The 121,978-nt window shown below is 46.5% G+C and overlaps 7 protein-coding genes across 11 annotated transcripts in view; 3 read left to right on the top strand and 4 right to left on the bottom strand.

The window, feature by feature from the left end:
- Positions 1-314: 314 nt before the first annotated feature.
- Positions 315-50,531, bottom strand: ABCC2 (ATP binding cassette subfamily C member 2). Of its 2 annotated transcripts, none has more exons than XM_060241883.1 (32): positions 50,416-50,531; positions 44,140-44,313; positions 43,246-43,386; positions 42,641-42,775; positions 42,150-42,272; positions 41,738-41,793; positions 41,138-41,369; positions 33,624-33,799; positions 32,064-32,241; positions 31,482-31,736; positions 29,091-29,156; positions 28,619-28,756; positions 24,362-24,508; positions 24,057-24,141; positions 23,868-23,934; positions 23,106-23,232; positions 21,865-22,041; positions 20,963-21,130; positions 20,400-20,586; positions 20,054-20,180; positions 18,807-18,930; positions 18,215-18,437; positions 14,484-14,638; positions 7,030-7,185; positions 5,073-5,272; positions 4,584-4,710; positions 3,831-3,932; positions 3,551-3,694; positions 3,092-3,250; positions 2,210-2,376; positions 1,758-1,952; positions 315-1,040 (listed from the first exon to the last, which is right to left on the bottom strand). In XM_060241883.1, the coding sequence occupies exons 2-32, from the start codon at positions 44,194-44,196 to the stop codon at positions 911-913; spliced, it is 4,524 nt and encodes a 1,507-aa protein (XP_060097866.1). In that variant the 5' UTR covers positions 44,197-44,313; positions 50,416-50,531; the 3' UTR covers positions 315-910. The 2 variants fall into 2 exon arrangements, with proteins under 2 accessions (XP_060097866.1, XP_060097865.1); XM_060241882.1 differs by lacking the exon at positions 50,416-50,531 and adding an exon at positions 48,232-48,417.
- Positions 50,513-65,229, bottom strand: CUTC (cutC copper transporter). The gene is made up of 9 exons (XM_060241891.1): positions 65,122-65,229; positions 62,061-62,132; positions 56,867-56,926; positions 56,142-56,351; positions 54,954-54,989; positions 54,407-54,540; positions 52,522-52,549; positions 51,270-51,375; positions 50,513-50,929 (listed from the first exon to the last, which is right to left on the bottom strand). The coding sequence occupies exons 1-9, from the start codon at positions 65,165-65,167 to the stop codon at positions 50,818-50,820; spliced, it is 804 nt and encodes a 267-aa protein (XP_060097874.1). The 5' UTR covers positions 65,168-65,229; the 3' UTR covers positions 50,513-50,817.
- On the top strand, positions 65,119-79,356 carry LOC132573926 (cytochrome c oxidase assembly protein COX15 homolog). Of its 2 annotated transcripts, none has more exons than XM_060241890.1 (9): positions 65,119-65,478; positions 68,434-68,621; positions 74,514-74,636; positions 74,852-75,038; positions 75,447-75,614; positions 76,252-76,333; positions 76,693-76,847; positions 77,953-78,066; positions 78,674-79,356. In XM_060241890.1, the coding sequence occupies exons 1-9, from the start codon at positions 65,404-65,406 to the stop codon at positions 78,803-78,805; spliced, it is 1,224 nt and encodes a 407-aa protein (XP_060097873.1). In that variant the 5' UTR covers positions 65,119-65,403; the 3' UTR covers positions 78,806-79,356. The 2 variants fall into 2 exon arrangements, with proteins under 2 accessions (XP_060097873.1, XP_060097872.1); XM_060241889.1 differs by having other exon boundaries at positions 65,369-65,490.
- Positions 79,357-79,668: 312 nt separating this feature from the next.
- On the top strand, positions 79,669-89,830 carry LOC132573923 (V-type proton ATPase subunit e 2). Of its 2 annotated transcripts, none has more exons than XM_060241881.1 (4): positions 79,669-80,015; positions 81,602-81,649; positions 88,546-88,667; positions 89,076-89,830. In XM_060241881.1, exons 1-3 carry the CDS (start codon positions 79,912-79,914, stop codon positions 88,637-88,639), a joined length of 246 nt encoding a protein of 81 aa, XP_060097864.1. In that variant the 5' UTR covers positions 79,669-79,911; the 3' UTR covers positions 88,640-88,667; positions 89,076-89,830. The 2 variants fall into 2 exon arrangements, 1 of the variants encoding a protein (XP_060097864.1); XR_009555579.1 differs by having other exon boundaries at positions 79,687-80,015; positions 88,546-88,691.
- A 118-nt stretch (positions 89,831-89,948) lies between these two features.
- Positions 89,949-106,934, bottom strand: ENTPD7 (ectonucleoside triphosphate diphosphohydrolase 7). Of its 2 annotated transcripts, XM_060241879.1 has the most exons (12): positions 106,817-106,934; positions 104,802-104,984; positions 99,592-99,797; positions 99,316-99,466; positions 98,313-98,416; positions 97,976-98,032; positions 96,766-96,914; positions 95,586-95,752; positions 92,988-93,312; positions 92,795-92,880; positions 92,493-92,654; positions 89,949-91,028 (listed from the first exon to the last, which is right to left on the bottom strand). In XM_060241879.1, the coding sequence occupies exons 1-12, from the start codon at positions 106,822-106,824 to the stop codon at positions 90,800-90,802; spliced, it is 1,827 nt and encodes a 608-aa protein (XP_060097862.1). In that variant the 5' UTR covers positions 106,825-106,934; the 3' UTR covers positions 89,949-90,799. The 2 variants fall into 2 exon arrangements, with proteins under 2 accessions (XP_060097862.1, XP_060097863.1); XM_060241880.1 differs by lacking the exon at positions 104,802-104,984 and having other exon boundaries at positions 106,817-106,921.
- Positions 106,935-107,886: 952 nt separating this feature from the next.
- SLC25A28 (solute carrier family 25 member 28) lies at positions 107,887-112,294 on the top strand. Its single transcript, XM_060241878.1, has 4 exons — positions 107,887-108,215; positions 108,921-109,149; positions 110,069-110,125; positions 111,337-112,294. Exons 1-4 carry the CDS (start codon positions 107,937-107,939, stop codon positions 111,840-111,842), a joined length of 1,071 nt encoding a protein of 356 aa, XP_060097861.1. The 5' UTR covers positions 107,887-107,936; the 3' UTR covers positions 111,843-112,294.
- Positions 112,295-120,898: 8,604 nt separating this feature from the next.
- The window catches only part of NKX2-3 (NK2 homeobox 3), a 2,382-nt gene continuing 1,302 nt past the window's right edge, over positions 120,899-121,978 (bottom strand). The window contains exons 2-3 of the mRNA XM_060242680.1: positions 121,970-121,978; positions 120,899-121,518 (exon numbers count right to left, since the gene is read on the bottom strand). The exon at positions 121,970-121,978 is cut by the window's right edge and continues 834 nt beyond it. Of these exons, the coding sequence (XP_060098663.1) occupies positions 120,899-121,518; positions 121,970-121,978 (629 nt within the window). The remainder of the gene's footprint in view (positions 121,519-121,969) is intronic.

Genomic DNA, 121,978 nt, shown 5'->3' with positions numbered 1-121,978 from the left:
CAACACTCTGTGTCACACAGTGACCAAAAAACCCCAGGTGCCATCAGGAGGTCCAGGACACTAGAAGCCCTCCCACTGTACCCCCAGCACCAAGAATACAGAGCATCACTTCCTCAGACAGAGTTCCAACAATATGCTGTGGGTAATAGCCACTGATGGACCTGTGCTCCATGTTTACAATCCAAATGGGATTACAGTCTTGAGCTTTGTACTGTGACCAGGGTGAGACAGCTAGAAAATAGAGCCAGACTCTGTATTTTCATGTCTAGTATCATGCACGCAATCTGGGCCTAAAAGAAGGTGGGAAAAATGGATTGTTTGAAACTGGGTTTATTAAATAATCACTCCTGTCATACTTTTAAGTGATCTAAGAGTCTCATATGATTCCTAAGCCTTCCTCTGCCTCAAGTGAACATGAAAAAATTGGTGGAGGAGCACACATAACCAGCTGTGTGGAACTATGAAAATGAAGGGAAGTGCATGTCATAAAATGGAGCAGCCAAAATACGAAGCAAAAGGCCTTTGTGGCCTAGTGCAGGGCATGGAAACCCGTGGGAAGTTTAAAAGACACACAGGGGGAAAAAGATAGGATCCTCAGAGCTTCATCTTGAAGGAAAGATGTAACTTTAAAAGTACAGCTGCACTACATCTTTCCTGGAGGCCAGGAATCTTCCATTAGAGCTGCAATTTCAGCTGCAGTCTTCCAGTGGAGCCAGGTGCATCTGTAGCCTGTGTTTGGGTTCCGCATTAGGAAATATCAGGAGCTGATCTGTGAAGTGCAAGAACAGCCCAGGTATCCATTGGTAATAGATAAAGTTTGTTATTACAAAGAAACAAAGGCTGGCCAGCCCCTGGGCAGCTACAATGGAGTCCTGCAACACAAACCCTTGTTCTGACTTGCCCTTGTCCCTTACAGGGCAGTGCTCTTGGTTCCCACAATTCCAGCCTCCTTTGCCATGCCAGCAAAGATGCCTTCTTCCTGAAGTAACTGCTCAGGGTTGTCGAATTCCACAATCTTCCCAGCCTGAAGCACCATCACTCTGGAGAGGAGAAGAGGGAGAAATCTGAGCTTCCACCATGCTAGCACCCCAAACAGCCCTCCCTCGCTCTTCCCTCCTAGAATGGTAACTAGGAAAGAAGGGTTGGAAACAAAACTGACTCCACTGATTCTGAAGCTGTGGTTCAATATGCACTTTCAAGTAATTCTGTGAAGGGTTCCCCCCCGCCTCAGAAGGCAAAGTGCTGAAGCTCTTTCTTTGTGGGGTGGGGGGGAAGCAAATGATGACAGCAGCTAAAAGGCTACAATGGATGGCTGTTTTCCTTACAGGTTTTCAAAACCTTAGCTTTTTGTGAAGTATGTTGTTGGCACTTGCTAAAGTTGTTACTCACAATATGTTAATTCCTTTATGCTAAAACAGTTTTTCTGCTTGCCTGTCTCAGAGAACAACTCTGCTCGATCCACTTGTGGATTTTATAAATCCTAAATTTTTAAAAGGCCCTTGATCAGCATATGACATTTTGAATGTTTTTTGGACTGTGGTTTCTGAGTGTGCTGTTTCTGTTCTAGGAATGTTCAGTGGGAATTCAAAGTTTACTGCATGAGAGGTTAGACCACTGCCTCAGAAGTTGCTTCCTTTCCTGTAATTACCTTCACTGCAGGGCTGGGGGGCAACTTTGGTCTTTCTTTCCCTTCTGTTCTTCAGAAGAGAATGAAAAGCTGGATACTACTGCTGTGCTTGACCAGTTTCATGCCATACCTGTTGCTGTCCATAATGGTGTGTAGTCGATGAGCAATGGTGAGCACAGTGCAATTAGCAAACTCGCTGCGAATAGTCTCTTGGATCAAGTGATCAGTTTCCATGTCCACAGCTGCTGTGGCCTCATCCAGAATCAGGATTTTGGATCTGCGCAGAAGGGCTCGTGCCAGACAGAGAAGCTGCCTCTGTCCCACGCTGTGGATAAAAGAGAGATCACTAGTATTACCTGGATAAGTTGACATAGTTGCTGGAACGAAACTAATGCAAACATGGGTCCATAATGCTCCCCAGTTGTGGTTGAAATGGAGTAACTGTTGTAATGTGCCCTAGGCCCTGCATGCAGGGAAGGGTGGGGTAAAAGTCTAACAAATAAATAATGCAGCCAGGGAGGCTGTCCCATCTGTATAGTAAGGACACAGGCAGAATATCACAAAAGTTTTGCCATCCAATACCTCAAGTTCTCTCCAGCTTCGCTCACTAGGTGGGACAGTCCCTCAGGCAGGTCATTCAAATAAGACTTCAGGTGAGCTAGCTCCAGAGCATGCCAGACTTCCTCATCCGAGTACTGGTCAAATGGGTCCAAGTTCATGCGCAAGGTCCCCGAAAAAAGAACAGGATCCTGCAAGTGTAGAGGCAAAAGATGGAAGAAGCTAGGAGATAAGGGAAAGGATTGGCTGTTCTTTCTTTTAATCTCACCACATGGGCATTTGGTGTAGAAGAGGCAGTGGTGGTTCAGGTTGCAGAACTGAATGGAACAGGATTCTGCAGCCAAAAGGGGCTCAGGGTTGAAAAGGGCTAGTTTGAGCCAACCTGGTCTTCCACTGCCTGTGGGCAGGCATCCTCAAAACAAAACCCATGTACTACCTTTTATTAGGACCAAGCAAATTGATACAAGACATTGTGTGAGCTTTCGAGCTAGCAGGACTCTTTATCATGCTGGATATTATAAGATTTTAAAAGACTGAAGATCTCACGAGCCATGTGGAAAGGTTCAATCTTGCTGGCTTCAGTGAGATGCTAGCAGGCTATAGGCTTTATTGCTGGAGCTTAGGGCATACTTGTCTTATGGCATAGAAGCATTGTTAGAAGCCTTACAGCATCCTCTTCAATCTGTGCCCGTCTTTTCACAGAACTATGTTACGAAGAACTAGTATATTGTGGCAACAGCGCATGAGCAATTGTAAAAGGAAACCTTGCTCCAAGAGAACTGGCCTGGCTTACTCATGAAAGAGACAAACAAACCACTTTGGCAAAAGTTTAGCTAAGGACTATGTTCCTCCTAGGGCAAAGCTTAGCCACCAGCATCATAAATCCACATCCATTCAGTGACTCACCTGTGGGATGATGGTAATGTTCTGGCGCAGGTCATGTAGGCCGAGGGTTGCTATATCCAGCCCATCAATCAGGATCTTTCCCCCAGCTGCCTCCAGGATACGAAAGAGGCAGTTAGTGAGGGAGGATTTCCCAGCTCCTGTTCGGCCCACAACACCAACCTGAAGAGAGAGGATCCCAGAGGATCAGGTAAGTTCATCAGACCTCCCCACCAATTTCTCTGATTCATTCAGCCCGCTGGCTGGCCATCCTTCTTTATCTATTCCAGTTCTACTATGTGATGTATTCTATTCCTGGCCTTCAGGCCAGACAGCAACCACTGGTGGTTGAGTTGCCTGGAAATTTTCAAGTTCATGAGAAGTAAAGCCCAGCAGGTCAAGGCTTTGACCACTGCTTCCCCACATCTACAGGTTTCTCCCCACTGGCATACAGCTCTATTTTCCTTCCCAGCAGTCTCTCACCTTCTCAGTGCTCTTGATATCACAGTTGATCCCATCAAGAACCAACTCGAGCTCAGGTCGATAACGCACCCGGTAGCCCATGAAGCAGATCTCCCCTTTGCTGGGCCAGTTGGGAGGTGGCCTCTGTGCTGTCACCCATGGAGCCTGCATGGGGTGGAACAAGCAAGACACTGGAAAAATATTTCATTAGTGCCTCTCTCCCACAGCTTTAGAAACTTGCTCCAGTCTCCCACTCTTAATATATTTTTACTATTCTTCACAGCCCCATGGCTCTTTGTACCTCATTTGCCACCTGTGTATATTCATGCACTCGCTCTACAGCCACAATATTGGTCTCCAGCTCTGATGTCATCCGTACCAACCAGTTGAGTGTTTGAGTCACCTGCATAACAGGAGAGGAGGGGTCATTATGCTATCCCTATTTCTCCAGCCCTTTTATCTGCACCAGGGAGGGATGGTGGCTCAGTGGTAGAGAATCTGCTTGGGAAGCAGAAGGTCCCAGGTTCAATCCCTGGCATCTCCAAAAAAAGGTCCAGGCAAGTAGGTGTGAAAAACCTCCGCTTGAGACCCTGGAGAGCCGCTGCCAGTCTGAGAAGACAATACTGACTTTGATGGACCGAGAGTCTGATTCAGTATAAGGCAGCTTCATATGTTCATATGTTCAAATGCTTATTTAGTGAATGCTACCATTTGGGCACTTCTGCAGACTCCAAAAAGGATGTTTCTTGCCATGAAACTTAGGCACTGGGAACTATACTCCCTTTATAAAGAAGAGCCTCCTTTTCCAAGCCTCCCACTTTCCCCACACTATCTGCAAATGGTCCCAGAGTTTCATTAGGGCAGGCTCCTCTCCCCTCACCCCAGATCTATACTTTATTTTCAACAAATGGTGTCTTATAACTAGTAAAATACATTGTCAAAATACAAATCAATATCCCAAAAGGTTTTTAATCTTGCACCTGGCCTGTTAGTGCACATACCCAACAGCTCTAGTCTACCCACATCGTCTGACCAAGGGTGACCAGTCACTTACATTTAGAGCTGAGGAGATGGACAATCCCACAATGCCACTTTCCAACGAATCTTTGGAAAGAACAGCCAACAGTGCTGAAAAGAAAACAACCAGGTTGCCCACAAATTCTAGGCGCACAGCCAACCACCTGTAAAAGAGACAAATGAGGAAGGATCAAGTCGGCTTCCCACAAACTCTGCAGATGGTACCTCAGTCTATATGCCATAACTAATCCAAACTATGCCATCTAGTGGAGGAGGAAGAGGACAGTTCCAGTGTTTTAGAATATCAATGACTGATCTATCAGCTTATCAAATGCCCTGTCAGTGCCTCCCCAGTAGCTGAGAGGGAAAGCACAAATCTCTGAAGTAGATGGAAATCACTAGACAAACCAACAGAAAATGACTTTTGCTTCTGACCTTGCAGAGAAAATTCACTTGTTAATGTCCCCTGAAGCCAATGGCTCCTTTTGCCTTTTTACAGAACAGCCTGACCATGTTATAGCCTCACCTGTTGGAAATGATCCAAGAGTATACACACTTCTGATTGATGTCCACAATTTTCTCATTGTGCAGCAGGAAGCGTTCCTGGTGCCTGTAGGCCCGGATAACAGAGAGGCCTGACACTGTCTCACTGAAGTGGGAATAGATTGGAGACCGGGTGACTGAGTCCAGGCGCCGCAGCTGGCGGGATGTGGCCACATAGAATCGCTAGGAATAGAGAGATATCCCCATTAGGTGCACAAGCAGGGTGGGGACCTCACAATCATGCTGTGGGGTGTATGTACCTTTCCCTCATAAAAATTATCTCCTTCAGATTGACAGAGAAATACTAGGGCAAACAGTCTTGCACATGTTCCTGAGACAGGACACCAGAAATTATGTCTTTTCAGATCCTGTTTAAGGCAGCAGCCTGTTTCTTCATATCACAGTTGCACAGAACAGAACCCCAGCCTTCAGCACGCCAGATCAAAGGCAGAGCTCCACAAACAATTATCATAAGGAGATGCTCTTTTAACTTTTTATAAGTGTGGTGACTGAAAATTTTCATCTCTATTTTGCCAGCTCTAGTACAACATAGGCAAAATGCTCCAAACACTGGAAACATGATTTGAAGAAAGATTAAAGTCTACTTTGTGTGGAGGGGGAAAAAAGCCAAGTTTCTGTTAAAAAGTGAGATTCAGGTTGATCTTTCTACACTGTAACTGCAAACAAAAATGATCTCCAAAAGTGTGGCTTACCTAAGCATGTCACTCACCAAAAAAGTCAACACTAGCAAAGGAAATCTGATGGAGAATTAGTGTTAAATATCCTTAAACCCCCCCCCCCCCCTGATTTCAACAGCCTTAAATTTGTTTAACTCTGTATTGGTTTCTGTCCCCTTTCTTTGTGAATATCAGGCAATCTATTCAGAAAATGAAATGTACCTGATGGTTTTATATCGATGGCATTTGGAACACATCAGTGACAGTGCTCCCATGATGAATATTCCCAAAACTAATACATTACAAAGGTTCAGATAAGCAACCTCTAAGAAAACAGAAACTGTACAGTATCCTTTGCAGCATGACCAGATAGTCAAGATCTGCTGCTGGGATCATTTCCTAGCTGCTGGTGGCCACCACTCTGTCCAAGAATAAACATTCCACACAGAAACAGCTTTCTGAGCTGATACAGAGCACACCCAGCACTCTCAGAGCACACCCAGAGTCTTTGAATGTCATTGCTGAAAATTGTAACATTCTTATTTCTCTTTCAAAATGAAGCCAGATTCTACATGCTAAAGGAGAAAAAAAATCACAAAATTGTTACCTTGTTGAGAATAAAATGAATTAATAGGTGGCATTTGAGAATGCAGGGTAAAGCCAGTATAATGTAGTGGTTACAGTATCAGACTACGATCTGGGAGATGCAGGTGCATATCTCCACTCTGCCTTGGAAGCTTGCTGGGTGACTTTTAAGTTAATCATACACTCTCCATCTAACCTATCTCACAGAATTGTTGAGAGGATAAGATAGAAGAGGAGAGATGTTGTAAGCCACCTTGGGCCCCACTGGGGAGAAAAGTGGGGTATAAATGAAGTAAAGAAGGGTACTTTTGCAGCTTGGCAGTCCTAGTGGGCAGTGATGGGGAAATAATGAACACATGTGGAGGACAAGGAGAAGGTCCAGTCCCAACACTGATCTCAATGAATGTACAAATCAATCCTACATGCATATCACCAACACCAGCCCTAGCGTGGTTCATACACTGGCGAGAGAGCCATATCCATACATGGTTTCCAATGAAAGCATGTAGGCTGGGGATGGAGCTGGCTACTGCAGTCCCATTTCCCCCAGCCACATTCATTTCCTCACTCTCAGAACATCTTAGCAGGGCTTTTGTCTTCAGCACTCATGGACAGCAGGGTAGGGGTTTGGAACTGAAGTTCAAGGGATGCTCTTGTAGACACAAAGTCTCAACTCACCTGAACAAAGTAGTAAAGGAAACCCAGTGGCACAATGACAATTGCAAAGAAAGGTGTAGCCAGGCAGATCAGCAGCAATGTACTGAGGATTCCCAAAAAACAGCTCAGCCAGCTGCGGAATGACATCGGAATGGTCTCATCCACTGTGAAAATGTCCTGCAAAGGAAGAGGAAGATGTAAACAGAGATGGCGGCATGGAGCACAGATAGCCTGAAAAGAAGATTAGTCAGATTCACATTGGAGAGGTCCATGGCTACTAACCATAGTAACTAAAAAAGAACCTCCATGATCAGAGGCTGCAGATCTTTAAGTACCAGTTCCAAGAGGCAAAACTGGGAAGGCCTTGGACTCTATTCCCTTTTTGTTGGCCAACTAGGGCAGCCAGTTGGCTACTGTGTGCAACAAGATGCTGGAGTAGATGAACCACTGGTTTGGTACTACAGGGCATCTTTTACGCGCTGTATAACCTAAGCCTAGATCAAGTGACCCATTATGAACAATCGTTTTTTGAGATGAGGCTGGACCAGGGTGGGGGGCACTTTCAAATCTATCAGTTCAACTACACTTTAATATTTACACTGTAATACCAATAAAGTACTTTGGCATTCAACCAACACTCTCATTCTGGTCCATTCTGAACTAATTCAAATTTTCTAATTTGTGTATTAGTAACTTCCATCATTTTGCTCATTATTTCCCTCTGCATCACATCACTGCTTGTATTTGCATTACAGAAACAGCATACAGCATTGTTTAGTTCTTACACCTCAATGTATAGCATGTTACGAACAAAAGTGACTCATGGACTGAGTCTCCCTCACTAATGTTTTCCTAGCAACTAACCCCCTCTGCCTATATGTAAGGCTTGAGGGAAACTGTTTCAGTGTATCTAAAGAAGTGTGCATGCACATGAAAGCTTATATCCAGAATTAAACTTTGTTAAAGGTGCCTGTTCGGCCTCCACAAGGGAGCAGAGTTAATTCAGCACAAAGAAGGGGATGCTGTACCTTTAAAATTGTTAGGAATCATGGGATTTGTAGTTTATAGGTACTTCATGCCAGGTGGGCTTATTTAGCTTCCCTAATTTGCTATTGTTTACAGTTTCCGGTCAACTTTCGCCTGCAGAAACTTGTTTTATTGTTGTCTTCCTGCCTTTTATGACCCTTTGTTCAATCGCCCCTCAGCTGAGAGATGTGTCACAGCACCCTTTTTTCACCACAAGCACCTAGATAAATAGACTCAGGTACAAAGATGCTCTGTATTCTACACCCTGGATGAACGTGAGTCTTTGATTCGCATTACTTCCTCCAGTAGAATAAACTTTTTTTTATTAAAAGTCTATTGTCTTAGTCTGTTAGTTGAACACTCTCTGGAAACACAGGCTAAATCAGTTGGCAACAGTCTATGAGGCCAGAACAGTGCCCCTGGACTCATATTTTGTTCGATTGCTTCAAACCTACATAGCTACCCACCTGCAAAAATTACTGACAAAAACAGGTTGCTTATCTGTAACTGATGATCTTCGAGTGGTCATCTGTGCATTCACACTGATGGGATATAGTGCGCCTGCGCTGAGCCCGATCAGTACTTCAAAGTCTAAGAAAAAAGGATTTTCACACCCATCCCATTGCGCATGCACAGCTACCCACAGGGCATGCCCACTGGGCTGGGCACGAGGATCCCGCCAGTTCCTTCTGACCGCTGTAAGCTCACGAGAACTGACAGCAGAGGGGAAGGAGAGTGGGTAGTGTGGATGCACAGATCACCACTCGAAGATCATCAGTTACAGGTAAGCAACCTGTTTATCTTCTTCATGGTCTCTGTGCTTCACACTGATGGGAGACTAGAAAGCCATAAGACCTACCTGGTGCTCAGGAAATCACTGCTTGCAGCACTACCATGTCCACTGCGGCACGCTGACGCCTCCGAATGTCCAGGGCGTAGTGTCGCACAAAGGTGTGAGGTGCAGCCCACGAGGCTGCTTGGCAGACTTCCTGTACTGGCACTCCATTGAGGAAAGCTGTAGACGAAGCCACCGCCCTGGTGGAGTGCACTTGCACAGGTCCTGGCAAGGGTCTTTTAGCAAGTCCTTATGGTCCCCACAATCCACTTCAATAAGTGCTGGGAGGAGATGCCCTGCCCAAGTGTACTGGAAACATATGAGACAAAAAGTGAGGTGGACCTCCTGAACCCTTTGGTGTGATGTAGGTAAAAGGAGAGTGCCTGCCGCACATCTAATGTATGCAGGTGTCGCTCCTCAGCAGTCGTAGGATTAGGAAAAAAGGCAAGCAGGTTGATGTCTGCAGACAGGTGGAATTCTGACACCACCTTAGGAAGGAAGTTCAAGTCAGGGATCTGGCGGACCTCACTGTCCGAGAACGAGATATGAGGTGGATCACAGCAAAGAGCCTTAAGCTTCCTCACCCTCCTAGAAGAGGTGATTGCAACAAGGAAGGCAGTCTTCCACGGCAGAAGATGGGGAGAGGAATTTGCCATAGGCTCAAAGGGAGGCAGAGTGAGGCAATAAAGCATCAGCGGGATGTCCCAGGGGGTAGCCGGGCTTCTATGCACTCGTACAAGGCGAGCAAGGCCCTTCAGAAACTTCTTGGCCGATGGGTGAGCAAAAACTGATGCACCATTGACGAAGTCGTGAGTGGCAGATAGCTGCCAGATAGACACGAAGCAAAGAAAAGGTGAGGCCTCTGTCCAGTAGAGCAAGGAGGAAGCTAAATACCAGCAGCAGGAGCAAGTCCTGTGGGTCTCTGTGCTTGGACCTTGGCGACTACTCTGGTCAGCAAGGGCAGAGGGGGGAAAAGGAAGAGGTGCTTCCCTCCCCATGGATAAAGAAGGCCATCACCTAGGAACAGGGGATCGTGACCTCCCCTGGAGCAGAAGTTCAGGCATTTCGCGTTGCACCTGGTCGCAAAGACGTTTATGTCTGGACGACCCCACTTGTCGAAGAGGGGGCTGAGGTACTTCCAGTTGAGTTCCCACTAGTGTAAGGCGGAGCACCCCCTGCTCAAGGCGTAGGCAGTGGTGTTCTGGATGCCTGGGAGATGTGTTGCCACCGAATGGATATCCCATTGAAGGCAGTCCTCCCAAATGCCACTGGCCAGCTGGCAGAGAGTTCGGGAGACCGTCCCCACCCCCTGTTTGTTCATGTAGTAAAGGGCAGTGGTGTTGTCTGTCAGAAAGGAGACCACACAGCCGCATAGGAGGCGGTGAAAGGAGTGTAGGGCGCACTGTATCGCTAGGAACTCCAAGTAGTTGATATGATGACTCCGGAGGTGGGGCTTCCCAGGACCACTGACACAAAGGCCATTCAGATGTGCTCCCCCAGCCCCATAATGAAGGGTCTGTCGTCATCACCGCAGATGGAGCTGGCAGTAGAATGGAGCACCCCCGAGTAAGTTGAGGCTCTGCTCCCACCACGTCAGGGAGATCAGAACGTGAGCCGGTAGCATCAGACGAGACTGCAGATGACGAGTCAGCTGAAACACTCACACGAACCACAGCTGCAGTGGCCACATACGGAGACGGGCATGGAGAAGCACAGCCATAGTGGCTGCCATCAGTCCCAGAAGTCGTTGTATCTGGAGTGCTGAAGCCTCGCCCTGTCCCCTGATCTCGGAGATGAGAGCAATCAGCAGATCTGCCCACTTCCAAGGGAGAAAGGCTCGGCCGAGGTTAGAGTCCAGAATGGCTCCTATGAACCGCACTCTTGTGGATGGGACAAGGTGAGATTTCAGCGTATTGACCTGGAGTCCCAGGTCTCTGAGAAGGTGTAAAATGCTGTTGAGATGTGACCGGAGGGTGTCTGCTGCTGGGGCCACTACCAGAAAATCATCTATGTAAGGGAATATTATGATTCTCCTGAAGGCGGAGATAGGTGGCAATGGCTACCATTGTCTTTGTAAAGACCTGGGGGGGCGGTTGAGATCCCGAAAGAGAGTGAGGTGCATTGGAAGCATTGATTCCCAATAGCAAAACGCAGGTACTGCTGGAAGTGGGGGTGAAGTAATATGGAAATACGCGTCCGTCAAATCCATGGCAGCCATCCAGGCGTCTTGGTCCAGCAGAGGAAGGATGTTCTGCAGGGATGTCATACGGAACTTTTTGTAGACAATGTATTCGTTAAGGGCCCGAAGATCCAAGATAGGCTGGAGGTCTCCATCCCGCTTGGGGACAGTAAAATACCGGGAGTAGAACCCCGAGGGGGAGGTAGGGGGAACCGGTTCTATGGCCTGTTTTGATAAGAGGTTTGTGACTTCCTGCAGGAGGACCTCCGAGGGAGGTGTTATTAGACCTGATGGTGGAGGTTGCTGGATGAATTCGATTCGATAGCCGTGCTCTATGATTGTCAGAACCCAGCTATCGGTGGTGATGTTTCTCCATGCAGGTAAGTACGGGGATAGGCGGGTGGGAGAGGGTGGTAGCGTTGGGAGAGTCAAAGGCCCTGTTTGGGTGTTTTGCCCCCCTTAGGCCTATGTTGTTGTTGTGGGGAAAACTTTTGTTTGTTTCCATAAGACAGTCTGAAATGGCTAGGCTGGGAGCGCTAGGTCCACATCTGTTTGGGAAGTGACTTAGTGAACTGTTTCTTGGACCATGACTTCAACCAAGTCTTGGACTTCAAGCGAGGTGAGGTGGAAACTCCCAGGTTTCTGGAAGTTTTGATGCTCTTGTCCAAATCCTGGAGGACCATATCAGTAGTTGAACTGAACAGCCCGTTCCCCTCGAAGGGAAGGTCCTGGATCCACGCTCTTGTGTCTTGGGGTAGGGCCATGATACGAAGCTGTGGATGGTAACTGCTATTGTCAGCATCTTGGCGAGGACGTCCATGGAGTGTTTGGCTGCGTTGACCTGGTGCTTCGCAATGAGCATGCCCTCTTTCTGGAGTCATTTCCGCTCTAGAGCCTTGTCAAAAGAAGGTAAGATGTCTGCTAATTTTTCCCAGAGTTCATATTGATACCTGGCCATGCATGCCTCATAGTTGGCTATCTTGATCCCTAAGGTACCTGCTGAGTATACCTTTTGACCAAAGGAGTCGGGTTTCTTCCCCTCCTTATCAGGGGGGTGGAGTGTGTGCGCTTACTCTTAGACGAGGATGGGACCATGATGGAGTTAGGTCTGGGGTGGTTGAAGAGAAAGGAAACCTCTGCTTCTTGCGTCTTTGCACATATGATCTGCGCATCTGGTAGAGACCGGGGTGACGCCAGTTTCAGCCATGAAACCTTGGCTGCCTGGAGGAGTACTGAGGTCATAGGCAAGGCTACCGGTGTGGACGCATTGCGCTGGACGATGTCGAAGACTGTGTCAGTAACGAGGGGCTTCGGCTGCGAAATCAGCAGCAATAAGGAATGGGCCATATGCTTAACAAAATCGCCATAAGCCCGAAGGTCCTCAGATGGAGAGACCAGCAACTCTTCTATGGATTGCTGTGGCGGGGATGGTTCAGTGTCGGAGTCCTGGTGGCTAGGGTGATCCAAGTCCAAATTGGGATCGGAGTGAGAAGAGGCCGAGTCGTGTTTCGAGAGCTGTCTGGGCAACTCTGGAGTCCTTGGTGTCGAGGGTTGGTGTGGAGTCATCAGTGTCGAAACACTGTGGAGCAAGTAGGTCTTCTGCTGGGCGCTTTGCGGGGGGGGGGGGGGTGTCCCGAGACCGATGTGGATCCCGGTGGCAAGATGCAATCCGAGTGTGAGTCCCAATCCGGTGGCGGCCATGGCAGCCACGGAGAACCCGGTGACATAGGGTACGTGCCGCAGAGGTACTGCCATTGCTTTTGGTCCCAGTGCATTGGCGGTGGTAGCTGAGGGGCTTGGTCTTCCGGAGCCTTCGAAAGGGGGGGGCCTCTACTGGTGTGCGTGGCCGCCGAGGGAGCAACGGGGAAGTGGGCACCCGCTCCTGTTGGTCTGGTTTTGGTGAGGGACTCGGTTCAGTGCTGGAGGATGTGGAGCGAGATGTCTGTTGTGTGAGATCGATCTTGAAGTCCGACAGTTCCTCCTGGGCTACCCACTGCGGGGGAGCCTGCCGAATAGGGGAGGCGAGAAGCTGCAATGGAGGGACTTTGCCCGGTGCCACCAAACTGGCCGAGGTGGTGGATTGGCTTGGACCTTCCCGGGGGCTCTTAGAGTTCTTGTCCTTGTCCCTCTTATGCTCCCATCGGTGGGACGGGGGCGAAAATCCTTTTTTCTTAGGCTTTGAAGTATCGATCGGGATCGGCACAAGCGCACTATATTCCATCACTGTGAAGCACAGAGACCACGAAGAAGATCTACATAAGAGCTTGTGTAAGAGTGGTGGGGGGGGCAATTTCTGTTGAATTCTCCTTGCTGAGATGTTGTGCCTAAGCCAACTCTATTCCTCAAAAGCAGTTTTTTGAGGAAGGAGGGGTGGAGCCTAAAAAGGAGAGATCCATTCTGTGGATGTTTTTGGTTCACAATTCATAGGCTCTAAACTTGGGTCTAATCCCACTGGAGGCTTATGTGCCACATTAAAGGTTAACAGCTGTCCTATGGGGAGAGCCTCCTGTTCATGGAAGCATTGCTGAAAGAAAGAGGAGGCTGGAGGCTGAAACCCTTGGTTGTGGGGGGCCATGAATGGGAGGAGGCACAAACAACACAACAGTGATTACTGCACACAGGTAATTGTTTTTCATCATTTTTGCTTCATTTCTCTCCTCCATTTTATCCCCACAACAACCGTGTGAGGTAGGTTAGGCTGAGGCTGTGACTAGCCCAAAATCACCCAACAAGCATCCATGGAAGAGTGGGGATTTGCACTGGGGTATTTCAGATCTTAGCCCAACAATCTAACCATGACCCTGTGCTGGCACTCACTGTTTATACTGTGTAGCATAAGTATATATGGTGCTTTGCAGAGCTTCATAATGAAAAAATAAGCCCCTATCCCCATGGAGTTTTTTTTTTTACACAAAGTTTATAATCTAACTACTTTTATCCAGCCCTTCCTCCAAAAAGTTCAGAGTAGCACACCTACCCATTTCACACCAACCATGTAAGAGTAGGTTAGACTAAGAGAGAATAACCAGCCCAAGGTAACCTAGTGAGCTTCATAATAGAGTGGGGGCACTGAACCCTTGTCTCCAGTGTCCTTACATTCGAACCACTTCACCATACCAGCTCTCAGTGTGTACTGGTACTGTATCAAAGATGCTGGAAATTATATCTTATTGCTGAATTCTTGAGGGATGATACACATCTGTAAAGAAAGTCTAGGCCACGCATGAGCTAAGCTAGAGTGGATCACACAAACAGCCTTTATAAAAACAAAATGCGTCAAACTGAATTCATGCCCATTTCCCAACATACTCTTGGCATGTTACTGTATGAGGCACTAACCCACTCCTGCAAGCCAAGTCCCTGGCGTAGCTGGCCTGTTTTTGTATCCCTAGCCTGTCAGGGAACCTGCAGGCTTCACAAAGCATTAATTTGTACCTTGGCAAACCTATTTACAATGCGGCCTGTTGGTGTTGTATCGAAGAAACTCATGGGCGCTCGGAGGATGTTACTGAGCAGCTGATGGTGTAGGATGCGGGAGGCTCGTACAGCACCACTGGCAGCAAGGAAGGATCCAGCCAGTAGGAAGATAGCTGGAATGAATACATACACTGATGAGGGCCAAATACTTATGGAGATGCTGGCAGCACTACTGTTGAAGTGGATAATCAGAGGCAAGCATTTTGCCTTTGTACAATGGCATATATGAAGACAGCACTGCAAACTGAGGAGGGGCTGGAGATAAATGGTATGCTTGCCACTCCCACTTCTGGACACCAGGCAGCATCTGCTCTGCCATGTTAAATACCTGTGCACAGCAGGGCTTGAATTCAGCAGGAGCTCACAGGACCGCAGCTCCTGAACCTCCAGCCAGGGTCTGCATGCAGTGGGGAGTTCTCTCCCTGCTGCACACAGATCCCAGGGCATATGCAAATGAGATATGCTACTGAGCTCCTGCACCTTTTTTCCTACAAAATGATCCATGCTGCACAGCAATCAGTGACAGTGACACAACAAAAAGGAGACAGAAAGACAGAATCATAGAGTGGGAAGGGACCTCCAGGGTCATCTAGTCCAACCCCATGTACAATGCAAGAACTTCACAAATACTTCCACCCACACATTCCCAGTGACACTTGCTCTATGCCCAGAAGATGGCAAAAACCTCCAGGATACCCTTGCCAAACTGGCCTGGAGAAAAAATTGCTGCCCAGAATGGCAATTAGAAGGTGGTGGGCTCTCCTTCTTTGGAGATTTTTAAACAGAGGCTAGATGGCCATCTGATAGCAATGCTGATTCTATGAACTTAGGCAGATTGTGAGAAGGAGGACAAGGGTTACATCAGTGCTTGGTTCTTGTGACCCTTTCTTACACGTCCAGGGAAATGTTGTTTACCACTCTGCAGCAACTTTTCTTGCTGCAGGGATCCTAAAGGGTTTTTGGTTTTTTTGTCATCTTCTGGGCATGAAGGAGGGGTCACTTAGGATGTATGTGAGTGGGGAGGAGGTATTTGTGAATTTCCTGCACTGTGCAGGGGATTGGACAAGCTGACCCTGGAGGTACCTTCCAACTCTATGATTCTATGACTGTATGATACACACAAGATCAGTGATGGAATGGGAGCCTGAAATCTCTCAAGGTATTTAATTGTCCTTAGCAGCAGCTACAAGGGTGATGGACAGAGGGGATGTTAATTCTTTCTGGTGGTGGATAGAAGGGATGTTATTTTTTTTGTCCTGTGATAAAAACTTCCTACAGCCCAGCTGCTACAAACCCCAGTCAGACATTTTTTTTTCAGTTAAATTAAAACGTGGATTTGTATGAGTCTGCCTTTCACATATGAAGAAAGTGAGGCATGTGTGTACCTATTTTAAATAAAAATAGACATGCATGCAAGTGGAGCTAGTCCTCCCTCCTCCCTTCTGATTGCACCACTGGGCTCATTCCCTGTATTAGTGGGATACAAATAGAAATAAATAAACCTTTTAGAGTTTTCACAATGGCGAGAAATAAATAGTGGGGCCCCACAAGGATCAGTATTGAGGCCAGCGCTATATAATTTTTTTCATCAATGATCTGGAACTGGGGGTGAGCGGTGAAGTGGCCAAGTTTGAGGATGACACCAAATTATTGATGATGAAAACCAAGGCAGATTATGAATAAATCCAAGAGGACCGCCTTCCCTATCAGGAGAGGCTGAACAGTCTGGGACATTTCAATTTAGAAAAGAGACAACTAAGGAGTGACATGATAAAGGTTTATAAAATTATGCATGGAATAGAGAGAACTGACAAAGAGAAATTTTTCTCCCTCTCCCCAAATTCTAGAAGTGGAGGACTTCCAATGAAATTGATGGGCAGTAGGTTCAGGACAGGCAAAAGGAAATGCTTCTTTACGCAGAGAGTGATTAAAAGGTGGAATTTGCTGCCGAAGGATGTAGTGATGGTCACAGGAATAAACAGCTTTAGATAGATTCATGGAGGATAAGTCTATCAATGGCTACTAGCCACGGTGACTGAGGGGAGCCTTCACATTCAGAGGCACCAAACTTCTGAATCCCAGAGCAAGGAGGCAACATCAGGGGAAGGCCTTGGCCTCTATAGCCTGTTGTTGGCCTTCCAGAAGAACTGGTTGGCCATGGCGTGAGAACAGGATGCTGGACCAGATGGATCAATGGTGAAAAAGGCAAACTCTATATTAGAGATTATTATGAAAGGGATTGAGAATAAAACAGCACTCGTGGCACTAGTATTTAAAGATCTGCAGCCTCTGAACATGGTGGTTCTTTTTAAGTCACCGTGGTTAGTAGCCATTGATGGACTTCTCAAACCTGAATCTGTCTAATCTCCTTTTGATTCAGCAGTGGTCTTCTTATGTTTGTTCAAAAATAGATATGCCTTCTCCAGCTTTCTTTAAATGTAAATAAGTGGACATATGTAGATACACTAAGTTCCCTCCACTTTTTTGGTTACCAAAGTTCCTGCTCTGCAGGCAAAACATTTTACTTTCTAGAAAACGGGGATACTTTACCTCATTTAACTAAAATCTGACAAAGAGCATCCCCTGGGAGACAAGTACAATCCCTGAGAATTTCATACCAATTGGGCTGGTGCGGAGGCTTTCAGCCATTGGAACCACTGGAAATAACTCAATAACTAAAACAAGTAGCTTAAACTACTGAAAACAAGAAAACAAGTTTTAAAATGAACAAAAAGCACTGTTGTAGTGCCAGGGGCACATTTAAAATGGTCTTGAGTTCTTTCAGGATACCTCCCTTCTCTGTAGCCACAGGACGGAGCCACCAGCTGCAGGTGATTAGAAAAGGAGAGTCTTTTTCTTCTAACAGAAGCTCTTGTCTATCTGTTGAGCCAAGAAGCAGCAGTGACTCCAGCATCAGTTTTGATGTCTTTGAAACCCTGGAGGGTGGCTGGGCCCTTCCACGAGGGAGTTCCTGAAGGACTTTGATTATTGGACCTTTTGCCATTAACTCAAGGGTGAGGCAATAGCTAGCTTAGTTTTGTTATTTTCTTTGCACTGTGTTGGGGTTTACCTGCCCTGTTAAATAAAATTTTCTTTAAACTTTTGTTAACCTGTCTCTGTGTCAGTGGCTTGTCAGGCATCAGTGCCTAACAGCCCTATCTCAAGAGAAGACAACAACCATAGCCAGCTTTGGGGTAGCTGGAAATTGCTGAGCCCTTAAGAGGGAAAATCCAGGGTGGACTGGCCCCTACATATAATCAGTCTGGTGGCAGCAATAAGCCTTAGTCTGGCCTCCTTCCAGGGAGTGGGAAGGTGGCTCAGGGAACCCCTGGGCACTACAGCTGTTAATCTCCAATTTGAAGGATCTGGGTAAGCAGCCAGTGTGAAAGACCGCAGCCTGAGATCTTAGAGATCTGCTGTGAGTCCAAGGAGCAGACCTTGATAGACCACCGGTCTGCCTGAGTAAGGCAGCTTCAGGTGATCACTTTAACGTCTTTTGCATGGTATAAATTACTGTCTTCTACACAGAGGCCCTAACACTATCAGCTGACTACAGTGGCTGCAATCAAACCCATAATTCTTGCAAACTACAGTTCATCATTAAACTCCCTTCCAGAACTTGCAATGACAGTGGGACAGATCCTACCCACTCTACATTCCTCAATCAACTGCAGTTTTAAAAGACATACCTTGGCCCACACCCAGTGCCCCATAGACTCCAACACGCATGTCACGTTGGGTGGCCGAGTAGGTCTCACTCTGGTTGAGTTGCTGAGCATCATTTGTCCAGGCACTAAGCCACAGGCTGGAACCAACTGAGGCTGCATATTGCCCTAGGTAGGCAATCAAGACCCATATCGAGAATCCACTCCCAACTGCACTTAAATACTTCAGGTACACAGAGAACTTCACCTGCAGGGTAGAGACTTGTAATTAGACTTCAAATTGTGATTGTCTTGTGGTGGGTTCCCATGATATATCCTGCAAGCACAATTACATTCCTAGCCCATGCTACAGCCCTTGAGTGTTAACATGCACTTAAGTACACTGACAAAAATGGAAGACTATCATGGGCATTGCTGATCAAGTCCAGTCATAAAGGAGGTGTGGTATTATTATCCTTCTTTATAGGAACTGATGAGATGAGCAGTCCTTAGCTACCTCTTGTTAAAAGGGATGTGACAAGGTGTCTGTAGACTCCACTTCCTTCTCTCTGAGACCCACTGTGGTACATGCCCAAGTTATGTGTCGAAAAGAGTATTTTTGGTGCCACTCTCTCACCTTGCCGGTTTCCATAGTCTCACTTTCAATCAGCCTCTGTCCTTTCACTTCTTCCACAGATTTCAACTGCTTCAGTTTTCTTTGACTGGCCCTGACAAGGGACATGTTGCTACTGCTGCTGAGGCTGGAGCAGGGGGACAACAGAGTGAGACAGTTTTTAGTCCTCCCGTTCTTGCCTGTGTACCATGTACATACGCATGCAAGTGCTTTCAAGATGCAACCAATTCATGGTGAGTCCAGCAAGTGGATCCAAGGCAGAGAAAGTTTGCCATTGCCTCTACAGAGACTTCTTTCCTTTCTCAGCCAGTTACCAACCCTGCTTAGTTCTAAAGAGTTGATGAGACTGGGCTATATCATACTGCCTCCCTCCCTGCACTGCACTACCAGGTCCCCCATCTGCTGCTGAATGGTCTTGCGTGGTTCTTCACATGTTTAGTTTTTAGCCTCCCACCTCCAATGTCATTGTCCCACATCAGCTGGCCTTGGCTCTCCCCAACTCGGGAGAAGTGGTTGAAGTTAGCAACGCTGCACAAAATTCTAGGATGAAATTCAGAATTCCTGGATGTTGAAAGAGAAGGCCATGGCAGAACTATGGAATCAAGGCAACATCACCAAAGTTTGGGGAGAAAGAATGTTGCAGAGAAAAGGTGGGATAAAAATCCATGAATATTAATAAATAAATAGTCCTGGGCCTTGTAAGCACTGCAAAAATGTTGACAGGATGTGTGAGTGGAAGATGAAATAGCTGGCAGATGATGCTGTTCAATGACACCAAGAGAGGACAGGTTGTCAAAGAGAAGAGATAAGTATTTCCTTAGTGATGCAAGTTTTCTCATGCAAAACGTTTAAATAAAAACTAGTTAAAAATACCAACTTATTGGTGGAAATTAAGTTGCAGCCCACTTATGGCAACCCTGGAGGGCTTTCAAAGGAATGTTACCATTGCTTGCCGCTGCAGGGCAACCCTGTTCATAGTCTCCCATCCAAATACCAAGTTCTGCAATCTGACACAAGTGGGCTAACCTGGGCCATTCAGATCAGGCCACCAACTTCTTAAGGGGGGCATTATCCCACCTCCCCACTTCAGGGCCTAACAGGAGAAGGCAGGTAAATGTTCTAAAAGAAAACAAAAAATGTGGGATAGGCAGGGGCTAAAAGAGGACAAAACAGAGATAGGGGAGAACAGGGAAGTAAATTCAACATAAAGTGTTCATGGGGTCTGGCCTGGATTCTTGGAAGACTCTGACCTGCGGATGAAGTTTTTCTGCTGGATACTGGCTTCGTTCTTCTGGGTCAAGGTCACTACGTCAGCTGGCAACTCTTCAGCTCCAGGCTCAGGGTCTCCATCTAGTTCCAGCTCTTCACCCATCTCCACTAAGAGTCAAAAGCATGGAATCATAAGACATCAGGATGCTGGTAAATGTAGGAAGAATGATTCTTAAGGGCCACCATATTAGGTCATCTTACAAATGGGCATTTGTCTCTTCTGCTCAGAGAAAAGATTTGACATGTGGCTCATCCTTGATCAAGATGCACTGTGGAAGGTGATCTCAGCTAGTATCCCTTTACCTCATTTTGGGTGATGCCTCTTACCTATGCTTTCGTCTTCAGCGACATTCTCTTGCTGGTTCCCATATGTGCTGAGTAACTGAGCAAACTCCCCACCATTAGCCAGTAAGGTGCTGTAAGAACCCTGTTCTGACACAGCTCCAGCCACCAACATCACAATGTCATCAACTTGTGCCAGGAAATTCAGGCTGTGTGTCACTAGGATCCGTGTCTGTGATACAAAACAGTATACTAAACTCAAAGGACAATATCAAGAGGGCATCCATACCATAACCTAGACTTGTACTTTTAAATAGACAGGGCATATGAAGACTACACACTCATTCAACAGTCTGTGGTCTACCTAGGACCTACTTTCCAAACCTAGGCCCATTTTCTTCACAATCTTACCACTATGTGCTTTGAAAACCCACTGTCTCCCCTCACCCAACAAAATGGCCGCTCATCCCTAGAAGACTGGCCCTAGAAACCCTGCTTAGTACGCTCTTGTTCCATTCAGCCAAGCTCTGAAGTGTGACACCTGTATTCTCCACAATGAGTAATCCTTTCATATAAGCATCACAAACCATGAAGCAATAAAAACGCACCTTATGCCGCAGCAGCCCATCTGGTCCCAGTATTTTGTCAAAAATATGTCGTCCTACATGTGAATCCACAGCTGAGAGGGGATCATCCAATAAGTAGATGTCTGCATTGTTGTACACAGCTCTAGCCAAGCTAACACGTTGTTTCTGGCCTCCACTTAGGTTAATTCCCTAAAAAAGAAAACAGCCAGGCTAGGTCTTCTGGGTCCTCTCTGTGGTTCACCCAACACAGATGAACCTAACAGAGTCCAGACTACAACTACATCACAAGAACAATCCAAGAATTCAGAACCATGAACAGCTGATTAAGGAAATGAGCCAAGTCACAGATTATAGATGAAGCCACAAACCAAACATTAGCAAAATCTTAAGCAAATTATTGACAATGCACAAAGCAGACACCCATCTTTTCTGGAAAAGGGCAAGTAAACCAGATGGGCTGATAGTTTTCCAATAGCCTCCACAACCCAAAATTTATCTACATCAGGCATGCAAACATTAACTTTCTTAGTCAACTGAAAGCAAATGAAAATCATGAAAAAATAAACTTCTGTAAACTGGGAGATTAAATTTGCTTTCAACTATTAGCAAACAGCCAAAAGAAAGTAAAACTCCTTTTTCTTTCAGGTTGCCAGCATTCTCTAAAAAACATAACTCAGCTACATGTGGTCTACCAAGTATTTCTGGCAGGCTAATCACTCTTCTGGACTGATTTGCAAGACTACTAAACTTACTGAAGTATAAGAAAAGATCCCATATTTTCACTCATACAGGAGTCATTGGTTTGCCTACATACAAATGACAGTGCTACAGTGTTCAGGAAAGCCCTTCAGCCTCTTTGCCCTAGTTTTTCACCATCCCAGACCACCGCCCTGTCTTTTAGCCACTGTGACCAAAGTTGGTACCTTCTCCCCGATCTCTGTAAGGTCTCCTCCGGGAAGCAGCTGCAAATCTGGGAGTAACGCACATGCTTCTAGCACCTGTTGGTATCGGGCTTCATCAAGGGGTGACCCAAACAGGATGTTGTTCTTCAGTGTGGCATTCTGAATCCATGCCTGTTGAGGCACATACGCCACAGAGCCCTGCAAAAACCAACATCCATGTAACAGCTTACCAAGGAGCAGACAGCAGAGGACTAGCATGGAAGCCCAGGTGGGAGCAATTGTGAACAGGGTGGAGGCAGAGGGGCCAGGAAATAAAAGGGAGAGATGCAAGGTTTTTAGGGGAGGAAGAGGATCAGCCTGGAATGCATCTACAAGGAGACAAGACAGCTGACCAAGGTTCAGGAGGCAACAGGAATTAGAATGCATAAGTCACAGTCAGAAGTCTGTGAAAGACCGCTGGAAAGTCTCCAAGCTTTGTGTTAGAGAGGATGAAGTAAAATACGTCTTCACCAAGAAGACAGTCTTCCTACAAAAGAAAGGGCTGGCCTCAAGGGTGGGGCTGAGGAGGACTGTGGCAATTACAAACAGAGAGGTAATCAAGGTAAAAGACTTGGGGAAAATGTAATAGGAGCTGGTCAATAGGCAAGCTAAGAAATCTGAAGTAGCAGCAGAGGCTTAGTTGCTCCTGAAGAGACATCTTGCGGTGAAAAGAGAGAGTGACTAAATAAAGAGCACATCAATTACAGTACTTGGAGTTTCTAGCCTTTGTGACTGTCTGAAAAGGGTGGGGTCTGCGTGAACTGTCACAATCCAGATACAAACAGGTTTTGTGGAAGTGCATTACTCAACTTGTAGGCAGGCAGTGACATATTCACAGCACCATCAGCACTCTGAAACACTACCCCCCCCCACACTTCACTGTTTTTTTTTTTAAAAAACTTCCAGCCAATCTGTTAGCCAGAAAAAAACTCAAAATGTTATCCAGGCCCCTCTCATACACAATGCCAGAGTAGGTTTTATACTTACTATTTATGTCATACAATGAAAGAGGATCCCATCAGTGACAAAGGGTAGAGAGTCTTTGCCTAATGGAGGAGCATAGCTCACAACCATATTGCTCTCTTTGTTTGAATGACATATGTATTAAACATGTAGATTTCCCATAGTTCCATTTCATCATACAGGGCTCCATTCCCTCCATAGAGCCACTATTCACACAGCAGCTTTGGCTTCCCATCTCATATTACCCCACCTCTCCTCACCTGAATATTGATATGCCCCTTGAGGTTCTCCATCTCACCCAACATGGCTGACAACAAAGAGGATTTTCCAGATCCCACAGCCCCCACTATGGCCACCAAGTGCCCATGTGGAATTTTCAGGGTTATGCTGCAAGGAAAAGTAACACATGGACCAATGATAGGTAAGTATCTATTAAGATATTTACACCCCACTTTATCCCCAAAGCAGTTTACAACATCCTTCTCCTCTCCTTTGCAAGGTATGTTAGGCTGAAAGAAACTGACTGTCCCAGGTTCACCCAATGAGCTTCAATGCATGAATAGGAATTCAAACCAGAAGGATGTAAATGGAAGCAAGTTGCTAGACCCCGGGCCCAGAGAAAAGCCACCCATGATCAGAGGAGCCATGAGAGAATGTTCCCTGGATCAAGAGGTCAGGTTAACTTTTCCTGCCTGACCCAAAATGTTATATGAACTTATGAAACTGCTTTCTAACAAGTCATATCATTGGTCTGTTTAACGCAGTACTGTCATCTCTGACTGGCAGTGGTTCTTCAGGGTTTAAGGTAGGGAAAGGTCTTTCCCTGCACCTTCTACTTGAGATCCGTTAACTAACTGGGGACGATGGGAACTGGAGCCTTCTGTATGCTAAGCTACAACTCCTCCACAAATAGACAAGGAGTCCACCTGCCCATTATCTCTCCTTCGCAAAAGCAAAAGATCACATGTCTCCCATCAGTTCCTCCTTCTCCAGTGCAAATGATGGCATATGTGGTAACTCACTCTCTAATGGTGGCATCAGAGTTCCGTTCCCAGGCAAAGGAAGAGTCAGAAAAATGCACAGCATAGTCTGGGGGGGGAAATACCAAAAGAGCATCATCATCAAGGGCAGAGGACACAAACTACATCTATCATCTTGCACCTCCCACCACTCTCCTGCATCCCCCAGCCCTAACCCTAACCTTCTGTTACCAGGGTTGGGTTCATGCCATATCGCAGAAGTGTCCAGGTCATCACTTCCCAGGTACCGTTCAAGCCGCTCTGTAGATACATTGACCTGCAAAGTAGACAGGCAAAATCAGACATGGGGTTTTTTGGACACACCAACACTTACTGAGGGGGCACCTCTGCCCTACAGACTTCATAGGATTGTGATATCAGACCAATTCTGATTGAGCACAACCCAGAACCTAACACAGCATGACCACACTCTTTGTTGCCCTGGGGTTATGCATCCCTCTCCCTCCATATCAGTTATCAGTGATACATCTGCTCACCTGCACCAAGGAGGAAAACACCAGAGGCAGCATGGTGAGGGGGAAGCGCAGCACATTAAAGAGAGAGATAGAGGTGAAGGCCTTCTGTGCATCTAGGACATTGGTGTTATCCACCATTACATAAACAGCAAACGTTACCACAGAGACCTGAGGACACACAAGGAGACACACTGGTGAGCTGTGAATTCTACCCTGGAAGGAGTACAAGGAATTAAAAGAGTACACAGCAGTTACAGCACCCTAAAGATTGTGACTGTAGAGAAGGATAAAAACTCCATCTGGGAAGGAACACAAGAGAAGGATAAATGTTTGGATCTGCCAAGATTTACTTTCTGTACCAAACCCACACTGAATCCCCAACAACTACAGCTGCCATCTCACCTTCTAGAAGAAAATCTCAATAATTGCTCATTTGCAACTGTAAAATATATACAGGAGTTGAGATGGATCCAATCAGCTTTTCCCCTAGCAAAAAATAGAAGGGAAGTGTCCTGTTTGACCACCCAAAAAGGCTACGCTGTAAGGAAAAGCCCCCTACTTTTCATACACATGGACATCGTGATCACCAGTATGGTTGCCAGTGTGCCTGGAGTTTTGACTCGCACACATCTGCTCTAAGAAGTGGACTTTGCCCACAGTTGCTAAGGTTTATGTGGATACTATAAGCCTCAGCTTTGCAGCAGCATTCTACATTTCTGGATGGGTGTTAGCCAGAACTACAGACAAGCTTCCAGCTGTTCCTTGTGTGCCCAGTCTTGGCCGCTGCAGTGGAAGAAGCCACGCCACCATGAACTGTACAGGCAAACAGTTTCCATCCTGTTTCCATGAACCAAAGACTAACACCACCAGACTCCATCTTGTTTTCCTGACTCCATATCCAACAGCTGCTTCAACTTCTGCATAAGGCAATCAAGCATATCTTAGGTGTGGATCCTGCCAGACCACTCAAGCCTTTGTCCAACAGAACTCAGGACAAAGACTGGTGCCAGGAAGAAGGCTAAAGAAGAGGAAGACCATCTTCAGCCAGAGCAAAGTTCCTTTGTACAAACTAGGTGTTACCTAGGCCATGATTTGACTCTCTATTGTCACCCTTTCAGATAAGTTCCCTAATCTTGAGTGTTCCCCACCCAGTAGTCACTTCTATTCTTCTTTCCAACTGTCACTTTGGAGCCTCACCCTGGTCCATTTCAACCTGAAAGTTCTCTCAGGTATCCAGGATCCAGGCAAGTCCATTGGTCAAGAGCAAGCACCCAATTAGGTATCACCAAAGCACTTTCTATTGGCTACTGCAGTAGTCCAGCCCTTATGGTCACTGCAGAGCCTCCCCTTTCTCCTCCCCCGTACCTCCCATTCCCTGAGGGTCCAAGGTAGTCTATTTAACCTCTGACCCAGCTCCCCACGTGTGCATCTAGCAGTACCCTAGTTTCGCTGTCTAGATCCATCCCCAATTCTGGCCAGTTTTGGGTCCATTTCCCCCGTCCTCTTACGTCACCATTGGAGCCTTCTTGAAGACTACGATAGGTAAATATCACCCTGTTTGTCTACCCATGTGTTCCCCTATCTCTCTATCTATGTTTCCTAGGACTCAATGTGTGTTTTGATGAGTATTTTATCTTGTATGAAAGCCTATATTTTTCTTAATAAATTTTAATTGTTTTTACTTAATTAGAGTCCCTAATATTTTAAGCATCACTCTCTGGACGTGAATCTTATATACATTGGTAAAAGATCCCTAGTGAGCCAAGTGCCCACATAATAATTCCCCAACCTCATTTTGAGGGCATTTTGGCTTACAACGCTAAGAATCACGAGGCCTACACGTACAAAAACCATGAGGGATGAGGTTTGTAGTATGGACAGGAATCAGGTGAATGAAAATGTCAGATACGCCCAATACTTTAAATTGTTATTTCTTTTATTGCCTGATATTAAACTTTCAAAAGGTTATTACCCAGCTTAAATTCATTACCAAAAGAGGACACACTACAATTCCCTCTGACCCATTCATTTAAAAATTGCATTTCTGGATCAGATCAAATGATCTTTTAGTCCAAAGCCCTGTCTCTAACAGGGCTAGCCAGTTTCCCCTTGGAAATCCTCACAAAAAGGCACAAGGAGACAATCATTCCTTATTGGTGGTCCCTAGGCTACTCATGGGGTCGCAAAGAGTCGGACTTGACTGTGCGACAGAACAACAACAGGCCCTGATAGGTACGTCTGCCATGAATTTATCTATCAGAGAATGAATTTATCAGAGAATGAATTTATCTAGACTTGATCTTGCTTTTATACTGCTAGGCACATAGAAATATTGTTCAGGAAGTTAGCTGTCAGGTTCCCACGATCAGTATTCTAGGTGGAACACTCAATGTAGACCTCAATCAATATAAACATGAAGTTTAGGATTTCTAGATCATGTCTAGATGCCATGTTCAAAGGTCAGGAAGCCTTCCACTATCATTCAGCAGAACATGTAAAACAGAAATGCTCAAGAGGCATTTTTAGAAAGGGATTAGAATTCTGGTATAATGGATCAGCTCAGAGGGCACTTTCATAAGGGAATATAACTGAAGTCTCCTGCAGCATTTACTGTATCTTGCTTTTACCTGTATTTATTCTATGTTTATAATGTAGTCTCTTTGTTATTTATAGTATATCATGTCTTAGAAAGCTTTTTGTTTCCTTTTCTTTTTCTAATTCTGTAATCGCAGTCCTGTCGTATTGTTTATTGGGTGAATATATCTGATTCCTTTTTTTAAAAAAAATTAAATCCATCTTGAGTCTCAGTGAGAAAGGCAGGCTATAACATAAGCAAAATAAACTAAGAAGGTAAAAGTGAAGTGGCCATTTTAGGATTCTGAAGCTCATAATTTTAGGAACTATTAGGAGATGGCAATTTAGCCTTTTTGCCTCAAATAGTGAAAAGGTTCAGAATATCTATGCAACAAAAGACTTGCATTGTTTAAAAATGGAAGCTGGAACTTAGAGAACTTTATAGACAGATTGCTGTAACAATGTAACTATCATAATCACCAATTAAAGGAAGCCTGGGAAAGCCCCTGGTGATGGTGGGGGATGGCTGCTGCCAGGGGACTGGGGCAAATTGACGGCGGGGGGGGAGAAGATAGAAGAAGATATTGGATTTATATCCCGCCCTCCACTCCGAAGAGTCTCAGAGCGGCTCACAATCTCCTTTACCTTCCTCCCCCACAACAGACACCCTGTGAGGTGGGTGGGGCTGGAGAGGGCTCTCACAGCAGCTGCCCTTTCAAGAACAACTTCTGCCAGAGCTATGGCTGACCCAAGGCCATTCCAGCAGGTGCAAGTGGAGGAGTGGAGAATCAAACCCGGTTCTCCCAGATAAGAGTCCGCACACTTAACCACTACACCAAACTGGCTCTCCTGCTTGCATGAAAGCCCCCATTGCTGCATGGAAGCCCCCTGCTGCATGGAAGCCCCCATTGCATTTGTGCTGTATAGTCAGCCACAGCTGCAAGAGGGAAATCATACAAGCTTCCAGTGTGGAAAACAGAGCTGCAAGCAGCACACCTACTTCCATGACTAGCAGGTTATACCTACTTTTGCATTAAACACAGGATCCCACAAGTTCTAAGATCTAAATGGATTTCTCTAGGATGTCACCAGCACTGGCTTCTTGAGGACAAGATATGCTAAGACAGCCCAGTTGCTGACCTCTTCAGAATGGGTATCTGTTGACATTGAGAATGCACAGTGTTCTCAAACTTGCTGCTCCCAAGATAATAAAACTTCCCAAGCACAAGTTCACCCTAGTTCTCATGAACAGTAAGGCTACCTGCAACCCTGAATGCCACAGTGGACATCACAGTTAAAAGAAAAAGGAAACACAGACCAAATACTCTTCTTCCCTTTGCCTGACAGAGACATAAAGATGAGATTTGCCATCTATGTATATCAGGAAGATGATCTTATTTAGTGTGAGAAAATCCACATATTTTATCAAAGGATACATCCAAGTACACCATGGAAACAGAATGCAGTGCAAGGAACCATAACCTTTATACAAAGCTTTGTCCAGCCCGATTCAGCAAACCCTTGGACACACATCAGTTTAAAACCAGCCAGACTGTAATCTGGTCTTCTATTCACCTCAGCTCAGGGTTTCCACAGAGCCATTCCAGAATGTGTTTTGATATCCTGCCATTCTTGCCCAGGCTTTTTGCACAGGAGCCTGACCCTACTCCCAACACCTCAGCCCCATTCCCAGCACAGTCTTACTATGATAGGAGCACAGGTGAAGAGGAAGATGGCAACCGCCTGCAGGTAGGAAAAATTCAGCAGCCCCTTCAGCTCCCGTGCCCGGATCTGTCCGATTCGCTGCTCAAATGATGGTTCCCAGGCAAACAGCTTCAGGATCTGTAGTCAGATACAGAATTCAGTCCTGTGGAGTGGTCTTCATCCTCTCAAAGCAAGAGAAGGGGCCTCACCCTGCCATGCATCTGCCTTGTGCAAAATTCAGCCAGTTTCCTAGCCCATACTTCAGTAAGCACACATAGCAAAATACATAGGCTGGTTTTCATATGTCTGATTCCAGGGAACATTTTACAGAGACCAGAAGTTTCCACATCCCTTGTTAGTCTAAGGTTAAGCCATGCAAGGCCTAGCAGCACAGACCCATTGATTGTAAAGTAAGTGCTGTAATGAGCATGACTTATTGCTAAGATGGCGCAATCTGGGCCCTGCCACTCACCTTGATGCCACTGAGAATTTCATTCATTATTTTCATACGCTCATCCTTGTTTGTCATGTTCTTCATCTATACAAAGATGCAGAGAGTAAGAGAGTTTCAGGGAATTATCCCAGGCTCACTGGAAGCACCGCCTGCTAGGACACAATCACTAACAAACCTAGTTCCACTTAGCCTCTAATAGTTGTAAGTAATACAAAAGATGTAGCCCTGCTCTTATCTCTTGGGATGCTCTCTAAAGGTGGTAATGAAGAAATGCTACTCTTCCCTTTGGGACTGGCTCTGTGGGGCTTTGCAAGGTTCACTCTTTCCCCTGCTCCATGTTTTTTTGAAACCTTTGGGATAGGTTGTCCGGAGATTGGGGTTAAAAAAGTACTTACTAGATTATGCACGGGATAGAGAAGGTAGGGAAAGAAGTACTTTTCTCCCTTTCTCACACTATAAGAACTCGTGGGCACTCAATGAAATTGCTGAGCAGTCAGGTTAGAATGGTTAAAAGGAAGTACTTCTTCACCAAAAAGGTGATTAACACATGGAATTCACTGCAACAGGAGGTGGCGGCAGCTACAAGCATAGTCAGCTTCAAGAAGGGATTGGATAAACATATGGAGCAGAGGTCCATCACTGGCTATTAGCCACAGCGTATTGTTGGAACTCTCTGTCTGGGGAAAATGACGCTCTGTATTCTTGGTGCTTGGGAGGGACAACAGTGTGAAGACTGGCCCCACTGATGGAATTCCTGATGGCATCTGGGTTTTTTGGCCACTGTGTGACATAGAGTGTTGGATTGGATGGGCCATTGGCCTGATCCAACTTGGCTTCTCTTATATTCTTATTGGTTTTGTGACATTCTGTTTCTCCTTTTCAGTGAAGCCAGGCAGGGCTACAGAAGCTCAAAGGAGGTGCCCAGAGACCAGGATGGTGAATAACAAACAATCCAGACAAGATGGAAATATTAATGGGATGGCCCAATTGATTTGGATCTTGTCAGTTCTTCTTTGGGAATCGGGTTGGAGAAGGAGGAGAAAAAGGTATTGGATTTATATCCTGTCCTTCATTCAGAGTCTCAGAGTGACTGACAATCTCCTTTCCCTTCCCCTTTCCACAACAGACACCCTGGTTCGGTACAGCTTGGGGCCGCAGCCTCCTGTCTCAGAAGAAAGCTGGTTTAATGGAAAGCATCCCAGAAGCGGTCAGACAGTGCGTGGCTCACTGCTGGAACATGGACGGGCTGTGCATGCCCTAGAGGAACAGCCCCAAAACACCCTGGAAGAGCTTCAGCAATTTGCTACCACTTAATACCTGGTAGCTTTCTGAGGTAGCAGAGTGACGGCAGAGGACCGAGGTATGGGCGGGAGCAAGGCGGGACCTAGCGTGCCCATTTGAACACACCATTTAATCTGGACATGGGCAGTTTCTGTGTCGGCCCAAATTCACCGTCTGAATTCAGCCCCTGTGAGGTAGGTGGGGCTGAGAGAGCTCTTTCCAGAACTGCTCTTGAGAAAGCAGCTCTTTCAAGAACTGTGACTGACCCAAGGTCACTCAGCAGTTGCATGTGGAGGAGTGGGGAATCAAACCCAGTTCTCCCAGATTAGAGTCCATGCACTTAACCACTACACCAAACTGGCTCTAGTATCACTGGACCTAGTATCACTTATAGATTCTCACTTGTCAACTGAAGTTTTTTTTAGTAGAATAGACCAACTACAGCAACTGCTACTCCTAGAAAATGACATGGTCATTTTAACATATGCTTTGATTACCTCTGGACGACTCTAACTGGAGGCTACACTTCAAGGCTGCCTAGAATGCAGCACCCTTTTTCACTGAAGGAGTTAAACTCAGAGTGTTGGCTTTATTCTTAATAGCCCTGAATGGCTTGGTCATATTTTCTAAGGGTATGTCTCCTTCCTTAAAAGGGAGTACAAGTTAGAGGTCACTGCATGCATAAGGGACCAAGTTCTGTCTCTAGTTTATACAGTTTTTTTCAAAGGATCTCAGATAGCAGAGCTGCAGCTAATTGGTTAGACAATACTGGCCAACAATGGACCCATCATCTGACTCCTTAGAAAGCAGTTTCATAAATACAACACTCTGATGACCCAATGCCACACAAAATCATGGGCAAATCAGTTTTTGACCCTTAAGAGTTCCTTTTTTCCTTTCATATATAGAAAGGATTGTATATTTGAGACGTTGGGGATAGCTCAGTAATCAACAGCCAGAAATAGGCTTAGCTATCCATCCTCAGGGTGTACAAGAAAAGCATTACGAGACACTGTGGGATCTAAGGAGTAGAAGAGACGTTAAAAAATAGAGAGGGATTCTGGGGACTCAGGCAAGGATGAGGACAGAGAAGGGGTAGATTCTCCTTAAGCAGAAGCCTGCACTGACCTGGATGGCCCGGGCTTTGATGACCAGCACAGCGTTGATGGGGAGAAGCAGCACCATGACTCCAATCCCAGCAAGCATGGATGGGCCCAGCTCTACCCACAGAAACGCAATAGACAGCGCAATCTGCAGTGGAGCTGACCACAACTGGTGCACAAAGTTTGCAAAGTCCATAAAGCGCTGGGCATCTGCAGACATAAGGTTCACTGTTTCACCAACAGTGGATTCCTTGCGCATGGCATTGGAGACTGTGAGTGCCTGAGTGTAGACAGAATAAGAACAGAGGTATGTAGTGTAGCTGCCATGAGGACCCAAAGTACACAGCACCAAATGGAGACAACAAGAGTTTGAATTAGATAACACTGTAATTGTGTGTAATGCAGGACCATGTCTGAAGGCTGAACATCATAGCAAACAGGCTTCACAAGAAGCAGGTACATACTTCTCTTCCTACTCCCTAGTTCTGCCAGTGCTAGCTATATTCTCCAGGAACCCTATCTGTCCCACTGACATCCACAGATGCTGTTGACTGGCTAGCAAGAGGAAGAAGGAAAGAATCTATGCAAGGTGAAGAAGCCTGCTAACCTTCTTATAGATGGCAGTCATAAGCGAGGTGCGAACACTCATGCCCAGCTTGAAACAGAGGAGGAAATACTGCTGCAGACAGATAGATTGCACTAGTGCAGTCACAAACAGCAGCACTGCATAAAGGTAGCCATGCCAAATGTAAGCCTCTTGATCCGACACAAAGGTGATCATCAGCCTGTAAGAGAGAAGGCAACCACAAACATCACCCTTGTTGCAATCCATTATTTGACCTAACCCTGCATGTCAGATTCCTGTCTCAGCCCCTTACACAATTCAGATTCTCACTCTATCCCTGCACAGTCAGGCTCTTGAACAGGGGTCCTCAAACTGTTTAAATAGGGGGCCAGTTCACTGTCCCTCAGACTGTTGGAGGGCCGGACTGCCGTTACTGTACAAGGCCGCGGGCCGTCAGTTCTCCGTCTTCTGCATCTCTCTCCCTTCCCCACACCCACACCACACACCCTGGCCTGGGAACTCACCTCACCTCGGTATCACCTCACACTCTGTCTCCGCCACCTCAGCCCAGTGCCGGAAGTGTGTGTTGCTAATGCGAGTTTAGGTCGAACGTCACTTCCGGTCTGATTTTGCCATAATCCGGTGGGCCGCATAAACGTCCTCAGTGGGCCGCAACTGGCCCGCGGGCCGTAGTTTGAGGACCCCTGCTCTCGAAGGTATTGCTCTTGTACCCATTGCTCAACCCATTGCTACTCCACACTGTAGGGACCAGACCAAGTTCTTCCCTGGAATAAGTTTTACTACCCACCTCCTACAGAGAAATCTACTATGGTAATGCAACCAACTATTACACCTAGACTTGGAGAAATTTTTAAATCCCAGCCATGGGCTCAAAGAGTAGCCATAGGCAAGTCACTGTCTTCAGCTTGTTCTTTATCTATGAAACTATCTTAAAGTAGAAATCAACTGTAGTTTCTTTGGGTGGTTGCACATGGACCCCATAGAGTTTAGGGCAGCTTTCCCCAGTGAAGTGCTCATGGGCTCAATGGCTGCTACCAAGACTTCTACACCTGCCAGACTTTTCAGAAAGTGGGCAGGGTCTTAGAAGGCAGGGCTTATTATTGGCTGGTGGCTGCCCTGATTCAAACAATTTTTCACAAAAGAGCAGCCACTGCACGATCCAGTCCTCCCTTCTTTTTATTTTCCCTTCTCTTTCTTTTTTCATGTATGCACGTACACTATCACTGAGTCACAGCCCCTCCAGTTAAATATCTATAACATCAGCCTCGTTATCCAAAGAAAAACCTGTCTTTAAAAGATTCTAGAAGTACCCCTGGAAGCTTCAAGCAAGCAAAGCTAACCCTAGTACTGGGTGGGCAACCTCAAAACTGTGAACTTTTTAGGGTGACAATAAATTTATGGATAAAGATGGCCATTACTATATACTCTGAATTCTGTGAAGTGGTGGACACTCATCAAAGATTCTCCTAAACTCCAAGACCAATGCATTCCCCTACCACTATACACACACACTTGTCTCTCAATCCCACCTTGATCAAAATCCAAGGACAACCGAGAAAGAAAACCTTGAACTAGACTCACTTCAGCAACTGTGGGCTCGCAAACACTAGCAAGTCATGCACCAGCTTCAAAGCCACTGATTTCAGAAGGTTCTCAGCAAAGGTCTGCATCAGAGCAACAAGAAGCCAGTGCTTTGTGTAGTCTCCTTTGGCATCTCCTTTGGCCATCTTTTTCTTCTGTTTTTTGTTTTTTTCTTCCTGAATTCAGAACAGAGTATAGAATAGTGAGAAAGACAGGTTGCTTACCTGTAAATGTAGATCTTCGAGTGGTCATCTGTGCATTCACACTCATGGGATAGAGCGCCTGCGCCGATCCCCGAATCGGTACCTAAAAAGCCCGGGATTTTTTCGCACTCGGCACCAACAGGCATGCACAGACGTCCCAATGCGCATGACTGCTGGAAGCCCCTACTGGAGAGAGACCGTCAGCAGTGGGGAAGGACGGCGGGTAGTGTGAATGCACAGATGACCACTCGAAGATCTACAGTTACAGGTAAGCAACCTGTCTATCTTCTTCGTGGTCTCTGTGCTTCACACTCATGGGAGATTAGCAAGCAAAACATATCTGGAGGCGGGAAGACGGTCAACCGGAAGAAACAGCTTGCAGCACTGCAGCTCCCAAACGAGTCCTCTGCTGAGCATGCATGTCCAGCACGTAGTGCTTCATAAAGGCATGCAGAGAGGCCTTGCAAACATCCGTCAGGGAAACGCCTTTCAGGAATGCCACCAACGTCGCCATCGTTCTTGCAGAGTGTCCGCAAATAGGCCCAGGTAACGGCTTCTTTGCCAACAAATAACACAGTTTAATAGTCTCAGTGAGCCATTTTGAAAGCTGCTGAGACGAGATCCTGGAACCTAACTTAGGAGCAGCATAAGAAACAAAAAGCTGCTGGTCCTTACGAAAACTCTTGGAGCGACTTAAATAAAACAATAAAGCACGCTTCACATCTAGAGCATGCAACCTACGTTCCTCATCCGAGGAAGGTGTAGGATGAAAAGTGGGCAACCAAACTTCTAAGTTGAGGTGGAACTGAGAAACCACCTTGGGGAGAAAAGAAATATCAGGACCTAACGACACTCCAGCCTCCTGAAAAACTAGATATGGGTAGTCACAACGCATAGCCGTGAGCTCCCCTGCACGGCGTGCTGATGCGATGGCTACCAAAAAAGCAGTCTTCCAAGATAGAAGCTGTAACGAACATGTGGCCATCGGCTCAAAAGGACGTTAAGGCAGCCTGTCCAACACTAAAGTCAAATCCCACAACTGTGGGGGTGATCTCGATGGAGGATGAAGCCTAAGCAAACCCTTCAAAAACCTCTTAGAATGAGGGTGTGCAGAAACAGAGTACCCCTCAACTGGTTCATGGAACGCAGAAATTGCTGCCAAATAAACCTTGATGGAAGAAAAAACAAGGCCAGCATCCACCAGAGATAACAAAAACTCAAAAATTACTGACAATCCCACTCTTTGGGGTGAAACTGAGGGATCAACTAAGAACTGCAGAAACCTCCGCCACTTCCTATCATAGGAAGCGCAGGTAGAAAGTTTCCTGCCATTCAAGAAAACATGTTGGACTCTGCTAGAGAACCCACAGGGTCGATGAACCACGCTGTCAGCTTCAGGTGGGGCACGTTGTGATGGAGTACATGACCGTCCTGAGCTGACAGAAGGTCTGGTTCCACCGGAAACTGGTAGAAGACCTCCCTCACCAGTTGGAGCAGGATCAGGAACCAGTTCTGGCGAGGCCACCAGGGAGTCACCAGGATACAGCATGGTCTCTCTCTTGCGATCTTGTTGACCACCCTCGTCAGTAATGGCAGAGGTGGGAACAGACAAAGGAACCAACCTTCCTATGGGAACAGCAGACCGTCTCCCAACGACTCTGGATCTGAGCCCCCTCTGGAGCAAAAGAGAGGACACTTCCAGTTTTTGGCTGTGGCAAAGACATCCACCTGAGGATACCCCCAGAGCTGAAACACAGGTTGAAGGAAGCACCACTGTAACTCCCACTTGTGCGGGGAAGCCACACCCCTGCTGAGGGAGTCTGCTTGCAAGTTGAGGACCCCTGGGAGATGCGCTGCCTTCACAAAGATGTCGTGGTCCAGGCACTCTGACCACAGATCCAGTGCCAGCGCAAAAAACCGTCGAGAGACTGTCCCTCCCTGTCTGTTGATGTAACATAGGGCAGTGGTATTGTCTGTTAGCAGAGCAACAATCTTCCCCGTCACCATGGGGCGGAAAGACCAAAGAGCAAAGTGAACTGCCAGCAGTTCCAAGTAATTTATGTGGCAGTGAGTCAATTTCAAATGCCAAGGACCCCCCACATACAGATCGTCCATGTGGGCCCCCCAACCCCATAAAGACGCATCTGCTGTGATAGTCACAGTTGGTGCAGGTAGATGGAAGAGAGCTCGCTGACAAATGTTGTCCTTTGACTCCCACCATTGCAGTGTTTGAAGTGCCACAGGTGGAATTACAAACCTCTTTCGAGGTGAGTCCCTTAACGGGCGAAACTGACGAAGAAACCAAAGCTGTAGGCCTCTCATCCTCAGCTTCGCAAAGAGCAGCACGCTTGTAGTCGCTGCCATCAGCCCCAGCATCCTCTGCAGCTGCTGCGCCAGGCCCCAATTTAGACTCTGCAGAAGTTCGACAAGGTTGATAATGTCCATTGCTCTCTGGTGAGGCAGAAACGCGCGATGAAGGTTCGTATCCAGCAAAGCCCCTATGAACTGAACTGTCCTTGATGGAGTAAGGTATGATTTCTCCAAACTGACCTGCAGACCCAAGGTGTTGAGAAGACGAAGAGTGATGGCAATGTGGGATGACAAACTCTTTCGACTCTGCCACAAGGAGCCAGTTGTCGATGTATGGAAAGACGACTATCCCTTGAAGCCGGAGATGGGCAGCCACAACGCTCATCATCTTTGTGAACACCCGAGGTGCAGCGGACAGACCGAACGGAAGAGCCTTGAACTGGAAGTGCTGAGAACCTACTGCAAACCAAAGGAAACATCTGAACGCAGGATGGATGCTGACGTGGAAGTATGCATCCTTGAGGTCCAGCGTTGCCATCCAATCCCCTTGGTTGATGAGGGGCAGAATTGTTTGTGGAGTGGACATTCTGAACTTCTGGTAAAAAATAAATTTGTTCAGATTCCGAAGATCCATGATTGGTTTTAGACCCCCATCCCACTTGGGAACCAGGAAGTAACAAAAGTGGAAGCCTCCCGTCCTGGCCTCCATCGGGACCCTCTCTATGACTTGTTTCTGTAGGAGGTTGCTCACCTCCGGCAGCAGAGATGGGGAAGGGGGAGTGGTAATTACCACAGATTGGTTCGAAATCTGAGCAAAATCTATTTTGTAGCCTTCCGCTACGATGGAAAATGCCCACCTGTCCATAGCGATGGACTCCCAGGCCGACAGGAATGGGCGGAGGCGGATAGACGAAGAGGAAGAGGGGACGGTGACGCTTGCTGCCAGAAAGTCAAAGGCCCTGCTTTTGAGGGCGAGTGCCCTTAGACTTGCCGGTGGTCTGTGCTGAAGCATAACGGTTTCTGTTGTTCCCCCTGTATGGGGACCTACTCTCAGGTTGAGCAGAGCGAGGTCTCCACTGCTGTTCCGGGGAGAACTTTTGGTACGGCTTCTTTGCCCAAGGCTTGTGCCACTGTTTCTGTTTTGCAGCTCTGGAAGATGCCGGTATGCCCAGGTTCCTGGAAGATTTTATACTTTTATCCCTTTCCTGGAGCGCATTGTCGGTGGGAGAGCTGAACAGGCCTTCGCCCTCGAAGGGCAGATCTTCAACGAAGGCCTTGGTGTCCTGCTGGAGAGCCGTGAATCTGAGCCAGGAGTGGCAGCGGAGGCAGACGGCAGAAGTGATGGTCCTTGCTGAGACGTCGACCATATGCTTTGCTGCAGCCGGTTGTTGTTTGGCTACAGCAAAGTCTTCCTTCTGCAACTTCTTTGCAGCCGACCTCTTCTCCTCACTCAGGGAAGACAGAAGGGGGGTAAGTTGTTCCCACGCTGAGTATTGGTATCTAGCCATGCATGCGGCATAGTTAGATACCTTAACTCCCAGCGCCCCAGCAGAGTAGAACTTCCTCCCAACGTTATCCAGCTTCTTTCCCTCCTTGTCTGGTGGAGAGGAGTGCGTCTTGCGGGCCTTCAACGAGGAGGAAACAACCACCAAATTGGGCTTTGGGTGTGTAAAGAGGAACTCAGCCCCGGACTCTTGGACACGGTACATATGGTCCAACCTTCTCAATGCACGGGTGTAGAAGCAGGCTTCGCCCAGGGCTCCTTCACCGCCTGTAGGATGGCCTTCGTCACCAGCAGGGCAACCGCTGTAGACGTATCCCGCTGCATGATATCAAACACACTGTCGTCTACAACGGGTTGTGGTTGTGTCACTGGAAGCGAGAGGGAGAGTGCCATCCTCTTCACCAGGTCCCCGTACGACTTCAGATCCTCTGATGGTGAGATGGGAAGATCCTCAGCTGTATGAGACACTGGTGAAGGTTCCAAAGCCCGGTCCGGATTGTCGGTACCAACCTCAGAGTCCGACGATGAAGACTCTCTGCATAGAGAATGTTCTGAGAGCACCAGCGTTGACTCTCTGATGGGCGACCGGATTGATACCGACGACCGAGGTTGGACTTCCTCCATCACCACACCGCGTCTGTCAGGCGGGACAGAGATCGATGCCAAAGGACGCCGTCTAGAGTGTTGAGACAGCCTGGACATATGGGATGCCTCGGACTGCTGGTCCCAGTCTGTGAACTCGCGAGGAGGGTACCATTGGTACGGTGGGTAGGGATAAGCGTAAGGAGGCCATTGGCACTGCTCCCATGGTGGAAGCGGTGGGAAGCAACGAGCTACTGTAGTCGGTTCCAGCTCTCTCTGACCTCTCGCCTGATCCATCGGTGCCGAAGGCTCCACCTCCGAGACCGAGTCGCTCTCACTGCGACGCCTGGACCCTGAAGAGTGGGAACGCTGAGTCAGGTCGATCTCTTGCTCCGATGCCGATAGGTGCAGCTGCGAAGCACGACGGTCTTCTGAAAGGCTACGACGTGGGGACGCCAAGATCTTCCTCGGAGCGTCATGTGAAGGCGAAGGGGTGCGGGATGGTCTCTTCTTCCGCTTCGCCTTCGATTTCACCTTCTTCGGCGCAAATGATCAGGTCCCCGAGTCATCCCGATGCTTCTTAGCCGGGGTGTCCACTGACCCTTCAGAAGACCGTTTCGTGGAACGCCTGTGCTCGACTGGCATCTCGGTCCTGATCGGTGAAGCCTCAGCCGATGTGACCGTCGAGGCCACGGCCTCACCAATCGATACCGACGGGCCCGATGCCATCTTTTAAGAATGAAGTGCCGACTTGACCAAAGCCGCCGAAAGCCTCGCCGCTCGATTCTTACGAGTTTGCTTGGAGAAACTCAGACAGTGCGTGCAAGAATCAACACGATGTCCCTCGCCCAGACAGAGGAGACAGAGGGAATGGCTGTCGGGAGGGGGGCAATCTTCTTCCCACAGGAGCGGCATCTCTTAAAAAAAAACCGTCTTTCCATAGACGCCTAGGAAAAAAACCCACCCAGGAAAGTCTGAGGGGGAAAACACAGGGGAAAAACCGAGGCCCAAAGGGCAAGTCCAACAAACTTTTTTTTTTAAACACTATCTAACAGCTAACTAACTACACCAAGAAAATAATAAACGGACTATATACAACAAGAAAAAAGCAATCTAAGATTACTTTACCGACCGGGGACATGAAAGGAGATCCTCTCAGCGCAGCGGTCAGAAAGGAACTGGCGGGATCCTCGCTCTGGTGCCGGCGAGCATGTGCATTGGGACGCCTGCGCATGCCCGTTGGTGCCGAGTGCGAAAAAATCCCGTGCTTTTAAAGTTCCAATTTGGGGATCGGCACAGGCGCTCTATCCCATGAGTGTGAAGCACAGAGACCACGAAGAAGTTCCTTGCCCTTCAGTTCAGAATCTGCCCCTAATGGCTGCCTTGGAATAAAGCAGACTCAGTTTTCAGGTTGGATCAGTCACAACAGCCCTGTAGCCAGAATTTGAAGAATTGGGGGAGCCTGATTTTTTTCAGGAGGCACATAGTGGCCCCAACCTCCATGGCCTTCTCTCCTACCATTGCTGAGGAGGAAAGCTGCCAGCTCACTGCCATACAGCCTCCCTCAGCTGCCCCAAGGTGATTCCTTTCCACCCCTCTTCTAGCAGCTCTGGTGGGGAGCTACTCAGAGGTTTAGATACTTGCCGCACGGTCTCCTGCCCATTCCTGTAGCATGATCCAGTAAGGCAAGCCCGGCGAGACAAGGGGGGGCGGGTGGAAGGTGCCCCAAGTCGCAACTGACTTTTGAAGCTACAAGACCTCCAATTCGGATTTCTTCCTGTTGGAGGGCAAGCCGAGGCTGCCCAAGCGCAGCTCCCACCCTTGCTCAGGTGGCCAGCGAGACCAGGCCAGAAAATCCCTGCAGGCAAACATCACCTCTCCACTGACCCCCAGCCCAGGACTGCAGCCGGGACCTCCACTTGTGTGTGCCAGCCTACCCTACTCTGCCCTGTCTGCAATGGAGCCATCCGCCCCCTACCCCCGCCGGCCCACTTGAGGGCCAGAACAGCCTCTTCTTGCAGGCACCCTCTAGCCCAGGGGTCCTCAACCTACGGCCCGCGGGCCAGATGCGGCCCGCTGAGGACGTTTATGCGGCCCGCCGGGTTATGGCAAAATCAGACCGGAAGTGATGTTTGACCTAAACTCGCGTTAGCAATGCACACTTCCGGCACTGGGCTGAGGCGGTGGAGACAGAGTGTGAGGTGATACCGAGGTGAGGTGAGTTCCCAGGCTGGGGTGTGTGGTGTGGGGAAGGGAGAGAGATGCAGAAGACGGAGAACTGACGGCCCACGGCCTTGTACAGTAACGGCAGTCTGGCCCTCCAACAGTCTGAGGGACAGTGAACTGGCCCCCTATTTAAAAAGGTTGAGGACCCCTGCTCTAGCCCAACGTCAGCCCAATGTGGAGCTTAACTTTCAGTCCTGGGCGCTGAAAGTGTCCCGTTGTTTCTGATTGCTGAGGGGTCAGAGATTTCTTCCAGCCCCTAAGCAAGCAGAAGCAACAGGGAGCTTAAGTTTCAGTCTTGGGCTCCGAAAGTGCCCTGTTGTTTCTGCTTGCTGAGGGGTCAGAAAGTTCTTCCGGCCCCTAAGCAAGCAGAAGCAACTGTGTATGATCACGTCCCCTCAGCAAGCAGAAGCAACTGTGTATGATGATGGCAGAATGGAGAAGGATGCAGCCGAGCCACTGGAGGCTGGTTAGGGGTCCCAAGCCAGGGGGTAGTGCCCCCACAGGCCCCCTCGTAGTTACAGACCTGAGTCACAGAGAGCCAGCTGTCCTGCTGAGCCCCATACATATGGGTAAACTGAAGCACTACAGGGAAAGGATCCCATGTGTAAGATTTCCATCATTTCCTTCTTCACCCCAACCCGAGTGTCTGAAAGTGAAATGAAGGGCTTTCCATTTTCAGCACGACCTACCAGAACCAGGGCATCCTGACTCTGGGCCTTGCTTAAGCCATTCCTCTGGTCAGTGATTGGCGGCTGATGTCTCCTCTTGCGGTGTCGGATTTCCAGTTCCCGCCGAGCCTTTTTAATGCCAGTTTGCATGTTCTTCTCAAATGTGCCCAAAACTAGACTTGTCTTGTCTGTATCTTTCATGTCCCATAGGTCATCCATCTCCAGTGGCTTCTTATAGCCTTTCAGCAACATCCTATAAGATACAGCAAGACCTTTCAGCCACTCAAACCTAGACAACCATGCTAGCTTTTTGCCTTGTTCCAGCAAGGAGTGAGCACAGAACAGAGTCAAGAGGGCTACTGAGACACAGCAGGAACAGAGTAAAGGATAAAAACAAGAGCTTGGCAAGAAGATTCACCCAGCTGCCATACACTTACAGCCAAACCACAACATGACTTTCTTTGTCACTCAGAGCCTTCAGACCCAGAGTCTTTTGCTATCTCAGTACTTGGCTCTCTTCTCTCCACACAGAATCAGTTTCCCACCACTTCAGTTCCAAGCCAGAGACTGCTGTTCTCCCACACTGTGATATATTTACTGTTTCCATCCGGATCTGCTTACCTGTTGTACCAGTGGAAAGTGATGAAGCTCAGGAAGGAGGCTGTGATTTCTGGATTCTGGAAAACAAGAAAAGCAGAACTCTATGGTGAAAATTTCAGGAGACACTCATGGTGAGGGTCATGACCTTTACCTTTCAAAACAAAATCTTGATGCTATGAAAGGCTTTGTTCGGAGACCACTCCCACTTCATAGTGCATTCTGAGAGTCAGGCATGGCCACTGCAATAAAAAGCTTTCCAAGGAATGGTAATAGATACCAGGTTTCCACATCCTATCCAGCCCCTTCTGAGAGCCTCCTCAAGCTGGAAAGACATGGAAATACTATGCAGAATAACTCTGACTATTCCCATCTCAAATGTAACCCACCCCCTCTTGCTTCCACAAGAATGGAAGGTGAGCCCAAGGACTCGCACCTTCTTTGCAGCTTCCTTCATTTCAGGGGCAATGTCAGAAATTGCAGAGATGATCACCAAGAAGAGCTGCATCCCATAGGAGAGAATGAAGAGGCAGAAACGTGGTATATCAGAGATGGAGCCCTGCAAGAGAGGAAAGTCCCTGGAAGTTACAAGTGTGAGCTCAAAGAGTGAGCTGGGCCTGCAATGGGTGCAGAGCCCACATCTGCCCAGGCAGCAGAAGCCCGGCACTGGGATTCTCTAACAGCCTACTGCTTCTTTTTGGCACAAACATTTCTTCCCACTCTTCCCTGCCTGCCCTAAGAGTTTTCTGAACAAGAGAGAGGGTGAAGAACAGCTTCTGGATTTGCTTAAGTGATTGTGCCAAGAAGTGCCGAAGTGTAGGCCTTGCAGGAACTGCTGCCAGAAGACCCGTTGCGGAGGCCACCTCACCCATGGCAAATGGATTCCATTCTGGGCAGCATAGCCTCTCCCATGCCTCTTCTACTGACCTGAACTGCTTGCCGGATCAGAGTCTGCAGCTGAAACATGCCGCAGAGCACTGAAAGAATGAGGAAGAAGAAGAGAGTCCATGAGTCTCTGCGTGTGGCAAAGCGACGGCTATCATGGATCAACAAAACAAGGACCTGCAGAAAGACAGAGAAAACATGGAGACCTGGGTTGGATTAATGGTTAGGAAACAGAATGAGGTATTCCACATACTCACTGTACCAAGAGACTGGATTTTAAGGTCTCTGCTCACTGAACATGCTCGTCTTAAAAGGGCTTGGACCACAACTAAAATGCCTAACACAGCAATGCTCAATCTAGATAAAACTTGGACCAGAAGCTCTTCATGGCAAACTGATCATAATATTCTTAACATTGAAATTAAAAAAAAATAATCTTAGCTGCCATCATTCAATCAAGAGCAAAATCTACTTCCACCTTCTGGCTTAGGTCACCTACTCAGCTGCCATGCCCAGTGAGAACAGATCAGGGCTGAAGCTGAAAAGAGAGAGCTGGTGTCAGGGTGGGGGGCACCAAGAAACTCACAACCTTTTCAACTCCCACTCAAGGAGCAAAGTTTGACTGTCATGCAGCCAGTGGTTCTTACCCAAGTGATGACATAGAGTGCAGGATTTGTGTACTGGACTGCAGGATTTCGACTGGCAGGGGTTGATTGTTGCCCTAAGTCTTCAGCAATGGTGAAGATCAGCTCAGTTAATGCCGACAATAAGAGTAGTGTAGTCAGTGCCTGAATAAAGTAAAAACAGAGAACGTTTGTTACCAGCAGGGTCCAGAAGACCAAGGCTCCAAGGAGCCTCCAATCAACTGCAGTGCCTACAGGAAAAGATCGCAACCATCTGCAAAGTAACAGTGGCGGTACCAATGGCTTCTCCAAGCACCATGATATACTCTCCATCAGTTATATATTATTATACCAGTTATATATATATTATTATTATTATATTCCCTACCTTCCATCAGCAGGGCCTGTAAAATGGAGCTGTTCCACCAGGCCTTTTGCTGAGGCAGCGAATGTCCAATGACATCAGCCTCCCCTGTATCAGCCATCAACAGTACTCATATAGCAACTGTTGCCATGAGTGGCAGACTGGATCCATCACCCATTCTAGCATGGGGTCAGCATATTTTAGTGTGTAATCAATTGCTGAACAGACAGTAGGAAACCCAAATTATTGTGTGAATTACTTAATGCTTTTACTAATTTAATGTTTTACTTCTTAATGACTATTCAATGTTTTAAACTGCTGCTGCATTGTGACATGATGTGAGTCACCCTGAGCACACTTGCAGGGTAGGGCAGGATGTAAGATCAATCAACCAACCAACCAATCAATCAGTTCCCTCTCTTGAAGGACCCCTTCAAACCCATTACACCTTGCTTCCTTTTTCACCCCACCATCACCAATTAAACAGACTCACTGTGTGTCTTTGGAACTGAGCACCCTCTGCCCACCCTATTACAAACCCTCTTCTCTCCCACCTGCTTAGTGAAGTAAATGCAAGTAACTGATGATTTCTTTGTCTTGGATCTGCACATGCGGAGAAGCTGCCATGGACCAAAGAGCCAGACAAAGCCCAGAGGGACCCAGACGAGAACAGTCTGCTCAAAGCAGAGTGGCAGGTCAGCATCATTACGATCCAGGAAAGAGGAGTTCTGAAGGTATTAAAGAGAGACAACTGAGGTTCCCATCATAAGCCCAGCTCTATTGCAATCCTTCACCTGCCCAAATATTGGCCAGTATGCCATACATATCCATATCACCCACCGCTATTCCTTCTCCTCCACATTATCTATCTATATGTTATGTTTTAATCCCGCCCTTTCACCAAGGATATTAAGGTGTTATGCACGTACTGGGGTTCTGGTCTGATAACAAACCATGGTCTTATCCACAGTGGTCACAACTCCAGTTCCACAGCTTTGTCATGGGTCTGCCATAATATGCCATATCATCTTCCAAGAACTAACCTCATCTGCACAACACATCTCAACACAACCCCAGTACAGCTGACATTCGATCTTTGTTACAGGGCGTTTTTTGTGCTGCGTGATCAGTTGGTCCATATCCACCTTTATTCACATCTGTAATGCACCATATCCACTTCCCTCTCTCTGAAGCAAGATTTTCCCTCCATTTCTCTGTCCCTTCATTGACTGAGCCACACAGGTAATGTGTTTTCTTCACCTCTGAAGAAACTTTGGCTGTCCCACCCTGTCAGTAAGACACGGTAGACTACAGTGTTGAGGCTTTCAGATGAGGTAACTAGCAATCTATTTTATTTATTTATTTAATTCTATTTTTAGCCCGCCCTTCCCATATAACAGGCTCCCGTAGAACATATTTCAGTGAGATGGTCACTAGATACAATTAACAAAGCCCTTAGAATACCCTTAGGTACCATAATTTGAAAAATGGGCAGTCTATTAAGGCTCAAGGATTAAGTCGTGGCTATGTAGCTGAATGCATGCTTTCCATCCAAAAGGTCCCAGATTCAATCCTAGCATCTTCAGTTAAAGTATCTGGGGAAGCAGGTACTGGGAAACCTCTTTCTTTGCCCAAAACTCTGGAGAGCTGCTAAAAGTACTGAACCAGGGGGACCAGCAGCCTGACTCAATATAACGCAGCTCCATTTAGAGAAAGACACTGTCTGTCACCCATGTCTTCACAAGTGATGGTTTCTGTTAACTAACTTGGATACTTGCTCAGAAAGTGTGTGACTGCAATAAAAAAGGCCAGCATTATGCTTATTATTAGGAAGGAAATTGAAAACAAAATAGTCAGTATCATAATGCCCCTGTGTGGCCTCATTTGGAGTACTGTATTCAATTCTGGTCATCACACCTAAAAAAAGATATCATAGGTGCAGAAAAGTGCAACTAGAATGATTAAAGGGTTGGAACACTTTCCCTATGAAGAAAGGTTAGGGGACAACAGTGGGAGGGTTTCTAGTGTCCTGGCCCCACTAGAGGACCTCCTGATGGCACCTGGGTTTTTTTGGCCACTGTGTGACACAGTGTTGGACTGGATGGGACATTGGCCTGATCCAACATTGCTTCTCTTATGTTCTTATACTGCATTCAAGCCCCATGAACTCTGTTAAAAATCGAATTTGGTTTAACTGTATGTAGATGTGTATATTACACAGGAAGTCTGGACGCACTGGAAAAATTCACTCATCAGGAAATATGGTTCCTCTAAAGAGAGCTTGTCTAGTGGAATCCAGCAAGGTAGATCCTACTCCATCCTACCTCTCCACTGAACCAAGGTTAGAGAGAGAGTTCTGAAAGAACTGGGAGTGGCCCAAGGTCACCCAGCAAGCTTCATGAGGAGAAGTGGGGAATCAAACCCAGATTAGAGTCCACCACTCTTAAGCACTACACCACACTGGCTAATCACTATATAAATGACTAATTTTGTCTCTTGTTAAACAAGCTATAATGTATATGATGACAACTCACTACTGAAGAGATCAGTGTTTTCAATATTATAAAGTTTAACTTAATATTCAAATTTGTTGCTAGTTCTATTGTGACTATCTGCCCAAATAGCACACTTTTTTGTTTTCTATTTCCAGATTTTATTTTCCCTACTTCAGATGGCAACCCTCCCTCAAGGTATTAAGACATGCTAAGGCATCACAGAGTACAAAAGTTTTCAGCTGATTCACTCTCTTAAGTATTTAGTCTATTTTAAACTCTACATTATGCATGTGATGCTATTAAAGCAGCAAAATAAATTTAAGTTCAATACAAAAGAATTGTATCCAGGAGCTGGACTCTTATATCAGAAAGTAGATCTGAACCACTCACCCAGGTGAGTCAGCAACCCAGGGCACTTAAGAAACTCCAAAAGGGTGGTTGCATTTGCAGCAAAATTTAAAAACTGGCAGAGTGTCCAGGCATGGAATTTTGAAGAACATCTTGAGAGACTTTAGTTATGTTAGAGAGACTCCTTATATCTACTAGCTAAACTACACATTCTGATATACAATGTGGTACCTCTTGCCAATCTGAGGATGTAGAACTTTAGGATAATGCTGCTCCAAGATATTTGGGAAAATATCAAAAGGGAAAATATCAAAAGGGAGATCAGGCTAGAAACTATTCCCAGACATATTTATGTTCCATGGGCAAAAATTAGCCCTGTTCACAAGTTACAGTGAATGCACATACAATCTGTGTATAGTATACACCTGAGTCTTCTTTACATGTGCTGAGTAAGTTCAATGTATGTACAGCCAAATATGTGATTGAAACCACACATTCATCAAGATACTGGTCTCCGATGCCATTTGTAAAGTGAACACAAGTTGGTTTCTTACAAACAGCATGTATGTGCCATAATGTGTGAAACAGGCTAGTATTTTATATGGAGGGAACAATAAAACACATTATTCCTCTCTTCCCACTGCATGCTGAAGCAGAGCCAGTTTGGTATAGTGGTAAAGAGCGCAGACTTTAATCTGGGAGAACAGGGTTTGATTCCCCACTCCTCCACATGCAATTGCTGGAGTGACTCTGGGTCAGTCACTGTTCTTGAAAGAGCTGCTCTTTCAAAGCTCTCTCAGCCCCACCTACCTCTCTCCCCTGTCTATTGTGGGGAGAGAAAGGGAAAAAGATTGTAAGCCGCTCTGAGACTCTGAGTGAAAGACAGGATAAAAATCCAATCTCTTCTCTTCTTCTAATATTGTCCTGTAAGAACTATACCTTATGGTATTTCTAGTATGCAAGTCAGCCTTTTCTAACCCCATCATCTCCTCCTCCATGAGAATTATAAATCTTAAGAATAAAAGAAGAGCTCCACTGGATCAGACCACAGGTCCTACTAGTCCGGCATCCTGTTTCACATAGTGGGCAACCAGTGGCCTTGGAGGGGCAATAAACAGGGCACAGAGGCCAAGACCTTTCCCTGACGTTGCTTCCTAGCATTGAGTTTCAGAGGTTTACTTTGCTACTATTGCTAGCAGTCAGTGATCCTCCAAGAATTTACCTAGCCCCCTTTAAAAGCCATTTATTCTTGTGGCCATGATTACATCCAGTGGCAGTGAATTCCACAATAAGATTAATCATTGGCTAAAATGGAGCTTCCTTTTGTCTTTTATCTCCTCTCCTCTATTTAGATAATAGATTTAGCCAAGGCTGCCCACTCAAGTAGTCACATTTGTCTTGACAGAAGCCTAATATCTCTCCCCATTTTTGACTCTCACTCCTTCCTTGAAGACATTACATGATGAGAAAGACATACTAATGAAAGCAGGAAGAAAACTTCCTAAAAACAGAAATAACCAGGGAGGGGGCTTGTCATTTACCAAGATAGAAGAAAAAACTCCCTTCTAGAAGCACACAGAGGTGGTTTCTTTACCTTACCAGCCATACAGACCACGGGCTTGGCTTCTGTTGTGCATGCAAACTACACAGTTACATCCCTTGCTATCCCAGTCCCCAAATAGCCCTAGCCCAGGCTCTTAGCCATGCTCTCACATTTCAAGGCATGCTGCTGGGCTCAGACTTGTAGAGGTTCACTAGGTCAATCAACCCCTACCAGAAGCTGAGTGAGAAGCCACCACTTACCCAAAAAACAGAGCCACAGAATTGATCCAAGGCAGCTGCCATGGTGAGGCACTGTCTCCTCTTGCTATTGCCCAGCTGTTGAATCAGGCACAGGAAGCTGAACAGGGCAAAAGTCTCACACGCCCAACACTGGGGGGTCCAGAAACAGTATCTTGATGACAGTTCATTAATCATTAACTCCTTATGCACATTCAGCCCCTTGGAACCAATTCATGAACTCAGTTTGCCTGGATGATGCAGCTACGGAAGCCAGGAAGGAGTTCCCAGAGGTTCCAGGGGAAGGAAAATAATAGATTCCAATGGAGAGCAGCATGTTGCCCTAGGAGAAGGCAGGATGACAGTGCTTGGGATGACAGTGCCACTAATCTGAAATGTAAATAATCCTCTTTAATCCTCTAATACTTTTGTAAATTTTATGTGTTTTGAGGTGGGAGAATCCTTTTAGTGATGTGATTTAGTTACACTAAATAAAACTGATTGATGTAATAACACTCATTGATGTAGCTATTGTCTGGAAAGACAGCTCCTGTCCCAGCCAAGATGATCAACCTGGCTCCTTTCCTGCTGCAGACTGTTTACCAAACTTTTTCCCTATGCATTCTAAGATTGGAGAATCAGAGCTAGGATAGGTCAATCTCCTATTTTGTCTTTGCAAAAGGCTTCTGAAACTACACAGCTGTTGCAGTATTCCCATTTATTAATTTGTATCCACAGCAATTAATTTGTACCCATAGCACAATTCCTTTCATTTCACAGAATCCCGTCTTAGAGATTGAAGCAACACTGGAGATCTCTACATTTCAATCGGGGAAGGCAGAATTTAAAAAAAATAAACTCTCTTCAAGGTTGAACAAAATAGGGAGCACTAGGAACAACTTTCCAAGATTAAAGGCCAAATATGCTGTGAACCTCTTCTCTTATTGACCCCTCCCTTTCAGTGGTAATATTGTCCCCTACAACTGCCACTGAAATACGGTGAACAGAGTCCAGAGAGATTCTGCTGTCTCATTCCTTACACAATCAGTAAACCTGGCACTTATTATGATTTGATCCAAACAAGAGGGTCCAACGTCCATCAAACAGGCAGTTTCCATCCCTTGCAGTTAATTATTGACTAATCAATAGACAATGCTGTATTAGCTGCTCCTCCTGTACCGTGGGACAGTAGCAAACATCTCCCCTTGGAAGCCAGAGAAGGAAAATAACGTTTCCATAATGAAGAGCAAACTAATCTCCCAATCCAATTTTGCAGTGAAATCAAGTTGCACTGCCTTCAGTGCATGATTCTCTCATGAACAGGGATTATTCATTTGCTTGAACTGAATTTTGAGTCAAATTCTGCAATGACCCAAAGAAACCACATCCCAGGCCCTTAAACAATCTAACATAAACTTCCAATTTTCCAGACTTCCCTTGACTGAGTTAGATAAAAATACAATGAACTTGTTTGACCTCTTCAAAATATTATTCTTGCAGAATGGCAGCACACCTGGGGAATTACCTGCACTTCCTATGGTTCTTGCAAAGTAGGGTCAGATGCCATGAAAGGCAAATAAAAAAATGTTGCTCTGGTAGCACACATAACCACAGCTCTATAAAACCCTCCCTACTGCTTTCTATTACTTCAGAGCATCTGAGAACCATACTAACCAATTTCTGGAATCAGGCACAAGGGGTACACTGTACACTCATCCAACTGTTGCTTTCTCACACAAGTATTCTTTGTGAACATTGCACAACTCCTAAAGTAGATCTCTGGTTGCTTCCAAACTTCTGGTTGCTTCATAACTGGCAGAGACTTCCACTTCAGATGAAATGAACCAGGCAACCGGAAGCCTGGCACCTCTGACACATTCGTTACTCCTGCAGCCTGTTTGAAGAAGGAAAGGCAACCCCTGACATGCATGCCAGTCAGCAACATGCTAGATTATTTTCTCCGCAAACAGGACTTGTTCTTTGCCCAAAGGGCCATGACTGTGCCGACGGGACCGTGTGCCTAGCCCAGTACAACCCTCATCCTGGCCACCACCGCCACCCCTGATTTTTGTTTGACAGCACACCAGGATCTTCACAGGTAGATGGGGTAGGGCGGGATATAAATCGAATAAAATAAATAGATGATGACAGGGTTTTGACATTTGGGCTGAAACAGTTACCTATCTCTGGTCTAGAATAAACACTTACCAGAAGCCCTCCAAGGCTGCATACAACTGGAACACTTTCTTCTGGAGCTCTTCAAAGACTTGCCATGGCCTCTACGTGAAGAAGACCCACATTGACATAAAGCAGCTTCAGGGTTTATTTGAGGAGTGACAATCATAGGCAGTGTTTCCCAGTGGTGTGCCCCTTTAGCTAAGCCCCATCCCTCCCCAGTATATGTTCCCCACAGACAAACACCATTACAACTAAGGAAAAGACCATGTGGGGGCCAGAGCAGGAAGTGCAAGAAAAACAACCACAAGCTTCTTCATTGGGTTGACTCATGTCCTTTAAACACTGGCTTGGATGATGTTGAAATGTCTATGTCTAAGGCCTGGGAAGATCCCAAGACTTTGGGTCTTCCTATCCACACACAGCACTCTTGTTCTACAGGATGTTCTTTGCTATTGCATTCAGGGTCCTCACTTTAGCCACATCTGCCACCTTGATGGAATATTCAGATGCAGAAAGGTAGCCTCCCATGGTTACGCTGGGATTCCTGAAAGAAAACCAACAAGAGACCGTCTGGATTGCATCCAGAACAGCAAGTTAAAAGACTACCCCAAGGTCTGTTCCTTCTTGATTGGGTCAATGCACAACATCCATCAAGACATAGTCTGCTGTCAGATGGAAGAACTGTCAGATATAGCAAATGCTTCCTCATCCACAGGCACTATAGGCAGGTGTTCATGCCTAATACATAAGGGTCAGGCTCTTGCCTGTCAGTTTCTACTGCTCCCCATATTCTTACCCAGATCACTAGCCTAGGCAGTGGAACTGAAAGAAGCCCTTAAAGCATGGACTGCTCAGTAAATCAAGGAAAAATCTTGCCCAGTTACCTGAACTTCATGCCAGAGTCACTAGCTGAGCGAGCTGAGCAGTGAAACTCAGATGCACCAGAGCCTTCCAAGATTCTCTGCAGGTTTCTCTCAGTTATGCCTCCCCCTGGTGGAGAGAATGTATTGCACAGTCACAAATCTGATGCCCCATTGCTTCCAGAAAGAGCCAGATTCCCAGCAACACAAAATACAAGATCATTCCTCTGTTTTGAACCTGAGGATGATTTAGAAAATACATCAGACCCTAATATTAATGGATGCTGCTGACACAGTGGTTCAGGAATCATAGAGTTGGAAGGGACCTCTAGGGTCGTCAAGTCCAACCCTCTGCACAATGCAGGAAACTCACAAACACCTCCCCCTAAATTCACAGGATCTTCATTGCTGTCAGATGGCCATCTAGCCTCTGTTTAAAAACCTCCAAGGAAGGAGAGCCCACCACCACCCAGGAAAGCCTGTTCCACTGAGGAATCGCTATAACAGTCAGGAAGTTCTTCCTAATGTTGAGCCGGAAACTCTTTTGATTTAATTTCAAGCCATTGGTTCTGGTCCTACCTTCCGGGGGCACAGAAAACAATTCCATACCATCCTCTATATGACAGCCCTTCAAGTACTTGAAGGAGCTACATCCTCTAAATCTTGTACTTCCTTGAAACAAGGATATTTCTGCTAGAAAAGTTGGTGCACTTGGGCATTATGTAGCTAAAAGTTCGGCTGCCCTGATTAACATGAAGGAGTTCATTGTTATGGTTTTGTCTACCAAACTTACAAGTAGTCAGGGACTTGAAAAAAGAACATTAACATTCCTTACTGGTAAGGAATTCTCTCTTGCTCCCGCCTTCATAGCACGATACCCATTAGAGACTGAAGGAGGAATAGAGAGATAGCTAGAAGCTGTTCAGATAGAGGGTTTAGAACTATGAGTTTAGCTTGACTAGAAGCAGCCTTGGGCTAGGATAGGGGTCAACGGTGTTTCTAAGGGAACCTGACGTAGATTCAGTAGTTGTGCTGCCTGTTGCAGAAGCATATTCTGTTTCTCTTCTGATCTATTTCTGTATTTGTAAATAAGCAGATAACAAAGATGTACTTCACCAGTGACATGACTCATCCAAACAGCAAAAAGCAACCTTTTACCAGTAGCATGAGACTTCTCAAGTCCTGGAGAAGTGCTTAACAATATACTGGGTTGATGCTCGAGCTTTGATCTATTCTGCTTCTTGGTACATATATGTGCTCCCAAGCAGGGTCCTACCTGGCACAACAATGATCCTGCCCCTGGCCTGAAAAGGAAGAGGAAAAGGGTTTAGTAGCTTTGCTTGTAACAGAACAAACATGTAAAGCTCAAGACCAGGCAACAATGGAGAAGTCACATTTCCAGTCCAATTGTTTAGCAAATCTTAAAGGTTTTATGTTAAATGACAAGGCATTTTATACTTAGTGATTCGCAATCACATCTCTTATAAATTCACTTATCTGGTATTCTGTGCAAAATATACTGGTTTTTATGTAGAAATTAGGGACATGCATTTTTTCTTAAATTCACTAATTTTCAGTTCAGGACTACTGGACCCTAAAATTTTTCGGTATTCCAGAAAAATTCTGGATTCCAATACCACTATGGTATTCACAGCTGGGATTTTTCAGAAATCCCTTTCCCTCCTCCCCCTAGGTCCAATGGACCTGAGAAGAAAAACACAGGATTAAAAAAAAAGCACATCAGCCTGATCCTGGGGATTGGCTGGTTTCTCCTGCAGCCTAGTCTAAACTGCACTGCAGAAGAAGTTGTCCCAGCCAGAATCTGTGTGCCTTGCAGATCCTGGGTCTGGCTCCTTCTGCAGTGTGGTTTAAACCAGGCTGCAGGAGAAGCCAGCTCCTGAATCAGAATGCTACAGGGAGATCACTCCCTGATGCAGGCTGATTCTGGCTGGGATGGTTTTTCCTGCAGCCTGGTTTAAACCGTACCGGAGAGACAGATCTGTGATCTGGATGGATACTGGCTGGGGCAGCTTCTCCTGCAGCACAGTTTTAACCAAGCCACAGAAAAAGTCAGCTCCTGGATCTGTGTGCCTCAGGGAGATTGCTCCATGAGGCATGCAGATCCTGGCTGAGAAGGCTTCAATTCAATACAAATTAAACTGGAAAAGGATGGCATCACATAGATAGCATGATTCTCTTGGTAAGAATGCAGAATGTATGTTTGGAATTTAGCTTTGGGATGCTATGATGCTTTTCCAGTTCTTTGCTCTAGTTAAGTTGATGTCATGAGCCTTGTACACCTCTCAGAACTAATTTTCCAAGTGCAGATTTCACCTCAGAGGACAGAGCAGATACTGATCTTCACCTCCATCTAAGAATGGATGAACTTCAGTACTCTACACATTTGGTGTTAACTCCAGGCAAAACCACCTACTCCCAGCACATCAGAACCCACTGAAGCAAAGATATCTTTGTCTGTTAATGGTTATATTTTATGATGTACAACAAGGCTGTTCCTCTTGGTCAGCCACCGTTCTCAGTGTCTCAGTAAGTGGTTAAAGCACTGAATTCATTTACTTACATAACAGTATTTTAATAAGTAGTTGGGGGCCATTAATCCTATTACTCATGGAAGCTTGGAATTCTATTTCTGTCTTTGTTCTGAACATCCTCCACTATATAGAACTTCATTTCACTTTAAATGAGATGTTGAGGAAGGCTGTTCCTTAGCCCAATGAGACTTCTTCAACTTTACCCCAATGTGAGAAGAAAAAGTGGAAGCCACCTTGAGATGCTGGATGGTTTCTTTGTGGACTTTTCTGGGTCTCATGCATTCTACTGGAAATATGTTTTGTATGTGTGTGCTTATGCTCACATACTGTGTACCAACCTCAGGAAAAGGGTCCTAATCCATTGCAATGACCAATGGAAATGAGTAGGATACCAAGAGAAGCTAGATTTTTTGATAATGCAAGGCAAAGTTCTGTATAGTAAAACTTGACCTGTCATCACCGCTGACCCAGCCACCCACTGGAAGCCTACAGCAGGTTGGTATTCTTTTACTGTCATTATTTTTTGACTGGTTCTTGTGACAGCTATCTCCAAGAAGGAAAGCAAAAGGTATTAACACAGTTACTAAGTTGGGAGAAATTATGCTTCACCTGTTCTGTCAGTCGCTTTATCAAGGGCAGCCCCTCCAGAGCTGAGCTGTCACAGCCACTGGTCAACACTCGTTCAAGCCCTAGTGATATCAGTGTCTCCAGGGCTGCCAGTGGGTCATATACCATGTCAAAAGCTGCAAGGAAAATGGAACATGTCAGTTTTTCTGGGAACCCCTCCCCCAAAAGCAAACACTATGATGCGAATGTAACCCACATGTTGAAAGCCCAGATCTTATTACTAAACCCTGTTGTTTAGTCTACTAATATGTGCAGTACTCAGACTCAGGGCTTTTTTTTTTGAGCAGGAACACACAGGAATGAAGTTCCAGCTGGCTTGGTGTAAGGGTGTGTGGCCTAATTGCAAATGTGTTCTCCTGGGCTTTTTCTACAAAAAAGCTCTGCGTGAAACAATGGTGACATCAGGGGGTGTGGCCTAATAGGCAAATGAGTTCCTGCTGGCATGATTATCATGGATGGGTCATCAGTCTGCAGGACAGCAATTCAGACTGTCACCCTCCCTTCCCCACTCCGAGCCCCAGACACTCACCTCTATGGAAGGTGACCGGCAAAGGGCGAGAAACAGCTGCAAAAAGAAGAGATCCCAATGGTTACCACACATTTATTCAGCAAGAATCTTTCCCTTCCCAACAGGGGGGTCAAAGACAACTCTTCTAATTCTAGCTTTGTAAACAGAGCCCTCCACCCCAAACAGTTCCATTAGAGCAAACAGTATAATTCCTAGGGGTGTACATGCAAAAAAAATTGATATTGAGCCTGGAAAATATCAGTATTTCTTGATATTCTTGAATCCTAATATCAGTATAGTATTGGGATTTGGGAAATATTCGAGACTGATCATTTTTTTTAACTCCATTATAGTCAATAGTTCCCATAAGCCATACTGGAGACTTTATCTGGGGGTATCTGGGTGTGTGTGTTTTGAAGCAGAGGCACCAAATTTGCAGCATAGCTGCTTGTGTCTCTCCTCAACCACCCTCCAGTTTCAAAAAGACTGGACCAGAGGGTCCAATTCTATGGGCTCCAGAATAAGGTACCCCATCTTCCATTGTTTCCAATAGAGGGGGAGAAGGCATTGAAAGTTATGTGTTCCCTTTAAATGCCTTCTCCAAGCCACAGTACAACTCCACACCACAGCAAGTGAACTCTGAAGGCATTTAAAGGGACTGAAAGTCCTTTAAATGCACTGTGACCGCAGCTACCTGGCAGCCCCAAAAAATCCCAAATATTTTCATGATTTTTCCAGGTGGCCAATTTCAGATAGCTGAGTGATCAGCTGAGAAAATACCCAATAAATAACAATAAGGTATTATCCAGTATTTTTTTAGCTGATCACTGATTAAATACTGATAAGGTATTTACTGGGTATTTTTCCAGCTCACTTTATACCAAGCGCACACCCCTACCAGTTCCTCACTACAGGCCTTCTGTCATCAAATACCTTTTTATTCCAGAATGCCTTTAAAAATCATGGTCTCTCCGTTTTTTTCAGAAGTGTTAAACTTTTATTGTTTTACTGTTTTTGAACTTTCAGTGTATTTATAATGTAGCTCTATCATGGTTTTTGTTTGTTTTCTGTTTTTGCTTGTTTTCTGTGTTTTTGCTTTATATATCTGTGAGACACAGAACATACATTTTGGTGTGGAAAGGCAGGTACAAATAAATAAATAAAGGCAGTAGTGGAAGGCGATTTGGTTTTGGAAATATGGCCTCTCACCCAATAGTGCTGTGCAGAGCTCTGTGTCTACACGCCCATCCTCAGTCAAGGCTCCAAACACCAGTCCATCAGCCCCATATTGCTTGGCCAGTCGGATGTCAGCCTTCATTACTTCCACTTCCCGGTCAGAATAGAGGAAATCCCCCCCTCGGGGACGGATCATCACAAATACAGGCACCCTTATACACTGCTTCACTACTTGCAAAAGTCCTGCAAGCAAAAAGAGATTTAGTTCTGGACATGGAATTAGTTAACAGCAATCTATGCCAATGAATAGAAAGCAGAAACTAGAACTTTGCAGAGCGACAAAGACCCACCAATCTGCCAAAAAGTATGATTCTCAATAAAGGATCTTGCAGCTGCAAGAGGAAGGAAAGGCCTTCTTTGAACATAAGAGATATAGGGCTGCTGAAAAAGGATGACAGAACTACAGCTTGCCTTGTCACAAGCTCAGAAGATGCCAATGAAAAATCCATTGTTTTATTACAAGAGTAAGTAGAAACCACTATAGTTTCAGTGACTGGTGAACAGTGATGTACATTTTAATAAATTGATAACAAACACCAGCTACTTCCTCCCTCTTTCATGGGCACAGAGTCTGGTGGACGGACGGTCCAGTACTATGTTCCTACCAGGACCAGTTACTATCCCCTTATTGCTTGGCTGCTCAGTACACAGTGCAGAAAGCTGGTGGGTTGCATCTTGGCTTGTATGTGCCAACTCACCAATGCTAGGTGTCGTTCCTCCTTCCATCAGATTAGCACACAATTCAAGGCGGCCAGCACCTGTAAATTAAGAGCACAAGTTAAAGTGCAACTTCCTGGTGGACAAGCAGGATTTCACACTTGAAGAGTGAAGATGAAGAAGGCAATGGGAAGCTAAGCAAAAGGATTCTCTCAAGCTATAATTGGATACTTCCATCTCATATAGGTAGATGAAGATTAGTAAAAACAAATAATCTAATAGTCTCAGCCTATATCCCAGAAGCAGCATTCAACGGCATCTGGATAGGGGTGGCTCGGCAGTGCTGATGTTGTTGGACTTGTCGGCGGCGTTCGATACGGTCGACCATCGGCTACTGACTTGCCGCCTCGCTGACGCGGGGATTCAGGGGCTGGCCTTGCAGTGGCTTTCCTCTTTCCTTGAAGGTCGGGGACAAAGGGTCGCGATTGGGGGGGAGCTATCCCGGAGGTGCACACTTAACTGTGGAGTGCCCCAGGGAGCGGTTCTCTCCCCGATGTTATTTAACATCTATATGCGACCTCTTGCCCAGATTGCCCGAAGGTATGGGCTGGGGTGTCACCAGTACGCTGATGACACCCAGCTCTATCTACTTATGGACGGCCGACCGGTCTGCGCCCCAGAAAATCTGGATCGGGCACTACAGGCCGTGGCTGAGTGGCTCAGACTGAGTGGACTGAGACTGAATCCTGCGAAGACAGAGGTCCTTTGTTTGGGTCGTCGAGGACCGGGGGGGGGGGAAATCCCCTTGCCAGCTTTTGACGGTGCACCGCTGACGGCGGCGGACAGGGTCAAGAGCCTGGGGGTGCTACTGGAGCCGTCCCTAAAGATGGAGGCTCAGATAGCAACCACTGCCAAGTCCGCGTTTTTTCATCTTAGACGGGCAAGGCAGTTGGCCCCCTTCCTGGACCGCGACGACCTAGCAACAGTGATCCACGCTACGGTCACCTCGAGGTTGGATTACTGCAATGCCCTCTACATGGGGCTGTCCCTGTGCCGGACCCGGAAATTGCAGCTGGTGCAGAATGCTGCAGCCCGGCTGTTATTGGGCCTCCCAAGGTGGGGGCACATTCGGCCGGGTCTCCGGGCTCTGCACTGGCTCCCAATAACATACTGAGTCCGGTACAAGGTGCTGGTCATTACCTTTAAAGCCCTTTATGGCCTGGGACCTGCCTACCTGAAGGACCGTCTCTCCCCACACGTTCCCCAGAGAGTACTGAGGTCTGGGACTCAAAACCTTCTCACCATCCCCGGGCCTAAGGAAGTCCGTCTCAAGACAACCAGAGACAGGGCCTTTTCCACAATGGCCCCTACAGGGTGGAACCAGCTGCCGGAAGAGGTGAGGGCCCTGCGGGACCTTGCTCAGTTCCGCAGGGCCTGTAAGACAACCCTCTTCCGGTTAGCCTACGCCTGACTGGGAAATAAATGTAGCTTATTAGACTTCTGTGACTCATATGGTATAGATTTAATGTTAAAATTTTAAGGTTTTTAGGTTTTTAAATGTTTTAACTTTTAAATGTAATAATTCTGAACTCTGTTTTATTGTTTTATTGTTTGCTGTGAGCCGCCCTGAGCCATTTTGTGGGAAGGGTGGGATATAAGTTATGGAATAAATAAATAAATAAATAAGCATTTTGCTGTTGGACCAAATTCAGTGAATTAAACAAAACAAGTCTCCATTCTTTAAAAACCCAACTTAAAAAACAAAAACTGCAGGGCCACTCTTAGCCGTAAGTGCATTCCATAACTACAGTTAGTGGTTCCATAAATACACAGTCCAAGCAGCTACATCCATCAACTAGGCTGGGCATTAAATTGTGTAACTCTTCTTAAAATTATGCTGTTATCTTCACTCCATGTCTACACAAGGAACACACAGTGAGGTCAATGGCAGAAAACAAATCAACTGTCTTATATAGACCTATAAAGAACACAGTGGAATCTCTGGACATTTTCATCTACTGAAGGGAAGAGTATTGATGTGCTTAACTTGTTGAATCATTGTATGAATACTTTGTATTGTAAGAATTTGTAAAACAATATTGTTCACATGTATTTTATTTTAAATAGAGCATATACATAGTTTTCATATTCAGTATTTGTGCACAGTTGATTTGTTTGCTGCTGCTATCTTCACTCCAGCATCACTGCCAAACAAACTCTAGAACTGGAGGATCCAAGGGGAAAGTATGTGCATAGACCTAGCCTCTAAAGTACAGCTTAGTTCTATTATTATTATTGTTTGTTTGTTTATATTCCGCCCATTCCCCCATTGGGGGCTCAGAGCAGAGTACAGCAAATAGAAATAAAATCACAATAAAATCATAATAAAACCAATTGCAACATTCATCAAAGTGCAGCAAGATGATTCAGCAAGATGACATGACAGCAAGGTAGTATAGCACAAAATAGTACCACAATACAGCATCACAGTACAGTAGTGGAGTAGAGCAGCAGAACAGTAGGGGGAAGGCCAACCGCTCGATAAATAGATGCCCGCTGCCTCATCCAAAGACATGGCAGAACAGCTCCGTTTTGCAGGCCCTACGAAAAGCCAGCAAGCCAGGTAGGGCCTGGATCTCGATAGAAAGCTGATTCCACCAGGTCGAGGTCAGGGCCGAGAAAGTCCTGGCCCTGGTAGAGGCAAGACGGGCATCTCTTGGGCCGGGGACTATCAGAACATCTTGGGAGGCCAAATGAAGTGACCTCCGGGGCATATATGGGAGGAGACGGTCTCGTAGGTATGTTGGTCCCAGGCCACGCAAGGCCTTAAAAGTCAAAACTAACACCTTGAAAAGGATCTGGTGAAAAGGATCTATAGGCAGCCAGTGTAGGTTGCAGAGCGCCGACCATATGCTCACCTGTACAGGTGATGCAGCAGCAGGCGAGCTGCCGCATTCTGCACCTGCTGCAGTTTCCAGATCAGTTTCAGAGGTAGGTCACCATAGAGCGAGTTACAGTAGTCCAGCCTGAAAGTAACCATTGCATGGGTCACTGTAGCCAGGTCTTGGGGGGATAGGTATGGTGTTAGCTGCCTGATCTGCCGTAGATGGGAAAAAGCAGACCCAGCAGCCGCTGTGATCTGGGCCTCCATGGAGAGGGAGGCATCCAGAATCACTTCCAGACTCTTCACCTGTTGGGCCGGTACCAGAGCAACACTGCCCAGGGCTGGGAGCTGGATGCACGAACCCACCCCCCCTCGACTAAGGTACAGGACCTCCATCTTAGTTGGATTTAACTTCAGTCGACTCTGCTGCAACCATCCAGCCACGGCTCCTAATGCCTCGGACAGCTGTTCAGGGGTAGATGGTCTGCTGTCCATCAACAGATAGAGCTGGGTGTCATCAGCATACTGGTGACAGCCCAGTCCAAAACCTCAGGCAATCTGGGCGCATATAGATGTCAAATAATATGGGCGTGAGAATAGCTCCTTGCGGCATATAAGTGGGTGCTGCAGGGAGGTCTGATCACCAAGCATCACCCTTTGTCCCCGTCCCCGAAGGAAGGAGGAAAACCATTGCAAGGCTACCCCCCACACCCCAGTAACAGCAAGGAGGTGGGTCAATAGGTCATAGTTGACCATGTCAAATGCTGCTGATAGATTAAGAAGAATCAGCAGCGCTGACCCGCCTTGGTCCAGATGCCTTCTTAGGTTGTTTGTGAGGGCGACTAATACTGTCTCTGTCCCATGGCCTGGGCGGAAACCATACTGGAATGGGTCCAGGGTGGATGTTTTATCCAGGAAAACCTGCAGCTGTTCCACTACCGTTTTCTCAACCACCTTTCCCAGGAACAGCAAGTTTGAAACTGGGCGGTAGTTAGCAAGTACTCTAGGGTCTAGCAAAGGTTTTTTCAGAAACGGTCAAATTACAGCCTCCTTTAACATCTCTGGGAATGTCCCACTATGGAGGCCGCATAGAAGTTTTTTGTAGCCTTCTCATAGACTTTCATAAGCATTCTATAAGAGGTTCTGGACTCTTCAACATGAGTATGCCGCCACACTCGCTCTAACCATCTAAGCCAGGGGTGGCCAACGGTAGCTCTCCAGATGTTTTTTACCTACAACTCCCATCAGCCCCAGCCAGCATGGCCAATGGCTGGGGTGGATGAGAGCTGTAGGCAAAAACCATCTGGAGAGCTACCATTGGCCACTCCTGGTCTAAGCTGTCTATACAGTCCATTGTTTGTTCCATGTGCTTGCTCAGTCTCTCTAATGCAGATGCCGCCAAAATCAGAATATGCCTTTTTTTATTTACAGCTTGTCCCATCATGAAGAGTCAGAGCAAGTAACAGGCTTGTGTAAGGTTCTGCCAGTTATTGATCCAATTCACCAGTTCTCACATTAAAGGAATAAAAGGTTTATTGTTCAGATACAGAGCATGGGCCTTGTGCTGTGAAAAGCCAAAGCCAGGAATAACAAAAGCAGGAATAAAGCATACAGTTATAGTAAAAAAATGACCACAAAGTCTACCGCCAACTTAGGGCTCATTCCCACAGATGGCACCGCATAGATGATGATGATGATACTGGATTTATATCTTGCCCTCCGCTCCAAATCTTAAGAGTCTCAGAGCGGCTCACAAATCTCTTTTACCTTCCTCCCCCACAACAGACACCCTGTGAGGTGGGTGGGGCTGAGAGGGCTCTCACAGCAGCTGCCCTTTCAAACACAACCTCTGCGAGAGCTATGGCTGACCCAAGGCCATTCCAGCAGCTGCAAGTGGTGGAGTGGGGAATCAAACCTGGTTCTCTCAGATTAGAGTCCATACACCTAACCACCACACCAAACTAGAGCTATTTGGAGGATCAAGGTCAACGGCCCAGTCCTTCCTGTGTGTTACCAAGCATCATGGTAAGTACCACTTCAGTTTAGAGTACAATGGATAGCATACATTGTTTACTCCCTATTCCATCTTCTGATTTCTTAATGGTTACATAGTTAAGTCTGTTACCAGTCTAGATTCAAAGTTCTAGGATTCAATTAGACAAGTATAAGCAGTAAGCACCATGAATCAGTATGCCCATAGAATATCATGCTATAGAAACAAAATACATAAATAGCATGCTGCAGGTTCATAATGGTGTCACTGCTCTAGATTAGAGTTTTGGAGATCTTCATGCTGCTCAGGGAGAGAACCATGCCTCCCTTTGCAGTCTTTTTTTTTTTTGTAGCATTACCTCCCCTTTCTGCATTCACAGCAGACTCCACTGAATCAACGCATACTTCCATGAGAAAGCCATTGGCCATTCCTAGGAGAGAAACACAGCAAGAAATCATGGGGAAGTCCAGCTCCATTCCTACAAACAGCTGCTGAGAAGGATTGTTTTAAAAGTTCCATCTGATGGCAGTTTTTAGTTAGATTCTTTCATCTTGAGTACCTAATCACATCCAGCCCTCAAAGCCAGCAGCTTAATACATTTTACATCATTGGTCAACCTACCCAGCCAAATTCTATCTACACTTATTATATGGGTAGTTTGGATAAAAAACAGGTGTTCATTACCAAAAAAGATCAAGCTCAACATTTATCATCACAGCACAGAGGTAAAAGGATGCACCTGAAGCCAAAGACTACTTTTGCTGTTAATCCCTTGGAACTGAACTCAACAGCTTCTTGCTTTTCTTGCCCTCTGAAATATTTTGAATGTAGCAAAAATGGTCATACAGCTGCTGAGAAGGGTGATTTCTAATGTTCTACCCCACTGTAGTTTTTAGTTGGATTCTTTCATCTTGGATTACCCAACCTTTTTTCCCAAGTGTTCCCCACAACTATATTTCCGAAAGCTACTTTATAGCTACTAGAATAGCTATTTAATATTGAAAAGGAGAAGGTACCAAAGATATACCTATACTGATAATAACTTTCCCCTCCTACAGCATATCAGCCTCTATTCGTACTACAATTAACACAGCTAAATGGTGCCTTTTCTAAAATAATAATAATCGTATGGCATTGTGCGTAGTATAGCCAGGAGATCCTATGAGTGTCTGATCCTCCCTTCCTTCCCCGCTCCCACCATGCTTTCGCCATGGCCATCACCAGACAGGACAGGGTCACAGGCAATGGGCACCAAGTCACTGAGAGAGAGGGTACATATTGGGGGGCCAGGGCCAGGAACATGGAAGAATATGGTGAATATGCCCTTCACCATAGTCAACATAGCCCCCTTTCTGAAGGGCCCAGCCAGCCACAGGTGGGATGATGCCCCCTTTTGCCCTCGCTGACTATGCAAGGGGTTTGCTACATCCACTTGCCACCAGTGTTCTACATCTGAGTGGCACAGTGACAGCAGATGAGGCACTGTGTCTGGTGGTACTGAGCTCACATCAGCACCTCCACCTGTTGGACAGCACCTGCCTCAACCAGTTTCACCTAGACAGAGCTGCTCTCTAGGGCCGAGTTCCTGCCCCCCATGCCACCCTCATCTTGCAGAAGGTCCTGCTCTCTCTTTCCTGGCCACCAGATCCTTCCAAGGGGTCATATTCATGGCAGGTCCTCAAGGAATCCCAGTCCTAGGCTAGCTGCTGCATGCACAGTTTTTTGGATGCCATGCTCACCCACCTTCAGAAACATGTACACTACTAGCTCTTTTAGCATTATGCACCATCAGAAAGTTCCTTTTCAAAGGAATCTAGTTCTTTAGCACAAACTGAAGCGGAGATGCTTAGGAGTGGCTAAACAGCAAAAGGGCCACAGTGTAACATGCTAACTTTTACAAATTACCAACAACCTATAAGCTACCGAGCAAAATACTGCACCTTCAAAAACAAACTGTTTCAGCTAATGCACAGCAGTTCGAGATCCAACAACAGGAGGATCAGAACAAAAGATACTCTAACATAAGCAGGGCCTTTCATGAAATGTGTGCAAAGTTCTACCCCCCCCCCTCCCGCAGTTCCATTTCTACAGCCACTTGGGCATACAAAGTCAGCATAAACATATTAGAATAATAGAAGCATAGAGTTGAAAGGGACCTTCAGGGTCATCTAGTCCAAGCCCCTGCACAATGCAGGGAACTCACAAATACCTCCTCTCCACCCCCCACACCCAGTGACACTTGCTCCATGCCCAGAAAATGGCAAAAAACAAAACAAAACCCTCCAGAATCCCTGGCCAAAGTGACCTGGAGAAAAATTGCTGCCTGACTTCATCCCAAAAGGTAATTGAGCTTCATGCTCACATAAGTGAGTTTCATACAGTTATTTAAAATACTGCCATTCAAAGCAAACTTGTTTTGTAAACTTAGCGAACTGTACAGCACCTTAGCAACCAACTCATAAATAGGAGTTATATCTACCGTATTTGGTTCCTGCTTCCCCCCACTCTCAGCATATCCCTCCCCCAAAATAATTTTGGTGACTTGCCTTTACTCTATTGAGTTTAGGGTGGAACAGACAGTTCTCCCCTCAGGCATGCTTATCCTAACAACCATGTGAGCTGTGTTCCCTCTAATCTGAGTTAGTATGAGCTAGCTCACACTTTTTTAGTTTCCAACTAACACATTTTTGTCTTTGCTCAGGAAAAATGGCCCCAAAGCAAACTAATCTATGTAGCAGCTCACAACTTTAATGCCAGTAGTTCACGAAGTAGATTTTTCGCTCACAAGTCTCCACAGTTTAGAGGGTGTATTGCATGTAATTTAATTATGCTGTGAAGAATAACTGACCAAAGGTCACTCATCAACCTTCAAGACAGTGCAGGATTTGAAACAAAGTCTTCCCTTTTCTGATCCAATATTCTAAACACTGTCCCAGAACGAAACTTTCTGGCAATCTGGGGCACACATACTGTATTTCTAAGACACAGGATAACCTAGAATGTGCCTTTGTTAAATAAATGCAAATTTGAAATGGGTATCACCTGTTTTTAATCACTACTGATTTTCTTTATGGCTTTAAAGCGATTAAACTGCACTGAACATTACAGCTTTTGGTTTTACTTAATGCATTAAGTAAAACCAAATGGTAGGCCTTTTCCTGGAGTTTACAACTTTAGAGAACCAGAATGTCGAATCAATATAGCCTGCTCTCTAAAACAATGCCTAAACAAATGCAAGTTGACCCTACAGAATACATTGGGTAATTCCACGTGCCCTACGAAAATCAATAAAAGCCGAACAACCATTTTCCACCCGAGCTACAAGGCCACCCGGATTTCCGTTCCCTGACCCCGCCCTTCGGATTCCATTTCCCTTCAGAAATCCGTTTCCGGCCGAGTTCCCGCCCACTCACCCGCACCCGCACACCCACCCTCCGGCCCGGGCTTCCTGTCCCCTCTCTTCATTGCGCGTCCGCCTTGGCTAGGCTCCGGAGGTGGCGTTGGTGTCGCCAGTTCTGCGCTACACGCCCCTGAGGGGGAAGCCACGCCCCTCCGTTCTCACCTGCCCTGGCAGCGCGCGCTCGAGAACAAGAAGCTCCGCCTTCTTACATATCACGTGGTATGACCGTGGCTAGAGTTGTTGTCTTGTATTCCGGAAGGGCTTGGAATAAGAAACTACTTCCAGGTTGTAATTTGAAGTGATGTTGCTGAGGATTTTACTCGGAGGGGCTCGGCTTGTGTTAGTCCCTCGTGGAAGAGGAGTCTCCCCTAGACAGGTATCTTCAGAAGTGAAGTCTGATTTCCGTGATAATGAAATACTTTCACGTCTGGAGAGACCTCTTCTAGCCCTGGTCTACCTATGCAGCAGAGTGTGGGTGGTAGAACAGGCTGTGTTCATTCAAAGGCGTGTGGGGATGGTGTTTTTTGGACCGGGGGTGGGGAATGGTCTTTTGGCTATGCAAGAAAATTAATGTAACAGGAAACGTTCTTGGTTAAAACGTGTCTCCTTGATGATGTGTTAAATTCTTTTAGCCATGTTGGTCTGTAGTAATAGAACAAAATTAGAGTCCAGTGCCATTGGACTCTAACGTTGTACTAAAGTTTTAGTGTTATGGAGTTTTTTTTTAATGTGGGTGAATATGAACAGGAGTCTTAAAGGTGAACAAATTTTATTTTAGCATAAGTCTTAGGAAGCTAGCTCCCCCTTCATCTCCAATCCATGAAAGATTGTGCTAGAATAAAAACTTGTTTGTCTTTAAAGTACTCAAGACTCCTGTTTGTTTTTATTGCGCAAACTAACATGCTTTGTCCCCTGTAATTATGTGTTAGAATATTTAAAAATGGTATCCCCCCACTTGTAGGTTGAAGCGCTGTACGGCCAGGGGCCAGCATATCTTTGGGACTGTCTCTCCCTATGTGAGCCCTGGCAGTCTTTATGGTCAGCTAACCAACATCTTCTGGTGATCCCTGGCCCCAGAGACATCCGGCTTGAAAAGTTCCCCTTGGAGGGCCCTGGTGGGATCTGCTGCAGTTCCACAGGGCCTACAAAACAGCTCTTCCGCCAGGCTTTTAGCTAAGGTGGCAGATGCTGTTTTATATCTGCCCTACCCTACTCAGGGCTTGGGTTTGAATGACCTATGGAACTAAGTGATCGTGTTTGTTGAGGCACTGTTAGTTTTTAGTGAACAATCTGATATTTTAATCTATTTTATTGTATTTAATGTTATCTAATTGATTTTAACTCTTGTTGTAACTCACCCTGAGCCTGCTTCAGAAGGAAGGGTGGGATATTATTATGCAATGGAGCTCATTATGCTTTCTCAGGATTCTGAAAGTTAGTTCAGGCATGTGCCTTCATATATCTGAAGAAGTGAACTGCTACTCACTAAAGCTTATTAAAATAAATGTTAGGTGCCACTGAACTGCTGTTTCATTGTCTTAACTTTACTTCTTTTCACCATCTCCATTTCCTCCTAGCAGAAACCTGCAAAGAGTCATGCATGTTGATAATGCTATATTAAGTGTATACTAAGCCTTAAAACTAAGGCATCACTACAGTAAGGATATTTCAGTGATAACTGGGCAGTCAGTTATGTACTCAATAAAGGAATGCAGCAAGGGCTGGTGATCCTTGAGGCAGTTTTGCATTCATTCCTCATTTGAAGAAGAAGAATTGCAGATTTATACCCCGCCCTTCTCTCTGAATCAGAGACTCAGAGCGGCTTACAATCTCCTATATCTTCTCCCCCCACAACAGATGCCCTGTGAGGTAGGTGGGGCTGAGAGGGCTCTAACAGTAGCTGCCCTTTCAAGGACAACCTCTGCCAGAGCTATGGCTGCCCCAAGGCCATTCCAGCAGGTGCAAGTGGAGGAGTGGGGAGTCAAACTGGGTTCTCCCAGATAAGATTCCACACACTTAACCACTACACCAAACTGGGTGTAGTGAGATTTGGGATTTGATATGCATTTCTTTGTCATTTGGGATTTGATATGCATTTCTTTGTCACTAGGGCTGTCATGGTTGGGAGGAAAGTATGTATTCTGATCATAAAGTACCTGGGGTTCTGTATCCCTCAGATCTAGAAATCCATTTGGTGGATACGATTATAGTTTTAGGAAGGGTGGATATTTAAGTCTACTAAGTATCAGTTCAGATCTGGATGTCTTAAAGGTAGCAAATAACAAATGCAAAGCTACAAATAAAGTAATTTGATTCCTATTTACACGTTTAATAAGAACCCTCCTGGATTAACCATTTACTATTATGTTGTTGACAATAGCTAGCTGCATGTCTTCATACCCTCCTATCAGACAATGTTTAAGACTATCTTCAATGTAAAAACCAATTGTTCTGAGCTTTCTCACTAAAAGTTCATGATAATCTGTTCAGGGATGCCTGAAGATGTGCTCCTTTATTCTTATGCTTCATGGTATAGCACAGGGTTCTCCAACCTTTTTGAGCCTGCAGGCACCTCTGTAATTCTAACATAGCATGGTGGGTACAACAGGAGAAGGCATAGCCAGCAACAAAATGATTGCTACATCTCACCCTCAGTCACATAGTGAAGAGTCTTGTGTTGTGGTAGCAGCTGCTGCCAAAGCAACATTTTAGAAAAAGCCTTATAAGAACATAAGAGAAGCCATGTTAGATCAGGCCAATGGCCCATCCAGTCCAACATTCTGTGTCACACAGCGGCCAAATATATATATATATATATACACACACACACACACTGTGGCTAATAGCCACTGATGGACCTCTGCTCCATATTTTTATCTAACCTCCTCTTGAAGGTGGCTATGCTTGTGGCCGCCACCACCTCCTGTGGCAGTGAATTCCACATGTTAATCACCCTTTGGGTGAAGAAGTACTTCCTTTTATCCGTTTTAACCTTTCTGCTCAGCAATTTCATGGAATGGCCAATCAGAAGCCTTGCTAGGCAGAAGGCCTACCTGGCCCCACACATTGTCGAAAAACACTTGGCAGGGGCCAAGAAAGGTGTTGGTGGCTGCTACGTTGCCATTGGGCACCATGTTGGGGACCTCTGGATTAGGGCATTCTGCATTGCAAACAAACTTCCTGAGCTTCTCAGATGGCCCTAGTTCCCTGTATATCTGAGAAGCACCTCTCCTTGCATTTCAGTTGTGTATGCAATGAGAAAGAGGGGGCTTGCACTCAGTGGGTTGTTGCTAATTGTTAACAAGCTCCTCATTTTCTTCTCTATTCTCAGCAATGTCTTCAGTGGTGCCGACTCCCACAAGCACGGACACAGCACAGTGCAGTGTCAGAAGTGGCTTCCCACCCCAAATTGGCAGTACCACCCATCCCCAATGCTGTGAGAGATCGGACCGTAGGCTGCTGGCTGCTAATCTGCAGTGGGACTGTGGCTGGAGCTGTGGTGCTGGGTGGAATCACTAGGTGAAACAAATCAGCCTTCCTTTCCTCTTGAAGCCTTTAACTATATTTCCTTTATCTGCTGCTTTGCTTTTCAGTTATGACAGGTTCAGTAGATATTTCTGCATTCAGTGGTGGTCTCTTTCTTTCTCCCTGGGACACTGCCTTGAAAGATACTATAAGGAATAGTCATTCTAGCTTGTCCCTTATAAAGTGTGGATCCCCAAAAATAGAGACACAAGCTCCCTTCTGCATACTTGTGCTGTTATTAATATGGTACAGCACAGGTCTATTTTGTAGGTGTCCTGCAGGAACAGGAATTTCATGTCAAGTTTGAGTTGGGGATGTGATAGCATTCCATATATAGAGAGAAAGAAGTATGTTAGAAAAAAAGGCATGCTGTCCCATCCTAAGATCCCTTAGGGCAGGGTTTCCCAAACTTTTCTTTCCCGTGGCCCGGTTATTTTTACACTTCTCCTTCGTGGCCCAATTTGGGGGTGGAGCCAGGAGACAGAAATTATGTCATTTCCTGTGGTGTCACTTCCAGGTCAAGGGCCAAGTGATGTCACTTCCAGGGCACACTGAACCAAAACTCCACCTTTTCCTGTGATGTCACTTCCAGGGCACTCCCCCAAACCTGCCACTTCTTCTGAAGTAACTTCGTTTTCAGAAAAATCTCTCTGAAACTCATGCTGAGCCAAAATGGGGGTGGAAAGTGGGTGGCCTGCAACTTTTTCATACATTCCCAGGGTCCTCCCTTTCCACCCTCACACCTGCATGCACCTATCCATTTGTGTGTTCTTCTCCAACTTGCAAGCACTCCTAATGCCCATGTTCAATTGCCTGCACCACCTACACACCCCTTCCTCAACAGTACTGGCCAGTGTATGCAGTTGGAAGTGCTGTTGCCATTGCCATCAGGAATCCAGTGCTGTGTACCACGCACACTGGGTCCTGGCAGCTGCTGTACCTCAAAATATGCTGACACATTTAGTAGGCCCTTCCTTCAGCTGCTTCTACTAGAACCCTTCCTCAAGCTACAACCAAGCTTGCTTGGTTTCAAAAAAATCTTTTGACAGCTATTTTTCATACTTTTCCTTGACTGAAACACTGGGAAATTGCTATGAAAGGTAGCACAGAATTGTACTGCAATTAATGAATTAATTTCAAGTTATATAAAGTTCATACAAGCTTTTCTGCAGTTATCTCAAAAAGGATATTTATGAGGGGCTTGCTCCGTGTTTCCCATGCCTTTAAAAGCAACCTGTTGTGCAGATATTTAGCCAGTGAACTTCTTTCATTCTTTTTAATATCTACAGGAGGAGTTTAATTTTGCTGTCAGACAGCTGTTAAAAGCAGAACCAGTAAAATGGTTCCAAGTTCATAGTGCCATCACTTCCAGTGCTGTTGAGATATACAGCAGTAATCTCCAATAATCTCTTTCTGCCCCACACCTCTAACTCTCACTCACACAGAAATCTCATAGAAAGGCCAGCTGGCTACAACTGGGGGTGCCAATTTTTCATTGACAGAGGTCCTATGTCTGCAACAACAGTATGATGAACAGAAACGTTTCATCCAGTAAAAATGGAAGGAAAGAAAGAAAGGGAAAGAACGAAATGGAAGGAAAGGAAAGGAAAAGACATGGAAAGAAAGAACAGGAGAACATAAGAGAAGCCACGGTTGGATCAGACCAGTTGACCATCCAGTCCAAAATTCTCTCATACAATGCCCAAAAAGCACCAGAATGTCTACCAGTGGGGCCAGGGCACTAGAAGCCCTCCTACTGTTGCTTCCCCCCACCCCCAGCACCAAAAATACAGAGCATCCCTTGCAGATGGAAAAAGAAAGAAGGGGGACAAAGGGGAAAAAAGCCTTACTCACCATCAGATTACCCCAGACAGCAATAATTCTGCCCAGGGGTCGTTTGGTAAAAAAAATAGCTACTGGAATGCCCACTCCCCATCCCTCCCGGCTGAAAAACACACACCTTTCTTTGCCACCCAGGCCTCCGGGGGAAATCTCCCCAAAAGAACATTGCAAGGCACATGAAAGCTCATACCTTGAAGAACACTTCATGGATCTAAAGTGCCAGTGGATGCCAGCTTTTCTCTCAAACACTGGGAGTGGGGGAGAAGGAAGGAGAGGCAGCTCAGCTCCTCTCTGCACAACACAGAGACGGTGGAAAGAAGGAAGCCAAATGGAGCTCAGGCTTTGCAGCCTGTGTCAGTCTTCAAGGCTAGCTTTTCTCTGCATAACAGAGAGATGGTGGAAGGAAGGAAGCAGAGCAAAGGTCATGCTTTGCTTGGGGTGGGGCTAGCTTTGGCTTTTCTTGTGACCCGGTAGTGAGGCTTCCATGGCCCTGTACTGGGTCCCGACCCTGCAAATGGGAAACAGTGTCTTAGGGTATCCAATGCAGACGCACAGATGAGACCTTAGAAAGTACAACAAAGTTTTCTTCATCGGCTATGTTCAGTAGAAAAACAACAGGCATACTTTGATACCAGCATATATATGGTTTGGAATATTTATTTACTTTTGTTATTTTCTACACCAACTTGAGCAGGGGTGTCAAACTCATTTGTTATGAAGGCTGGATCTGACATAAATGAGACCTTGTCAGGCCAGACCATGTGTGCCATAAAATATAATGCCAGATAGCGGACAAATACAAAGATTTTTTTTAACTTAAAATAAAACATGCGTAAAACATTAGTACACTTGCAATATTTTGTTTAACTGTCTCTGATAACTGACACCTCTTGCTCTGAATTATTGCATCAAAATCTGGAGACAATGTCTGCTGTAGCAATCTTGAGTATGCTGTTCAAGTATTGTTCAGTGTTTATCTGTAAGTTGCACATCAATTTGTGATTTATTGACATTCATTACAGAAATCTCATGCTCATGCTCTGTGCTGCCTTTGAGGGGAAACGTTAAATGGATTGGCATTGTGAGCTTTTGCACATAAGCTGCTTTGTGTACTGGTCAAGAACATGAGAAGGCACCATGACATAGACTGAGGGCTATGTGTTTATCTACAAAACTATAGTCTTCCCCAGAGAAATAACTGCAACTCCTATGAGGCAGTGCAAGAATAAAGAGAAAGACTGGATCAGGAGGACATGAATACAGTGCAAAAGGAAATGGCCTACATTGCTTTCCTATTGAGAAAGACTGGATCGGTGAGGGAACTCAGTTGCATCCTGGCAAAACCAGCTTAACAAAACACACACACAGAGTGAGTAGCAAGGCAAAAAGCTCTTATCTTGAGTAAGACTTTGAAAATATGAAGCTGCCTTATACTGAATCAGACCTTTGGTCCATCAAAGTCAGTATTGTCTTCTCAGACTGGCAGCGGCTCTCCAGGGTCTCAAGCTGAGGATTTTCACGCCTACTTGCCTGGACCCTTTTTGGAGATGCCAGGGATTGAACCTGGGACCTTCTGTTTACCAAGCAGATGCTCTACCACTGAGCCACCGTCCCTCCCCTTTATTTAAAGGTGCTTTTTGTATTTCACCCATGCTATGCAGCTAAGCAAAGGAGCCTCCCACTCATTTCCTCCCCTCTTCTTCTCCAAGAAAGGGGGAGGAGGGAGGAGCCTCAGCCAGTGGAAGAACTTGGCTCTGTAGCTCTGCAGTGCGATTGAGAGAGCCTGGCACAGTTCTAGCTTTGATTGAGAGACCTCTAGCTGTGCCAGGCTCTCTCAATTGCTTGAGAGAAGAGGGAGGGAAAAGAGGGAAAGATTAAGGAGAGGCTGGTTTGCTGGGCTGCATTGCATGGGAGGAATACCAAAATGGCAGCAGAAGGAAGCAAGAAAGGGAGGAGGAAGCAGATGATGGCCAGTTGCTGGCAGACCTGATTCCCTCTGGGGGCTGGATTAGGCCCCCGGGCTGCACATTTGACACCTCTGAACTAGAGTTTCCACATTGTTTTAAGGGTAGACCCATGTAGTGCATTACAGTAGTTTAACCTCAAGGTAACCAACCATAACATGGATCTACATTGCCAGATCAGCCAAGTCAAGGTAGGGGTCTGTCTTCTGGGCTAAATTAAACTGGTAGAACGCCTTTTAATTCGTTTCTCTACTAATAGTGCTTGATCCAGTATAACCGCAAGGCTCTTCACTGTGTCAGTGAGGATCAGCAGGACCCATCAAAGTAGTTTAGCAGTGGAAATGGTTGCCTAGGGTAGTAGGGAGTTCCCTTACAATGGCAGTCTTCAAGTTGTGTTTGGATGAACACTTGTCAAGAATGCTCTGTGTTGATTCTGCATTGAGAAGGGGGAGTGTTTCAACTACCTGGCCTGCATGGCCCAACTCTCTGATCCTATGAAAGGTGGGGAGTGTGATGTCCCTCAAGATCTCAGCCTTCCCAACCAGCATTACTTTTGTCTTGTCAAAATTTATTGTCAACTCATTCACCCATTACCATTTAATCAAGGCAGTAAGACACTGGTTCAGGATCTCTACAGCATCATCAAGCAATCTGAATAAAGAAATACAGACCTTAGCATCATCAGCATTTTGATGACAGCCGACTCCAAATCCACAACTGATTTCTCTTAAGGGCTTTACAGAGAGATTGAATAGCATGGGAGAATAAGATTGAGCCTTGAGGGGACCCCACGAGTTCCACAGTGATAACAATTGGTCTCCAACAACAGCCCTCTGAGATTTGCCCATAAAGAAAAATTTAAACCCATCTAAGGCATAACCCTTAATCCCTACCTCTACTTCCAAGCAATTCAACAAGATGGTGGTGTCCTCATCATCGAACCTTGTTGATCAATTGAATAAAAGTAAGAGAGAGGCATGGCTATTGCCCACATTCAAATACAGCAGATTAACTGAAGGCTCTAGTGGTGTCTTTGTGCTGTAACCCAGCCTAAAGCTAGCCTGAAAAGAGTCTAGAGCAGGTGAGTCACATAGGAAGACATGGTGTTCTGCCAGCACTTTTCTTCTTGCTGAGGAAGGGAAATTAGTGACCAGGTGATAACTGACACTTCATTTTTCTTTAGCAAAGGGTTTTTAAGTAGTGGGCAGATGACTGCCTGCTGTACTGACTGGGCAAAAGTTCCCTGTGTCAATGACTGAATTATGATAATTTATCAAGGCCTTATTGATGTGATCCCTACAAGAGTTCAGTAATCAGGATGGAGAGGGATCCAGGGTACTCATGGTGACCATCATAGATCTAAAGATCTTGTTGACATCCATCATGGTAACTAGATTAAAATTATCCATAAATGGACCAGATTGCATATGTGAGTCAGTTTTCAGGTTAAATATTAAAATTAGCTGCATGAACATGTAACTTGATTATGTGCTCAGGAACAGAAAATGTACATGTTCCAAATTATCTTCAAATGCAAAGTTCAAAAGACACAGCTTTCCCATCAGACTTAACTAATATGATCTAATTTTAGTTTCTTAGGAAATGCCTTAGTTTCCTCAATCTATACTTTTTCCATCTTTAGACTACTAGTTTTTTCAAGTGAAATAATCTCTTTTAACTAACTGATTATGGAATTTAACTTTGATTATAATTTTAATAGGGTGTGGGCTTCACAAAAATTTACAGTATCATTTAGCAATTAACTAAGGCTGCAATCACAAACACTAAGTAATGCACTTTCAATCCACTTTCCAACTGGATTTTGCAAGTTCACACAGTAAAATCCAGTTGGGAAGTGGATTGAAAGTGCATCATTTAGTGTGTGTGTGTGACTGCAGCCTAAGATTTAGGCTAAACTGTAGTGACAGGCTGTTAATATAAGATGAACATATGGCAAAGGAATATAAATCCAGGTCTACATTGCTACATAGCAGAATTTAAAGGCTCTGTCTCCATATATACACCACCACATTTTGCACCTCTTCCAATAGCAAATTATTGCTGTGCCTCTCCTTCCTAGGCTGACTGAGTCTGGGCTTTCCATGGTTGACTGGCACCTGGTACGGGAGATGAAGCCTCCACAGACACAGCAGGAGTGGGAGGCAGAATTCCAAAAGTACCAGCAATTTCCGGAATTTAAAATGTAAGTGTGAGCTGAACAAAGATTCCCAGAGATCTCCCTTGGGGAAAAAAAATCTATTGTTACCATCAAGGGGGTGGGGGATGGGTAAAGTCAAAGGCAGGGGAGATAAGGGCATTTTGGATGCTTTCCTGCAACAAAAGACTAGGTGGAAAAAGGAAAGTGGATGACACTACCTGGCTGCTGCTGGTTCTTAAAGCTTTTTTTTTCTCCAATAGCCTGAATCATGACATGACACTAACAGAGTTCAAATTCATCTGGTACATGGAATATTCTCATCGTATGTGGGGACGGCTGGTGGGGTTGGCTTACATCATCCCAGCAGCCTACTTCTGGAGGAAAGGCTACTTGAACCGATCCCTGAAAAGTCGTGTCCTTGCTCTCTGTGGGCTAGTCTGCTTCCAGGTGGGAAAAATCACTGCAGCCTTGGAATCCTTCATTAACTGTGGGTGTGTGCAAAGTAACTGAGTTGGAGCATGAGTTCCTTATGTGCTCCAGGTACTAAACTGATGGTGAAGACAAGACAGTGACATGCAGGAGCTGCACAGACACTTAACATGGTGGTGCTTGGCATAGTTGTGCAATAGGAACAGAGTCCAGGCTTGTGAAATGGTATTCCTTCTCCTGCTATGGGGAGTAGATGTTATTTCCTAAAAAGGCATGATGGAAGGTGGGGTGGTGCAAGGGAGTTGGATCTCTGCTTCTAGTAGTTTGGTTATTGACAGACCCAGTTTTGTGGCAGGGAGGGCACATGATATTAATGAGAACAGGTTTTGTTTCACTATAATTTTTTCTGGGTTCCCCCCCCCACAGGGTCTGTTGGGCTGGTACATGGTAAAAAGTGGACTAGAGGAAAAGACAGACAGTCATGATATCCCTCGGGTCAGTCAATATCGTCTAGCCGCACACCTGGGCTCTGCACTTGTTCTTTACTGCGCCAGCCTTTGGACTGGGCTCTCATTGCTGTTACCACAACACAAGGTTTGTTGAGAAGTGGGCATGCAGAAGGCTTGTTGTAGGCCTTCAGAAGATTGTTACTTTAAAAATTACAGCAAGAGTAATGTGAGCTACAGAGATTCAGCCTGGCATGAACAATTTTAGTTAGCTTTAGTACCACAATTCACCCAGTGCTAATGACCCCCTGTCTCTTTAATAAGCCCTTTAAAACAGAATGTAAGGTGATGCAACAGAAGAAACTATACCAAGTCTTCTTTCCTTATGCATCCTGGGAAGAACATGCCTCTGGAGTCTGCAGTTGTGGCCTCCAACAATGCATTGGATTGCCAGTAGAATTGAATGGAATGCATGTGACATTCATGGCAGTTGCTAAGAGTACTCACTGATTTCTGTAGAAATTTCTGGATTCACAATTGTATGTATAAACCATGCTTTTGAAAGACTATGCAGTACCATGCTTAAGAATAGGGAAGGGAGATATTGGCTACAAATGCTGCCTTAGAATTTTGACAGTGCATCTAAGAGGCTGATCTTTGGCTAGGAATGCACTGGAGCTGTTTGTTTCTCTGCATATGGAATACTAATTGATAGTTTTGTTCATGGAGTATATGAAGGGGTTATTGTATACCCCTCTGATCCTCCCACTGTTATCTTTTGACAGTTACCTGAAACCCACCAACTTCTACGCTTGAGACGGTTCACTTATGGAACAGCAGGCCTTGTTTTCCTCACTGCCATCTCAGGTAACTTTCCTAATTGTTAATGCTGATCCTGTTCTTTCAGGAGGTGGGAAATGGCATGATCTTTGGTGGCTTTCTTCAGATCCCATGGAAGGGTTTGGCCTTTTCTAGCTCTAGGGTGGTAAAATGCCTCCTCCTAGAGGCAAGTCAATGTAATTAGCAATTGCAATGTGACCTTAGGAGGAGAAACTTCAACGGTCACCTTTATGCATTTATTGAGACTGATTCAGACTTAAATATATGGTTTTTGTTTATATTTAACTTTCCAATAGCTAGTATATTGCCATGGCTAGTACCATAGCTAGTATATTACAATAGCTGGTCTGTTACCAGGTTGTCATCCTCATTCTCTGAAACCATAGGGGCATTTGTGGCAGGATTGGATGCGGGCCTTGTATATAATTCCTTCCCCAAGATGGGGGAGCGCTGGATCCCTGATGATCTCCTTGCCTTTTCCCCACGGCTGAAGAATTTTTTTGAGAATCCCACAACTGTGCAGTTTGATCACAGAATACTGGTGAGTGTTTTTATCATTACCTTAACAGCTGCCTCTTTATTGAATGTGCTCTTATTGAATCTGTATGTAAAGACAGAATACTTCAGTGTGCAGAATGTGAGCATCTGTAGCTTGGGTTGGAGCACATAATTGCATGCTTAAGGTCTTCTGCTGAGTCTCTGGCATCTTCAATTAAAGGTTCACAAATAGCAGAACTAGGCAAGGCTATTTTCATATAATGTTGTGGCAGTGATGGTTCAGTCTATGTTCCTGAAAACACTCATGTTGTGGCTGCACTCGTAATCCTTGGGAGACTTTCTGAGGGTGCTATCATGCAGATGGGTAAGATAGGTGCTCATATACATGCATTCTGTGTTGTAGACCCCACTTTGTGGAATATCCTGTCAAAGGTCAAGAAGTCTCCCGCACTCCTACCATTCCACAGATTGTGTAGAATGGAATTATTCTAGAGGGCATTTTTATAAAGGAAATGGAAATAGTTCAGGAGGATGTATCTTTATAAAATAAATGTTTTAACCCTCTCTTACTGCATTGTCTTCTACTTCTATAATTCCATTTTCTGCTTGTCTATGATGTTTCATTCTTCCTTTTGCAGTGTTTTTCTAACTTTTGTAATCCCAGTCTTATTGCATTGTGTATAGGATGTCATATGCTCTCTGATTACAGTATTTTTTTGTGTTACCTGCCTTGAATCTCAAAAAGGAAATTGATTATAAATAAAAAATAATAAAGTCTGCAAATGATAGGGGGATCATAAAAGGAGGGTGAAATAGATGCTACCAGTTTGAGCTAGGGAGCTGCTGGAGAGAGTCTGAATCAGTAAATGAAGTATCTATTAGAAAGTTCAGCATATGAGTAGATATCAGGAATATGAGTTAAAAAGAAAAAAGGAGTATGAGTCAACAGTGGAGGAAGCTGCTTATCTAAGTAAGGGCCTGTTCTAAGTTTAATGCTAGTGCCATGCTCAAGAAGGAAGTATAGACTGAACCATAATTCCTACAACATTGAAAACATGGCTCTGTGAATCTGCTGGTCCTATAAAATAACGAGGCTTTGTTACTGTCTTCCCATCCTTTCAGTGAATGCCCTTCTGTTCTTTCTTTAGGGGATCTCATCCATCACAGCTATCACAGGTCTATACCTGCTTTCCAGGAAGATCCCTCTCCCACAAAGGACTAGGATGGCAATGGTTTCCTTACTGGCTGTGGCATACCTGCAGGTATTGACACCCTCCTTTCACACAGCCATGCAGTTTGGCATTTGCTCAAGGCAAACAGCAACCTTGGTTAAGGGGTTAAATGCAAAGTTCCTCCTTTCTCCATAGGCAGTAATATGCTCTTGGGTACCTCTGTTTGCCTTTTAAAACTGAAACCAACTGCCATAGCACTGCACATCCCTTTCTGCCTTCTGAGCTTAATGTCAGAAAGAAAAATAAGTGCAGTGGTGCTGCAACGTAGGAGTACAGCGCAATGCTGTAGTGGCATTCTTCTGCTTTCTGTCTGTCTCTGGCAGAGGTAATCATCAGAGTATCTCTATTACAATTTTACCAGGGAAACACTACTGAGGCCCTTTCTAAAAAGGGGGGGAGTGAAAAGGAGACCATAATGTAGAGTGCATCCATTATCTTATTACTTACAAAGTTGTGGCAATGAAAATGTACAGAGGCAATATCTAATATGCCAGCAGGTGTGGTATTCCTAGGTATAGTTCTTCCTGTGTAATAGGAATCCTGTGGAGGCCTGCAGACACTCTTCTGTGGTGCAGGTATAACTATGTGTACTTGCTTACCACTGATGCCAGCCCTTTTTCTTTTTGTTCTTCTACAGGTTGGCCTGGGTATCAGCACACTACTCCTATATGTCCCAACTCCTTTAGCAGCTACTCATCAGTCAGGGTCTTTGATTCTGCTCAGCGTTGCTCTGTGGCTTATTCATGAACTTAGAAGGATCCCTAAATAGCTCCACTCTCCCAGCCAGACCATTTCTTTGGGACTAAGGCCCAGGGATGCTGTTCTCATAATATGTGCTGTTTGGGCCTCTTCCTGGAGCCCTTGTTGGGTCAGAAAAGAAGAGTTCAGAGCAGAAACTTTACTTCACAATCTGTTGCAAAAAGTGCTTCACATGAACCTTCCGGCTGTACCTGTGGTTTGGTCAGGATGCAGGTGAAAAAAATGCTTCTGCATATTGAAGGGTGGTCTCTACGGTGCCTCAGTCCCTGCTGCGCTGTTTGGTTGAGGCTGCAGCCAAGAGCTAATCTCTGTGGTATTTCTTTCCAGAATTCTATAGGGGAATGAGTGAGTACTGAGTACAGCTGAGATTACAGTATGTGGATGGTGGGGTGAGCATGGTATAGAGACCATAGCCATGCCTGTACTTATGATTGTTGTCAGCAGGAGTCTCTAACTGGTATCCTTGAGTGGAAGTTTTTGAAAAAAATGTTAGAAATTTCAAGTGAATAATGTAATGTCCTATGTAACCCTTTTGAACAATAAACGTTTTCTTAATAAAAATGGCATTCTGTTAAGCCCTTTTAAAATCCAGCATTAAATGTACATTTCTTTAATCTCTAGTCTATCTGATTTCCCTACTGACTAATACTGCAATTGCTGCTAGCACATATAAATGAAGTTAGGATGAAAGGAAGCTGCAGCTGAAGCGATCCTAGTACTGCAGCCTGACTCATATTTCCTTCATCCCGTAATAAAGTTCCCCCGTAATAAAAGCACAGGACTATTTTTTTAAGAAATCCAAGGATCAGAGTAAGCCTGTAGGGGGCGGTGTAAGCCTAATAAAATTTAACCGAGGAAGCATCCTTACTATTCGTCTCCGCCTGCTCTTGCTCTTCAGCCTCCGCAAGATCGCGCACCGCAACTCTCTCCGCCTATTAGAGGTCTGGTGAAAGGGATGCGTCTCTAGCCAATCGGGGCGGTGCCTGCTGAATTCTGAGGATTTCGCTTGGCTTCCCACGTGACAAAGAGGGATTGCTGGGAGGGGGAAGGGAAGCGCAGAAGCAGCTTATCTCGCTGCGACCTAACTGCAATTCCTTAGCCCGACGTGGCCGCGCCATGACTACCCACAGCTTCGCCGTGCCTGTCATCCTCTTCTCCATATTCTGGGGACTCGTGGGATTTGCGGGGCCTTGGTTTGTGCCCAAAGGGCCCAACCGCGGGTGAGTCTCCGTTAATCGGCCTAATTGCGGGCTCGCTAATTGTCATGGCAAAGAGATAATCACGCGCATGCCTGGCTCAGGGTCTGCTGGCTGTCCCAATCAATGAAGAAGGAACCATGCGGTGTGGTGCTCAGTTTTAGGGCCAGGAAGGTTGTGTATGATAAACACATTTCACTGAAAGTCCGGAGTCTGTCGGAGATACAAGTTCATAACCATAATGTGGTCTATTTATATCACTTAAGAAATTTTTAAAAGGTCCCCTTTTCCAAGTCGTAGGATTGTAAGAGTATTTTGCATTATCAGGCATTTGGGGAGGGTAAGGTTATTTAAATATCTGTACCCTAATTTTCTCCCCAGTGGACACCTGAAGCAGAGCCAGTTTGGTGTAGTGGTTAAGTGCACAGACTGTTATCTGGGAGAACCGGGTTTGATTCCCCACTCCTTCACTTGCACCTGCTGAGATTGCCTTGGGTCAGCTATAGCTCTCACAGAGGTTGTCCTTGAAAGGGCAGCTGCTGTGAGAGCCCTCTCCAGCCCCACCCACCTCACAGGGTGTCTGTTGTGGGGGAGAAAGATAAAGGAGATTGTGAACCTCTGAGATTTGGAGTGGAGGGTGGGATATAAATCCAATATCCTCATCATCAACAACACTCATGCCCTCCATTATATTCTCACAACCCTGTGAGGTGGGTTGGGCTGAAAGCAAGAACGACTAGCCTGAGATTATCTAGTAAATCTGTATGATTGTTTTATGTCTTTTAACTTTTTATAAAAAATTTCAAATAAAAATGTCATAGAATCATAGAGTTGGACCTCTGGGGTCTTCTAGGCCAACCCCCTACACCAGGGGTCCTCAAACTTTTTAAATAGGGGGCCAGTTCACTGTCCCTCAGACTGTTGGAGGGCCGGACTGCCGTTACTGTACAAGGCCGCAGGCCGTCAGTTCTCCGTCTTCTGCATCTCTCTCCCTTCCCCACACCACACACCCCGGCCTGGGAACTCACCTCACCTCGGTATCACCTCACACTCTGTCTCCGCCGCCTCAGCCCAGTGCCGGAAGTGTGCATTGCTAACGCGAGTTTAGGTCGAATGTCACTTCCGGTCTGATTTTGCCATAACCCGGCGGGCCGCATAAACGTCCTCAGCGGGCCGCATCTGGCCCGCGGGCCGTAGTTTGAGGACCCCTGCCCTACACAATGCAGGAAATCCACAAATACTTTCCCCATGCACATACATCTCGTGACCCCTGTTCCATGCCCAAAAGATGGCAAAAACCTCCAGGATCCCTTGCCAATCGGGCCTGGAGAAAAATTTCTGATTGACCCCAAAGTGGCAATCAGCATTTCCCTGGACATGTAAGAAAGGGCCATGAGAACTAAGCACTGATGCAGCCCTTCCTGCCCTCCTTCTCATGATCTGCCTAATTCATAGAATCAGCATTGCTTTCAGAAAGAAGCTCATGCAGCCTCCGTTTATGTCAATGATTAATAAGATTGGGTGGGGTGTTTGTACATGTAACGCATACCTGATTCAGTGAAATCATGAACATTGACCTGCTGACCATGATTTTTCACTTTTCTCTGCAGTGTGATTATTACCATGTTGGTCACTACTGCCATTTGCTGTTACCTCTTGTGAGTATCAATGGGAAGAGGGCTGGTTATGCCTAGCAGGAATACCTATTACTTTCTTCACTTTTGGTATACCTATGGTCATGTACTATGCTCTTGGGTGCTGGTGGTGTAGCAAGGAATCTTGGATGAAAGGCTAAGCATCTGTTCTTGTTAGTGCACTCATAGCTGTAAAACTGAGGTCATTATTTGGTTCCCAATTCCTCATTCAACAAAGCACATATAGGCCACGTCTGCATCTTTCCTTTCAAGTCATCCCCTGCCAGCTCAAAAATTGCTCCTCTTTCAAGATTCCCAAACGTTTTTTTGTTTTGTTTTAATATAAAAACATGGTAACGAATGGGGGGGGGCATCTCAAGGTAAGGTGTTTACTGCCACAAATCATACATCATTGCTAAGGGGAGACTGCCTTATTCCACATGCCTGGAACATAATTTTATGTGAAAACTATTATTGGCTGGTCTCAAGCTAGATCTTCTTCGTGGTCTCTGTGCAGTCCCACACATGGGTCTTGCCGCAGGCAATGAATCCATTCCTCGGAGTTCCAATAGCTCGCCTATAGCGCTTTTGGCGCGCTCCCCTCCCGCCCTGGGGAGCAGGCAGCGACCGCGCATGCCTGGAGCGGGGGGGGAGCGCCCATTCCACTCAGTTTCTTCCTTTCCGCCGCCCGGACAACACCTTCCTCGCTGCGCTCTTCCTTAGCTCGTCTCTCCTCAGCTCATCTCATCTCTACTTTGACTGGTATCGTTCTCTCTTTCTCCCGTTTCGTCCTAAAAAATATATTAAAAAAAAAAAAAAAAAAAAGAACCCCGTTTCTGCGCTTTTAACTCTCTTTTTCCATACCCGTCCCTTCCCGCCCTTCCCTCCCCCCCCCACCGTCCGGGGCGTATGGAAGGGAAGGTTACCTTCAAAAAGTGTAGGCACTGTGGGGCTAAAATTCCCACCACAGACGGCCACAGCCACTGCCTTTTCTGCCTCGGGGAGGGCCATCGAGTCGACGCTTGCCCGCATTGTGCAAACTTTGGCAAGCAGGCACGCAAAAACCGCGCCGCACGACTACAGGCCTTCCTCTTAGAACGGTCTCTGCGGGCTATGCCCACCTCCGACTCGCCGCCTCCCCCACCTCGAGCGGGAGATTCGGCTGCCCCGGCTGCGCCTCAGCCTCAAAAGACGCACAAGTCCGGGAAACGTCCTTCGAAGCACGCCGAAGCCGGCCACAAGTCTTCGAAGAAACTGCGTCATCCCGAATCGGAGTCGGCGCCGAAGAAGCCTCGGCACTCGGATTCGGCGCCTAAGAAACCTCACCATTCCGAGCCGGCGCGTCATTCCGAATCAACGGACTCGGCGCCCATAAAGCCCCGCAGCACCATGTCCTCGACCGCTCAGTCGAGTTCAGCCCAACCACTCTTGCCGTCCGAGTTGTCGACCCCGGTTGATGTCATCACGGACATGCCCAGGCTTACACCTCACACCTCCACGGCTGTGGAGGTGATTCCGATTCGATCTCGATCGCCTTCAGTACATAGCGTGGTACCTTCCGAGATCCTTGAACCCGACCGTTCCACCGACCCGACGCAGACTTACTTACGCCCGTCTTTGCGACCTGACGCCTTCCACGATGTTGCACTCTCTCCGCTGTACCGTGAATCGGCAACGCAAGTTTCCTCCCATCGGATTCGAATTCGATCACGCTCTCCGCGTAGCCGCCACGACTCCGGTTCCTCCGTTTACTTTGAACAACAGGATTACTACTCGAGAAGGCGATATGAATACTCTCCTCTATCCAGATCGCCCTCACCTCGACAGGGCAGATCCCGTCACCGTTCCGGCTCCCACTCTGATTGGGACATCCATCGTAGATACCACGAGTCAGACTCCTACTTCCACCGTGATCCCGAGACTCCACGGGTCCGTTATGGCGGTTCGCCTCGGTCCCGCCACGCGCGCACAACCCGACGCGAGGATTCACCTCAGCTCCACTTCGACCGCCCTTCTCGGCTTCGTGACCCTCGAAGTCACTTCGAGTACTCACCCAGACTCCTCAATCGCCTGCTATCATCTGATCAAGAGGCTGGCCCCTCGCATCATCACCGTGACCACCCTCGGTACCGAGACGTGGCTAAACCGCGTACTGCCTCTGCCACCGTTTCCGTGGCCCCGGATTCTAGACTTCGGTCTTCTCCCAAGACCTCGGAGGCAGCCCCCGTCTCGGAACCGATCGTTCATCCACCCTCCCCCTCCACGGGGGCCTCTTCCTCGGGAAAGGAGTCCCCAGGCTCTTCGGATTCGGAGGACCACTCTCCCTCTCTCCCACCGGACTCGGCGCAACAGCTCAGGCTCTCTCCGTCCGATGCATCCAAGGCCTATCTCAATCTTATTACTTCCATGGCGGAGGCACTGAAGATACCTCTCCAGGCAGACTCCCCCAAAGTGTCGGACATGGTACATGACCTGGTTCAATCAGACTTCCCTTCAGGGTCCTTGCTTCCTATGCTACCGGTGCACCTGGAGGGTCTTCAGGAGACTTGGGACAAACCTGCATCAGTACCTCCCACTTCTAAAAGGCTGGACTCCCTCTATCGAGTCCATGCCCCTGACGCCAAATTCCTTGCATCACATCCGGCTCCGAACTCTATAATTGTTCATTCTGCCATGAAGGCCAAGCCCTCCAGGCATCCCGCACCGCCGGATCGTGAGGGAAGGAAATTAGACACCTTGGCAAGGAAAATCTTCACACTTGCTTCCACCAACTCGAAGCTTAACAATTACCTGGCTTATTTTGCTGCTTATACTTTTAATCTAGCGAACCAGTTCACACCACTGATACCATCGCTTCCCGATTCCTCTCAGGGAACAGCATCAGCCCTAGTTTCCGAACTCTCCAGGGTCTCCAAACAACAAATTAATTCGATTCGACATGCGGTCTCCTGTTCATCCCGTGTCTTTGCCTCTGCGGTTGCCCTGCGTCGTCATGCTTGGCTGAGATCCACTAATCTTCAACCCGACATCAAGCAGAAGATAGAGGATCTTCCGTTTGATGGCCTTGGCCTCTTTCATGCCTCCACCGATGAGGTCTTGTCCTCTGTTGACGACGGCCGTAAAAGGGCCAAGCGCCTAGGAGTCGCCCAACCTGCTTCGCAACCCTTCGGCCGCAAACAATCTTGGAAACCATCTTTCCAAAGACGCCAGCGTTCTCCTAAACAGTCTGAATACTGGAAAAGAAGACCTGCTCAACAGAAGCCTTCTTTTCAGCAAAGGCAACGCCCTCAGCAGTCCAAAAAATCATCCCCCCCTACCAAGCAGTCTCTTTGACTTCCCCATACAGTCACCTTACCCTACGCGTCTTTCCCCATTCTACGGGACTTGGACTTCAATCACGACCGACTCCTGGGTACTCACCATCGTACGTCTGGGGTACGCAATAGAGTTCGCTTCGCTGCCTCGCCACCACTATTTCGTTGCTACCCCTCCATCCCATCACCTCCATCACGAGATTCTGGACCTGCTCCAGAAAAAAGCCATAGAACCGGTTCCCCCCCAACACCGGGGAACGGGACTCTACTCAAGGTACTTCCTGGTCCCCAAGAGGGATGGAGGCAAGCGTCCCATTCTGGATCTTCGGAAGCTAAACAAATTTATCCTGTACAAAAAATTCAGAATGATCTCGTTGCAGTCCATCTTGCCCTTGATTCCGAAGGATTCATGGATGGCTTCCCTAGATCTTCAGGACGCTTATTTCCATGTGACTATTCGACCTCAGCATCGCAGATACCTCCGGTTTGCGATGGGCCAACATCATTATCAGTACATCTCCCTACCATTCGGCCTCTCCACCGCACCCAGGGTATTTACCAAGTGCATGGCGGTGGTGGCAGCTGCTCTTCGACTACGAAACATCACGGTCTTCCCGTACATCGACGATTGGCTCCTCATTGCACCGACCCCAGACCAGCTCGAGTCCAATCTCCACGAAGCCCTTCTCCTGCTGGAGTCTCTAGGCCTGCGGGTGAATGTTACAAAATCGCACTTCACCCCCACTCAACAGCTCTGCTTCATAGGGGCCCATCTTCGCACCTCTATCCACCGTGCCTTCCTCCCAGAGGACCGTGCTATGACTATCATCACCCTTGCCAGGATGGTCCAGCTACATCCCATCCAACCGGCCCTAACTATTCAGCGTCTTTTAGGTCTGATGGCCGCTACTACAGCAGTCCTCCTCTTCGCCAGGCTACGAATGAGACCACTTCAGCTCTGGTTCGTACGTGCCTACCGGCCTCACGTGCAACCTCAGAGCACCCTGCTCACCGTCCCCAGGAGAGTCCTTCCTTCTCTCACTTGGTGGACCAGCCTCGACAACCTCCTCGAAGGCATGCCGTTCCTACCAACTACTCCAACGGCTATCGTGACAACAGACGCCTCCATGTGGGGATGGGGAGCCCACTTGGAAGGCAAGACTGTCAGAGGTCTCTGGACCCCTCAGGAGAGGACCCTGCACATAAACTGCTTAGAACTGATTGCAGTACACAGAGCTCTTCAATCCTTCCTTCCTCTCATTGCGGGTCGCCACATCCAGATTTCCACGGACAACATGGCGACAGTATTTTATGTAAACAAGCAGGGAGGCACCAGATCCCCTCGACTATGTCGCATAGCCACTCTGCTCTGGGAATGGTGTATCAAACACAGCATCCACATGACCGCCATCCACCTCCCAGGTGTACAGAATGTATTGGCCGACTCCCTAAGCAGGATACGTATAGACGACCACGAATGGTCCATCAATCTGACCTACCTTCGTCGGATTTTCAGGTGCTTCGGGACCCCCAGGGTGGACGTCTTTGCCTCCAGGGACAATGCCAAATGTCACCGCTTCTACTGCAGGAAGGGCGACGATGCCTTCCTACATCTCTGGAGAGGTCCCCTCCACTACATTTTTCCGCCAACCCCCCTACTGACACGCGTGTTGACGAAGGTCGCACGGGATGGCACGGACTGCATCCTTATCGCACCGTGGTGGCCACGGCAACCATGGTTCACCAAACTTCTGCAAATGTCACAACACACTTACCGCCGCCTCCCGATCGTGGGAGACCTTCTCTCGCAGGCGAACGGCCAGGTACTTCATCACAACCCTCGGGTTCTGGCCCTCACCGCTTGGAGGATACACTCACCTGCCTCTCCACAGAAGTGACCAATATTCTTCTCAACGCAAGGAAGCCTTCCACTAGACTCTCGTACCAACGCAAATGGAAGCGCTTTTGTTCCTTCGTTGCACCCTATCATTGGACTCCTGAGGTAACACCTCTGAACCTGATTTTAGATTATCTCCTATCTCTGCAGAAATCAGGCTTGTGCTACTCTTCACTTAAAGTACACTTGTCTGCCATCTCGGCATTCCATGACACTATCGACGGCAGGACAGTGTTCTCTCACCCCTTATCTAAATCCTTCCTCAAAGGAATGCTGCACCTACATCCACCGGTTAAACCATTCGTCCCAACGTGGAGTTTATCCCTTGTTCTTTCCTGTCTAATGAAGGCGCCCTTTGAACCCATGGCGACAATACAGCTCAATCTTCTCTCTTGGAAGACAGCATTGCTAATAGCCCTCACCTCGGGTAAGCGGGCAAGTGACTTATGTGCCTTCAGACATGACCCTCCCTACACCATCTTTCATAGGGACAAGGTTGTCTTAAGACCGGATCCTACGTTCCTCCCCAAAGTTGTCTCCAAGTTTCATCTGTCTACCTCCACCGCGTTACCAACGTTTTTCCCTAACCCGTCGGACCAGGGACAGCGATCCCTGCATTCTCTGGATGTCAGAAGGGCGCTAGCCTTCTATCTGCATCGCACACAACCTTTCCGTAAGGACCCTAACCTGTTTGTGGCCTACGGTAAACCACGTAAAGGACACAAAATTTCTACCCAAAGACTATCCAAATGGGTAGTTAGTGCCATCAGGTTGTGTTACGAACTGGCTAAACAGCCTCTTCCCGAAGGCCTCAAGGCCCACTCTACTAGAGCGGTCTCCACGTCTTCGGCTTTTCTACAGGGCGTCTCCTTAGAGGACATCTGTGCAGCTGCATCGTGGTCCTCTCCTTCCACGTTCGTCTCCCATTACGCTTTGGACGTTCGTGCGAGACGAGACGCCTCTTTCGGCCAAGCAGTTCTCCGATCCATCTTCCACTGAAGTATGGTGAGTGTTTTCGCTTCTGCCTCTATGTCTTGGAACATGATCTGTTTTCTTATGTGACTAACTTTCTTCTTTTACCAGCACCCTCCTCCAGGTTACTCAGCTGGCTAGTCACCCATGTGTGGGACTGCACAGAGACCACGAAGAAGATAAACAGGTTGCTTACCTGTAACTGATGATCTTCGAGTGGTCATCTGTGCAGTCACACACGCCCACCCAGCCTTCCCCGCTGCTGGCTTCCTGTGATTGTTATTTAACTCTGTACTGTGTTAGGTCAGCGGCGGCTGGAAGAAACTGAGTGGAATGGGCGCTCCCCCCCCGCTCCAGGCATGCGCGGTCGCTGCCTGCTCCCCAGGGCGGGAGGGGAGCGCGCCAAAAGCGCTATAGGCGAGCTATTGGAACTCCGAGGAATGGATTCATTGCCTGCGGCAAGACCCATGTGTGTGACTGCACAGATGACCACTCGAAGATCATCAGTTACAGGTAAGCAACCTGTTTTTATATTCTTTCCTTAACAATATGTCTATAAATAATAAATTGGAACTTTGCCCCTTGAAATAAACCTTAGGTGGTCTCTAATCAGCTTTGGTAGCCAGAGACTGTCTGCTCTGAAGGGGTATCCCTCTGGACAGTTCCCGTTTTAAAGCATTGATAGTTCTGATCCATCTCATACATACCCTTCTTACTTTTCTGTCTCCCACATGCAGTTGGCTTATAGCAATCCTATCCCAAGCCAACCCACTGTTTGGACCACAACTGAAGAATGAGACTATCTGGTATGTGCGTTACCTGTGGGAGTGACCCATGGTGCTGCAGACTGCTTCAACAGGTACCAACCCAGGAGCACCTGCATGTATGTATATGTCATAATCAGTTGTGGCCTAAAGGAATCAGTTTGCTTCCAGTTCACAAAAGCTTCCCTGCCACATTTCTTACTTGCTTCAGGCAGTTGGCAAACATGCCTAGAAATAACATAGCCAGTGGGTTAAGAAACAGTGATAATCTGCCTTTTAGCAGTTCTATGAGAAAAGCTCACAAAGGTCTTTTAATGCCAAAGAGCTTGGTAGCCAGAGACTGTCTGCTATGAAGGGGTATCCCTCTGGGTAGTTCCTGTTTTAAAGCATTGGTAGTTCTGATCTATCTCATACTTATCCTTCTTACTCTTCTGTCTCCCACATGCAGCAGGTTGGCTTTCAACAGGTTATTGAGCATCTCTCTTTCTGTCTCTCTCTTCTAGGTTCTCATCTGACCTAGACAGCTCCATGCTTTCCCCCTTCCAGTACCAAGTAAACAGATTTTACAGCCAACATGGCCCGCAATAGGATCAAGTACATAGTATGACACTGCGTGTATTGTTATTCCTTTCATATTCTCAATATGAATTGCTGATTAAAATATTTATCCCACTTTTCAAAAACACTTCTAAAGACCCTGAAAGTTAGAACTTCTAGTCCTGCCTCAGCAGTTGCGGATTAACTTGCATCTTAAGTTATCAACAGAGGAAACTGTCAAATTTTGTGGGTTGAGAAATTAGGGGTCAGTGTCTCCTATTACCCAGAAGTAGGGTTTCATAGAGATTGGTAGGCTGCATTGGGAGAGAAAGGCAGGAAAATTTATTCTACCACTGGAAAGTTAGGTCTGGACACAACCCATCATATCTAGTACACTTTATTCTGCCTTCCCTCAAAGGAACGTATGATTCCCTTTTTTTTGTTTTAGCCTCTCTCAACAATTCTGTGAAATAAAGTGCAACTGAAATTGACAAGTACAAAATTGCCCTGTGATTTTGCTTCTAGTCTGACACACTAATTCTCCCTAAAGCTCCTTCTTTAAATAGGGGGCTAGCCTACTACTAGGCCTCCGCCCTCCCCTTATTTGTGCCAAGATGTATTTTCCTTGGCTCTCCTCCCCACCTGAACTGATAACATATGTGTATATTTATCTTCTATGAACCTGTATTGTGAAAAATAAAAATTTTAATATGTGATCTTATGCACATTTGAAAGTTATATTATTTTCCCCGTATGTAGAATTGCCCTTGCTGCAAAACAGAGAAGAATGACAACTCTCTGAGCTGGTGGTGATTTTCAGTTGGTATGAAATTCTTGGCTACAGAACTTAGAACAGTTTATTGCTACTGTGACCAGTTTTGTTCAAGTATTAAAACATAAATTATGTCACTACTAGCCCAGAATTGATTCTGAGGGCAAAATATTATTGAAACAAGTTGAACTGGGTGAAGTATTCAAACGTCTTTTTCAGGCGAGCTGCCGCAGAATCTAAGGTGGAATTAAGATGAGCTAGAAAACAGTAGCAAAACATGCTTAATTTAGGTGGAATATAGGATTCCAGAGAGATCTGGAATCCCTGTGAAGTCGCTGTGCACAAGACGTGGTTGGGTTCCCACTTGTGTAGAAGGTAGAAAATAGCAGCAAATGATAAGCCCTTTTCTAAAAAGGGTCTTTGTGGTCCTTTTCTTTTGCTCTTCCTATAAAAGGTATCAGAATAGCCGAAACGCTAAGGGGGCACAGAGCACTAGGCCCAGAGTTCAAGCACTTTTTTGGGGGGGGGGGTTGTTTGAGAAGAAGACATTTGGTCCTGAAAATAGGACTGAGCCCTTGCCAGCAGAAGGTCCTTCCTTCTACCCTGAGTAAATCAAGTTCTCTTTGGTCACTTACAGATCTGTTGTGAGTACAGCAATCTGCTCTCTTCTCCCCCCCCCCCATATAGTATATGAAATTCCTTTATTCTGTGGGGGCTGGGCCTTTTCAGCACAGGATAAAACTTAAGAGTCCATTGTGGGACTTTTTTTCCCCTCCTGAAAACAAGAGGGAAGGTAGACATGGCTTGGTTTCAGCCTAGAGCCCCTGCATAGTTCTGGTTGAAAACACTAAATGATCACAGCTTTGGGGCTTGTTAAAGCCAGAGCCACTGTACAGTCTTTGAGAGGTAGTTCTGTCATCAAGTGCCTGGTTCCTGGACTGGCAGTGGCACCACTTCTGCCAACCACAGCAGGTCCAGTGATGCTGAGTGCAGCTGCTGCTGATGAATGCGGCGCAAGCGGAGGAGGTAGAGTCCAATTGCTAATATCACCACAAGAATGCATGCGAAGAAAAGATAGTGATTGTAGACAAAGGAAAGACGCAACCACGAACTGTGTGCTGGACGGATGCCCTCCGGGTGGATGTTCCTGAAAAGAGGAGGGAAGATCAGTGTGTATTTTATCTGGTAATTTTAACCTGGGTGGGGTGGGGGGAGAAAAGAAAAACTAACATCCCTAACTAAAGTCATCACACAGATGCACCTATGAAAACATTCACTTATTTAATTATGAATATGGCCAAAAATGTGGATAGAAAACTTAAGCAGAACAAGTCCATGTAAAGAGATGTGAGGTTTTTCTGCAAAGCTGGATGAATCTTCAGGTTTGCAGAAACATCTGAAAAATGAGTGGAAGAAGGTTACAGGGATTTACAAATCCCCACAGACTTAAAGAAAAAGGAGATATCATGATATGGCATCACAAGATCAGCTGCTAGCAACCCCCCAAATGCATTGGTGGAGGCAAGGGCTCCCAGAAGGTTATGCAGCAGCAACTGGAGGAAGTAGCTACAGTGTTTGGGCTAAGAGGGATCCTGCAGCCACTGGCTCAATTGTCCTAGTAATCAATGAGCACTGCTAATAGGATGTCAACAGCTGGAGAAGATGAGTGCTGACCACTGACCATATTTGGGTTGGAGGGAGTCCACAGCCAGTCTTTCCCCTAGTGGTGAGGAAGGTAGAAGGAAGAGAAATAGGGACCCATGCTGGAGGTAATGGGGGAGAGAAGGTATGTAAGGAAAGAGAAAAGGAAGGTAACTGTTGGGGTTGTAATCAGCCAGAGGCAAAAGCTGTATGAGGAAATTTGTACATAAGTTGCTTGTGGGTCCCTGCTTGTGTTCCTTATACTAGTAACTGACAGGAATGAGAAAAGGAGGGTCTTCCCCCATCAGTAGTTGTACTGATCCCATATGTCTATGGGTTCACTATGCAAATGAGAACCTGGTCTCTTAAATCTCCTAAGATGTAATTTAAAAGACACATGAAAATAAACAGGTAATGTATGAAAGTTCAAGTCAAAAGGAGGACAACATACACATTTCAAAAAGAACTGATATTTAGCAGAACTTGGGGAAATTCAGCGTACCACCCACATTCTCCTTCATCTTTGAAATAAGTCCCAACTTGCCTTCCCCTGCTGCACCTTTTGGAATGCTTCTGTGTCGTGTCCTACCCAGCCCTTTCTTTGCTGCCCAGTATTCAGAAAAGGTCCTCGGCAATACTAAGCTGTGGGGTTTTGTGAGCAAAATTTCTACTTTGTGAGCTACTGGCATGAAAGTTGTGAGCAAGCGATTTGACTGCTGCATAAATTAGTTTGCTCTCAGACCTTTCTCCTGAATTAACACAAAAATGTATAAGCCAGAGGCTAAAAAACTGAGCTAGCTCACGCTAACTCAGCTTAGAGGGAACACTGGTCCTCAGTATGTAAGGCTGACCTCATATGGAGGTGCATGCAATCATTCATGGTGAGAATCTGCCAAGTCTCAACCTAACGTCTGTATGTTGTATTCCATAAATGTCTTAGAAGGGTCTAGTAGACAATGTTTTGCATTACCTGAGTGGCAAGAAGCGGGTCTTGTAAAGAATGGCTCCCAGAGTCCACTGCACTTCACGGTCATACACTAACTGAGCTGTACGCAGGCCGGAGTAATCGATAGGGAAATTGAACCCTTTATGAAGGACTTGGTGCATCCAGGCTGACTTGAAGCACTGGTACCTGTAAACAAAGGATGAGGCCTCTGTTAGTCAAACTCAGAAAGTGAACAGAATCCCTAGAGCTTCTGCACCATACTAAGGCATAAGTATTAACAAGAATATTTTCCATCCCATGTTCCTTTAACAGAAAACGAATTTTACTTGACGCGATGCAGGTCTGCATGTGATGAGTACAGCTTGCCTCGGAACCTCTGTGTTAGTATCGACCAGTTGAGACTGCAATAATCCTGGAATGTGAAAATGGAGATCAGCAGAGAATCCACAAACACTAGCAGACATGTCCATGTAAGGGTGATGATGAAAGTCCCGTCCTGTTCCCTTCATTCATATTCACCTGAGCAGCACGTGTGAAGGTGGGTGCATGATATGGTCCTCCCAGACGCAGCACATCTTCTGTGCAGTAGTGGAACTCAGAAAACCCATAGAATTCACTGTTAGCAAAGTCAATGGGTGCTTGGTAGGTGTTCCTTAGCGAGGTCTTGTTGCTGTTGTCTCTAGCCAACAGGGGTAGCAGCCGCTCTGCACAGGTCTGCCAGTTTCCCTGGCCTCTGACATGCAATGTCTGACCCCCTTTCTCCACAACATCCTCCAGTCCTACAGGCAAGCAAGGATCCAAGACTGGTGCCTTAGAATCTGCCCCACTCTGAGCACCCTGTAACCTGTAATGAGAGAGAGATGTGTCCCTATTTTTCTATACATACTACCTAAACTGGCAAACATCTGAAGCCAGACTACCATCATCTTGCACTGCCCTTACAATCAGCCTAACCTGTCTCTTCCCAGTTACAATGTGCAAACATGTGTGTCCTCTTCTCCATTACTAGCAGTGATTGCTATCTTATACCCTACAGATGCATTCTGACTGCAGTGTGCCTGTAATAGATGCAGTCACTGAGTGCCCGCTAGCCATTCAGAGGACACCATCCCCTATCTACAGTTGGGTCACTGTCTAGATTTGATTTGCTCTTGAGAACCTAGGAGGAAATGAAAGAGAGTGCTGAAGTCACAGCATATTTGTATTGGTGGGGATTGCAACAGCAAAGATCCGATGAGCTGAAAATCAGATCTTAATAAATAAAAGAGCACCACAAAAAACTCCCAGTGGATTCATCACTCCACACAGCCAGCTGGACCCAATGGGCAAGTGATGGCACCCTCAAAAGCCACCTTTCAAGAGGAACCAGAGAGCTCACGGGTATGAGTAAGGTATGTAACTCAGAACACTCCGTGAGAGCTTTAACTAATACATATGTTGAAAACAAAGTTTTAAACCACAATATTTTTCACATATTAATTTAAAATTATTTAATAGTCCATTTTACAATATACAATGTTTTTTCTTTGTTTGTAGGACTTCCTGAAGTCCAGTGCAGGTGTGATTGCAATTCTCAAACTGGTGAGGCTGCAACTGGACTGCTGCTTCCGTCCACTTTCAGAGTGAATCCTTCCTCAGGCAGCTCACCAAGGGACTGGCATGTCACAAAATATTTTTTCCATTTAACAATATATTAAATTGCATTTTTTCTAGAGTCTTATTCAAGTTACTCTCATATATACTTTCATATATACTCACTACAATTTCAATTTGGCACTGCTCTGTCTATCTCCAAAGGATCAAGCACGGCTCCACACTTCTATTTGTCCTTGGCTTCTCTTGAAAGGGCCAGACAAGAAATCCACAGGAGCCAAAATATAAGAAGCTTACCAGGTGTTTCCAAGTATATTAGAATAAGACCTCTATTTTACAAAAATCCTGAAACAACTCAGCAGTTTGGTATGTGAGTTTGGTGTAGTGGTTAAGTGCATGGACTCTTATCTGGAAGAACTGGGTTTGATTCCCCACTCCTTCACTTGCAGCTGCTGGAATGGCCTTGGGTTAGCCACAGTTCTTGCAGGGCTGTCCTTGAAAGGGCAGCTTCTGGGAGAGTTCTCTCAGCCCCACCTACCTCACAGGGTGTCTATTGTGTGTGTGGGGGGGAGGGAAGGTAAAGGAGATTGTGACTACTCTGAGATTCAGAGTATAGGGCAGGATATAAATCCAATATCATAATCTTTTACAAGAAGTTCCAGAACAAATTTAACACTTTTGAACACATCAGAATAACAGACCAGAGGCATATATTTACAAATGCACCCAAGGAAACAGCTTAAGTCAAAATCAGTAAGCCAATGGGATGTAAAGTATTTAAATTAAAAATCCATTTCTTTTCCAATCATAACAACTCTTTCTGAGTAATGGATCTATTGGCTGCAAACAGTACTCCATGTTTAAATTCATCCTCCTCATGTGATTTGAGAAGAAAATGGTTTGTAAGCCTCTACCACTTTATTTTGGAGGACTGTTCCATAATTCTTATTTTCAAGGGACGTGTTGTGCTTCCCACATAGACCGGGGACACTTACATTGAATATAATAAATGGTATTAATAGAATCACAGGTACTGAAAGAATGAAGCTCCCCACTTGTTTTACCCACCATAAAGGACACACCTTGCACTGTATTCTTGCATATTTTATACTTGTGACATTTAAAGTGACCTTTTGGCAAAGTACTTTGTGACAATGGCTCCCTAATGTCTGATCTGATGACAGTGTCCTTTATAGAACGTGTTTTCTGAAGACCAACATAAGGAACAGATTCACAGCCAGGAATGTCATTTATCAAAGGCCAATATTTGGCAATTTTTTTTAAATAGCAAAAGTAAGAGGTGTATATTTCATGGCCCAGGAAAAAGTATTCTGTAGTCTAGGTTCTTTCTTGGCCAAAATTAGTAGGAGGAATTAAGCTATCTCCATCCAGTTTATTGCCTATATTCAGAATAGGGCTAAAGATCTGGAGAACACCATGGTTTCTCAAAGGTGCCTCTACCCTGGCCCATTACCTGGTTTGTTGGTATGACCTTACAGCCTGAGTTTATGAAGGCAAGAATACCTGTTGTGGATGGTGGTCTGATTCAGCACCAATTCTTCATAGCGTTGCCGAGCAAAGTTGCCGCCAAAGCCCAGGAAGGTGTTGACATAGACCCGGTACACATGCTTTGTGTGTTGTGCATCACAGCCGAGGTTGAACTCAGCAAGAAGGCTCTTGGCAGCTTCCTCCTAGAAGAATTAATGAATTGTTTGCGGCAGTCTTTGCTGTGGAAGAAGTAGGGAGACTATTCATGTCAACATGGTGTTTGGGAGACTGAAGAACTCAGTCAAATGGAGGTAACAAGATGACATTCTAGGGCCAATTGACAAAGTTGTACTTTTGTCAGTCAGGTCCAGATGGTGTACACCTGAGTGGTATTAAAGAATTAAAATGTAAATGCAACATGTCACTAAAATTGGCTTCCCTTCCAGGGTACTGGAAAGCAGTTAATATAACATCAATTTTCAAAGGGATCCTGCACATTACAGGTCAAGTGGCCAAGTTTGCAGATACCCCCAAATTATTCAGGATAGTGCAAATCAAAGCAGATCATGAAACAATCCAAAATGATGTCTCTGAGCTGGGTGAATAGCAAATAAAGTTTAGTTTAAGTAAACGTTAAGTGATGCATATGGGAAGGGGGGGGGGGTCTTAAATTTAAATGATGTCATCTAAATGTGATGACACATCAGGAAACAGATCTAAGGGTCATAGTGCATAAAAATAGTGACTGTTTTTGAAGTAGTTGTGAAAAAGGGCAGATTCTATTCTTGGGGTTATTAGGAAATGGACTGAAAACCAGCCAGGATATGGCCTTGTATAGCTCTGTGATGTGGCTGAATTTAGGGTACTGTGTACAGTTCTGGGCACCCCATCTCAGCAAGCATACTGCAGAGCTGGAAAAAGTACATGGTCTACTAAAAGGACACTCAAAGAATTTGATGGGCAGTAGATCTAGGACAAATAAAAAGATGTACTTGTTAAAAGTACCAAGTACCAGGTGCTGAGACAACAACAAGGAGAGGTTTGGGCCTCTGCCCTTGCTCATGGCCCTTCTGAGGCATCTGATTGGCTATTGTGGGAAACAGGATGGTGGACTGCATGGGTCTTTTGACTGATTCAGTAATGTAGTTCTTAAAAGGATAAGGCATAGGAGCCACCTTGGAATAGCTCTATTTTGTTTTGCCCAGTATTTACACACCTGCTGTGGAGAAGAGAAGGTTGTAGAGCTAGGCACTTCATATGCTATTTGTAGAGAAGCACCTCCCATATCTAGGATGCCAACAGTTCTCTTTCTCAATAGAGGCTCTTCCTGGCCAGCAAGAGTCACCGAAACCAGCGCATCATCTTCTGCAATTCCAGAAAGTAGGGTGTTACCAAGTGTGATTGACAGTAAATGGTTAATGATGTGACCTGGTCTGATAACCTTAAGTGACAGGGGACTCAAATTGAATTCTTCAGTGGAGAATGTCTGTTAGAAGCTGGGAGCTGACAGTTAACAGTGAAAGAGCAAAGCAGTCTGGTCTGTGAGAGGAACAAAAAGGATCCTGAGTTACGGAAATGGGACATGTAGCCCATCTGAGGGAAATAGTTCCTAGAAGATGGGGGGTGATCGCTACCCAATGGATAAGGAAGGAAACTGGGACTTGTGTGAATGTCCCTGCCTTTACCAACATGTCTGTGAGACCAAGAAGCTTATGCTAATTTATGCACTAAAAACTGCCAAGAAATCTCTGTCCTCAGGTTCTAAAGACCTCCCTGAATAACAGAAAGTTGCTTGTTTTTGACAAATGATCTTGTGTTTATTTTTACACAAAGTTCCCTCATTCTGTTGCCTGTTCACTTTCTAAGTCTTAAACATGATTCTTACCTGACCATTTCCCCTCAAAGTGAAATAAAATGGTTTATTAGTTTTGATTTACGATCAGCCTCTCCTGTGCCATTATAAAACAAAGACACAAGAAGGATTTCAGTCTCTATCCTCAGTTCCCTGGGCTGGGTCAGCATTTACCAATATTCATTCAAATGAATGAGTGGGACAGACAGAAAAACAAAGAAGAAAGAAAAAGGGGCTGCTCAGCTAAGAACTATATAACAGGAAATCCTGTGAAGGAGGGTGAAACTATCATACCAAGATTGCAGGAAAAAGGACATAACAGGTAATTGAGAAAGTATCACTTTTGCATTCCTCATCTGGGATGTATTCTGAAAATATGGGAGAAAATTCAAATAATTCTCACTCATCTGCACACCTACTGCAAATGAGATGGGAATCAATCCAAGATGAGGAGGGTGGGAAATTTCCTATTGAAAATTAAGCCAAATGCACATGCTATTCCCTCCCCTAATAGCAGAGAAAGCTGCTATCCACCCACAAGGACCTCATGTCCAGTCTTTTCTTCCAGGCTCACCTTCTTTATGGTCAAATCGCCCCAGAACAAAGTTGATGCCTATCCAAGCATAGACACCTGAGGGGAAGAGAGCCATGGACAATATTAGGTATCTGGGAAATTAAAGGAACGATAGCACCATCCTGTCCTTGAAGGGATGAGACACTGCACAGTAGCAAGTACCATCAGCAACTAGCTGCTGTTGGTAAGTGAAAACAAAGAGTACAGCTTTCATAGCATGCTGCATCCCTGCTGCTGGTTTGGGCTGTGTACAGCAGTTTAGCAATAGCACCCTACCCCCAGGCTTAGCCAAGCTCCTCAGGAGAGCATGATCAAACCTTTCTCTCTTCTCTCCCACCTTCTTGCTTCCCTGAGATCACTTCTGCGTGCGACTCAGAGAAAAGGAAGTCAAATTCCAAGGGCACGTCCCTCACCAAGTCCTCCAGGATCGCTGCCTGCTGCCTGCAAACGCATGTACATGCTAAGCACTTCATAATGAAGAAGGTGGAGATACATAACCCTGCTTTCTTCATGGGGTTTTAGCTCACCACATAACAGATTCTACCCTATTCAGAAAACCTATAATGTCCCAGAATAAGAACCCAGTTCACCTCAGCTTCTTCAAAGACAGGAATATGTAATTAAATAATCAAGCTTCATAAACAGTGCTTCTTGCCAGCCAATTTTTGGTGGTGGAAAGTGCCACCAAGTGGCCTTGTGGAGTTTTCAAGGCAATTTGCCATTGCCTGTCTCTTCATAGCAACCCCGGTATTCCTTGGGGATCTCCCATTCAAATACTTGCAAGGGCCAACCCTTGCTAGGCTGGGTTAATTTTCACCCCACATAAGAAAACGTAAAATGCCTCTGCTCTGTGAGATAAGGCTGTATATGGGAAAAAGACTAAGCACTTGGTATACTGGTTCAAGTGTTGGACTAGGACCCTGGAGACCCAAGTTCTAATTCCTGTGTGCCATGGATGACACTGGGCCAGTCACTGTCTCACAGGATTGTTTTGAAGGGAAAATGGAGGAAGGCAGAAAGAAATATGCTGCCTCTAGCTCTTTTGAGAAAGGGTAGAATAAAAGCATACTGAAGTAAATAAACTAACAGTCCACAAAGCACAGTATTTGGAAACCTGTTGTGCTTTGAGCGGGGTCCATATTCTGCAACAAATGAAAGGGGGACCACCCACAATGCTGTTGTCTGCATCATATTGTGAGAGCAGTCTAAACAATTTCCCCTTCTTACGGATTCTCAATCCTTTTTCTCCACCCAACCTATGCCACAAGCTCTGCCTGCCTCTTAATAATCCCGTGTTCATTTCTCCCAAGCCTACCCAAATCAGGCCTAGGATCACTCACCAGTCAGGCAGCAGTCTCATTCCTGCTGTACACAAGATGTAGAGGGGGGTCTCCTTGTGCTTGGTCCTCGGTACATGGGCAGCAGCAAAGCTGAGCAATGGCCTCATGTAATCACTGCCTTTGTCTGGAGTTGTTGCTACTGTAGAGATCCCTAACGAGAAAATGGATTTGGCTGAGCAGCCATCACCTTACACTAGATCCTACAACAGAAGCTCTCTGGCTGACTTTCCAGAGACCCATATCCGTTAACAAGAAGGTGGAGGGAAAGATGCAAACCTGGCTTGATCTTCTTGACAACAGGCTGACTGTTACGATCACGCATCTGCCGGATGTCTAGCAAGTCATGGGGATTGCCGTTGTGTGGTGGCCAAAAATACACAAAGACCCGGGACCCACTGCTCCCACAGTCAACAACCACCCCATAATTCAGAGCCACATCCTCTGTGTCGGTGGCCTCCAGGTCCTGGAGCTGTGCCAAGTACCTGCAAAATGGAAAGAAGCTGCCTTCATATGACAGAGAGACCAAAACGAAGCATAAAAGGCAGCAACAGTGTTCCAAAGAAACTTCCTTATGGCTCTGGATATGCCTAAGAGAAGGGGAAAGATTCAGACAGCATGATAGTCTCTGCTGTGTAAGTGAAACAGGGACACCAGTTTGAATGGGGGTGCAGCTGGAGAGGCCTGTTCCTTGAGTCTATTAGCAACAGGGAGCACAGAGCCTTACTAAGAGAAGTCTTCCCATTACATAGTTTAACCACCAGTCTTCATCATCAAACCCAATTTTTATTTTTATATTTTCATTGATATCCCTTATCTCAGTGATTTGCATCATTTCCCCCTTCTTAATTTTCCCTCACAACAACCCTGTAAGGTGGGTTAGGCTGCGAGTGTGTGAGTGGCCCTAGGTCATCCAGCAAGATTGCCATGGCAGAGTGGAGATTCAAATCTGACTCTTACAGATCCTAGCCTGATACTTTGACTGCTAAGTTGCACTGGCTCAATAGGACCTCAGCCTACAGGTATTAGCTTTAGCACTTCTTCAAAATCACAATGGGCCTGTGCTGCCTCTACTCTTTCCCAAAGCAGTGCTCTGGGTGGCTTCAGGATTCTTGAGGCAGACCTCTGCCTCTATGTGCCAGGCACAGTTTGGAGTCCAGAGCTCTTCAGGTCAGCTCTTTCTATGGGAACTTGAGGCAATTCTCTAACTACTGAGCACAATCAGGCTCTCCTGTGCCCCCCAAGGAGCAGGAGAATGGATGCTCCGCACTCTGCAAGAAGCCCACCTGCCTTATGTTTTCCAAGGCAGCCTGTTTTTGCATGAGTGCCTTAACCAAATGCCTCTATTGCTCCCCCATGATTACTGCAAGAAATGCTGACCAGGCATATCCAGCTAGTCCCTGTGGAGGCTCCCATTCCCACTTGCAGAAGCAGAATGAAAGCTTTTTGGATTCCATGAGGTCCTGGCCTCTACTCCTCAGAGAACTGATGCCAAGATGGACTGTTCTAATCAGAGAGGGGCTGGAGGCCACACCATCTCCTTCTGCAGGCAAGGATGCTGAGTTAGGGGGTTCTCTAGAGTCATTAGGTGGTTCTTATTGATCTTGATCCAGCTGCCTGCTTGAAAAAAATTCACATCACTCACACAGCTTCATCACCTTCCCAGAGCCCATCTGAAACAACACAGAGGTTAGAGAGCTGCCATAAGGCCAAAAGTCCTGGCTTCTGGAGAAGGCACAACAAACGTGGGCATTCAGCTACCCAGCAGGTGCCATTCCAGCAAAGCCTGTGTCCCTAGAACAGATTCTGAACTTTATCCATAGCACATACAACCCAGAATATTATGTGGCAACCACATCTGGGATAACCATCTCCCCAGATATCTGAGCTGGATTCCCCACAGATATAAGAGCTAAGGGATGTAAAAGACCACCACATCGTGTCCAAAAGAAAGGGAAAGCCAAGCCTGCAAGGAACAAAAGCTCCTATTACAAGAGGCAGGCCATAACCCATTATATTCTCCTTTATTTTACTTCTACTAATCATCATTCATGAAGAGGGAAAACAGAGGAAAGCTCATGAAGTGACTGAAGACTGCCACATGATAGGACCAGACAAGCCACAGAGAACTACTAAGGCTACTTTCCCAGACCCAGGAAACAGAGAAAAAAATCACACAGGTCTAAGGTTTCAATCTGTCTGAGTTCTAAAGGAGCCAATGAACTCATATCCTGTACACAACCTAGTTGGTACCAGGAAAAAAAAGTCTCATCTAATCAAGAATCTTTTATCAAGTTAACATTACCTGCATAGCATTTATATCTTTTATGAGCATTTCTGTTCTTGATGGAAATGACACAACTACTGTTCTCAAAAGGTTATGCAAATATAATATCTAACATGCTGCCAAGGGAAACTCCTTTTTGATACAAGTCCAACCAGAATCCAACCTGTCTCCGTAACAAGGTGAGAAAAACTTGTACACAGTAATTCACTCCTAGGAAATGTAGATTTAACATTATCAACCCGCCCTTTGGTCTGGAGGTCACTTGTTTGAAGAGGATGTCAAGTGCAAAAGACTTTTCCTATCTTAATAATGCATCCTTATATTTGTGACCCTGCAAGCCTACAGAGTTAGTGCAGCTGATGACTCTCATTCTTCAAAGGGAAGCCATCATTTCTCACCTGACCATCATTATTTGAGATCCTAAATTAGCAACTGAAATAAGCTCACTAATAGCAGCTAAGGGGACCAGAGCCCCCAAAGCTAGCCTTCTACTTCCCTAGGATTGCTTTGAAAAAGGTAGCTTGCCAGTGAACAACAATCGTCTCTCATCCAGTTTCTTAGGGAATTGCTATGTTCTGCAAGACCTGTAAAGCAGAGCTCTTCTGCCCAGGCCTTCACTTGAAAATATCAAACACACCTGCACCAAAGAATAAATATGTGGATACAGTATACACGCAACATATCGTGTCAAATACACTGTGTGCACACTAACAGCAATATTATCAATATAGTAGCTGCCTCCCTAGATTTCTGTGACTGTCTCTTTAAATACATCTTCAGTTGGATCCACGTAGCTTTCTCTTCCTTATAAATTGCCTCAGCAAGATTATTAAAAGTCTAGAAGATAACATGAGAGAAGATACACCAGGAAATCCATGGTAAGTTCACCACAAGAGAGAGATAAATGGAACAGGACTGCACTTCCAGCCACAGTTTCAACTCTTTGTCAGCCTGGAATCTCTATTTACATAACATTCCAGGGAGGCAGCTATTATATTGTTGATAATATTGCTGTTAGTGTGCGCACACTGCATATTTGACATGATATGTTGTATGTTTACTGTATCCATATATTAATAGATTTATTATTTGGTACAAGTTTGTTTGATATTTTCTAGTTATACACCAGAGCCTGTTTCATTTGTATTAGGCTTTCAGTTGAGGTTGCGGATGTTACCTTTTATCTGGCTTCTCCACCTTGGCCATTGGGATCTGATAGACCTCTGGACCTGATCAGTCATGACTGTTGAAGCAGAGTTTTAAAGTGGTATTTTAGCTATCTATATTGTAATCTTAATCTGGTTTTAACTGTAATTTTAATCTTGTTTCTATTGTTTTAATCTCTGTTGTAACCTGCTCTGAGCCCACTTGTGGGAAGGGCAGGATATAAATAGAAGGAAATAAATAAATATAATGTTACAAAAAGAAATGCAAATAATTGTCTCCGGACTTCATAGCAGTTCAGCATAGTCGTGCTAATGTAGAGCTATAGAGAGATTTTTTTAAAAACTTTGTTTTCTTTATGAGTAACTTGTTATCCTTGCTGTCGGGGCAAAATATGGAGTCTGTAGAGCACAGAAGCAACGGTGGCAACTTAAGGGATAACCCAAAAAAGCTAATTTTTGCCAGCATTTATAAAGGTGTGGGTGGATGGAATGAATTGTCATGAGTGTTTTCCCTTCCCATATCCAAGGAACTGGGCTATGACTCATGGAAACTCATATTGAAATAGGTGTCATTAGTAATTTAAGTGCCACTGGACTTTGGGTGGCACTAACACAGCTAGCCCTCACCAAGGACATGCATCACTTCTTCCCACTGCAGGACACAAGTCATATATTGTAAGTGCTATTCTGTGCGCTAATGAGAAGTTGAAGAGTACCCTTTCTTAGTGAGATACAGTTAGGAAGTGCCATTAAGATTTGTGGAAAGGTAAGTCTTAAGCACAAACTACCACTACACAGGAAATTCTCATTCACAAATTCAATGTACAGCCAGCATTGCACCAGCTTAAGAACAGCCAGGTCAACCCCCACCCTGATCCTGCCCAATACACACAACTGGGAAGCACTTTGCCTTTGTTGATCTTCTCTTGGCCTTGGCATCCCCCTCCCCCATCTTCTTCCTCCTCTGCCAGTGAGAACATGCCACCTGAACCAAGTGCAGGTGGCTCTTTCTCAACAAGTGATCAAGACAAAAGTAGTGATGCCCTAACAAGAGCAAATAGCTCCCAACAGAATGGGAAATACGTCATATGCCCTACCACCTTTTCTGCAAGTTTATCGCTATGCCATTCTGTGATTATATTTGAATTACATAAAATATGCCCTATTTCCTAATATTCTGATAAAGACTGGGATATTACAGTACCAGAAAAAATAGAAAGAAGAGATAACAATAATGGAAGCTGTGGTTCAAGAGCATGCTGTACTTGCTCAGTCTGAAGATACAGCTATGCCCACATTTTACACAGCAGTTTCCATTTCAAATAGATTCCCTTCTAGTTGGATTAATTCCTCCTGCTGTCCAATGGGATTCTTAACCCACTATCATTTTAAGCTTTACTCCAATTGAGATTTGGCACCATTCACAAAAGTTTTTCTGGCCTAATTTCTTGTTTTGGAGGCCAATGATTACCCTCCTGTTTTACAGGGCTTTCAGAGGCAAAATTCATTTGACCCATAACTAAAAATTTGATCTTTGTGCATTTCAGTTGTCTAAAGATTACTTCCTACTACATGTTCCAGAACTATGTCAGAAGCAACACCAAATGCAATCAGTGGAGGCCAGTTCTCTTCCAGTGCTTCTGGACCACACAGACCTTGTACCCTTGACAAAGAAGTTGCACTGGTCCACTCCAGCAAAAAACATTAAAAACCCCTTGCCCAGTTGAATTATCTGCCATGATTTCCAGGAAAATTCCCTCTATTCAGTCCCTACACCCAGGATTATGTTACCATCCCTTAGACTCAATTTAGCAGGTTTCTAAAAGTCTGTTCCATGCCAAACTAGGCTTGCCAACTTCCAGGTAAGGCCTGGAGTTGCAAATGAACTCCATACTACAGATATCAGTTTCCCTGGAGCTTTGGAGAACAGACTCCCTAGCTAACTCCCCAAAGCCTGCCCTCTCCAAGCGCCACCCAGAAATCTTCCAAGGATTTCCCAAGCTGGAGTTGGTGACCGTACAGTCCTACTCACCCACCTTTCAAACTGCCTATCCTGAGTGGCAAAAGTCCTCCAATGCCATAGATTTGCAGTAGCTGCAAGCAGCACAAAACAGGCTCCCAGCAAAAGGCCCAATAGTACCAGGCGCTGACGGGGACAAAGACTCACTAAAGGCACAGTGAAATGCCAAGATGCTGGACACAGGCAGGAAACACAGAACCTGGAATAGAAAGAGAGGTAAGAGTTGTTAGTTTGGCAGTAAGCTTCAGTCCTTGCCAATACAGTATCCAGAGGAACCCGCATTCAGATACTCCTCACATCCTGCAAATAAATCCACACTGTGCGTAGGGAGGTTTTGAACAGGAGGAATCTTTTTTCCCAATAAATCACAGAAATCACACTATGCATTTGGGGATATAACAAGGAACATTTAAGCACTGTGGATCCACAAGATCATTCCAAATGAAAGGAATGCTATAGTTTAAACTGAGAGCCATACATATCAGCAGGCCATCTGGGCCATACTATATGAGCTAGAAAGTTAGTTACTTTAGTAACAACCCTAAACGCTTTCCGAAACAAGTCTGATTGAAGAACTCAATGCAAGTACACATAATGCTTTCAGCTCACAAGGGCATGTATGCTCGAGATCAGGTGTGGCCAAACTGCAGCTTGGGAGCCACATGTGGTTCTTTCACATATATTGCATGGTTCTCAAAGCCCCCACCACCTCAACAGCTGGCTTGGAGAAGGCATTTGTCTCTTTAAATCACTTCTCCAGCCAAGCCAGCTGGTGACTTGGAGAATGCATTTAAAGTTAAAATTGCTTTCTTTCCACCTCCCCTTCTCCCCAAAGATTGATTTGCCTTCTGTCTTGCAGCTTTCAAATATCTGATGTCCATGTCTTGTGGCTTTCAAATATTTGGCATTTATTCTATGTGGTTCTTATGTTAAGCAAGTTTGGCCACCCATGTTCTAGATAGTAATGGAGATGCTTCTGATGGATGCTGCTGATGGATTTATTTTTTTCAATGAGAGGCTTTTGCTTCTTCCTAGGCAATCACAGCCTGATTTTCACCCAGAACAATGAAATCTAACCAAAACCAAGTCCACAAAACTTCCAAATATTCACTTTAAGGAAGATGCAGTCTTTCAGGTTCTTCCAATATGCCCTGAACTCTTCACACCTGCCTTTCCATACTTAACATTCAGCCTGATAAGAAGTTCTGGGGAAGCTTAAATCTTTTCCTCACTATTTTGGTTAGCTTTAGTAAAACACACACACACCTATTGGTTTTGAATTGTATTTTCACAGATAAATAAGGCTACCTACAATTGTTGTCTATTGTGTTTATTGATTTACATTATAGTCTATCTTTCTCACTGAGATTCAAAATAGATTACTGAATCTAAAGCAATACAATCAGATATAGAAAGCAATAAATAATGCAATAAGGCTACTTTTACAGAAGTGGAAAACAACACAAACAAAAGCTGCCTACAACAAGATATACTATAAACAATGCAGAAAATGGAATTACATAGACACAAAACAATGCAGCAAAAGCATGACAATACCTATAATAATCATTGCAATAGACTACAACTTTGTTTTTTTAAAGCTGCTGTCCTGTTCACTGTGATCTACTCACTGTGCATGAACTATTTTCCCTCTCTATTAGAAAGGAAGTGTTTCTCCAACCATAATCCAAACAATACATATGAATTCATATTCCAGCCCGACTTTGAAACTACTATTCTGCTCTGCTGCTATACAACTTAAGGAACAGTTAACTTGATTTTTAAGCTTTCCTGGCTACTAGCCAATTTTAAGATTTTTGACAGCACAAATAAACAGCTTCCTGGAGCAACGGGGAGCTGCAGACAACAGGTATTTTCCATAAAAGTCTCCAAGACGTTGTGATTAGCAGCCTGTTTCCAATCCTCTTCTCTCCAGAAGATACACGGCTAGGCTGAAAAGAGATTACAGCACCCGGAAGGAAACGAGACAGGTAATTTAAAGCTGGATGGATCTGCATTCCCGGATCTCACCTGGCCATGTGCTTGTCCTGGTTCCTAAGCACGGTTAATTTCCTCTACGGTCTCCCGGAGGAAGTTGCATCTTTTTGCCCTCGAAAAGAAAGAAGTCCTGTGGCCTGAAAAAGAAGCGAGCGATTGCCGACTAAGTGGGGATCTGCCTCGCCGCAGCAGCAAGAGACTCGGCTCGGAATGGAAGGACACCGACGACAGAATGGCTCGGAATGGAAGGACCCCATCACGATTCCCTCCCGGGGCATCCCCCGTCACCAAGAATTACACGCGCCACTCCTCACCGGTCTTCCCTCGTCACTCGAAGCCTACCGGGGTGCCCGCACTCCAGCCACGTCCCCAACCGTCAACGACAGAAGAGGGCTCCCTGGAGCTGACGTTGCGGTTCGGACCCGGGAGTCTCAACTCCGCCTCCGACAGCAGGTAGCCAATCCGCCGGCATTCCAGAGGCTATGCCACAATTCGCAGGAAAGAAGCCCAGACTTTCGGCAGGTATAGTTCTGTAATCAATGACACGTCAGAGCATCTGGGCCAATCCACAGGCAAGACTCCCCCCTCCCCTTCCTTTAAAAACGTCATGCAGAACGTTGCCCAATCTGCCCAAAGCGGCGCAGGCGCCCTGCTGTCGCTTCCAAGACCAGCGTGATTTCCCATCCAACCCCTCCACCAGTTCCCCTTGCTCTCTATGCAAAATCATACACTTCCCGCGTCGACGTCATCACGAAAGACAAACCAACCAGGGTCTACAAACAAACCGCACGCGCCATAGAAAAACTGCGCGGACCTTTCTGACCAAGTCAGTCATTCTAAGTGGCAGTCGTCATGGCCAATAAGACCACGCCTTCTTTAGACTTCGCGGTTGCTATTGAGGAAATAAGAGTCCGCTGAGGAGGGAAGAATGAAAGGTCAAACAAGAGTTGCCCAATGTGTTCTCTGGATAAGCGAGCGACAAGACTGACATTACCCAATGCACGCTAACCGGAGTCTCAAATTACCAATGAACGCCGAGCTTGGGCAGAGCGAAACTAGACACTGGCCAATAAGCGACTAACATAGGCGGGGCGAAGAGAGCGGGAGCTGCAGGAGCGAGTAGGCGGCCCGCAGCGGACTCGACTGAGGCGCCATGGAGCTGGGGGCGGGCGGCGCGGCTGGGCCCCGGCAGAGTGACGGGGCAGAGCCGGTCCGCCTGTTCTTCCTGCTTCTGGGCGGGGGTGGTAGTGGAGGGTCGGGTTGGGCGTGGTCCTCGGGGGGCGGCGGGGAGGGTGGGACGGGGACGGACACCGGCCCGGAGCCGGACTATGAGGCCCTCCCACGCGGGTCTGCGGCTTCCACCCACATGTTGGCAGGCGCTGTGGCTGGGGTACTGGAGCATAGCCTCATGTATCCGGTGGACTGTGTCAAGGTGAGTACAGGCGCAACGAAGCAGTAGCGGGGAGCGATGTGAGCGAGAAAGAGGTGGGGATCGGGGCCGGGACAGGTGCTGATGAGTGTCTTGGTGTGCAGAGCTGGGGAAAGGCAGGAATGGAAAGCGCTAGAATCTGGGCCAGGTAGTTCTGGGGCAACCGGGAGCCCCGCTGAACCATGCTAGTTCGGTACCTGGTACGGCTCAGTTTGGTTTGAGCGAAGACACGATTAGTCTTAGGAGGAGAGAGTTGTCCGGGGCGAATGTCAACGGGTGGAGGGAGTGAATTATGCTGTTTGAAGAGAGGGATCTGCGGGTCGTTTCTTCCTTGCAGTTTGACACCAGAACTCAGTAAGGAACTGCCGATTTGGGAACTTGAAACATTGCTTCGTGACACTTGAGGCTTGTAGCCCGCCACAGGCAGGAATACAATCAGCTTCCTTTTTGTGTGTTAAGCAGTACTCCTGCTTCCATAAAGTTTTGGCTGAAGATTGAATTGCGAGGGATTAGGTGAGTGCTACTGGCCACCCATTGGGAGAACCATTAACCTAGATTTAGCTACAAAGGTCGCGCCTAAGCATGAGAACAGAGAATGTGGTTCAGCACTCAATCAACTTGAAGGTGTTTTAAGTGAAGTTAGAGCCATGGTGGGGAGGACTTCCTTGGTTAAATGTGTCTAATCAATTCCCCTTTCTGCTCTGGCAGACAAGGATGCAGAGCCTGCAACCTGAACCTGCAGCTCGCTACCGGAATGTACTGGAGGGCCTGTGGCGAATCATGCGAACCGAAGGGATCTGGCGGCCCATGCGGGGGCTGAACATCACGGCCACAGGGGCTGGCCCTGCCCATGCCTTATACTTCGCCTGCTACGAAAAGTTGAAAAAGACACTTACCGACATTATCCATGCTGGGGGCAATAGTCACTTGGCCAACGGTATTGTCCCTTCCTACATCCTTGCCACCCCAGGGGCCACCTGTGTTGCCAGCTGGGGCTGAAAGTGAGATTTGAAGCTGAATGCTAGGCTGTTTTGACATCACTGCTCTCTGGAGTTCATGCCCTATTGATGCTCTTCTGTACTTTTGTTTTCAGCATAACTCAAAGGAATATCTAAACATAATCAGCGAGAGAGTTTAATATTGTGTTTGAGAGTCACATCTGTTTCCTTATTGTGGATGCGAGAGTGAGGTGGATGTGTTTCTGTTTGTGCTTAACGCTGTCTCTGTGAAGTACTGTTCCGTGAGAAAATAAATCCCAGAGCTGAGTAAAATTGTTCACACTTCTCTCTGACAACTTGGCCTAAAAGCGTAGGGACCCCCAAGATTGCTGTCATGTGTGTTTCAGCTATCTGTAGTAGGTGTGCTTACGCCCCTTTATTGATATGCTTCTAATGCTCCACTGAGAGACTGCTATATCCAATAAGATGCATTTAGCTTGGAGTCCAGGTTTATTTGTTTTTTTAATCCAGCTCAGGCTTTGAAAGTTGTTGGGTGTGCTAGCAGGAAGATGGAGTCATAAGTAGTTATAGAACAAGCATGACTTCTCTGCTTTGGGTTCTGGGGACACTGAGAGGTTTGAAAGACTCATGACAGGCATCTTTTCCAGTAAGACCTATGACTAAGAGGGGGATACTTTGCCTGCAGAGGAGCGCTGATGGTTTTTTTCCTCTTAAATGTAGGTTCCCAATTTTTCTTTTCACAAAACCAATGCTGACTTCTCTGTAATCTCCTTCTTTTGGATGTATATATCTCTTATCCTTGCATCCACTCCCTTGACAGCACATTCCAGGGCTCATTGGGACCCTAGTGGGTCTCTTTGTCTCTTCCCTTCACATGTATTAGTCCTTGTTTTGCAGGTGCAGCAGGCTGTGTGGCAACATTGCTTCATGATGCAGCCATGAACCCCGCAGAAGGTAACAGTGCTTCTTCCCCACTCTGCTGTCACTTTCATGCAGCTTGTTCTGCAGCTTTTTGTCACCAGGGGGCATTTCCCTCATTTTACTTCTGTTAGGTTATTGGTTAGGGGAGCATTGCTTGGATCCACAAGAAACAGGCTTGACCAGTAGAGAAGAATGGCTTGGTTTTCTTGACCATACTGTAGATGACTGCTTAAAAATATGGGAAACAGTATTAAAACTTAGTTCCATAGGTGCATTCTGTGTTTGTGCTTAGGCAGTAAGAAAAGCATATTTCATGGGATTCATTTCATTCTTTATTAAGCGTCCCACAGTTCAAAGATGGGGCATCATTGGCTTCTTCTGAGTTGTAATGGAGCCTGTTGTGGGCACATTTGCTTGGTCACTGATATTCTTACAATGTATAATTTATTGAACTGGTAAATTATATTCTACTTCATGTGTTTGAGGGTTCCAGCCAATGAGTAGCAGAGAATTGTCTATAGCAGAGGTACACAACCCATGAGCGCTGTGGTACCCACTGGCACCTTTTCTGGCTCTTACCAAGTACTTTTATAGAGTGGGTGGGTCCAGGTCAGCTTTTGTCACTGCAGATCTTAATGTCTCTGTACAGTTTTTTTAAAAATGTTCATTGGCCACCACAGCACAATGATTTTCACTCCATATCTGAAGATAAGCTGTGAGCAGTGTTCCCTCTATGCTGTGGAGTCATGTGAGCAACAATTCTTCTTCATGAGCTACTGGCATTAAAGTTGTGAGCTATTGCATAAATTAGTTTGCTCTGGGGCCATTTTTCCTGAGTTAAGACAAAAATATGTGAGTTGAGGGCTAAAAAACTGAGCTAGATCACACTAATTCAGCTTAGAGGGAACACTTGCTGTGAGTATGCATGAAAATATTTTAAGCCCTTACATTAATTTTAACAGACATCCTGTTAAACAGAGCTTCTGCCTAAAATATTAGAGTTATGAATAACCTTCTGTTTGACATTTTGTGGTGGGCTCTGCCTTCTGTGGTAGCCATTTTGTATTTGTGCCCAGGACCCTGTCTCGGAATTCCAAGGGTGCCCACAGGTTCAAAAAAGGTTGGGGACCCCTGCTCTATATGAGTGTATAAAATGCACCATTCTCAGATCCCTGCACTCATTATCTTCCCTCCTCCTTTTCTCTTTTCCCTATGGCTGGGTTGCTGCTGTCATCTGTCCCCAGTGGTAAAGCAGAGGATGCAGATGTACAACTCTCCATACCAGCGTGTAACAGACTGTGTGCGCTCTGTTTGGTGCAATGAAGGAGCAGGAGCTTTCTACCGAAGCTACACTACTCAACTGACCATGAATATCCCTTTCCAGGCCATCCATTTCATGGCATATGAATCTCTACAGGAGCACCTCAACCCCCATAGACAGTACAATCCTGGCTCTCATATGGTGGCTGGTGCCTGTGCTGGTGCCATTGCTGCTGCCGCCACCACCCCTTTGGACGTTTGCAAAACGCTGCTGAACACCCAGGAGGCCCTGGCACTGAATACCAACATCAGTGGACACATCACAGGCATGGCTCACGCCTTCAGGACGGTGTACCGCGTGGGTGGGCTGACAGCTTATTTCCGTGGGGTTCAGGCCCGCGTTATTTACCAGATGCCCTCCACAGCCATTGCCTGGTCTGTGTATGAGTTCTTCAAATACATCCTCACTGAGCGGAAGGAAGGACGGTGAGCTGGAAAGTGAATTGGGACTTCTCGCCTTGGAATGGCTGGTGCCAGACTTGGACGACAAGCAGCAAGCCTTTGGAGTAATGATGCCGCCTCTTGCCCGCTGCTGCATTTTGCACAGCCCATCATCCTCCCCAGTGGGATAGCACATGATGAGCAGCCACCTGACCTGCCTTCCCCTAGCCCACCACTTAACAAGCATCTCCCTTCCCCCAAAGTTGTGTGCCCCTAAATAGAAGGGCGACTAACAGAAGCTGTTGTGAGCAGATTGAAATCCAGGATGATGGTCTACATATCCAAGAAGGATTGCAGTGATGCCTTTGTGGTGATGGTGCTGCAGGAATTGTTAGCTGAGCCGTTGTCTAGTAGCACGCACATAGACCCCATGCTCTCTGGGAAGGCTTTGATTGTTGTGGTCCCTGGCACTTCCAATAAAGTCTGCTTTATTGTCATGTACCTTGTTGTCTCATTGTCTGCTACCCCACCTGCTGACTCACAAGAGCTGCTTAAAGCTCTCTTGCAGGTAAGTGAACCCATAGCAGGATATGAAGAAACTTCATCTTGCAATGGATGGGTGTATGGCTTCTATAAAGGTAAAGGTAGTCCACTGTGCAAGCACCAGTAGTTTCTGACTATGGGGAGATGTCGCATCATGACGTTTTCATGGCAGACTTTTTACAGGGTGGTTTGCTGTTGCCTTCCCCAGTCATCTACACGTTACCCCCAGCAAGCTGGGTACTCATTTTATTGACCTTGGAAGGATGGGAGGCTGAGTCAACCTTGAACTGGCTACCTGAACCCACCTGCTGGGATTGAACTCAGGTCATGAGCAGAGAGCTTGGACTGCAATACTGCAGCTTTACCACACTGCACCACGGAGCTCTTGTGGCTTCTATAGAATGCACCATTTTTGTATGTTACCTGTTGATCCATGGACAGCCTACTTTTCATCATCTTTAAACAGAGCTTGGAAGTGTGTATTCCTTAAGTGGAAAATCCAGTGGGCTAGCCATGTTACTCAATCACAGCCAGAGCAATGAAGAGTAATGTGGAACTTCCCAACTGAATTGTTGAAGCTTTTTTGAGGTAGAATCCACTGTTTGAGAAACATTGTTTGGGAATAATGAAATTGAAGATTCATATTAACATAAACTTCTAATACTGATAAATTTTTGCTTCCTATAGTCCAATAAGGCCTTTCAGCAGTAGAGCTGTACCACCTCGTTGTGGTAATAGGCATGTAGAACAAATTTTATAGTGATCCTCTTTTACTTGTGATCGCATAGGTTTAGTGATTGCCATTCATAAGTAGCAGAATAAGTGAATGAAATAAATACAGGGCTGTGGTTAAGCCAGTACTTTGCTATACGGTATGCTACTGACTTGCCTGTTATTCTTCTGTGTACAGCTACAGTTCTCAACATGGCCTGCCTAAATGCCAGGAGGGGCAGTGCCTGTGGTGGGTGCAGTTTGAGAAGATGCAATGTCACTTCCATGTGATCCTCTTGGCTGCCTCGAAGTATCACTACAGGGATAGACATTTTTTTCCCCATTCCTGAGGAACAGGAAATTTGGTCTGAGGAATAGTACATGGTAGGCCTCAGTGTAGCCTCTGGCTTTATGGCAAAAAGAACAAATTGTAGTTCACTGAGACAGAGTTACAGTACCATCCTCAGCAGAGTTACACTAAGTCGACAGGCTTAGAAGGCAAGTACGCAAGCTTACAATGGCACTAAGTGGATGCTTAAAATAACATCTGAGTGGCTTCTATACACTAACTGCTGTGTTTAAAGAAAATAGCATTTTTAAGTTTTTCTTCCTCTGGAGTTACACTTTTACATCAGAAGGAGATGCTGTGAACTGTGTATCTACAGATCACATGAGCAGTTAAGTATATTGCTTGGATATTGTTATGTCTGCATCAGCTCTGATATTTTAAAATGACTTGAGCTCAAGAATGCTTCTTTTTCAGATCCCAACTGGCTCATAAATATGCCAAACTGTGTCCCCCTCCCCTCAATTAGGATATTTTGTTCTAACCCTCAAGTCTCCTACCTTGAATGCTGGGGCAAGCTAAGAGTGGGGAGTATGGGCCCCACTTGGAATTACCCTTTTGACTTGAATCTCTGGATTTCCTCAGACATCTTGACAGTTCCCAATAAAATCAGATGCATCCCCAACCTGCTGTCTGGATCTGGATACAAAACAGATATTTGAGGAAATGGGGTGCTTTATCATGCTACAGCTCATATGAAGACTGTTAATAATCTGTGGAGTTTGTTAAAAGGTTGCTTTACAGATACATGTTTCTTTCATGATGCTAGACTGCAGTTCCTGGTACACAAATCATGCCATTCCTTCTAGGCCCTATGAATTAACAGTTAAGCGGGGAAAAGCAGATGCTATGGAGATATGCAGGGATCATTTTGTAGAAAAAAAAGATGCAGGAGCTCAGTAGCATATCTCATTTGCATATGCCCTGGGATCTGTGTGCTGCAGAGAGAGAACTCCCCACTGCATGCAGACCCTGACTGAAGGTTCAGGAGCTGTGCTCTTGTGAGCTCCTGTTGAATTCAAGCCCTGGAGATACGGGAAAAAATCTACCTGTTAGATTAGTGTTAGGTTGCTTTTAAAGGAACGGGCATGATCAGTTGTAAAAGCTGGCAACCTATCCCCCACATGTATCTTAAAGCCCCTCTAGCAGACACAGTGAACTTGAAAGGCTAGGGCAAAAGGAAAAGCAATAAATTGTTGCTGGTGAATGAATCAGGTACACTACACCTAATCTCTTAGGGAGAGTGATCATTAATGTCACCTTTCATGGAATAGAAGAATTGTAGCTCAAAAATAGTATTTATAAAGAGATTTATTAGAAGAGAGTGTTTTCAGGTTGAAGGCTACTGTGAAGCAGTGATGTAAGGGGGTGCTTTAGTTTTAAGGAGGAGATGCTGTTGAAAGTTCTGTCGTAACCTTAATTCTAGTATAAAAATAGCAAAGTAGCAGATGCCACATGCACAGGTCATCTATATGGCTCTTGTGGAGACTTCCAGACCAACCCTTGGCTTTAAGTGAAATACTCTGTACCAGTGACAGAAACTAGCTGAGTGAGCAGGGTCTGTAATTTGGGCCATGTTTTTTGTGGATCCTCAGCCTAGCCACTGGGTGTCTTTAGAAGTACCTATGGAGAAAGCAAAAGAGCTAGAAGTAAAGAGTGTATTTCTGCTACAGAGAAATGACGAGTGGCTGGGACTCTGAGAGTTGAGGAAGCAGCCTGTCAGCCTATATCCACCCACTTTTCACAGTCTACCACCTCATTCACTTGATATGTGCAAACCAGCCCTAGCTTCCATCTGTTTTTATAGTGTCTCCCAGGATAGAAATGTATTTTGCCATCAAGCTCTGCCATGCCTGTAGCTATCTCAGTTTCCAAATGCTTCCCACTAATGTAAAGGCGCCAAGACTAATGAAATCTCTCCCTTGTCTTGCCTCACTCTCCCCTGTCCCTCTACTTCCAAGTGTGGTCCTGGGCAGTGTTCCCTCTAAGCTGAGTTAGTGTGAGCTAGCCACAATTTTTTAGCCTCCAGCTCACACATTTTTGTCTCAGCTCAGGAAAAATGGCCCCAGAGCAAACTAATTTATGCAGTAGCTCACAGCTTTAATGTCAGTAGCTCACAAAATAGAATTTTTGCTTAAAAGACTCCACATCTTAGAGTGAACATTGTTCCTGGGAGTCTTCTAGGAATAGGTATATGGATGAGTGTCTTTATGACAGAAGCAGGCCTGTAGCTACAGGGGGGCCTTCCCTTTGACTTTCTGTTGGGTGCCTCAGTCAGGTGCCCCCAACCTTCCCTCCCGCCTCCCCCTGCCACCACAGTGAGAATGAAAGCTAAGAAACTGGTGGCTGCCCCTCCCTCCCCCCCCCCAATTTAAATTGCACAGGAGAAGTACCCAGGAGCACCCAGGCAGTGGCCGTGCAATTTAAATCACAGGGGAGGAAGGTTGTGGCCCACAGCTTCTCAGCTATCATCCTTATGGCCCCTCAAGTGATGTGTGTGGGTGGGAGGAAAGGTCAGGCACCCTGAGTCATGGTAGCAGCAACCAGGGGAGGGAAGCTGCTAAGTGCCCCCCAACTTTTAAAATCCTGGCTATGGGCCTGGATAGAAGTGCCTGTGCAACAATATTCTTTCCCATTCTTGCATCTGAGGAAGAGAACAAGTAAGCTCAGGATAGCATAAAAACTTGTTAGTCTTCAAAAACTCCTGTTTATTTTTGCTTTGACAGACTGGCAGCACTGTCCCAAGTTTGAAATCGTTTCTCTCTGGATTTTGCAGATCTAAACAAAAGCTTGCCAGGTAGGGAATTGGCAGTTCCACAGTCAGCCTGCAGGTGGTGGTGATGCTGAGAAAGCTTTCCCTATTGTAAGTGAAAGAATAAAGGTCCATTGGCACCTTTAAGACCCACAAAGTTTTATTCAAAGTATGGGTGTTTGTGTACAAACACACTTCTTCAGATAAAATGAAATGAAAGAAAACCGGTCCGGGGTGGGGGCTATGTTCCAAGTGTTGTAATAACTTGTAATTCAGCAATTTGCCTTTCCATTTTGTTCCTGAAGTTACTTTGCAATAACCGCTACTCTGAGGTCACCCATTGAATGTTCTGGGAGGTTAAAGTGTTCTCCTACAGATTTCTCAGTCTTGATGTCAGATTTGTGTCCATTTATCCTTTGACTTAGGAACAGAATGGAAAGGGAAATTGTTGAATTACAAGTTATTACAACACTCAGAACAAGTACCCCCAGGACTTAACAAGGATATCAGTTTCTTATCTCATTATATATGCTAAACTCATTCTCATCAAGAAGGACTACACATCCTCCATATTTTTATGCATTTCTTTCTTTTTTGAATAATATATTGGCATACTGTTTGTATTGCAATTCAATATATAGGAATAGATTTTCCTGACATAACACCTCTAACAAAACAATACATTGGTATAGCATTTAGAACACCATACAGTGATTGTAATGCAATGCAATGAAGCTTTAAATATATTTCCCTACATAGCACTAGTCTGCACCCCACCCCAACAAAAGAAAAAATGCTGTTTGTTACCGTCACACTTGAGAGAAGACAAATGGGGCAGCCTAAAGGAGTCTCAGTTAATTTTCCACAAGGAAATTAACAAGAAAGGATTTCCTTACACATGTATTGCCTATTTTGACATTTATTGATTCAACTGTTGTTCCCCTCTTAATGAAATCCATACAACTATACACTTAACTTGTTATTCCTGTTTTGTCTCAAAATACCTTTATCATTATATGCTAATTTGCTGTTCAGCCTCTGTCTATAAGTTTGAATGGTTTTCTTCCATTTCATTTTATCTGAAGAAGTGTGCCTGCACACTGAAGCTCAGACCTTGAATAGAACTTTGTTGGTCTTAAAGGTGCCACTGGACTCTAACTTTATTCCTTCAGACCAACACACTTACTTGGACCTCCCTTTTGTAAAGCATAATGCTTTTTAGTTGCTTCTTGATTATTGTTCTAAATTAGAGAGGCTCCAGTTTTAACACACTATGCCAACAGAGGACACATTTTCCCATTATAATGCCAAGAAAAGTCTCACTAAAGTTTGGGTGCATTCACACTACACTAAATAATGTGTTTTGCAACTGGATTTTTGCTATTCTTACACAGTAAAAATCCAGTTGCAAAATGCTTTATTTAGAGTGTAGTGTGAATACACCCTTGTTCCTGTCAGGACTGTTCAGGATGCAGGAACATGGCGATCCTAAGGGTTCAGGATTGCAAACTCCATTCGGTTCTAGTTCAGTTCTATATACACGAGATCACTGGACTTTCTGTTGCAATTAAATTGGGGTGCTTGAGTTTTATAAATCCCTGCTTCTAAAGTACATAAAAATGCGACTATAAGCTTCCATAGCGATAATATGAGGGGGGGGGGTTGGGGGGGGAAGCTTGAGTGTTAAGAGAACTAGCGCCAGCAACCCCTCTGCTTGTTTCCTTGCAGGCACCCCTTCAGACAGACCAGTGGGAGGAAGAGCATATGTTGGTCTCTTGGGGCAAATGAGAGTCCTCCGTCACTCGGAGTAAGCCCTCTTTTCTCTAATTAGTCAGGCTAATTAGTGGCAGGCGGGTGACAAACTCAGAATGTCCTGAGACATTCTGATTAATTTGAGCAAAGAAAAGTCCTGTTCATACGTTACAATGATCGCTTCTACATTCTGCCCAACGTGAGTACAATTTTTTGTAAGAAGGATCCAAAAGGCATTCGCTTTGCCAACCATGGACAAATGTGGGGTTTGGAGAATTGCGCAACACATCTCTTATTCAAGTGTACAGCTGCAGACGCATTGGACCTGAGTAGCTTGCAATATGTGAGCAGGGCGAAAGCCAGGTCGCTGTCGTTATTGCAGATGACCACCAGTTAAGGTCAAGGGGGATGAAATTCCTGGCAGCCTCGGCTGCGATCCACCTCACACGATGACAAGGTCGTGATGCTCAGCCTCACTGGAGGGGGCCGGGCCGGCCTTTCCCCTTGTCTCTGCGCTTTCCATGATCTCCTGGGCCTAAAGCATCAAGAGGGGCAGCACTTCGGGGAATCCCTTTCTCTTGGTGGCGGGAAGCGCCGTCAAGTTGCAGCCGACTGTAGGTTTTCCAAGACCAGAGAGACGTTCAGAGGTGGTTTGCCATTCCCTGGCTCTGCCTGCCCGGCACCCCTGGAGTTCCTTGGTGGTCTCCCCCCCAAGCCTTAGCCAGGGCCTGCCCTGCTTAGGTTCCGGGACCTGACAAGGTGGGACCAGCCTGGACCATCCAGCCCAGAGTTCCCTGCTTGAATCCGGCCTGACTATGCCGCCCTCTAGCAAAGCAGTTGTCGCCGACCGGGCGGAACAGGCTGCGCCAGAGGTTGTGGAGCCAGCCAGCCATCCGCTCTGGCCTAGCCAGTTTACCCTCGGCATCGCCTGGGAACCCAGGAGAGAGTCCCTGTCTCGGCTGCCAGCTGAGCAACTGGGGGAAGCTTTGCTCGGTGGAGCAAAAGGGAACCCCAAGGACATCGCCCGTGACTGCGCTGCCTTTGGCCGGCCGCCTTGCGCCTCAGCAGTTCTGCACGCCGGAGAGGCTGCGGTGGAGGGGAGATCCCGCGGTTCCCCAAGTGGGGCAGGCGGGCGAGCGGCAGGAGAGGAGAGGAGCGGAGCGGAGAGCGGCGGGGGCGGGGAGGTGGCTCTGGCTTTGCAGGCGCGTTGCCTCCGCCGGAGACTTTCTGCCCCCGGAGAGCCAGCGGCTCAGGAAGGAAGCCCCTTTCTGCTAGCCCACAGCGCAGCCAGCCCCTTGTGTGCTGAAGGGACATCGAGTTTAACCAAGGGGGGAATCCCAGCAAGCCACCTTCCTCCTCCCCCACCCCGCCCCCAGCTCCGCCACTTTTCTGCCGAGCCTTCCCTGGCTCTGGAACTGCGCCCTCGCGTCGTCCTGACCGCCACTGACGCTGCGCTCCGCCGGGCCTCTGACAAGCGAGGCAAGACGCGGCCCGCTCAGGCGCGCTCCTGGGCCACTGGTCCAGGGGAGATGGCAGAGCCCGCCTGCAAAGCTCTGCTTGGGCCTTGGCCACGAGGGCTCTTCCGGGTCGCTGCCGAGAGCGCCATTCTCCAAGCCCCCCCCGCCCTCCTCCCAGGAGCGGCTCCACTGCAGCAGCCCCCTTTCGAGAGGGAGGGAGGGAGGGAGGGGGCACCGCCGGTTGTGTCTGGGCAGGCTCCAGCTGCCCTCCCGTCCTCCCAGGTCCGGGCAAGGCAAAGCCGGCCTTGAACAGCGACCCCCAAGCCGCCGCCCGCCCGCCCGCCCTCTGCGCGCTGGGGAAAAAGCAAGGGAACAAAACCGCAGCTCGTTTGCCCGCCCGAGCCCAGCGTGGGGGCAGCGCGGGCCGTCAATCTCGCCCTTTGTGCCTGCCCCCCCCCTTTGTTCCCCAACCCAATGAGCGCCGCTTCTCAGGCCCTTCCCGGCGGTGCCTTTCAGAGCCCCACAATGGGCTGCTTCGCCCGCGCGCTCCTTTCCCTGGCCAGGGCCCGCCTTCCCGCCTGCCTGGGCATCGGCTCCGTCCCTCTTCTCCCGGAGCGGCCGAGGGGATCACAGCGCGCGGGCAGAGCTCCCGGAAACCAGCCTCCCCTTAAAGGCATAGCGCGGAAGCAGCGGCCGCGAGCTCCCCACGGTGGAGCGCTGGGCCTGTGCGCACCCAACAGTGCAGCTCAAGGGAATGGATTCCTGGCCACGCCGCCTTCCCGAGCTAGGCGCGACGGCGAAACCTCGCCAAAGACCTGTCGATGGCCGCCTCTGGGTTTATTTACAATAGCTGCAACCCGCCATTCCCTCCAGGTTTCAAGGCTGGCGAGCTGAGCGTCCAGGACTGGCCAGCGGTCTCTCCAGATTCATTCACAGGAGCGATTTGCAGCAGGCGGATGGGAGGCGAGCAAGAACTGAGCCGAGGAATGATGTGTCAGGTAGCAGCTGGCCTGCCTGAGCCTCCCTTCCTCCCCCCCCCCTCCCCAGAGCCAAGCTGGGACACATATTGCACCTGCTTTTATTAGATCCTTTAACTCCTGGCGACGGTGGCTATATGGATACACTTCTGATACAACGAGGGGGGGCCTCCCCCCGGACTTTGGCTTTGTACAAGCGAAGCGGCTTGACAACGGCTGCTGGCCTCCTCCCTTCGCCAGGTGAGGAGTCTCTGTCTGTGTGTCTCTCTCTCTCTCTCTCCAGTGCCTTGCCGGGCCCTTTGGAGAGCCAGTTTTGCGCAAGGCAGCCGAGCGCTCGCAGCTCCAAGAAGTTCCCGGCTGGGGCCCGCGCTGGCTGAACTGCGCGGGAAGGAGGAGACAGACCCGCGGCCCGACCCGGCCTAGCCTGGCCTCAGCGAAGCGCTGCCGCCGCTGCTGGGGGTTCCTCTCTGCGGGCGGCCCCGGCGTCTCAGTCCCGCCTCTGCGCCTGGCCCGAGGTCGACGGGGAGGGCTGGCCCTCAGCATGTACTCTCCCCCTGGGCGGCGGGGCTACCAGGCTCGGATGCCCTGACTGCAGGAGGGCCCGGGGGTCCCCTGGTGGAGGGGCTGAGCGCCCCCGCCACCCCCGAAGCCCCCCATGTTCACGTAAGGCCCTGCGGGCGGCTGCACCGACGGGCCCCCGCCGCTGCCCGCCGGGTAGCTGCAGCCATAGCCGGCGCCATAGGCCGCGGCGGGGGAGCCGGTGTAGGCGTAGTTGGGGAAGCCATTGTAGGGGTAGGCGGCGGCGTTGTAGGGCGCGCTGTAGGCCTGCGAGCCGCCCAAGCAGGGCTTGCCGTCCCGCACCAGCACCGGCACGGCCACCCGACGCGGGGGGAGCGGCGGCTGCTGCTGGTGCTGCGGAGCTCCGGCGGTCGAGCCGCCCAGCTCCAGCGCCTTGTCCTGCCGCTGCCGCTTGCACTTGTAGCGCCGGTTCTGGAACCAGATCTTGACCTGCGTGGAGGTGAGCTTGAGGCTGCTGGCCAGGAGCTCCCGCTCGGGTGCCGACAAGTAGCGCTGCTGCTGGAAACGGCGCTCCAGCTCGAAGACCTGCGCCTGCGAGAAGAGCACCCGCGGCTTCCTCCGGCCCCGCGCCTTGGGCCGCTCCGACGCCTCCTCGTCCGGCTCCTTCCCTGAAAGGGGCAGAAAGAGAAGAACAGGCGGGCTGAGACAAGGACCCTCGGGGGCTGGACTGGGCAGGAGCATCACCGAGGAGGACGGGGGGGGTCTTTCAGGAGTGCAGTGCAGCGACCAACCCACCCCCCTTGCTAAAGGCTGTCTTTACAGGCCTGCTTGTCGCGCCCAACCAAGTCCCGCGTCTCAACTGAAGGGGGGGGGGCGGGGAAGAGGAAAGGAGCCGATCCTTTGCAGCAGGGGCCCGGCGTCTACATCCAGTGGCCAGAGACCTTCTTAGGCTGCAAGAGAGGAGCCTGGCCGTCCCTTGAGAGCCAACCAAGGCTGTTGTGCTCTAGAGAAAGGCACCCCTGGCTTGGTGGGAGGAGCCACGGCGATATGATGACAAGAGGATGGGCAAAGGTTTTCTCCTCGGTAAGCAAGAGTGGCGGCGGCGGCGGCAGCAGCAACTTTCCACTT

The sequence above is a fragment of the Heteronotia binoei genome, chromosome 6 (assembly GCF_032191835.1).
Source record: "Heteronotia binoei isolate CCM8104 ecotype False Entrance Well chromosome 6, APGP_CSIRO_Hbin_v1, whole genome shotgun sequence".
NCBI classification, from domain to species: domain Eukaryota; kingdom Metazoa; phylum Chordata; class Lepidosauria; order Squamata; family Gekkonidae; genus Heteronotia; species Heteronotia binoei.
The sequence above is the reverse complement of the archived record's forward strand: the minus strand, read 5'-3'. Positions and strand labels throughout refer to the sequence as shown.

Bases quoted from the DNA above. Each gene is read 5' to 3' on its own strand.
- LOC132573926 (XM_060241889.1), top strand. From the start codon at position 65,404: ATGTTGCTGAGGATTTTACTCGGAGGGGCTCGGCTTGTGTTAGTCCCT. The intron at 76,334-76,692 runs GTAACTTTCCTA...CTGAAACCATAG, and splicing joins TTTCCTCACTGCCATCTCAG to GGGCATTTGTGGCAGGATTG. The intron at 78,067-78,673 runs GTATTGACACCC...GTTCTTCTACAG, and splicing joins TGGCTGTGGCATACCTGCAG to GTTGGCCTGGGTATCAGCAC.
- CUTC (XM_060241891.1), bottom strand. From the start codon at position 65,167: ATGAAGAGAGGGGACAGGAAGCCCGGGCCGGAGGGTGGGTGTGCGG. The intron at 56,352-56,866 runs GTGAGTTGGCAC...TTTTGCTTGCAG, and splicing joins AGGAACGACACCTAGCATTG to GACTTTTGCAAGTAGTGAAG. The intron at 52,550-54,406 runs GTGAAGCATAAT...CTTCCTTTTCAG, and splicing joins TAAAGCGACTGACAGAACAG to GCCAGGGGCAGGATCATTGT.
- ENTPD7 (XM_060241879.1), bottom strand. The intron at 92,881-92,987 runs GTGAATATGAAT...TTCACATTCCAG, and splicing joins CCTTCACACGTGCTGCTCAG to GATTATTGCAGTCTCAACTG. The intron at 92,655-92,794 runs GTAAAATTCGTT...CTTTGTTTACAG, and splicing joins GCAGACCTGCATCGCGTCAA to GTACCAGTGCTTCAAGTCAG.
- ABCC2 (XM_060241882.1), bottom strand. From the start codon at position 48,405: ATGATTAATGAACTGTCATCAAGATACTGTTTCTGGACCCCCCAGTGT. The intron at 14,639-18,214 runs GTATGTCTTTTA...TATTCATTCCAG, and splicing joins GGCACTGGGTGTGGGCCAAG to CTATCTTCCTACTGGCTGGA. The intron at 2,377-3,091 runs GTGAGTCACTGA...CTACACTTGCAG, and splicing joins ACATTACCATCATCCCACAG to GATCCTGTTCTTTTTTCGGG.
- LOC132573923 (XM_060241881.1), top strand. From the start codon at position 79,912: ATGACTACCCACAGCTTCGCCGTGCCTGTCATCCTCTTCTCCATATTC. The intron at 80,016-81,601 runs GTGAGTCTCCGT...TTTTCTCTGCAG, and splicing joins CCCAAAGGGCCCAACCGCGG to TGTGATTATTACCATGTTGG. The intron at 81,650-88,545 runs GTGAGTATCAAT...TCCCACATGCAG, and splicing joins GCCATTTGCTGTTACCTCTT to TTGGCTTATAGCAATCCTAT.
- SLC25A28 (XM_060241878.1), top strand. From the start codon at position 107,937: ATGGAGCTGGGGGCGGGCGGCGCGGCTGGGCCCCGGCAGAGTGACGGG. The intron at 109,150-110,068 runs GTATTGTCCCTT...CTTGTTTTGCAG, and splicing joins CAATAGTCACTTGGCCAACG to GTGCAGCAGGCTGTGTGGCA. The intron at 110,126-111,336 runs GTAACAGTGCTT...ATCTGTCCCCAG, and splicing joins AGCCATGAACCCCGCAGAAG to TGGTAAAGCAGAGGATGCAG.